The 134,366-nt window shown below is 43.1% G+C and overlaps 2 protein-coding genes across 10 annotated transcripts; one reads left to right on the top strand and one right to left on the bottom strand.

Annotated features, from left to right (window-relative positions):
* Positions 1 to 6,045: 6,045 nt before the first annotated feature.
* On the bottom strand, positions 6,046 to 49,840 carry CAGE1 (cancer antigen 1; the record flags this gene model as incomplete). Of its 7 annotated transcripts, XM_082663392.1 has the most annotated exons (11): positions 49,479 to 49,840; positions 45,162 to 45,685; positions 33,634 to 34,692; positions 31,433 to 31,582; positions 29,445 to 29,555; positions 27,439 to 27,519; positions 27,120 to 27,227; positions 10,693 to 10,797; positions 10,028 to 10,098; positions 8,870 to 8,938; positions 6,046 to 6,124 (listed from the first exon to the last, which is right to left on the bottom strand). In XM_082663392.1, the coding sequence occupies exons 2-11, from the start codon at positions 45,561 to 45,563 to the stop codon at positions 6,046 to 6,048; spliced, it is 2,235 nt and encodes a 744-aa protein (XP_082519518.1). In that variant the 5' UTR covers positions 45,564 to 45,685; positions 49,479 to 49,840. The 7 variants fall into 7 exon arrangements, 4 of the variants coding, with proteins under 4 accessions (XP_082519518.1, XP_082519516.1, XP_082519517.1 ...); XM_082663390.1 differs by lacking the exon at positions 49,479 to 49,840 and having other exon boundaries at positions 45,162 to 45,675; XR_014297298.1 differs by lacking the exon at positions 49,479 to 49,840 and having other exon boundaries at positions 6,102 to 6,124; positions 7,480 to 8,938; positions 10,028 to 10,113; positions 45,162 to 45,675.
* Positions 49,745 to 80,183, top strand: RIOK1 (RIO kinase 1). 3 transcript variants are annotated; one of them, XM_082663395.1, is made up of 17 exons: positions 49,745 to 50,051; positions 53,435 to 53,523; positions 56,550 to 56,640; positions 57,522 to 57,591; positions 58,773 to 58,815; positions 61,397 to 61,489; positions 62,824 to 62,936; positions 63,048 to 63,128; positions 64,164 to 64,250; positions 64,661 to 64,798; positions 65,214 to 65,317; positions 65,535 to 65,641; positions 68,337 to 68,402; positions 69,412 to 69,531; positions 70,366 to 70,419; positions 72,265 to 72,432; positions 73,498 to 80,182. In XM_082663395.1, the coding sequence occupies exons 2-17, from the start codon at positions 53,506 to 53,508 to the stop codon at positions 73,606 to 73,608; spliced, it is 1,464 nt and encodes a 487-aa protein (XP_082519521.1). In that variant the 5' UTR covers positions 49,745 to 50,051; positions 53,435 to 53,505; the 3' UTR covers positions 73,609 to 80,182. The 3 variants fall into 3 exon arrangements, with proteins under 3 accessions (XP_082519521.1, XP_082519522.1, XP_082519520.1); XM_082663396.1 differs by having other exon boundaries at positions 49,808 to 50,051; positions 53,435 to 53,639; positions 73,498 to 80,183; XM_082663394.1 differs by lacking the exon at positions 49,745 to 50,051 and adding an exon at positions 50,418 to 50,496 and having other exon boundaries at positions 53,435 to 53,639.
* The last annotated feature ends 54,183 nt before the right edge of the window (positions 80,184 to 134,366 follow it).

Here is a 134,366-nt window from a genome sequence, read left to right on the forward strand (position 1 = left end):
AGAGTTATATTTACACAGGCAAATGTTACAGTCTTTTAACTGTAGACATAATGTACAAAATACTGACGTTTTGACATTGATATAAGCGCAGTCCTGTAATCCTTCTTAAAATGCTGTGACAATGAACTCAGTTCTCACAGCAGCTAGCATGGAGGAGCCTGGAAACTAAGTCATTTTTTTTTTTAATTTTATTTTTTGCTGCGTTGGGTCTTCGTTGCTGTGCGTGGGCTTTCTCTAGTTGCGGGGAGCGGGGACTACTCTTCGTTGCGGTGCGCGGGCTTTTCATTGCAATTGCTTCTGTTGCAGAGCACGGGGTCTAGGCACACGGGCTTCAGTAGTTGTGGCACATGGGCTTCAGTAGTTGTAGCACGCAGACTCAGTAGTTGTGGCGCGCGGGCTCTACAGCGCAGGCTCTGTTGTTGTGGTGCATAGGCCCAGTCGCTCTGTGGCATGTGGGATCTTCCCGGACCAGGGCTCACACCCGTGTCCCCTGCTTTGTCAGGTGGACTCAACCACTGAACCACCAGGGAAGCCCTGGAACCTAAGTCTTATGATTCCGTGTCGAGTGCTCTTTGTGCTGCGGCCTGATATCACCCACGAGCTATAATTTAGGGAAGAACGTGCTAAGAACCCTTAGAAAGCCACAGATAGAGGAGATACGTATTACTTTCAGATAAGGATGAAGGTGACATTTCGATTAAGCCTTGGAAGATGCACATGTTTCAAATATGAGGAGCTCGGTGGTGGAGGTGGAGAAGAGAGTTTAGTTGGGGCAGGAAAGGGCATTCTAGGACAAGGAAACCACGTGGGCAAAGGCAAATGCACGTAATTTGGGGCCAAAGCATGTAAGGCAGTGACTTCTGGGCTACCAGTAAGAACTGGAAACCCTGTCCACAAAATATAAGTCAATAAGTTATTTCAATTATATATAATGAAATATCATGCAGCCTTTAAAAATGAGAGCAGCAAGTTGAGACCAGCAATATTGAAAAATATTTATCAGAAACACTATGAATCACAGGACTTCCCTGGCGGTTCAGTGGTTGGAACTCACCTTCCAGGGCAGTGGGTGCCGGTTGGATCCCTGGTCGGGGAGCTAAGATCCCACAAGACTCCGGGCCATAAAACCAAAACTTAAAGCAGAAGTGATATTGTAACAAATTCAATAAAGACTTGGTTAAGATAAGACATGATAGCTTTAGAGGAAAAGAGGGTTGCAGGAAGGATTTTTTTAAGGCTAGGGTAAGAATTCAACAAAGAGTTGTAAATTAAAGGTGTGAGAGAGTAAGAATGATCAATGGAGCAAGTCCTCAAGAAGATGCAATGGGTCATAGTCAGGGAAACAAGGAACAAGGCGGGAGGAGAAGAAAGTGGATAAAAATAGAGGAACGGTGAGGTGGAGAGGAAACTGCACCTCCTCCTAGTACCCCGTGGCAAGAGCCCACGCTCTGCTCCCTGAGAGCAGGGGCTGCAGCTATTTCAGACCCTCGCCTCTCCCGCCACGCCAGCCTCCTCCTGCAGGAAGAGGGCCAAGCTTTCCGCCGGGGTCTCCAACACCGTGCACAGCTCAGAGCTGCCTTCCTAACCTCCAGTCTCAGAGGGAGGGGTGTCTGAGCCTACGCTGTTCTGGGGACCCGAGGCCCTCTTTCCGCCTCTGAGACCTCGGTCATCAATGACCCTTCTCTCCTCGTCTTCAGAACCTCCCTGACTACTGGATCCTGCTCAGCATATATTTAACTGCTTATTAAGTATGTCCCGGGTGTTTCACAGCAACCTCACCCTCATCCTATCTTTCCTGCAAACTAGTGGTCCCTCCTGTGTTCTCTACCTCTGTGAAGACGACCACCCAGACCCGTGCCAGGCTTCCTAGACCTCTCCCCCTTCACTCCCAGACTCCTTGCCCTTCACTCCCATAGCTAACAGTTACCTGTCCTTTTCACTTTGCCTTTGAAATCACTGTGCATCCATAACTTCCTCATTATTTCCTCTGTCACTATTTTAGTTTCTGGCCTCGGTTTTTCTTGCATGGAGCACTGTAGCAGTATCTTATCTGGTACTTTTGATTCTAGCATCACCCACCATCAACCTACCCTTTATATCACTATTAGGGTGATCTTTCAAGACGCATAATTTTAAAAATTTTATTTATTTATTTTGGCTGCGTTGGGTATTCGTTGCTGCACGCGGGCTTTCTCTAGTTGCGGCGAGCGGGGGCTACTCTTCATTGTGGTGTGTAGGCTTCTCATTGTGGTGGCTTCTCGTTGTGGAGCACGGGCTCTAGGTGCGTGGGCTTCAGTAGGTGTGACACATGGGCTCAGTAGTTGTGGCGCACAGGCTTAGTTGCTCCGCGGCATGTAGGATCTTCCCGGACCAGGGCTCGAACCCGTGTCCCCTGCGTTGGCAGGCAGATTCTCAACCACTGCGCTACCAGGGAAGTCCCATAATTTTTTTTTTTTTTTGGCCACGTGGCTTGCAGGATCTCAGTTCTCTGACCAGGGATGGAACCCAGGCCCCTGGCAGTGAAAACTTGGAATCCTAACCACCGGACTGCCAGGGAATTCCCTCAAAATGCATAATGGACCCCATCATTTCTCCACTTAAAAGCCTTCAGAGCTTCTCAGGACAAAGTTCGCACTTCTTCACAAAGCACATGAGACAATTCACGATCACCTTCATCTCCCGCCATGTGAAGAACATGGGTTTTAGATTTTACTTGTGGTTCAGAGAGTATCACAGGATACCTCAGGCCTCTGTGCTGTGTGGGAAGAGCTTCCCCTTCTATCTACTGGGGAACACCTAGTCAGTGATGAAGATCTGGCTCAGGTGTCATTATTTCTGTGAAATCTGCCCTGAGGTTTTCTCCCCTAGTCCAGGGCCATTTCATCTATGCTTCTAGAGCACCCCCGACAGTTAGACCCATGCACCAATCTAGGAAAGAGTCTCTTATCTATATCCCCCACTAGATTACATGGTCCTTGGTGATCTCTGCCTGGTTTTTCGTTGTACCTTTGGCCTCTAACACAGAGGCTGTCACATGGCTTATTGAACGTCACTAAATGTTTATTCCAAGAAGCACTGACTTAGATGCTACATCCTTGAGCTGTGCACCAAAGGAGGTACGTTCACTGTGAGACAACTTGTAGGTAAAAGATCATAAATGTCTAATAGCGTACATGGCAAATGTAGCACTTATGCACACAGCCCTGCTTGTGGACAAACTGTGTTAATCCTTCCAGTCCAACGATTTCACCATGTTCATGTGCAGATTCCAGACGCTGCATTATCCATCTTTTTTGTTTGTTTGTTTCTGGCGTGGGGGCTGTGTCAGGTCTTAGATGCAGCACGCAGGATCTTCATTGCGGTATGTGGGATCCTTCGTTGCGGGACACGGGCTCTTCGTTGTGGTACGCGGGCTTCTCTCTAGTTGTGGCGCGTAGGCTTAGTTGCCCCGCGGCATGTAGGATCTTAGTTCCCCAACCAGGGATCAAACCCACGTCCCCTGCATTGGACGGTGGATTTTTAACAACTGGAACACCAGGGAATTCCCCCCGCATTAACCATCTTAATGTTTGTCTTTCTCCTATCATATCTTAACTTTCCCTAGAGAATTCCATGAAACTAATAATAATGTCTCTTTTTAAAACCTGAATCACTTCCAAAGCTCTCAGGGCTTAATTTTTCAAATGAAACACTATTATAGCTGCAACTTACTGTGCATTTCTCATGGTTTGTCTTAAACCGTATCGCAACTTTTTGAATTAGAGAAATTAACAAATTTTGCTTCAAAATTCATAATAAAATGTATCTTATAGAATTCCTCAACAAAAATAACATCAATAGTAATAGCTTTTACTTATTCAGCACTTCCTTTGGGGCCAGATATAGATTCTCCAATATTTCCCTCTTGCACTTACCTGACTAATTTAAGTGCAAAACTAATTTCAGTGAGATAGAATAATTTCTTCCCTTCCATTCAAGGTATATCTTGATTCAATAATTATACTTTCATCCTGGCTCTGGGATTTATCAAAAGGACAATATGTTATGTACATTCATTTTTCTGATACATCTTACAAAATTAGCTATCTCTGGTTCCTTTGTTTAAACTCAGAACTAATTCCTCAAAACTACGTTAAGGTGGAAGTTATAAGGGCAAAACCTCCTTTCACCTGGGTTTTAATTCCAAGGGATTTCAGTGTTAGTGTCTTTTTAAATTTGGTTGGTAGTAGGAAGAGCCTGCCTGCCCAGAGAGGAAAAAAGAGTTGGGGTGAGACACAGGAAATCTTCCTATGTTACTAAAGGCCTGGCAATACAAGAGTGGAATTCTGTGAGAATGAAAATCGACAGATATTTGGAAAAGAAGCCACTGCATTCACTTGTTTATGTTATGTTAGAATATGTCTGATTGTTCACAGGAAGAAATTAGAAGAATAGTCATCACATTTTTTGGAATGTAAAATTTCACCACTTACACAGCTTTTAACGCATCACTTGTATGGACGGATCTGGGTGCTATACTTAGTAATGACTCTGCTCCTGGAGTGGTTAACAAAAATGATTAATTGTTAATCTTCAGTCCTGTTTAATCTAAATCATTTCTATTTCCTTCTAAGATGTCTGGCATATAAAAATGAAAGGAAAAAATTGTTTCTTCAGTTTTCAGGAAAGACATTCAGGGACAGAAGAGCTGACTCTTGATTACATATGGAATTCCTATTCCATAAGCAGCAAGTTCTCAACTACATATGGAAAAGGGGCACAAGGAAAACCTACAGACAAACTCCACAGATAATACTAATACTATATTTTAATCAATATTTTTGTTTGTTTCAACCTTTTTCCTATTAAGGAATATGACAAGGAGCAAGGTTGGTTGAGTTTCATCTTCCTTGGTATGGCTGCCAGCTGGCAGAATGAAGAAGGAACAGAAGCAAGGATCTGAACAATTCATGAAGTGACTCAGCAGCACAGCATAACTAAGAATTGGTAGTATTAAGGTGTCCTCATAACTCAACTATTACAACAGCTGGGTCTCAGTGGGACAGATAGAGACAGGCCCTTTGACTGTACCCCCTCTTCTGCAAAGCTGTGTCACAAATGGGCCATGGTATTCGTGAACCCATACCCATGGCCTGGCGTGGGACAGGGCGGCAGCAGGTGTACCTTCTACTAGGAATTACTCCAGTAAGGATAGCATTGGGCCTGGGTCCCGAGTCTGTCTAATATTTGACTCCTATCTAGTACCGATTATGGGGTAGGTGCTTGGGGCATGCCAAAATGAATATGAGAATTCCTGCACTAGAAGAGTTCTAGTGAGGTCAGGGGACGTGCAAGCAGAGAACTGTAATGACATACCATAGGTGCTATTTTATCAGAGGGTACAATGAGGACACATGGGAGGAAGCAAGTCTGCTCCACCTGGGTGGGAAAGGCTTCGTGGAGCAGACGGAGCTCCAGCTGGCAGATGTCTGTGAGGCGGGAACTGAAGTAACGGGGAGAAAAGGACTTGAGAGCGAGCATTCCAGGTGGGGGAGCTACCCGGGCAGTAGCCAGCAGGCACAAAGGTAACACGGCACGTGCAAAACATTGCAAGTGTTAGATGTGGTTGGGGTGTATGATGAGGAGGAAGCAGTGACCGAGAAGCCTGTATAGGAAGGCAAGGGCTAGACCACAGAGGACCTGGATGCCAGCTGAGGAGTTGCATTTGATTCTGAATGCAACTGGGAAGCACTGAAGGGTCTCACGTAGCGGGGGAGTATAACCAGATTTTGTTTCTGAACAGTCACTCTGTCTACTCTGTGGAGGGTGGAGCAGAACTGGGGGCAGAGCCACGAGTAAGGAGATGACTGTGACAGGCCAGATGAAAATGATGAGGCCTTGACATGAAGCAGGAGCTGTGGGGATGAAATTAAGGCTCCCAATTACAGAACCAACTACAATCAGAGGCAAAAGAGGCCCTCATCTGAGGGCAGAGGGGAAAGCTAAGCTGAACATGACTGAAGCATAACTTTAGGAACTCATCTTTAATTTTGTGTAATTTGACAATTACATGGGAATACAGCATTCTTTATAATGATCATCAGTATGATCTACCACGGTCACGGGCTTCGGATGCCTTCTCAGTCTGCGGGAAACAGAAGGAGAATAATGTAAAACAAACAAACAACTGGGGGGGGTGAGGACTAAAATAGCAACATAGTGAACAAGGATGCCATTATTTAAAATTTTTCTTTTCCTCACTTTTCAAAGAGAAATTGTCATTTGCGATAGAACTAAGAGACCCTAAAAGATTAAGATAAAGCTCCTCAGTATGTAGAATACGGATCATTCTCAACTGCAATTACATAAAAATACTGAGCCTCAGCCTTGTTACGTTTTAACATTCTCCCTGATTTACTTAGGATAAGATTCTGGCTATGACTTGAAAACCTAATGAATCTCCTTGAAGTGATAAAGAACTAGAGGACAAAAAAAAGGAACTAGAGGCCCAAACAAGACATGTGACTATTAAAGTGCTCACTTTTCTCTCCCTGTTTCTCACTGTTTCCACTTCTGAAGACAACTGGCAAAAGCAGCACCAGAATTCTGAGACGATGCAGAGGTGGTCTAAAGCGTGTTTGCATGCTGAATTGACTGAGGCCCAGCGGTCAAGGGGAGGCTCATGGATGGTGCGGGGCTGAAGGCTGATGCAAGCCTGAAGTTCTCTAAGAAACGGTCTTCTCAGCTAGAAAGGGCCTGAGAGCTCTTCCACTCCACCTCACACCTTTGCTTCAAGGCCACTCTAAATCTATATAAATGGGCCTCCAATCTACTGTGAAGATAGGCCAAGTATAAGTAAACAAATATCTGAACTAGTAAAATGTGTGAATTTAGAAGCAAATTTTCTTATTGTAAAATAATTCCAGAAAAAAATATTCCACAGTTTCTTTCATCAACTCAGAGAAGATTCACATTCAGTTTAAACTAGCGATTACTGAGCATCTGTAATATGCCAGGCATCAGATCATACTCTTTCATATTAGGGAGAAAATCATAGTTAAACTATCACTTTGCAAATAATAGTGTAAACCTTCTAAAGGCTTTTGATTTTCAAAACATAGTTCTGTTTGCAAATGGTATTCGGAACAAACATGACCCACGATATAATGAAAATGCAATTTTCATGTCTGCTCCCCACTTTAGCCTTTTTTTTAATTTTTGGGGGTGTTTTTTTTTTGGCCACACCACATGGCACGTGGGATCCCTGGCATGTGGGATCTTAGTTCCCCAACCAGGGACCAAACCCACACACCCTGCAGTGGGAGCTCAGAGTCTTAACCACTGGACAGCCAGGGAAGTCCCTACTTTAGCCTCTTTTCACTCAGGGGAGCTCCTCCCCTTTGCTGTTGGCTGAATATGCAGCAGGCCCAGTGATTTTTTTTGCTCTAAGGTAATTCTGCCAGCTGGCAACCAAACCAAGGAAGATGAAACTCAACCAACCTTGCTCCTTGTCATGTTCCTTCTCACTGTGAAGAATTCAGCACAGCTCAGTTCGATGCCCAGTCTTAAATATGAATCGATCCTTTAATCTTCACTCAGGAGAACTCATCCCTCTCCCTAAGCTACGGCTTGTAGTTGGTGGACACCACCTGCCCCTGAAGGTCAATTTCTGCACCCTCTTCACTCCCCACCTCCTCCCTTTGCAGAAGGAGGGAGGAGAAGTAAAGCAATAAGACATTTTTACTTGGCTGGGTGGCTTCACAGTCTCCGGGATTGGCTGATTCTTTCTCTGGGAGCTTGCCGCTGCCAGGGACCCCTGCCCTAGGGTTCCCTGGGCCCAGGCTGAGGCACCTCTCTTCCGGTGGTCATCTGATACTGCTGCACCAGCCCCTAAGAATGTGCTGCTCCCTTTCCCCTTCTTGCTGCTGGCATCCCACAAGGCAGCCTTCAGCCAAGCCCAAGATGACTCAGATCTCACCTGCGTGGTTCTTAAGAAACTGTCACATACATTCTTTGTCCTGACGACAATCAGGGAGAACAGGCCACCCAACTCAGCCCCTGTGTCGTGCTGCCTGCCACACCTTGCTTTAATTTTCTCCGTCACTGATCCTCCCTTTCCTAAATGTGTTTAGGAAACACATTTCAAAGTTCTTTAGGTGATCTCCCAGAGACCCCCTAACAAGGCTTTAGGTAAAAGAGGTAGAATGACTTGGGGGTGACGGGAGCTCATGACACGACAGAGTCAAAGAAATCTCTTCTGCAATTTTCCCCACACTCCAGACGTTTCATATACTGGATCTGGTCAAGGGATATGGGTCATGAAAAAGATTCTTTGAAATTTCCCTCAGAACCTCTGCACATCGGGCAAACTCACTCTCGTTTTGGGAATTGATAAATATTTAATTAGCATCTTAAGAAGTAGCTCAGGAAGAGTCCCACTTTAACATCCTACTATGGTCTGAACCAACTCCATAGGGTTTGTGCATATATCTTGTAGCATCAAATACTGAGAGTTGAGAGTCTTCTAAAATAACGGATTATAAGATTTCACATTAGTGTAAGAAAATCTGATCATAAGATCTGGTCTGCTATATATTTACATCAGGGTAAGCTGTTTTATTGTAGACAAAATCTTAGCTCATAATCTGTATAGTATTTTTCTTAGAGATAATCATAAGTTCCATGAGAGCAGGTAACCAGGCTTTCCCATTCAGGTCCTACAAAAAGCATCTATCAAAGAAACTATTTTATGCTAGGCAAAATACCAAGCACTTTTATATAATTTATTTTAAACTGAGATAAGGAAAAGGTTTTTTTTTAAATGTATAACATTATTATGCATATATTCTAAAGTTAAAGACATTATTATTTAGAAAAAGAAACAACTTACCTTGGTTTTCTGATGCTCTCTCTGGGCCTTCTAATTAAATCTTCCAAATGTTTATTTCTCTCTTCTAAACTGAAAGAAGAAACAACTGAATTTTATGACTAAAATGAACTTTTCTAGGCTAACATTTTGCTAGTTTTATTGGAGGATTTGAGTAGATAAATTTCATGGTGGTCTAGTTCTCTATACATCATCCATCCATCTTGCTTTATGGGAATCTGGAATTCTTTCCAAGCAACTCAAATTATTATTATTATTATTATTTTGTCTGCGTTGGGTCTTCGCTGCTGTGCGCGGGCTTTCTCTAGTTGCAGTGGCTTCTCTTGTTGCGGAGCATGGGCTCTAATCCCACGAGCTTCAGTAGTTGCAGCATGCGGGCTCAGTAGTTGTGACTCACGGGCTCTAGAGCGTAGGCTCACTAGTTGTGGCACATGGGCTTAGTTGCTCTGCGGCATGTGGGATCTTCCCGGACCAGTGATCGAACTCGTGTCCCCTGCATTGGCAGGCAGATCCTTAACCACTGCGTCACCAGGGCAGTTCCTGAATCTCATTCTAATGAGAAAGTTTATTTGGTACTTGATATGATTCATTTGGGGGTGCATTCAAAAACTTTTGTGAATAAATTCTAAGCACAGCAATGTTACTTTACTTGAATACTATGGAAATATCCTCTAAAATTCTTGGATGTTTCTCTGTAATTTCTTTTTTTTTTTTTTGCGGTACGCGGGCCTCTCACTGTTGTGGCCTCTCCCGTTGCGGAGCACAGGCTCTGGACGCGCAGGCCCAGCGGCCATGGCTCACGGGCCCAGCCGCTCCACGGCATGTGGGATCTTCCCGGACCAGGGCACGAACCTGTATCCCCTGCATCGGCAGGCGGACTCTCAACCACTGCGCCACTAGGGATGCCCTCTGTAATTTCTTAACCTCGCCCCCCTACCCCCAAGTCAAAGGGAGTTCTGAGAAAGGAAGATGAAATTCTGGTTGTTCAAGTAGTCCAGACATTCGGCACACTAAACATATCATTGAAGAATGAATGGTCTTGACTTACAAAACAGCACATTTTCCTCTTTCTAGGAGTCTGAAAAATGAACTTAGAAAGCCAGAGAGCGAAATATCAGCAAACGTTTACAAAGTTAAAAAAATTAAGTGTATTCAACTTACTGTGCAATCTGGGAGTTCGGTATCATGAGCCTTCGGTCAGCACATTCGATAACTTCTTCGCATGATGTAACCTTGAAAAACATTAGCTAAAACAATTATTCTGTGATAAATTCTAGGATACTTATTTAATTTTGCTTTTTAAGAATCTGTACAAGTTCAATTATATGACTCCCATGAATGAAAGTTTTACAATAGGCAGAACATCTTCCTTACATTTTGAAATCAGGAATATGAACACAAATAGAATTGTAATGTGCCTGTTCATCATGCAGAAAAAGTGAAGTGTCAACAAACGGACAACTGTAGCAAGTCAGCTATGACCCACACATGTAGCGTATGTACCAGCCCAGGGTTACAGCCCACTTGGTTACAGTTAATGCGGTTTTTAAAAGGTAAACTATAACACTATGTTGGCAAGATTTAGAGTGACCCTCAAAATGAAGTAGCAATACCAAGACCTGAAAATGCTGACAGCACAAGGACAGATACACACAATGTGCTTTGCTAGCTTTCAGCTAAAAGGCTAATGGAAGGTCATTATGAAGTGAAAGGAATCAATACAAATGTATTACATCATCCCTCAGATCCTTTTTAGCACCAAAATTCTACCGTTTTAATATTTCACCGTTTTAAAAAGACAAATATTTATGTAAGAAAATTTGTACCTTATTTATTAAGTTGCCTAAATGTCTTTGATACTTGTCATTTTCTTCAATGAGTCTGTTGCGGTGGTCTTCTTTTAACTCTAGAAGATTTCCCAATTTTGCAATCTATGGAGAAACACCGGTAAAAATACTAACCTGGAAACTTCCATGGAAACCACGTGTGGATGCTAAGAACAAATCAGAACAGTGAGCTATACTTTATCCCAATATTCTCTTAACCTAATTTGTACCATAGGTGAATCAAGAGATGCTATGAACCAGGTCCTAGTTTGATTGCACTTAGAACTGATGAGCAGAAATTAAAACGATGTTTCAGCTTTTCTACAATTTAATACCATGAAACAGCTTTGCAAATAATTAAACGCCTGTTAGTGAATACAAATACTTACTAGCCCCAAATTTTCATTACCTTCTTTCCAGATATAAACAATGTAGACACATTTGATTCTCTCTGAAGCAAAGCACTGATGTTGGGCTTGATGATGCATTTTCAGGTTTGATAAATATTCTCAAATATCCATAAATGAGAGGTGTTTTTTTTAAGGTTCTGCTCAATGTATGTCACATTCTGACTTATGGTCCAATTTTTATTTGCAAAAAAATTTTTAACAATTTAAAAACTGTATTTCTAAAAGTGACATCTAGGATTAATTATCAGGAAAAGGTATTCACAAGTCCCTGAACAGTTACCTTAATTTTCAAAGCAATTGTAGAAAAGGACAGAAATGTTCCCGTTAAATAACAATGATAATAATGGCCATCAGTCTTCTACTGCTTATTTAAATATTCTTATTTACATATGCTTACGTGTCTGTAGTGAGATACCCTGGAGGAAGCAATGGCAAAACAAATTTGCTGCAGACACAGCAGCTTTCTTGTTCTTTCTCTTTACATAAATATATTAATGTGGACAATATCAAATCAGGGGTCCCAGTCCTCTGACAACACACATTATTTAAGGTAGGGAGTATAGATGTCACCTCAGTTTAACAGACCCAAGGTGAAGAGAATTTAAAAGATTTTTTAAAGGACGTGTCTAGAAGTAGAAAAGACTAAAATCTCTACTTATCAACTATTAGCATTGGGCTTTTCCCATTCCATTCCTTTGCATCTCCTCACGGCATCCTGGAGGGTGGGGCTCCTCTCTCAGCTTTACATACATACCTCATGACAGCTTACTGAAGCAACATGGAATTCCTTCTCACTTCTGTTGGTTTTTTGTTTGGTTGTTGTTGTTTCTTTTAATTACAGACTTAATGGCACATCTTGAATTTCTTTACTGGCTTTCAAGATCAAAGTAATAACCCTTTTAAGTCCTCAGATTGATTTTTTTTTTTTTTTTTGCCGTACGCGCGCCTCTCACTGTTGTGGCCTCTCCCGCTGCGGAGCACAGGCTCCGGACGCGCAGGCTCAGCGGCCATGGCTCACGGGCCCAGCCGCTCCGCGGCATGTGGTATCTTCCCGGACCGGGGCACGAACCCGTGTCCCCTGCATCGGCAGGCGGACTCTCAACCACTGCGCCACCAGAGAAGCCCCCTCAGATTGATTTTTAAAAATTTGCTAGCCTCAGATTAAAGAAATAAGGGCAAAGGAGTTCTTAAAGATTGTTTATTTTAGCGATAAAAGAATTGCTCCATAAAAGCCAGTTTGGGGGATTACAGTGAAAAGTAATCCAAAATTTTAAGTTTCTGCTAAAGAGTATAGGGTTTAACCATTTTAAGAGCATAACTGTCATACAATAAACTGCATATATTTATAAAGTGTACAGTTTGATATGTTTTTATCTATGAATACAACTGTGAAACCATCACCGCAATCAACATAATGAACAGATCCACCCGCCCCACCCCCACCCTCCGCCACCACAGTTTCCTCTTGCCTCTAGATACCCCTCCCTCCTGCCTGTCTGTCCTTCCCTCACTCGCATACTCTATGCCGGCCCCAGGCAAACACCCATCTGCTTTCTGTCGTGACTGATTACTCTGTATTTTCTAGAATTTTATGTAACTGGACCAAGGGGTATTTACTCTTATCTGGCTCTTTTCAGTCAGCATAATTATTTTGAGATTCATCTAGCTGCACATGTATCAGTAACTCACGCCTTCTTCTTTCTTTTCTTTTTTCTTTTTTATCATTTTTTATTTTTTTATACAGCAGGTTATTAGTTTTCTATTTTATACATATTAGTGTATACATGTCAATCCCAAACTCCCAGTTCATCCCACCACCACCACCCCGCGCCACTTTCCCCCCTTGCTGTCCCTATGTTTGTTCTCTACATGTGTGTTTCTATTTCTGCCCTGCAAACTGGTTCATCCGTACCATTTTTCTAGGTTCCACATACATGCATTAATATATATTTGTTTTTCTCTTTCTGACTTACTTCACTCTGTATGACAGTCTCTAGATCCATCCATGTCTCTACAAATGACCCAATTTCGTTACTTTTTATGGCTGAGTAATATTCCATTGTATACATGCACCGCATCTTCTTTATCCATTCGTCTGTCAATGGGCATTTAGGTTGCTTCCGTGACTTGGCTATTGTAAACAGTGCTGCAATGACCATTGGGGTGCATGTGTCTTTTTGAATTATGGTTTTCTCTGGGTATATGCCCAGTAGTGAGATTGCTGGGTCGTATAGTAGTTCTATTTTTAGTTTTTTAAGGAATCTCCATACTGTTCTCCATAGTGGTTGTATCAATTTACATTCCCACCAACAGTGCAAGAGGGTTCCCTTTTCTCCACACCCTCTCCAGCATTTGTTGTTTGTAGATTTTCTGATGATGCCTATTCTCACTGGCGTGAGGTGATAGCTCATTGTAGTTCTGATTTGCATTTCTCTAATAATTAGTGATGTTGAGCAGCTTTTCATGTGCTTCTTGGCCATCTGTATGTTTTCTTTGGAGAAATGTCTATTCAGGTCTTCTGCCCATTTTCTGATTGGGTTGGTTTTTCTTTTAATATTGAGCTGCATGAGCCATTTATATATTTTGGAGGTTAATCCTTTGTCCATTGATTCATTTGCAAATATTTTCTCCCATTCTGAGGGTTGTCTTTTCGTCTTCTTTCTAGTTTCCTTTGCTTTGCAAAAGCTTTTAAGTTTCATTAGGTCCCATTTGTTTATTTTTGTTTTTATTTCCATTACTCTGGGAGGTGGATCAAAAAAGATCTTGCTGTGATTTATGTCAAAGAATGTTCTTCCTATGTTTTCCTCTAAGAGTTTTATAGTGTCCGGTCTTACATTTAGGTCTCTAATCCATTTTGAGTTAAGTTTTGTGTATGGTGTTAGGCAGTGTTCTAATTTCATTCTTTTACATGTAGCTCTCCAGTTTTCCCAGCACCACTTATTGAAGAGACTGTCTTTTCTCCATTGTATATCCTTGCCTCCTTTATTATAGATTAGTTGACCATAGGTGCATGCATTTATCTCTGGGCTTCTATCTTGTTCCATTGATCTATGATTCTGTTTTTGTGCCAGTACCATATTGTCTTGATTACTGTAGCTTTGTGGTATAGTCTGAAGTCAGGGAGTCTGATTCCTCCAGCTCCGTTTTTTTCCCTCAAGACTGCTTTGGCTATTTGGGGTCTTTTGTGTCTCCATCCACATTCTAAGATTTTTTGTTCTAGTTCTGTAAAAAATGCCACTGGTAATTTGATAGGGATTGCATTGAATCTGTAGATTGCCTTGGGTAGTATAGTCATCTTCACAATATGATTCTTCCAATCCAAGAATATGGTATATTTCTCCATCTGTTTGTGTCATCTTTGATTTCTTTCATCAGTGTCTTATACTTTTCTGAGTACAGGTCTTTTACCTCCTTAGGTAGGTTTATTCCTAGGTATTTTATTCTTTTTGCTGCAATTGTGAATGGGATTCTTTCCTTCATTTCTCCTTCTGATATTTTGTTGTTAGTGTATAGGAATGCAAGAGATTTCTGTATATTAATTTTGTATCCTGCTACTTTACCAAATTCATTGATTAGCTCTAGTAGTTTTCTGGTGGCATCTTTAGGATTCTCTATGTATAGTATCATGTCATCTGCTAACAGTGACAGTTAGCTTCTTCTTTTCTAATTTGTATTCCTTTTATTTCTTTTTCTTCTCTGATTACCATGGCTAGGACTTCCAAAATTATGCTGAATAAGAGTGGTGAGAGTGGGCAACCTTGTCTTTTTCCTGATCTTAGAGGAAATAGTTTCAGTTTTTCACCACTGAGGACAATGTTGGCTGTGGGTTGTCATGGCCTTTATTATGTTGAGGTAAGTTCCCTTTATGCTTACTTTCTGGAGGGTATTAATCATAAATGAGTGTTGAATTTTGTCAAAAGCTTTTTCTGCATCTACTGAGATGATCATATGGTTTTTCTTCTTCAATTTTTTAATACGGTATATCACATTGATTGATTTGCGTATATTGAAGAATCCTTGCATTCCTGGGATAAACCCCACTTGATCATGGTGTATGATCCTTTTAATGTGTTGTTGGATTCGGTTTGCTAGTATTTTGTTGAAGATTTTGCATCTATATTCATCAGTGATATTGGTCTGTAATTTTCTTTTTTTGTAGTACCTTTGTGTGGTTTTGGTATCAGGGGGATGGTGGCCTCATAGAATGAGTTTGGGAGTGTTCCTTCCTCTGCAATTTTTTGGAAGAATTTGAGAAGGATAGGTGTTAGCTCTTCTTTAAATGTTTGATAGAATTCACCTGTGAGGCCATCTGGTCCTGGACTTTTGTTTGTTGGAAGATTTTTAATCACAGTTTCAATTTCATTACTTGTGATTGGTCTGTTCATATTTTCTATTTCTTCCTGGTTCAGTCTTGGAAACTTATACCTTTCTAAGAATTTGTCCATTTCTTCCAGGTTGTCCATTTTATTGGCATAGAGTTGCTTGTAGTAGTCAATGATGCTTTGTACTTTTGTGGTGTCCATTGTAACTTCTCCTTTTTCATTTCTAATTTTATTGGCTTGGGTCCTCTCCCTCTTTTTCTTCATGAGCCTGGCTAAAGTTTTATCAATTTTATTTATCTTCTCAAAGAACCAGCTTTTAGTTTTATTGATCTTTGCTATTGTTTTGTTTCCTTTTCATTTATTTCTGCTCTCTTTATGATTTCTTTCCTTCTACTAACTTTGGGTTTTGTTTGTTCTTCTTTCTCTAGTTCCTTTCTGTGTAAGGTTAGATTCTTTATTTGAGATTTTTCTTGTTTCTTGAGGTAGGCGTGTATTGCTATAAACTTCCCTCTTAGAACTGCTTTTGCTGCATCCCATAGGTTTTGGATAGTCATGTTTTCATTTTAATTTTTCTCTAGGTATTTTTTGATTTCCTCCTTGATTTCTTCAGTGATCTCTTGGTTATTTAGTAATGTATTGTTTACCCTCCACGTGTTTGTGTTTTTTACATTTTTTTCCCTGTAATTGATTTCAAGTCTCATAGCCTCGTGGTCAGAAAAGATGCTTGATATGATTTCAATTTTCTTAAATTTATCAAGGCTTGATTTATGACCCAAGATGTGATCTATCCTGGAGAATGTTCCATGCACACTTGAGAAGAAAGTGTAATCTGCTGTTTTGGGATGGAATGTCTTATAAATATCAATTAAATCTATCTGGTCTATTGTGTCATTTAAAGCTTGTGTTTCCTTATTAATTTTGTTTGGATGATCTGTCCATTGGTGTGAGTTGTTAAAGTTCCCCACTATTATTTTGTTACTGTCGATTTCCTCTTTTATAGCTGTTAGCAGTTGCCTTATGTATTGAGGTGCTCCTATGTTGGGTGCATATATACTTATAATTGTTATATCTTCTTCTTGGATTGATCCCTTGACCATTATGTAGTGTCCTTCCTTGTCTCTTGTAATATTCTTTATTTTATAGTCTATTTTATCTGATATGAGTATTGCTACTCCAGCTTTCCTTTGATTTCCACTTGCATGGAATATCTTTTTCCATCCCCTCACTTTCAGTCTGTATGTGTCCCTAGGTCTGAAGTTGGTCTCTTGTTGACAGCATGCACATGGGTCTTGTTTTTGTATCCATTCAGCACACCTGTGCCTTTTGGTTGGAGCACTTAGTCCATTCATATTTAAGGTAATTATTGATATGTATGTTCCTATTACCATTTTCTTAATTGTTATGGGTTTGTTTTTTGTAGGTCTTTTTCTTCTCTTGTGTTTCCCACTTAGAGAGGTTCCTTTAGCATTTGTTGTAGAGCTGGTTTGGTGGTGCTGAATTCTCCTAGCTTTTGCTTGTCTGTAAAGCTTTTGATTTCTCTGTCGAATCTGAATGAGATCCTTGACTGGTAGAGTAATCTTGGTTTTAGGTTCTTCCCTTTCATCACTTTAAATATATCGTGCCACTTCCTTCTGGCCTGTAGAGTTTCTGCTGAGAAATCAGCTGTTAACCTTATGGGAGTTCCCTTGTATGTGATTTGTCATTTTTCCCTTGTTGCTTTCAATAATTTTTCTTTGTCTTTAATTTTTGTCAATTTGATTACTATGTGTCTCAGTGTGTTTCTCCTTGGGTTTATCCTGCCTGGGACTCTCTGCACTTCCTGGACTTGGGTGGATATTTCCTTTCCCATCTTAGGGAAGTTTTTGACTATAATCTCTTCAAATATTTTCTTAGGTCCTTTCTATCTCTCCTCTCCTTCTGGGACCCCTATAATGCAAATGTTCTTGTTGTTCATTCTTTTTTCTTTATTCTGTTTCACGGCTGTGAATTCCACCATTTTGTCTTCCAGGTCACTTATCCATTCTTCTGCCTCAGTTATTCTGCTACTGATTCCTGCTAGTGCATTTTTCATTTCAGCTATTGTATTGTTAATCTCTGTTTGTTTGTTCTTTAATTCTTCTAGGTCTTTGTTCTTTAATTCTTCTAGGTCTTTGTTAAACATTTCTTGCCTCTTCTCGACCTCTGCCTCCATTCTTTTTCCGATGTCCTGGATCATCTTCACTATCATTATTCTGAATTCTTTTTCTGGAAGGTTGCCTATCTCCACTTCATTTAGTTGTTTTTCTGGGGGGTTAATCTTGTTCCTTCATCTGGTAGAAAGTTCTCTGCCTTTTCATTTTGTCTATCTTTCTGTGAATGTGGTTTTCGTTCCACAGGCTGCAGAATTGTAGTTCTCCTTGCTTCTGCTGTCTGCCCTCTGGTGGATAAGGCTATCTAAGAGGTTTGTGCAAGCTTCCTGATGGGAGGGACTGGTGATGAGTAGAGTTGGGTGTTGCTCTGGTGGGCAGAGCTCAGTAAAACTTTAATCTGCTTGTTTGCTGATGGGTGGGGCTGTGTTCCCTCCCTGTTGGTTGTTTGGCCTGAGGTGACCCAGCACTGGAGACTACCTGGCTCTTTGGCTGGGCGAATGGCGGACTCTGGGAGGGCTCACGCCAAGGAGTACTTCCCAGAATTTCTGCTGCCAGTGTCCTTGTCCCCATAGTGAGCTACAGTCACCCCCCACCTCTGCAGGAGACCCTCCAACACTAGCAGGTAGGTCTGGTTCAGTCTCCCCTGGGTTCACTGCTCCTTCCCCTGGGTCCCGATGCACACACGACTTTGTGTGTGCCCTCCAAGAGTGGACTCTCTGTTTCCCCCAGTCCTGTCGAAGTCCTGCAATCAAATCCCGCTAGCCTTCAATGTCTGATTTTCTAGGAATTCCTCCTCCCGTTGCTGGACCCCCAGGTTGGGAAGCTTGACGTGGGGCTCAGAACCTTCACTCCAGTGGATGGACTTCCGTGGTATATAAGTGTTCTCCAGTTTGTGAGTCACCCACCCAGAAGTTTTAGGATTTTCTTGTGATTGTGCCCCTCGTACCATCTCATTGCAGCTTCTCCTTTGTCTTTGGATGTCGCGTATCTTTTTTGGTGAGTTCCAGTGTCTTCCTGTTGATGACTGTTCGGCAGTTAGTTGTGATTCCGGTGCTCTCGCAAGAGGGAGTGAGGGCACATCCTTCTACTCCGCCATCTTGAACCAATCTCCAACTCACCCCTTTTTCATTACTGAGTAGTATTTCAGTGTATGGATGTACCACAATTTGTTTATCCATTTATCTGTTGATAGACATTTGAGTTGCCTTCAGTTTTTGGCTATTATAAATACAGCAGCTAGGAACATTTGTATAAACATAGGCTTTCATTTCTCTTGGGTAAATAAAACACCTAGGAGTAGAATGATGGTTAAGTACATGTTTAACTTTTTAAGAAACCACCAAAACATTTTCCGAAGTGGCTGTAGCATTTTACATTCCCACCAGCAGTGGATGAGACCTTCAGTTGCTCTGTATTCTCACCAATCCTTGGTATGGCCAGTCTTTTTAACAGACATTCTAACAGGTGTGTAGTGGTATTCACTGTGGTTTTAATTTGCCTCTTAATGATGCTGAGTTTCTTTTCATGGGCTCATTTGCCATCCATGTATCTTCTTAGTGAAGTGTCTGTTAAAACCTTTTTGCCCATTTAAAAAATTTGGTTGTTTGTTTTCAAGGAGTCTTTATATATTCTAGATACAAGTCCTTTATCAGATCTGTGATTTGCAAATATTTTCTCACAGTCCATGACTTGTCTTTTCATTAAGAGCTCCTTATTTTAAAGTTAAAAAAAGTATTTCAAAATAGAAAAGTTTTGGAAGACAGTCTATTAAAATCAAATCACTGGAAAATTCTAAAACATTTTTCTGAAAGCATATCAAAAGGCACTTTTTAATGTAGACATAGAGAATGGACTTGAAGACACAGGGTGGGAGGGGGAAGCTGGGGCAAAGTGAGAGTAGCATTGACATATATACACCACCGAATGTAAAATAGCTAGTGGGAAGCAGCCATATAGCACAGGAAGATCAGCTGAGTGCTTTGCGATTGCCTAGAGGGGTGGGATAGGGAGGGTGGGAGGGAGGATATGGGGACATATGTATGCATATGGCTGATTCACTTCGGTGTACAACAGAAACTAACACAGTATTGTGAAGCAATTGTACTCCAATAAAGATCTATTAACAAAAAAACGCATTTTAATAAACAAGGTCTAACAAGACCTCCTCCAACCCTGGGGTGCCTGAGGGATGAGAGCAGGTGTGGCAGCACTCTCTCCCAGCCCCCCGGGTCCCCTTTCCTGAGGGGTCTGCCCATGAGTGCCGGGGCCGTAGTGCAGATGCAGACCCACAGAAGTTGGGATGGGCCTTGTCAGTCATCTAGGAGAAGCGGGTTCCAAGGGCAGGGTGGAGTTTGGTGGAGGAAGAGCACCATGCCTGGCCCTGCCCAAAGCAACATGCACTTGACCGTAGTGGAGGAAGTCCTCTTGGAAAGCTGCCCCCCTGCACTGTGAGAACAGGAGGCACTGAGAGGCAGCAGAGCAGTGGCTGCTGGTTTGGGAGGAGGTCTGCTGGGTCCAGGTGGGCTGCTCAGATGTGAATTCCTGTAGAGGAGGAGTTCTTAGGTTGGGTCCCCTCTGTGGTCCCCCGTATTATAGATTTGTGGACATAGTTCCATGTTGATAATATATGAACTTGCCCCAATATATTATGGGACACTGAAATCCAAATCACTAAAGAAAATGAGGTCAGCGTATCATGTATTAGTTTCCTGCTGCTGCTATAACAAATGATCACAAACTCAGTGCTTAAAACAATGCACATTTATTACCTTATAGTTCTGTTGCTTAGAAGTCTGACAGGTGTCTCACTCTGCTAAAGTCAAAGTGTCGGCAGGGCTGGTCCCTTTCTGAGGCTTTAGGGGAGACTTTCCAGCTTCCAAAGGCTGCACACATTTCTTCAGCTGGGGTCCCTCCCTGTCTTCAAAGCCAGCAATGCTACGTCTCTCTGTGACATTGCTGGGAAGATTTCTCCACTTTTAAGGATAGTTGTGATTAGACTGGGCACATCCTGATAGTCTATCTTCACACCTAAAGGTCCTTGATTTCATCGTGCCTACAACGTCCCTTTAGTCATAATTGCTAGCTTCCTTGTTTCATTAAGGGATGCAAAGTCTCTTTTGCATGTTCCCAGAATAGGGCATGGACATCTTGGGAGGCCATCACTGTGCCTATCACACCCCTGAGAGGGGCACTGAGGGCTGCTGTGACCTGAGGTACAACAGCCTGGCCTATACAGTCAGGGTATCTGACTCTACCTAGTCCATGATTCCAGGTTTCCTAAGAGGCTTTTGCTTGTCTTACACTCTGCTAGTGTCAACTCACAGAGAAAGTGTGTCAAGGTAGGTAGGGGGAACCTACTGTATAGCACAGGGAGCTCAGCTTGGTGCTCCGTGATGACCTAGATGGGTGGGATGGGGTGGGGAGGGAAGTCCAAGAGGGAGGGGATACATGTATACATATAGCTGATTCGCTTCACCGTACAGCAGAAACTAACACAACATTGTAAAGCAATTTTACTCTAATTAAAAGAAAAGAAAAGAAAAAGTGTGTCAAGGTAGAAATAATACCATGACAGCAATGCATCAGTCATCATTATGAACAGTCCTGGAGACTGGGATATCTGAAGGCTGGCTGATTGATTGATTCCCCAATTCTTTACACAAAGGTTTTGAGATTGAATATATGCAATAAAATATAAATTAAAAATAAACAGGGCTTCCCTGGTGGCGCAGTGGTTGAGAGTCCGCCTGCCGATGCAGGGTACACGGGTTCATGCCCCGGTCCGGGAAGATCCCGTATGCCACGGAGTGGCTGGGTCCGTGAGCCATGGCCGCTGGGCCTGCGCGTCCAGAGCCTGTGCTCCGCAACAGGAGAGGCCACAGCAGTGAGAGGCATGCGTACCGCAAAAAAAAAAAAAAAAAAAAAAAAAAAAACAAAAACCAATTAAACCAGAATGTACGGAACAGATAAAGAACAACAGACGGATATGAAGCCAGTTAAGCACCGAGCTACAGCACCATGCTTTTGGAACTAAACTTCCTGGTAGCCAAAGCAAACAGGAACCTGGTCAGTTACATGATTTTCATTTTCATGCGATGAAAACACACCTGTTTCTAAGAAAAGCTTTTCCTAGTATGCCTGAAGTCTCAAAGGACGCTCTCATCCAAGTGGCACTAAGGGAAGCAGCAATCTTTTTAGAACAAATGGAAAAAGATGTTTCCTAGGACTGCTGAGGGCATAAAACACCAAAACACAACTCAGTAAAAGCAATTCTGTGAGGGCCAAGATAGCGTGTTCCAAGCAGCAGCTTTCTGGTAACAAACATGATCCAGGTTGTGACTCGATAAGTATTGAAATGAATATATAAACAACACGCACACAGAAAATGGAATAGAACGTGATAGAATATGAAACTGGTGTTACTTCTGTGTGTGGGCATATAGGTATCTGATCAAGATGTAAAATGTGTTTTTACTGTGGGTTACTGCTAGAGGAATGACAGGATGGCACACATAACCCTTCAGAGATACAGGAGTCCTTACACACGCTCCTCCTAAGAGCTGGTCGGCAGATAGATTGAGATTATATCCTCTGAAAAGGGTCTGCAGCGCAAATATTGTTTCTTGCACTGGCTTTAGAATAGGATTTAGGGAAATCAGAACCAGGAAGGTGAGGAATAGGGTCAGAGCATCAGAGGAATGCCCAGGGAGCTTGGGAAAACAAGGAAATAGGTGGTAAGGTTGACATCTTCTCTGGAAACCAAGGAGCTGGGGTTCCACCTGGTGGGACAGCCCTCTCACCTGTATGACCTGAATCCTAGTGAACCCAGACCCTTCCTCAGGAGATTGGTCAGTAACACCAATGTAAAGTACACTCAAGGTAATACTGTGCCCAAATCCAGGAGCTGACAGGTATGGTTCATAGTTCAGAGGGATCATGAGACAAGGGACTACAGTTATTTTCTTTTGGAATACTTAGAAATATTTTCCTAGAGTAGTAATTTTCTGCTTTACATAATTGTTGTTTTCTTACTTTTATGGCTATAGGACATAGCATGAAAATAAAAATAATTATATATATATATATGAAGCTTCCTTCTGAGTATTTCTTTTTAAGTTAACAAACTTGTAATTTCAAAGGCTACCAAAATAATAAATTAGGTAAATGGGTTTTTTGTTTTTTGCTTTTGGCTGTGCTGGGTCTTCATTGCTGCGTGCGGGCTTTCTCTAGTTGCGGTGAGCAGAGGCTACTCTTTGCTGTGGTGCACAGGCTCTAGGTCCGTGGGCTTCAGTAGTTGTGGCACACGGGCTCAGCAGTTGCAGCTCACAGGCTACAGAGCACAGGCTCAGTAGTTTTGACGCACAGGCTTAGTTGCTCTGCGGCATGTGGGATCTTCCCGGACAAGGGCTTGAACCCGTGTCCTTTGCATTGGCAGGTGGATTCTTAACCACTGCACCACCAGGGAAGCCCAAACTAGGTAAGTGTTTTATGTAATATATATAGTGCTAAAGCGAAGTGGCATATGTTAGGATAGTATTTTAGTTTTTTTTTTTTTTTTTCCGGTACGCGGGCCTCTCACTGTTGTGGCCTCTCCCATTGCGGAGCACAGGCTCCAGATGCGCAGGCTCACTGGCCATGGCTCACGGGCCCAGCTGCTCCGTGGCATGTGGGATCTTCCCAGACCGGGGCACGAACCCACGTCCCCTGCATCGGCAGGCGGATTCTCAACCAATGCGCCACCAGGGAAGCCAGTATTTTAGTTTTTAATCTTCAACTATTCTACAATAATGGTTAAAGGATATCTTCTATAATACTGGTTAGAGAATAGCTTTTTTAAAAAAATATATTTATTTGGCTGCGTTGGGTCTTCATTGCTGCGCGCAGGCTTTCTCTAGTTGCAGTGCATGGGCTTTCTCTAGTTGTGGTGAGCAGGGGCTTCTCGTTGTGGTGGTTTCCCTTGTTGCAGTGGCTTCTCTTGCTGCAGAGCACAGGCTCTAGGTGCATGGGCTCAGTAGCTGTGGCACATGGGCTTAATTGCTCCACAGCACATGGGATCTTCCCAGACCAGGGCTCGAACCCGTGTCCCCTGCATTGGCATGCAGATTCTTAACCACTGCACCACCAGGGAAGTCCAAATTAGGTAAATGTTTTATGTAATATATCGAGTGTTATAGTGAAGTGGTATATTTTAGGATAGTATTTTAGTTTTTAATCTTCAACTATCCTACAATAATGGTTAAAGGATATCTTCTATAATACTGGTTAAAGAATATCTTATTTTTTACATGTATATGTATAACTGAATCACTTTGCTGTTCACCTGAAACTAACACATTGTTAATCAACTATAGTCCAATATAAAATAAAAATTAAAAAAGAATATCTTATTTTTATAAAAAGGTTCCTATTTTACAGAAGATGGGATCTAGGAGGAACTTGAGGGGTCAATCTTATTAGCCCCCCTTGAACCCGGAATGTCAGTAGTGTTAACTGGACTCTTGCCTCTTCCCTCTGACCAAATACCTGCCTTTGGTGTACCTTACCAAGGCCTTATAGGACCAGGAGACAGTTTGCACTTGAAAGTTAAACATCCAGCTGGCTAGAGCCAGCAGGAAGGCAAAGCTGGGGTCCTGTCTCAGGATGGAGGAGGTCAGGAGGTTCCTGGAACAGCCAACAAGATCAGAATTGTGAAGAAGAACCAAAGGCAAGGGGTCAGAAGGACCACAGGAGCAGTACCTGAGAAAGCATGAGAGGAGGTGCAAGCCACCAAATTTAACTCTGGCAGACCCAGTCTTCCTGGCCTAGAGTTCCTTGGAGAATGAGGAGTGAGCCTTCTAGAGCACACTTCGGCATTTCAAAACCAAAGAACAAAACTAAAGCCCTTTTTACTTTGGAAAATTCCAGAACACATACAAAAGTAGAGAGAGTAGTATAACGAACCTCCATGTAACTTCAACAATTATCGACATTTTTCCAGTATTTTTTCATCTGTCTCCAACTTCCCACGCCCCACTCTCACTCTGCGACCTTTTAAATTTCTTGGAGTATTTTAAAGCAAAGCTAGCCATCATGTCAGTTCACTCATAAACACTTCTCAGTATGTATCACTAACAGACAAGGGCTTTTAAAAACACAATGGTACCACTATCACATCTATTAAAATGTGTCCCCTGCATTAGCGGTTTTCTGCTGCTACCTCACGAATACCTTTGTGAAGTGGGTGTGTTCAAGCCAGTATCTACACACGATGCGTCTGCTTGATTTGTCTCAAGTCTCTAACCTCTGAGTCTAGAACAGCTCTTCCGCTCTTCTCCCTCCCCTTCCTTGGGCCAATTGTTATGGGTTAGAATTTCTCACGTTCTGGATTTTTATCATGGTCAACTTAATACGGTTCTTTATCCTGTCAGCTGGTCGTGTGGTCTAGAAGCTTGCTTTAAAAACAGGCGGTTCAGGTGAGAACACCTCACGCACAGTGCCCCGTTCCCTCCTGCATCCCGTCAGGGGCATGTCTCACCTTTCGTGCGGTTGAGGCAGACGAGGGGGCTCTGGTGTTGGTCATTAACGGGTTCCTATGAGCCTTGAACTTACAGGTTTTGGCAGCCATTGTAATTGCCTGGATTCCTTATTTTATTCAGGGATGCAAAATGTAATTTTCTGCAGGTGTGTCTTCTCTTGCTTTTAATAGCTTACATTCTTCCATGAAGACCTCTCCCTCATCAATTATTTGGTTTCTCTGAGATACGGTTTGTACAAGAAAGTCTGCAGCACATGTTAAAAGCGACACAGTGTGTCTCAGCGCTTCCGTTTGTGTCCTTTTCCTCACTCCAGCTTCCCACCCGGGGAAGATCAAGGTCCACTCCCATCCTTTTTATGCCTGAAGCACTGAAACTGGTGATGGAGCCAGAGCTTACTGCATGCCCTCCTCTCATCCGCCCACTAACAGTCCGGTCACCGTCCTCTGTGCTTCTCCCACCAGGACGCCATCGGTTCCTCCTCTGATCTCCTCTGTCGGATGCTTGTCACTGTATATCTCTTTTTAAAAAATGTTCCCTTTAGTCCTCGTAAATAATTACCTATGTATTGCATCTACTTTTCTAGATTCCTTGGAAGCAGGACTCATGTTTTTTTTTTAATAAATTTATTTTATTTATTTTTGGCTGCATTGGGTCTTCTTTGCTGTGCGTGGGCTTTCTCTACTTGTTGTGAGCAGGGGCTACTCTTCATTGAGGTGGCTTCTCTTGCTGCGGAGCACGGGCTCTAGGCGCGTGGGCTTCAGTAGTTGTGGCTCACGGGCTCTAGCGCGCAGGCTCAGCAGTTGTGACTCATGGGTTCTAGAACGCAGGCTCAGCAGCTGTGGCACAAGGGCTTAGTTGCTCCGTGGCACATGGGATCTTCCCGGACCAGGGTTCGAACCCGTGTCCCCTGCATTGGCAGGCGGATTCCCAACCACTGCGCCACCAGGGAAGCCCAGGGCTCATGTTTGATTTATCTTTCTATCTTCATAGTGACTAGCCCTGCTTAACCTTTCTGTGGGAAGTCAACAATTACGTATTTAATGAAAAAAATGAACAAATTAGAAAAGAAGAAACCTTTAAGCCCTCACCACGTTGGACTTTTTTTTCTCTCTTAAAGATGAATGGGTATGTAATGAATTTAGTACAGAATGCCGATTTTAATTAATTTATCATTAATTATTAATTAATTTTAATTATTTATTTATTTAGTTTGCCAGACTGCTCGGCTCGCAGGATCTTCGTTCCCCGACCAGGGACTGAACCCGAGTCCTCGGCAGTGAAAGCACTGAGTGCCAACCACTGGTCTGCCAGGGAATTCCCTGATTTTTAATAATTCAGAAATATGATAATAGACTTCTCCATTAAAAAATAAATTATGTTAACCACTTTTTAATTAAGGTGGGATCCAAATGGGCTGTAACTCTCTAGATACCAAGATATTTTTATGTTCTTCCCATGTATTTTTCCTGTTTTATCTGCCTTTATCTTAAATTTTCCAGCTTTATTGAGATATAGTTGATATAACACTGTGTAAGTTTAAGGTATACAACGTGTTGATTTGATACACTTATATATTGCAAAATGATTACCACTATAGCTTAGCTAACACCTCCATCCCCTCACATAATTACCATTTTCCTTGTGATGCCTTTATCTTTAGATGCCATCTAAAGTGTGAGTGCCATTTTCCAAAGCACATCCCTTAATCATGATTGCTGTAGACACCTGCTGCTGTAAGACTAGTGGTAGCATATGCAACAATATAAATGTGCCCCATCCACTATGAAAAACTGCACATATTTGAAAATTTCTGCATTTTGAAAGAAAAAAAATCTGATTAAACAGAAATCAGGTGGGACAATATTTAAAATTTCAAAACCTGAAAATGCAAACTTCAATTGTATATTTTTGTGGGTGAATAATGCTGCTACTATGCCAGTGTGTGACCATTTCAATGAGCAAAATTTTTGAAGGTTGATAATTTCCTGAACTTGTTAATAAAATGGTGTTGTATATAAAAATGCTAGCAAAGCAACAAAAGGTGTTTCTTACCAAGAAATCAAGCTCTTCATTTAGGTTGTGGTACTGATCCAGTTTGGCTCCCAGTAAGACAGGTACCTCTCCGACATTCTTGGCTTCATTTGAATCCAAGTCTGTAACCTGAGATGAAACATATTTGTACTCACTTCCAGTATGTTCACACTCCTTGGAACAGTTGACAATGAATATGTTATTAGTTTAACCATCAGAGAGATCTCCAGTGGTTTCAATACAGATGTGTAGAACTTGGAGTCAGAATGACTTCAATGTTAAGTATCTAAAATTGTATTTTTGTATGTTAAAGACAGTACATAGTGAATGTTTAACTCACCTCTGTAACCTGATCTTGAAATGATTTTTCATTAGCAATTAACTCTCTGAAAGCTGTGATTCTGTCTTTATGTTTCAGTAGCTAAGGAAAAAAGCATTTTCTATTTCAGAGGAGAGGAAATAAAACTACATTCCGTAACATTTATAATAAAGTCACCAAACCATGCACAGTCCAATCCCTGGTCTCCAAAGGTGTCTTGTTTTTAAAGCTCTTGTGTAGCAGAGAGTTCACACAGCAGGCCTGAGACTGCTGTCCTTAGAAAGGCCTGCTCGCCAGACTGCCCTCTGACTGGCATCTAGGAACTTGGATTGTGGGAGGGTTTCCATCATTTCCTGATATGAAGGCTCACTGTGCCTAACCTATTTGTACAAAGAACATTTATGCTGAACACCCCTGTCCTTCGGGAGGGTCTGGAATTTTGGTACGTGGCAGGCAGAGGGCACCTACCCAACCAGCCTCCAATCAAAACCCTGGACACTCAGTCTCCAATAAGCATCCCCGGGAACAGTTCACGCATGCTGCACAGGTCACTGCTGGCGAAAGGGAAGTGCACCCTGTGTGACTCACTGGGAAAGGACTCTTGGAAGCTTGGATCTGGTTTCCTCTGGACTTCGCCCTACGTGCTTTTTCCCTTTACTGATTTTGCTCTGTATCCTCTCACGGTAATAACACATCATAGCTGTGAGAACAACTATGTGCTGAGTCCTGTGAGTCCAGTAAACCATTAAACCTGAGTGTGGGCTTGGGATCTCCAGAGAGCTTATCCTAATATTCAATTGTTTTTACAGCCAGGCTATTAAAATTCTTCTTTAAAGAAAAAAAGTTAGCCAACTTTTTCTAGATGCAATTTATAGTCATTTCTTCTTTGTTCATTTGTTTGTTCCATGTAATAACAATAAATCGTAACATTCAATATTCTAACTCCTCCAAATATTAGTGAAGGCTGCACAGAATATATATTTTTTTTTACTATGAACACTTTCTAAAAAAGAGGAAAAACTTTAATGGACGCCCATGTAACTATTATCCAGTTTCAACTACTAACAGTTAACGGTCAGCCTTGTATCGTTAGTACCCCAGCCACTTCCTCCTCCCTGCAACTCCCTTCACTGAATCAAATTACACGCATCATATTATTTCATCTGCCAGTATTACAGGAATGACACAGAAATTTACCAAGAGAACATAAATATCTGAAATGGTATTTTTGTAACATCCTGCTCGAATCCTCAACTGGGCTTATTTCTGAAGACTAGTTTAAGAAGTGGAGGCCAGTAATTTCTTTGCATGTCTGTTTATTCCTTAGTCCTTTTCTCTAGAGGTTAGCTAAGAGACAGAGATTCCGCAGAATACCTGCAACAAATTTTCTAGCCACCTCAGTTCAGAGAAGTCATTTCCTGATAATGCAGCACTGAAATTGAATCCCAGATTTAAATACATTTTTATTCCTTCAGCCAGATAAATTAGTCACTTCTGTATTCCTTTCAGATTAAAAGCACACACCTTCACGTCCTGTTACCACTTTCTCTGTATAACTGACTCTCTTCATTCTCTCTCTCCATCTCTGCACCACTACATCAAGAAAAGAATGATTGAAGAAATTCCAAGAGCCTCTTCCCTTACCTTTGTCCCACTTGAGAAATAAAATTTGTTTTCAATGTATTCAATGTTCCAAGTGATAAAGTTTGTAATCACTATAGAAATGTCAAAATACTCTCTTCTTCAGGAATCAGTAGTACCATACAAAAGTGAAAAAATAATCATACCAGTTTTTTGGTAGATGAATGAGATTTTCTAATACATACTTATGTTATAAAACAAGTCAAATGTTGAACAGTGTATCTCCTTAGTGAGGGCCAAAGTAAAGCTAATCTTGTCCCCAAAAATAATTCTTTAAAAAAAATCCAAAATTTTAGGAGCCTCTTTATACTTTTACATGACCTTTTTCTTGTCTTTTTTTTCACTAAAAATGATACAATTTTTAGAATGAAGAATACATACAGTACCTCTTTATCTAATTTTTTCTTTTTAAGATGAAAACTCTTCAATTTTTGTAGCATGATATCATTAACTTTCTCACTCTCTTTGAAATGTCTGGCATCGGGATTGGTGATGTCCTAAGGGTAACATTTTGAGAAGCTATATTAAAAAGTTATCAGTAAAGCTAAAAGGAGGAAGGAAAGAACACAAATGAAATAAATCTCCCTTCCAAAATAAGTGGCTAAACAAAAGGAGATAAAATCATATTGAACTCAATTCTTCAATTACTCATCATAAGCCATCTAATAAAGAGTTAATGTGGAAAGAATTCATATAGATTCACACTTGTATGTAAATTGTTATTGGGACAAATTAGTATAATCACTGGGAAGTTAGTAACTACACATGCTTATATACTTATACATACATCTGCTCTTAGCCTAGTCAGTTTACAAATCCAAATTTTAGACAAATTGTTATACCTGACACCAGAACAATCAGACATCCTCAACAATACTGAAACTCTAGATATTTCAGTGGCACCCACATTCCACAAGAATGAAGATACTTGTACCAATATAACCTAAGGGTCAAAAGTGCATGCATTACAGTCAGACTACTTGGGTTTGTATCTGAGCTGTCTGTCACTTAACCATCTGAGTTCTGTCACTTAACCACTCGACTTTGGACAAGAAACTCAATAATTCAGAGCCTTGGTTTGTTTTTCCGTGTTAGAAAAAGAAAAGTCTGATAATGTAAAAAATGGTGTAAGACTTGAATGAGATAACCCATGAAAAGCAGACTCAACTTAAATGCCTCCAAGGACAGGTTGGGAAGTCAGCAAATAGTTTTTGAGTGCCTGGTAAGGGCTTACCCTGCATTAGGCAGAGGGCATCTGACATATCGAGTCTCTGATCTTGAAGGCTTAAGCAAACAGATATTTGTTTGGCCTGGGATGAGATCTACTAAGAAGAGGGCTGATGACTCACTCCCTGACTGAGAGGTCTTGTAGAGAAGCAGCAGCCAGCAAATAAGCCTGAGAAAGAACAGCAGCCTCCAGTGAGACGAGAAAAGCCAAGCAAATATGATAAGAAAGCAGATGTCTGAAGGGGCAAGGTGGGGTGGAAAAGGTTACAGCAAAGAGTTTGTGCCATATTCAAATTCAAATATTAAAAGACAAAACTTCAGGTGGATGCAGTCTATGGGCCACCACTTTGTGATCACTGCTAAAAATGCTTAGCTTGGTTTCCAGCATTCAATAAATGCTAGTGTGCAGCAAATTTTAGCTAAAAGAAAGTAGGAATAAAGGTTGTGTTGGATCAGGAACATCGCAAACTCATGTCCCCAAATTTTGGCTCAGAGGAGTGCACTGAAGCTCAAAGAAATATACAATGATCAGAGGGAAGAGGAAGAAAGACAGCTCAATAACTGAGAAGCTATCAAGCATCATATATGCCCTTAAAAGGTTCTCTCATTCAAATGTAGTGTTTGCAACCTCCCAGCGCAGCAGCAAATATCATTTCAGCTAAGGATGAAAAACGAAAATTTACTTGGCCAGGTCACACAGCAGTGAGGTGGTGAAGCCATGCCTTGAATTCACCAGACACTAACTTCATTTTTCATTCTACTAATTAACGTACACAGCTCTGCACTGCCCGACCCCTGCCCCAAAGCTGTATTTTTAGATCGGGTAAACAGCTCATTTGTGTGAACAATCTCTCATCACAGGCTGCCCTGAAGCACAAGACTATTACTCTGAGGAAGTTTTCCTGAAATGTGGAAAGCACTGAGGGAAGGGTTTTGCCTCAAGTTTTTATTTTTTTAATCTTATCATATTATCTTACTATAGATTTGTGGGAATTAGGTGTTGAAGAAAGAAGCAGTGGGAAGAAGGAAGGGCTGATTGGTTGGTTTAAAGATCTGTATTTGTACTTCCATTTTTTTTCTTTCACAACTTAATTGTCCAACCTTGATATTTCTTCTCCCAGTAAAAAATATGATTTTTTATAATTACCTGGCACATGAGAAGTCGTACCATCAGAGCCAGAAGACTGCGAATTTTGGAAGTCAGCTGTGAAGTTCTCTTCATGTCTGGGGGATTCGGGCTCTCTCCTTCACAAGGTGAGTGATTCAGGAACAAATTAGAATGTATCATCTTTGCATCCTACATGTACACAATTCAGATTTGTCACAATAAAGACAAAGAATCTGGATTACTTTTTAGGTAAAATGCTGAATAAAATACCATTCTTAAAAACTCAGAGCAGTGGTTCTCAAACTTTTTGATTCTCAGGATGCCTTCATACTCTTAAAAATTAATGAGGATCCCCAAAACTTTTTGTTTACTAGGTTATAACTATCAATACTTATTGTATTAGAAATTACAATATTTATATTTATCAGTTATATCAATATTTATTGTATTGAAATTACAACTGAGAACATTCAAAAATATTTGTTTACTAATTCAAATAACAATAAATCTATTATGTGTCAATGTAAGTAACAATTTAATACAAAGTTGGCACATTTTCCAAAATGAAAAATTAGTGAAAAGAGTGGCAGTGTTTACACTTTTTGCAAATATTTTTAATGCTAGCTTAATAGATGATAGCTGGATTCTCATATGTGCTTCCCACATTCCATCAGCCCTGAAAAGCAATTACACCACCACATGTCACATAGCTTCTGGAAAACTCCACTGTACACTTGTGAAAGAATGAGAGTGAAAAAGGCATTAATGTCTTCGTACTTATTACCATGAAAATGCTTTTGACCTCAAAGATACTCCCAGAACACACTTTGGGAAAATGGACCTAAAGGTAATGAAAAGCAAAACTAAAAGCAGAGTAAAGAAATTGATTAGTCAAGATAGAACAAGGAACTTCATTGCTTTTTAAAGAAGAAAGCTCAAGAAAAAAATTGTATACTGGATAAACTTCTGCACAGTTACAGTAATTTACTCAGCATTTACTAATTCAAAACTTGCCATGATTTGACTAACAGCTAAACTAAAGGTCATCTTTGTTTAGGTTAGTGGTTCTCAAAGTGTGATCCCTGGACCAGAAGCATCAGTGAGATCCAGAATCTTCTTAGAAATGCACATTCTCAGGCCCCACTGCACACCTACTGAATCAGAAAATCTGGGTGGACCCCAGCAATCTGCATTTTCACAGCTGATGCTGATGAATGCTAAAGTTTGAGAACCACACTGGCTTAGATAGTCCTTCCTTCTTTCTGGAGAAAAGATCACAGAGAGAATTTTTTAGTAAGAGAACAATATTTTTCTGAGTCATTAAAAATAATAGAATTATTTACTTGCAAGCAATACTTATACTGATTACAGATTCATGAAAGAGAGTCCCCTAAGGACATCTTCAAGCAACAGCTCAGCTCAGCCTAAGTTATTACGACAAATATAAAAATAAACATACATTTTTGTAGTTTAGATTAGCCTTCTTTCTAAGTAGTCAGAGTTAATAAGATTGCATACTATAAATACTTTAAGGCAGGCCTACAAAACTGAAATAGAACAGATATGCTCTGGCTTGTGAAGATTATCACTACCAGGCCATGCTTCTAGGCTGTCTGCCAAAAAAGCCATTTGAACTGCAAATACAAAATTACAGCCTTTCCAAACACATTGATATGAGGCTCTCATGTCGTTTTTAATGAATGTTAAGTAGATATATCATGATGATCATTTTGCTATACAAATATCAAATCTTTATGTTGTATACCTGAAACTAATATAATGTTATATGTCAACTACATCTCAATAAAAATGTTTATAACGTTACAAAATTACTATGTGATACAATACAGGTTTGTTTTACCTTGTAAACCAAATATTCAATTGAATTATTTAGTTTGTTGAATAGGTAGATGTGGTATGAAAAGACTGCGACCCCCACTTAGAAAATTCTTTTCTCAAAGGATGCTCCGGATGATTGGTCATAGGAACCCACAAAATTCCCACATTAATTTTCACCACTACCAAAATAATCACAAGAAGCCAGGAATGGCTGTTGTTTAATGTGAGTACCCAAGAACCAAAGAAACTTCTCCAAACCTGTGGTGCATTTTCCTTTCTCTCTTTTTTGTTAATGACTCTCTACCAACAAATTTGTATATGGGCCATGCCCAAATATGCATCAGAAGACTACTAGAAACTCCTGAAATTCTGCATTAGAGATTCTGAATTTGTGATAATACCTTTGCCATATCTGACTCTGTTCCTTCCTCTAAGTTCTCCTTGAGTTGAGCTGTCTCACATTGAGGAACATAATTTTGCTCCTCACTCCTTGCAACCTGCTGCTGAAGTTTTGAGTTTTCATTTTTTACTTTGTTGATCTGCTGCTGGAGTTCTGTATTCTTAGCCTTTTCATTGTCGGATATGAACTGCAAATTTTGAACTTGAGCGACCAACTTCTCAAGTCTAGATTTCAGTTTCTGTCTTTCATCCAGGTTTTCCTTTTCACGTTTCTGAAATTCCTCCTGTAAAGACAGGAACTCTTGTTCTCGGGTCTCTTTTTCCTTTTTCAACAAGTCCAGAGCAGAAGTGGTGGCCTTTTCCAGTTCTCCTTTGAGTTGCTGCAGCCTCTCTACCTCTTCTTCTTTCTTGCTTAAGGCTCTGTCCATCTCCATGCACTGATTTGCAGCTTTATTTTTTTGTTGCATTTCAGTCATGTACCTTTCCTGTAGACTAACATAATTGCCCTTGATCTTCTTAAACTCTAGCTGTAAGGTTTCCTTTTCATTCCTGGATTCCTGAAGATGTTTTTGGGTGTTAACTAAAATCTCATGCAAATTCTGCAATGTCTTCTGTGTATCATTCTTCTCTAGCATTACTCTGTATTTGTCTTCAATTAATTCTTCAACATTCTCCTTTAGCTTATTGATGCTGTCCACGAACACGTGCTCTTTAGTTGTCTTCTTCTGCAGTTCTTCAACCTTCTTCTCTAAATACATGTTACGACGCTGTAGGTCTTGGATCAGAGTTTGCTGCTCTTTGTTAGTATGCTTTAATTTTCGTAGGACTTCGTTTAAAGCCATGTCCTCTTCCAGAGGCTGTGAGCTTTCCAAGCTCTGCTCTCTGTCGGGTGTCATGCAGTCCTCCCAAGATGCTCCACCACTCCAAGAAATGCCTGTCGGAGACCAAGCTGAGACAATCTCTGGACTCTCCCTCCCCTCCACTGCGACTTCCTTTTGGTGCCTGACTGACATCTCAGGAATATCCGTAGAATTCTGTATTCCTTTTGAAGAATGTGCAATCTGTAAATTATAGTAAATAAAATAAGTATGAAAGAGTAGAAAGGTCATGAGCTTTGAGGTCTGGCCTTGAATCCAAGATCCCTAGTTTGGTATTCTCTGTTCTAAAATAACAATGACAACATCTACTTCCAATACTGATGTCTAATTAACAAAAATACTTAAGTATTGATTGCTGAATGTATGTACAGCACCTAATAGCACAGCAGAGCACAAACAGTAGGTATATGATAGAGATATATATTACACTTACTTTTACAGAGGAAAAATTAAACTTGGGTACTCTCACCATTTTCTATGACACAAACTTTTCTGAATACATATAACTTTCTTTGACTTCAAGTGAATTAAAACAGATTTGTCCATCACCTTAGTCTGCAAAGTCTTTTTTAAAAGTTTATTTTCTATTGAGGTAACACTGGTTTATAACATTATGTACGTTTCATGTGTACAACATTATATTTCTACTTCTGTATACCCTACAGCATACTCACCACCAAATATTTAGTTTCCATTCATCACCATACAGTTCATCCCCTTTACCCATTTCACTTATTCTGTTCATTTATTTTGAGTTTTTTCCATGTATGAGTGAAATCATGTATTTGTCTTTCCCCATCTGACTTACTTCACTTAGCATAACACCCTCAAGATCCACCCATCCATGTTGCTGCACATGGCAAGATTTCATCTTGTTTATATGACAGTAATATTCTATTGTAAACATGTAAAACATTTTCTTTATCCATTCATCCATTCACAGGCACTTAGGTTGCTTCCATATCTTGGTTATTGTAAATAATGCTGTGATGAACATAGGGGTGCATATCTCTTTTCAAATTAGTGTTTTCGTATTCTTTGGGTAAATACCCAGAAGTGGACTAGCTGGACCGTATGGTAGTTTTATTCTTTATTTTTGAGGAATCTTCATACTGTTTTCCATAGTGGCTGCACCAATTTACATTCCCACCAACAGTATAGGAGGGTTCCCTTTTCTCCACATCCTCTCCAGCATTTGTTTTTTGAATTTTATTTATTTTTTTGTACAGCAGGTTCTTATTAGTCATCCATTTTATGCACATCAGTGTATACATGTCAATCCCAATCACCCAGTTCATCCCACCACCCCACCCCCACCACTTTCCCCCTTGGTGTCCATATGTTTGCTCTCTACATCTGTGTCTCAATTTCTGCCCTGCAAACCAGTTCACCTGTACCATTTTTCTAGGTTCCACATATGTGCGTTAATATACGATATTTGTTTTTCTCTTTCTGACTTACTTCACTCTGTATGACAGTCTCTAGATCCATCCACATCTCTACAAATGACCCAGTTTCATTCCTTTTTATGGCTGAGTAATATTCCATTGTATCTATGTACCATATCTTCTTTATCCATTCGTCTGTCGATGGGCATTTAGGTTGCTTCCATGACCTTGCTATTGTAAACAGTGCTGCAATGACCATTGGGGTGCATGTGTCTTTTTGAATTATGGTTTTCTCTGGTTATATGCCCAGTGGTGGGATTGCTGGGCCATATCTCTCCAGCATTTATTATTTGTAGACTTTTTGATGATGGCCATTCTGACTGGTGTGAGGTGATAACCTTGTTGTGGTTTTGATTTGCATTTCTCTAACAATTAACAATGTTGAGCATCTTTTCATGTGCCTGTTGGCCACCTGCACATCTTCTTTGGAAAAATGTCTATTCAGCTTCTCTGCCCATTTTTTAATTGGATTTTTTTGTTGTTGAGTTGTATGAGCTCTGTATATATTTTGCATATTAACCCCTTATTGGATATATGATTTGCAAATATCTTCTCCCATTCGTCAGGTTGTCTTTGTATTTTGTGGATAGTTTCCTTTACTGTGCAAAAGCTTTTTAGTTTGAGGTCCCATTTGTTTGTTTTTGCTTTTGTTTCCCTTGCCTGAGGACACATATCCAGAAAGATATTGCTAAGGCCAATGTCAAGAAGTATACTGCCTATGATTTGTTCTACAAGTTTTATGGTTTCAGGTTTAACATTCAAGTCTTTAATGCATTTTGAGTTTTGTGTATGGTGTGACATAGTGGTTTCTTTTTTTCTTTTTTTTTGCATGTGGCCATTCAGTTTTCCCAACACCATTTATTTTTATTTTTATTTTTTTGCGGTATGCAGGCCTCTCACTGTTGTGGCCTCTCCCATTGTGGAGCACAGGCTCTGGACGCGCAGGCTCAGCGGCCATGGCTCACTGGCCCAGCCACTCTGCGGCATGTGGGATCTTCCCGGACCGGGGCATGAACCCGCGTCCCCTGCATTGGCAGGTGGACTCTCAACCACTGCGCCACCAGGGAAGCCCCCAACACCATTTATTGAAGAGACTATTGTTTCTCTATTGTACATTCTTCACTCCTTTGTTATAAATTAATTGTCCATACATGTGTGGGTTTATTTCTGGGCTCTGGATTCTGTTCCATTGATCTATGTAACTATTTTTCTGCCAATATCATGCCGTTTTGATTACTATAGCTTTGTAATATAGTTTGAAATCTGGGAGTGTGATACCTCTACCTTTGTTCTTTTTTCTTAGGATTGCTTTGTTTCTTTGGGGTCTTTTGGGATTCCACATAAATTTTAGAATTGTTTGATCTATTTCTGTATAAATATCCTTGGGATTTAATAGGGACTGAATATTTGATAGGGACTGAATAATAGGCATTGAATATGTAGATTGTTGTAGGTAAATGTTAATTTTTCTACTCTATTAGCATGGAGCATCTTTCTATTTATGTCTTCTTCAGTCTTTTTCAACAATGTCATAGTTTTCAGTGTACAGATCTTTCACCTCCTTGGTTAAATTTATTCCTAGGTAGTTAATCTTTTTGTTGCAATTGTAAATGAGATTTTCTTAATTTCCCTTTCTGCTAGCTGATTGTTAGCATATATAGGTACACCACAGATTTTTGTATGTTGGTTTTGTACCCTGCAACTGTATTCATTTATTATTTGACAGGTTTTTTTGTGAAGTCTTTAGAATTTTCTATCTATAAAATCATGTAATTTGCAAATAGTGAGAGTTTTACTTCTTCCTTTCCAATTTGAATGCTTTTCGTTTCTTTTTCTTGCCTAATTGCTCTGGCTAGGATTTCCAATATTATGTTGAATAAGAGTGGCAAGAGTGTGCATTCTCATCTTGTTCCTGATTTTAGGGGGATAGCTTTCAGGTTTTCAAATTTGAGTATGATGTTAGCTGTGGGTTTATATAGCTTTTATTATATGGAGGTATGTTCCTTCTATAGTAATTTTATTGAGAGTTTTTATCATAAGTGGGGGTTGAATGTTGTTAAATGCTTGTCTGCATCTATTGAGATGATCATACAGTTTTAATCCTCCATTTTGCTAATGTGATGTATCACATTGATTGATTTGCAGATGTTGAACCATCCTTGCATCCCTGGAATAAATCCCACTTGATCATGGTGTATGATTCTTTTCCTGTATTGTTGTATTTGGTTTGCTAATATTTTGTTGAGGATTTTTGCATCTATGTTCATCAAAAATATTGGCTTGCAATTTCTTTTTCTGTGTGCTGTCTTTGTCTGACTTTGTTATCAGAGTAATGTTGGCCTCATAGATTGAGTTAAGAAATGTTCTCTCCTCTTCAAGTTTTTTGAAGAGTTTGAGAAGAATAGGTATTAAATCTTCTTTGAATGTTTAATAGAATATATCAGTGAAGCCACCTGGTCCTGAACTTTTTTGGGGGGGAAGGTTTTGATTACTGTTTCAATCTCTTTACTAGTGATTTGTCTATTCAGATTTTCTAGTTCCTTTTTTAAAAATTTATTTATTTTTATTATTTTTTGGTTGCATTGGGTCTTCGTTGCTGCACACAGGCTTTCTCTAGGGGCGGCGAGCAGGGGCCACTCTTTGCTGCGGTGTGCGGGCCCCTCACTGCAGTGGCTTCTCCTGTTGCAAAGCTTGGGCTCTAGGTGTGCGGGCTTCAGTAGTTGTGGCATGCAGGCTCAGCAGTTGTGAATCGCGGGCTCCAGAGTGCAGGCTCAGCACTGTGGCTCATAGCTTAGATGCTCTACAGCATGTGGGACCCTCCCAGACCAGGTATCAAACCCATGTCCCCTGCATTGGCAGGCGGACTCCCAACCACTGTACCACCAGGGAAGTCCTTCTATTTCTTCTTGATTCGTCTTCGAAGGTTGTATGATTCTAAGGATTTGTCCATGTCTCCTAGGTTGCTGATGTATAGCTGTTCTTAGTATTCTCTTATAATCATTTGTATTTCTGTGATATCTGCTGTTAATAGTCTCTTTTGTTTCTGATTTTATTTAGCAGAGTGCTCTCTCTTTTTTTCTTAGTGAGTCTAGCTAAAGGTTTGTCAATTTTGTTTATCTTTTCAAAGAACCAGCTCTTAGTTTCATTGATCTTTTCCATTGTCTTTTTAGTCTATTTCATTTACTTCCACTCTGATCTTTATTATTTTTTTCCTTCTACTGACTTTGGGCTTTGTTTATTCTTCTTTTTCTTGTTCCTTTACGTGTAAGTTTGGATTGTTTGAGGGCTTTTTTCTTTCTTTCTTTCTTTGGCTGCACCGTGCAGCTTGTGGGATCTTAGTTCCCGAACCAGAGATTGAACCCGAGATCAAACCCATGCCCTCTGCAATGAAAGCATGGAGTCCTAAACACTGGACCGCCAGGGAATTCCCTGAGATTTTTCTTTTGTCTTGAGGTAGGCCTGCATTGCTATAAACTTCTTTTAAGAGCTGCATCCCTATATGTAGTATTTTTATCTTCATTTGTCTTCAGGTAACTTTTTATTTCTCTGTTGATTTCTTCATTGACCCAATAGTTGTTCATAGCATGTTGTTCAGTCATGAACATTATCTGTGATTTTTCCAGCTTTCTTCTCCTAGTTGATTCCTAGTTTTATATACCATTGTGCTCGATATGATTTCAATCTTCTCCCATTTATTGAGACTTTCTTTGTACCAACATATGGTGTATCCTTGCTAAAACTTCATGTGCACTTGAGAATGTGTACTTTGTTGCATTTAGACAGCATGTTCTGTACAAATTTATCAAATATCTCTGGTCTAATGTTTCATTTAAGGCTGATGTTTCTTTGTTGACTTTCTGTCTGGATGATCTATCCATTGGTGTAAGTGGGTGTTAAAGTCCCCTACTATTATTGTGTTGCTGTCAATTTCTCCCTTAGGTCCATTAATAATTGCTTTATATATTTTGGTGCTCCTATGTTAGGTGCATACCTATTAATAAATGTTACATCTTCTTCATGAATTGTCCCCTTTATTATTTTTATATGTCCATCTTTGTCTCGTTACCTTTTTTGGCTTGGAATCTATTTTGTCAGATATGAATATAGATACACTTTCTTTTCGCTCCCATTTGCTTGGAGTATCATCTTCCATCCCTTCATTTTGAGCCTGTTTATCTTTAAAGCTGAGGTGAGTCTCCTGGAGGGAGTATATAGTTGGGTCTTGTTTTTCATATATATATTTTTTGTGGGAGGAGGGTCTTGTCTTTTAATCCATCCAAACACTCTATGTCTTTTGATTGGTGAATTAAATCCATTTACTTTTAGGATGATTATTGACAGATGAGGACTTGGTACTGCCATTTTATCTTTTGTTTTCTGATTGCTCTCTATCTCCACTGTTTCTTTTTTGTGTTTTTGTCTATTTTTTTTTTGGTGGTTTTCTATGATGTTCCTCTTTTTTATGTTTCATGTATTTGCTCTAGATTTATGTTTTGTGGTTACCATGAGGTTTGTATAAAACATCTCATAGATAAGACAGTCTTTTTTCTGCTGATAGCATCTTATCTTCATTTGCCTATACAGGTTCTGTCCTTTTCCTCTTCCCCTCTTGTTTTTGTTGTCTCAAATTATCCTTATTTATGTTGTGAGTCTGTTACCAAATTGAAGTAGGTATCGTTATTTTTTCTGCTTTTTTCTCCCTTGATATTTCTGCTACATTACAGTGTTAACAATCTATTCTAACATAGAGTTGCAATTTTCTGATTCTATTTATCACCTTACTCGAAATTTTGTGTACTTTTCCTTTTTGTTTTTGGCATAAGAGCTCCTTTCAACATCTCTTGTAAAGCACGTCTAGTGTTGATGAACTCCTTCAGCTTTTGTCTGAGAAACCCTTTATTTCTCCTTCATATGTGAATAATAACTTTGCTGGATAAAGTATTTTTGGCTGACAGTTTTTAATCTTTCAGTATTTTGAGTATGTTATTCCACTCCCTCCTGGCCTATAGAGTTTCAGCTGAAAAATCTGCTGAGAGCCTAGTGGGGGTTCCTTTGTAGGTAACCATCCTTTTTTCCCTAGTTGCCTTTAAAATTCTTTGCCATTGACTCTTTTTTTTTTGTATTTTTGATAAAATTTGTATTAGTTTCCCTTAATGTTAACATCTTATATACCATGGCACATTGTTAAAATTAAAACAAAACAACACAAATGCATTGCTATTAACTAAACTCTAGATTTTACCAGTTTTCCCACTAATGTCCTTTTTCTGTTCCAAGATCCAATCCAGGGTATCACATTGTATTTAGTACCTCTTTGTCATTGACTTTTGACAGTTTTAATATAATGTGTCTTAGAGAAGACCTTTTTGCAATGAGGTGATTAGATGTTCTCTTGGCTTCATGGATTTGTATGTACAGTTCCTTCCTCAGGCTTGGAAAATTCTCAGCTATTATTATTATTTTTTAAACCTTAATCTTTTTACATCCCTGATATGCTGTTGGTTTCAGTAATCTTTATTTTTATTTTTTTCTGAAAAAATCTTTATTCCAACAGGGCTCTTTATAGCAGTTAATTTTAGAATTAAAATGAGCAAAAATTCAAAGAGTCATGCTCCAATTATAAATCTCTGTTGTCATCACAATTTGGTCATGATTAATATTTTGAAAACTGAAAAATCTTTATTTTATCTCCAAGAAAATTAAGCCAGGTAAAGAAAATTAACTTGAAGTGTTCTTTGAACTTCCTATTCACTTGAAGACATCATCTTATTTTTTTTCCACTTATTTTTGTTTTATTGTGACATATACCTTATATACAGAAGCATGCACAAAACACTGGAGTTTACTTTAAAGAACAGTAATAAAGTAAGTACCTGTGTAGCCGCCATCTTTCTCCCCCCTGTGCCTTTTCCCAAAGGGAAAAGGCCCACGGGTATATATATATATATATTTTAATTTATTTTTTGACCGCCCTGAACAGCATGTGGGATCTTAGTTCCCTGAGCAGGGATCAAACCCATGCCCCCTGCAGTGGAAGGTCAGAGTCTTAACCACTGAACCATCAGGGTAGTCACTCAGCTATTCTTTCTTTAGGTAAACTCCCTGCTCCCTTCTTCAACTCTTCTTCTTCTGGGATAACCCATTACCCTACTGTTGTCCCTCCTGAAAGAGTTGTATAGATCTCATAGAATTTCCTTATTTTTTAAAGACTAACTCTCTTTTTCTACCTGTATCATTTCTAGATTTCTATCCTCAAGCTCGCTAATCCTGTCTTCCAGAGGGTCTGCTCTATTTCCAAGGCTTTCTAATGCATTCTTCATCTTGTTTATTAAGTCCTTCAGCTCCAGAATTTGATTCTTTTTTAGAGTTTCAATATTCTGGTAAAATATTCCTTCTGTTAATTAATTTGATTCCTTAGCTCATTGAACTGCCTGATTTTCTCATAGCTCCTTGGGTTTCTTTATGACAGCTATTTTGAATTCTCTATCAGTTAGATCTCAATATGCCATGACTTTAAGTTTGGTTTCTGAAGAATTATCATTTTCTTTTTGCGATACAGTGTTACTGTGGCTCTTCTCTTCCTTGGTGCTTGATGAGTTGCTCCTCTGCCAGTGCATCTGAAGTAGCAAATACCTTTCTTCTTTAGATAAAGTTTTTTTCCCTCTCTTGATTCTAATGATTCAATAGGTTAGCAATTAGAGGTCTTTCTTTTGTTTTCCAGCAGGTGGCATACATAACACAAGTTTTTGGTTTCTCTTACCTGTGCTACCTCTGGTTACATTTGAGAGCTGGCACTTTCCACCCTCCATGGCCTCTGACAGGTGCCCTTGCTATTGCTGCTTGTGCCTCTAGGGTGGTTGGTGCCTTGCTGCTGCTGCTGCTGCTGGGGCACTGGGACGGTGGTGGGCGCTTCTGCCACATCCAAGATCCCCTGAGTCGCAGGCTCTGCCAACATGGGGGGAGGGGAAGACAGTGGGGATCATGGGCACCCTGTCGTGCCTGGTGGTGTCAAGTTCGTGGGTGCTGCCATTGCGGGCTGGATTTGGGGGGGCAGAGTTATGGGTGCTTCTGCAGCTGGAGAGATGAGGTTGTGGGCCCCACTGCCACTGCTGCCTAGTCACCTATGGTTGGCTAGTGCTACTGTGGCCAGGAGGCTTGAGTCACGTGTGCCGCCTCTCCTGCTGCTACTGGGTTCTCTGAGGCCGTGGGCTCAGCCACCATGGCTGGGGGACCAGGATTGCAGGCACCACCTCCACTGTTCCCCCGGTTCTGCCTCCTCTATGCATTCCAGTCCACCCTCCTTTAGATGTACAGCTGCGTGGAATTCTCCAGCACCCTGGTATGTTCAGCAGATGCATGTTTGTTGAGTTGTGGATGTTTTACTAGTTGTAGATTGAAGGGCTCAATCCACCATGATGTGGACGACACTCTCTTGTGAGGCCTCTTTTGAATAAAGACTTTTTTATTCCTCATTAAACCATTACCTCACTATGCTATGACTCCTGTGAACATTAGAAAGTCAGACGAACATACCTCATGATTGACTTTCTGCCTACAATACAGTTTGGGGGGTTTAAAAAAGGACAGTAAGTTGTAGTAAGAAAACACTGAAATGAACATGACGTAACAACCCAGTAAAAGATCTCTGAAGGGGTGGGCTAAATAACTTTCTAGAATTTAGGGATACTGGAACCTTATATTTAGTGTTTTTTTCATTGTTCTGAGATAAAGACAACTATCCTTACTGAGGCCTACAAGGTCCTGATATTGACCTTGATATCTAATCCATGTTACCTTTCCATCCTCATCAACAACATCTCTCTTCCCCCTCCAACCCAGCAACATTAAGCTTCCTTCAGATCCATGAATGAAGGTACCATGCTCCCTGCAGCCACAGGGTTTTTGCACTTGTTGTTACTTCTGCATGGAATGCTCTCCCACCCACTGTTACCTAACTACTCCCACTCATCCTTCAGAGCTGAGCTCAATTACCACTACACTTCAGGGAAGCCCTACCCAAACTCCCCGACCAGGACAGGAAGACTCCCATCTTACTTTTAGTCATAGCACCTATCATAGTTGCAAGTTTATATGTAATTTTATATAACATTATATACAATTTATATGTAACTTTTATTCACAGCACTTACCACAGTTGAAGGTTTACATTTACTTATGTGATTATTTAAGTCTATCTCCTCTACTAGGGTGTTCTTTTCACGAGGACAAAACCCACATCCTTTTGGTTTGGGTTTTCTTTTTCAGCCATTTTATAACCAACACATAGCACAGGGCCTAAGACATGATAGATGCCTGAAAGTTTTTATTGACTGACTGAATGGCTAAATGCAATGGGAAATAGGAAGGAACAATCTTGAAAAACCCTAATTAAACTGCTTTTTAAAATGTTCTTTTCCAGAACTCAAAACAGGTAAATAAAGTTCTCTTTTAAATGCTCCTTCCAAATAAATGAACAAAAAACCTGCTTATACTTGTAAATGATACACAACAGCCATAGCTTTCTCACCAAACTCACAATGATGAGGCATTGGTTATGCTATTCTTGGATTGTTATCTATTTGCCCACACAAATTCTTAAATTTTTTATTTTTTTATTCAGAGCGTACATAGACTTTATACTGTTGGCATCTTCAGTGCTCCTAGGATACTACATACCCAGAATCAACAATTCAAAGACAAATTAATGTTTTCACTTTTGTAGAAAGATAAACATTTTTTGCTTGTCAGTAGAAATCCCACATGATAGAAAAACCATAAACTTTTCTTGTCAAATAATTTAATTAATACCTCGGTACTTCTTCCTCTTCTAACCTTTTCCTTACTGTAAACTCTGAGTTCCAATCAATATGATTCACCAAATATAAAAGCTTAGTATATTCAAGGCATCATGCAGATGCTAGGGTGCATAAAAGGATAACTAAGACAGAGCCCTGACCCTCAAAGAAATTATCATTTGGTAGAACTAATCCCCAAGTATGTACTTGATTTTATTAGAAAAAATTGTTTCTAAATTGAGTAAGATCTCAGAAGGCATTTTCCCCAGAGAAGCAATGTCCCTCATGCTGATCAGATGATTTAGCACTACTTACAAAAATCTCAGATTACATACAGTGTTTTTTGTTTGTTTTTTAAAAACACATCCTTTAATACCCTACAGGCTGTACTAACCATTAAAAATCTTACCTCCTCTGTTTTATAATTAACTCTCAGATCAAGCAGGTTAAAGCTATTCTCCTTATAAAGTGCTTGTTCAACATCACTGTGTAAATTTTCCTCACACAAGAAGACTTGAGGTTGACTAGGGTTGAGTGAAGATTCCATGGCAGTACTATTAGCCAGTGACATTTCCATGAATTTCAGCATCTCTCCACTGCAGTGGATTAGAGGTGGCCTTCTAGGAGGTTGTCTGACACACTTAAGAACAAGTTGATCTTTATTTGTGGAAGTGCTAGTTCCCTTTGGATTTTCTTCCTTAAATGAATCTTCCTGTATATTGGTGTCTTCTGCATAATTATACACATGACGTTGGAATTCTGGCTCCTCTGTATAAGATAAGCCTTCTGTCAGATTTTGAAATGTTACCATTTCATTATTAAATGCTTCTGGCTGATGAAATTTGCAAAGGGGTTCAAATTGTCTGAAGGAAGAAATGCTGGTGTCAACTGGCTGAGTTAGTACATTCTGTGAGTAATTTCCAATGTTGACATCTCATTAGAAAGAGAAAGATGAAAATAAGAATTAGCTGACCTGAAATTTATGACTTAACAGTTACATTTACATTTATGAAATCAACTGTTGGAGGCTTTTATGAATTATATATATTTCAACCTTTTTCATTGAGTGTATTTGTGCTAGCGGATACAACAAAACTTTTTTACGTGGAGGAAAAAGTCATCAAGGGACTGCAACAAAAAAGCTTGTTATATATCATTCTTGTCAAATACCATTGCAACAAATTCCAAGGCATCTTCAAAATTCTTTCATTGTACTGTAATTTTAAAATGTTTCAAAACAATACAAACACACAGCACATAGTATAATAGCAAACACACATAAACTCATTTAATCTCACAACAATCTCATGAGCTAGGTACTGTTATTACCCCTGTTTTACAGATAAGAAAACTGAAACATAAGAGATGTTAAGTCACTTGCCTAAGGTCACAGAGCTGGTAAGCAGTGCATCTGGGATTCCAGAATACTATTTCTAAATGCTATGCTATACTGTTTCTCAATATGACAAATTACCCAGATTTAATACATTTTAAAAAATCAGAAGCAAATAAAGACAAAATGGAAAGAAGTGTTACAAAATTAATAAATGACCCTTCCCTTCTACCTAAATTCCCTCCTTTTCCCCTCCCCCGAGAGAACTACTATACTGAAGCTGGTAAGTATTAATTCTTCCCATCCACATTTTTCTAATTTTACTACTCATTTAAGTACCCTAAATAACACATATCAAGTTCCCAGACTTTCTCATTTTGTGACACCTTAAAGTCTGTAATTTTTTCACAGCACCCCTAGACCAAAAGAAATACTTAACAGTTCCATTTATTAAGTAGTTAAGCTCAAACAACTTAACTATTTTTCCTAACAACTTAGTAGCTGTTTAAAAATACACATAAGCTGAAAGAGAAAAATATTTTATTTCATTCTTAAACAACCAAACTTGCCTGCTAGTTGGGTACACGACTAAGCACAGCACAATGTCTCAAACCTTGGAATTAAGCTGGAATCCAACCCTCACTTCCGACTTCACATTCATTTTCAGGAAGTACTTGCTTTCTATCACAGCAACCTCCAAAAACCCATCTTTGCAAACAAGGCAGTATAGAAAGGATTATAGTATGGTTTTTATACTGAAATAGTGAACTATCTTAAGCTAGTAGCTTGTGGGGTCCAACAGATGTCCAGTATCACTGTTTTCTTCAAATTTCAAAATATCCTGCAGCACCCTGGGCAAATTGTGGGTATATACACCATTATTTTGTTTTAAATTTTTATATAAATAACATATTTTATATATATCCATATAAATGTCTATTTCACTTAAATTTTTGCTTTTCAGACTTAGCCATGTAAATACATGTAGATCTAGTTCATTCTAAAGGATTACACTTTATTCCCTTTCTGTTAGATATTTGTTTCTAATTTTGCTATTAAAAACAGCACTGCAGTAAACATCTTTATACACATTTCCTTGTACACTAATTTAAGAATTTTGGGGGGTTCCCTGGTGGCGCAGTGGTTAAGAATCCGCCTGCCAATGCAGGAGACACAGGTTTGAACCCTGGTCTGGGAAGGTCCCACATGCCGCGGAGCAACTAAGCCCATGTGCCAAAACTACTGAGCCTGAGCTCTACAGCCTGCAAGCCACAACTACTAAGCCCGTGCCTAGAGCCCGTGCTCCGCAACAAGAGAAGCCACCGCAATGAGAAGTGTGCGCACCGCAACGAAGAGTAGCCCCCGCTTGCCACAACTAGAGAAAGCCCGCGCACAGCAACAAAGATATACAAACAAAAAGCTGTTTTCCGTTTCCCTCCTCATATTAAGAAGGCAACAAAGTTCACTACCCTAAATTTTAAAATATCATTTGTGAAGTCATTGGAAAAATATAAAATTAGTCTGAGTATGTTACAAAGTCATGATAACTTTGCATGGTAATAAATACTAATTTGGACAAAAAGAAGTCAGTATGTGTGGCTACCATCCAGTGATTCCCTAAAAGGTTTGGGACCCAGAAGGTGAAGGGATCTCTCAATTAATCAAAAGATATTTACAAAATATTATCGAGACCTATTAGGGTCCACAAAACACTGTATTTCTACTTACCTGATACTTTCTATTCTAATACCTCATTATCAAGTCAAATCCAACACTGAACATCAGTTTTCCCTCCCTTCCCTATGCCACACTTATTCTCTCAGGCACTTGGGTTTGAAAACCAGGAAACATCTTTGGCATCCTTCTACCTCATCACCCATGGGCTACTCAGTTACCAAGTCCTGTCCAATTCTCCTTTAAAAAACGTTCTTCATAACCCATGCTTTCTTTCCCTCCCTACGGCATCATACTGGTCCATATTCTCATGACCTCCTCAGGTCCGTCAGGGGATGGGAGTAGAAAACAGGTCCAAACACAGAGTCCAGATTCTTCTGCTTGACTTCCTAGGTCTTCCATAGCCTGAACCCACATTACCTCTCCAGTCCTCCTCTGCTCAAGTCAGATCAGGCTTCCTTCCCTGCAAATAGATCACGCTCCTTACCATCTCAGTAGTCTGCCCTGGTAAGTGCTTCTCCCTCCTAAAACTTTCCTATCTACCCATTCACCCAGTTTTTAAATTCCTACAACGTCTTTAGTCTAAACTTCCATCTCACAAGTCAGCACCTATTTGTTGACTGTTTTAGTCTTCACCATTCTTTCAAGGGTGTTAGTGTCTGCACTCACATACTATATAGACCTCAGGAGGAGCCCACTTACGGTCTTTCAATATCCCCTACAGCAAACCAACCAGTGTTGTTCAGAGAATATATCGAATAAATCCTGCACTTAAATGATTTATTTCTATTAAAACTTTTCAATCTGCAGCCACTTAACCACTCCCCTGGGGTATTTTATTGAATTACCAAATTAGTAAGTAATTCACCGAGGTTTAACTTTTTCAAACCTGTCATCATTTGCTTAAGGATCAATATAAAAAAAGTCAGGGAGCCAAGCCGGCTGGGCAGGATTGGTGAGAGGCCAGACTTTATGCTTGCCTTTTCCTCTGTCTTCCAAATACATAAATACTGCCTGGGCTGTGGTGAAGGGGGTCTGAAACATCCTTCTTTTGTTTTCCAAATACAAAAAAACCGCCAGGGCCTTATTCCTTCAAAATTTTTTGTTTGCAAACCTAGAACTCCCAATGATAACACTCTTACAACCTTGTTCATATGGCATAATCTACCAATTTCTTTTTTTTTTTTTTAAGTTAGGCTTCCTTTTTTCATCTTTCATTCTGTCCTGACCCGATTTATGCCAGACTGAAAAACAACAACAACGAAAAACTTGTTCCAATGTTTGGACAGATATTCCAGAGACACTCCTAAGCTGTTTTAGAATGGGTGTTAAAAGAGGTGTCACTGGGGGTACTGGCAAAAATTCTCAAATGTTTTTTTTTTGCCTTAAATTTTCAGTCGTATGTCAAATTTTAAACTTCTGAAAAGCAACTGTCTTATTTTCACCTCACAACAACGCAACAAACTTTTCAGGCCGCACAAGTGTGCTCACTTCCAGGGACCATAGTTGCTCGGCTCCACAGTAAGGATTTCGGGCGGCCTCCCTCCGCACTGGGTAACGAGGCAGGGGGAAGAACGCTTTCAACCTTGCCCACGCACGGCTTTTCACACTTCGCAGCGGGGATGCGGCAGCGCTGGAACGTCCCAGTGTGACGTCGGCCCGGCCGCTCCCTCCCCTCGCGGCCGCAACGGCGCCCGCCCGGCTCCCGCGCCCTCTGACCCTCTCGAAGTTTCCATGCGCAGAGCTGGGAGGTTACTCGGTGTGAGACCCCCACGTCCAGCAGCCCCGGGGTAGCTGACGACTCCTTCCAAGGGAGGACACAAAGCGGGGAGCAGACTCGAAAAGCTCCGGAAGGAACAGTCAGCCCAGCCTCGGCGGGGAACGACGGGAACACGAACTGCCCACACACCTCGGGTCCCTCTCGCGTCCTGCGGGACGCGAACTTCCGGCGCTCAGCCCGGCGCGGGGGCGGGGCTTCTGGTGGGAAGACGAATTCCGTTCGGGGCGGGGCTTCCTGTCCGGGTGGCTCGGTTGCTAGGCTTGGAATTCCATCTCCCGCACGTGGCGCGCGCTTTGGGTGCGGGGGCTTCTGAGCGGTTTGCTAGGCGGACGTCACGCGCAGAGGCCGTTGGATCGGCGGATAAAACCGTCCCTGTGCCGTTCCTGCCCCGGCGCAGGGCGAGCGGCTGCTGGTGGCGCTGAGGCTCGGCGCGCTTCCGTCATGGACTACCGGCGGCTGCTGATGAGTCGGGTGGTTCCGGGGCAGTTTGACGACGCCGACTCCTCGGACAGGTAGGCAGCCGTGAGTACACCGACGCTGTGCGCACGGTGCTCGCTCTTCCGCCGCCGCGGTCCCTTTGGGGAGTTGACGCTTGTTTGTGGTTTGGAGGGAGACTGGTAATTCATCACTCGGGGCTCTTTTCACAGCCTTCTGCTGCTTTCTCCATCCCAGCCAGGTCTTTCTGTTCAGGTGCCGGCAGAGTTAATGAAAGCCGCTTGTCTGTCCGGAGAGTCCAGGGTTCCCAGATTGTTAGCATCGCTGAGAGGCAGAGTTGGAGAGAGCGATTGGGTAACAGGTGTTTGAGCTTTAACTACATTTAGCGTTCAAAAAATATTGGAGCACCTATCGTGTGCCTATTTCTGTCTTCGGCGCTAAAGATAGCGATGAACAAGACAAACCAAAGCCCTGCTGCTATTGAGTTCTGCCTTCTACTTGGGAGGGAGGGCACACCATTAGGTACATAGAGATATTTTTTTTAAAAAAACCCAGATGACATATTTACTATGCAAACAATTAAAATCAGTTGATAGACCTAAGTAGTGGCTTTGTTGTAAGGGAAGGGTTAAGTCCAAATCTGGGGACTTACTTGGTGGTCCAGCGGTTAAGACTCCGAGCTCCCAATGCAGGGGACCTGGGTTGGATCCCTGGTCAGGGAACTAGATCCTGCATGCTGCAACTAACGATCCTGCGCGCAGCAACAAAGATCCCTCGTGCAGCAACCGAGACCCGGTGCAGCCAAAATGAGTGAATGAATAAATAAATAGTCCAGATCTAACGGACTCAGGAAGAGCAGCAGGAACAGCAATTCAGGACAGGGGACAGCAGGCGCAGAGGCCCTACGGTGGGATCCCTTTTGGCTGTGAAAGGAAGATCTAGAAGCCATTGTGCCTAGAGCACAGTGCATGTAGTTGAGGAGATTGGTTGGTAATGATACAGAAGTGAGAAGGGGCCAGAGCATGAAGAGCGTTACAAGTGATGGTAAGGTTTTGAGATATTATTCTAGGTCTTATAGAAAGCCACAGGAGGGCTTTTAGCAGGGCAGTGACATCACCTGATGTATGATTTAAAGGAATCATTCTGCTCTGGAGGAGATGGTTTTGGAGGGCAAAGGTGGACACAGTTCAAAAGTACTCAGGTAATTGAGTTCAAAGATGATGGGATCAAGCTAGGGATGTTTTGGAGGGCGAAGGGACAGGGTGTAACGGTAGGTTAGATGTGAAGTGAGAGGCAAAAGGAATTAAGGATAACTCCTACTTGAAAGCAAAATGAAACATAGAGTTCATCTTGGAATTCCAAGAAAATGGTTTTTACTTTATAGTAAGGATTCACTACACATAGATTTTATTAATTTCAGTAAATATAGATTGATCACTTTCTGTGCGTCAGATCTTTTTTTTTTAAAGCACATTCTCTGCATTCAAAGACCTTATTCTTTTTTATTATTGTTATTAATTAATTTATTTTTGCAAGGTTGGGTCTTCGTTTCTGTGCGAGGGCTTTCTCTAATTGTGGCAAGTGGGGGCTACTCTTCATCGTGGTGCGTGGGCCTCTCACTATCGTGGCCTCTCTTGCTGGGGAGCACAGGCTCCAGACGCGCAGGCTCAGTACTTGTGGCTCACGGGCCTAGTTGCTCCGCGGCATGTGGGAGCCTCCCAGACCAGGGCTCGAACCCGTGTCCCCTGCATTAGCAGGCAGATTCTCAACCACTGCGCCACCAGGGAAGCCCTGTCAGATCTCTTGTTAGTGGATCGTGATACCTTGGTAAATACTCCCCTGAATGACACAGAACTTGCACTCTACCAGGGGAAGCATATCGAATAATTAGACAAATTATTTGTATTAGATTTAGGTAAGTAGTACAAAGGAGAAGTGGGTAAAGAACAGGGCAGACTTTCCTGAGCAAAGATAGCAGGTCAATACTGGAAGGATACGTAGGATTTAGCCAGAGAAATGAGAAGGGCATCCAGAACTACGTTTTCAGATGAGCGTACAGAAGACCTTAGGAACTAAGTTAAGTGGGCAGAAGAAACACAGCCAGTGTGGCTGGTGAGTAGTTAACGGTCATGAGTGTACACTAGACACTGTGAAGATAGAAACCGGCGGATTTTGCCCACTCCTGGGACTCTGGAGACATTTTTGTTTGTCATAGCTGGCGGGGCGGGGTGGGGGGGGGCGGTGCGCTGGTGGCGTCTGGAAGGCAGGGACCAGAGATGCTGCTGAACATCCTTGAGGCACAGGACAACCGCCCTCAACAAGGGATTGTCCAGCCGAGGGGGGGAAGCCGTGGTACAAATGAAGGTATAGCTTTATCATGCCGCTCTAGGTTATTGGCAATTGAAGGATCGACTTCTGGATTGTGTTTATGAAATCCTAGTCAACAACAGGGGTTTACTGATTATTTGTTCTCTTCCCACCCATATCCGTGGAGATTTGGAGCCCTCTAAGCCATGGCTAGTTAATGAGTCAGGATCGATCATCTGAATTTACTTAAACCACTGTCTGCCTGTGTTTAATCTGGTAAGGCATATCATCATGTGTTTTATGTGGTTTCTGTACTCGTTCTCCACCTGAGGGCTCAAAACTGGTAGTACTGCCTCTGGAGTCTGACCTGCAGACATGTTGTGTTTGGTGTGCACAGTGGTTTGTTCAAATTGAATATACCAGGTAAGTGGGAGATTTTACCCAAAAACCCAGAGATCTGGCTTCTCTTGAAAAACTAAGAAGATACAGTAACACTCGTCTGAATTCTCACGTGGCATAAAAAGACCCTGTTAGTTGTGCTCCCTTTACTCTGGGCCAGTTCTCTGGGTTTGACAGTGTCCGCTTCTCCTCTTTAATTATACCCAGCTTTCTTCTCTCATTTGTGCTGCTTCTCTTCACCGTCCTTCCCTTCATGAGCAAGGGTGATTTGAAGTTCTTTGTGTAACACAAGTCTCGATACGGCTCCTTTTGTTGCAGAATGATAATTGAGTTCAAGGTAAGGCTTGAAATAAGGCTTTCGACTTATTCCCAAGTTTGGTCAGAAAGTTTCCCCCACCCCCTCTTAAAGCAGCTCTGTGAATGGTTTTTCCTGAAGTTCAGGTCTGGTGTACACATCAGAGTTAGTTCATTCAGCAGAGAAGATAATAATATAAATTCTAACTTCATTAAGGCAGGGGTGGATTTAACCACCTTATGTACTTCTTCCGTGGTAGGACCTGGAGAATAAGTGAACAGCTGGAACAGAAACCTGAGAAACAGGAGAACTTGGTGTTACGTTTGAGTTTATTGGGAGATGTTGTAAGGGAACCTTTTAGATTTATTGGTATAGGTGTAGCCTACTATATCATAAATAAATACATATGCAAGTCCAATTAGAGTATGTGTAAACATGCCAAAACATTGTTATTTCCAGTGAAAACATTGACTTGAAGACTGTCAAAGAGGAAGGTGATATTCTGTTTGAAGACCTTCAGAATAACGTGGATGAGAAGATGGGTGAAGGTGAGATGGAAAGGGAGGAAGAGGAGGATTATGACGACGATGATGACTGGGACTACGATGATGGATTTGGAAAACTGGTCAGGTGCTCAGCCTCAGGTGGAGGGAGTAACCTGCAGGTATCTGATGAACCATCCTGTACATCTTTGCATTGTTTGCTTATGTCTTCTTTTTTTTTTTTTTGCGGTACACGGGCCTCTCACTGTTGTGGCCTCTCCCGTTGTGGAGCACAGGCTCCGGACGCGCCGGCTCAGTGCCATGGCTCATGGGCCCAGCCGCTCCGCGGCATGTGGGATCTTCCCGGACCGGGGCACAAACCCGTGCCCCCTGCATCAGCAGGCAGATTCTCAACCACTGCGCCACCAGGGAAGCCCTATGTCTTCTTTTTTAAAAGGACTTTTTGTGGTTCTAGAATTGAGTAACTGTAAGGTTTTCACCAGGTTATATTGCACCATAGCCCTAGCCTTTACTGGTTTTCATTCTTCATCCTTTCCATATTTATGATAATGATGTACATTTGTTCTATAATCAGTAAATTTAAAAAGTTATTTAAATTGTCATAAGATAATGAACCTAAAAATCTGCCTGGGAAAAGACACAAAAAGGCAGATTACTACAAATGGTTAGGAAACAGAGAAAAACTTCAGCTTAATTAGTAATTAAAGAAAAGCAGAGAGTATGTAGAGATTTTTTTCTTTCACTTATGAACTGACAGAGACACAAAATATGTAATTGATGGTCAAATAAATGGGTACAGTTATTTGGAGGATAAATTGGTGTGTGATAAAAGCTTAATAAAATAAGTGCTTTGACTCAACAGTTCTTCTAGGAGGGTCCCAAGACTTTGTTACAAGAATGATCCTGGATTGTTGTTTCTGGCAGAGGAATGTTGGAAACGACCTTGATTCGTCGTTTCCAGTGGGACTGGTTCACACAGCGAGATACTATGTAGCCATAAAGTCTGTTGCCATGGAAAACTGTCTTAATGACATGGAGAAATGTTCCCGATCTGCCATCTTCTACCAAGTGCAGAATGCAGGTTGCCAAGCCGCATAGAGCCTGCCCCTCAAACTGCAAGGACTAAGTGTTGGGAATGTGCAGAACCAGAGGGTCCAGATGGTGCATCTTCCTGGAACATAAAGGTTCCTGGAGCATGAAGATGGGGTGGGGGGAAGCAGAACTATTTCTTTGAAAATTAAAACAGCTATATCGTGGCCTAGAATGCATACGTTCTTGAATAACCAAAGAAATTTCACACTTACATGCGGTATTGCTTTGGCAACTCCTTCACTGATTCATTGGTGAGACTGAGCAATTTCAACATAGAGTGGAATTTCTTTTAATAAAGCTAGGGGGAAAAATATATATGCTTAAATGTTAACTGTTAATCTTTGGGCACTGGGCTTATAGGTAATTAAAAATTTACCTGTGGTTTCTACTGTGAACATGTATTATTTTAAGTTATATTTAATAGAAAACAAATTTTAAGTTCCCTGTAAATAAGAAACTACTCAGCCTCCAAGTTCACGCTTAGATACCAGGATTGAATCAGTCCTTGTGACAGGCCCTTTTTTTTTTTTTTGCGGTACGCGGGCCTCTCACTGTTGTGGCCTCTCCCGTTGCGGGGCACAGGCTCCGGAAGTGCAGGTTCAGCGGCCATGGCTCACGGGCCCAGCCGCTCCGCGGCATGTGGGATCTTCCCGGACCGGGGCACGAACCTGTATCCCCTGCATCGGCAGGCGGACTCTCAACAACTGCGCCACCAGGGAAGCCCAATGACAGGCCCTTTTAATCTCTGTTCTCTTATTTACAGGTTCTGGATATTGTCTCCCCTCTCTTCCCTTTTTTCCCCATTACTTCAGTTTGTGCATTGCACCAGTCTAAGTGCTAAGCCTTGTACTTAATCTTTCCCTCTCTTGAGACACTAAGCCCAAAATGAAATTCCTGGAACCAGTTTAACGTTGGTCTTAGCTCTTTATTATACACTTGGGGGTAAATGAACATTTTCACATTTTAAATCTAGAAACCAGTCAAATTAGAAAAATGCGTTTAATTTTAATTTGTTATTTATAATAATGAAAAATATGTTGTAGAGAGGCTAGAAACAAAAGCAAAAATGCAGATTATATAGACTTTATTTTAGCCAGTGACTTTGTCCTATTTCAAATGCCTTTTTTAAAAAAACAAATTTTTTTTTATTTACTTTATTTATTTTTGGCTGCATTGGGTCTTCGTTGCTGCACGCGGTCTTTTCTCTAGTTGCGGCGAGCGGGGGCTACTCTTCGTTGTGGTGTGCGGGCTTATTTCTGTGGCTTCTCATTGCAGAGCACGGGCTCTAGGCGCACGGACTTCAGTGGTTGTGGCTCGTAGGCTCTAGAGCGCAGGCTCAGTAGTTGTGGCGCACAGGCTGAGTTGCTCTCCGGCATGTGGGATCTTCCTGGACCAGGGCTCGAACCCTTGTCTCTCCTGCATTGGCAGGTGGATTCTTAACCACTGTGCCACCAGGGAAACCCTCAAATGTCTTTTTAAAAAACTTCTTGGGCAAATTTGATTGATCCTTCCCTTCCCTTATGGTACTCCCCTAAGTATTGATACTTTAATAGTTAACTATGGGACTTCCTTGGTGGCGCAGTGGTTAAGAATCCATCTGCCAATGCAGGGGATCTGGGTTTGATCCCTGGTCAGGGAAGATCCCACATGCCCATGCGCCACAACTACTGAGCCTGTGCTCTAGAACCCGCAAGCCACAACTACTGAGCTCACGTGCCACAACTACTGAAGCCTGCGTGCCTAGAGCCTGTGCTCCACAACAAGAGAAGCCACCACAGTGAGTCCACGCACTGCAACAAAGAGTAGCCCTGCTCACCGCAACTAGAGAAAGCCGCCATGCAGCAACAAAGACCCAACGCAGCCATAAATTAATTAATTAACTAATTAATTAACTAATTAATACTAAGGGAGAAAACGTTATGAACCTTAGGCTTGTACTTATAATTAGAGCTTTAGTCTCTGGAACTCATTTCTTCCAGGCAAATCGACAGACTCCCAGTTGCAATTCAGCCAAAATGTCTACTCCATCAGACAAGGTCTTACGGAAATTTGAGAATAAAATTAATCTAGGTGAGTTTTTAAGATACATTTCCTCACTGGGCTATGAGAAAATTCTTCAAAAACCACAAAGTGTTATAAAATTTTATTAGATTAGGCAATGGATATATTCTGTGTTACTGACTAAATACCAATGCTTAGAGAAAATTAAAAACTTAGTCATTTAAAAACATGGCTTCAAGGAAAGACTTTAACTTATACATTTTTAGTTGTGTTTTCTCTCCTGTTGTAGAAATACGAAGTTACAGATACCCATTCAAGTTATTGTCTGTTTTGTATTAGATTTTGTAGTAAGATTATCTCGTAGTAGGATGTTGAAAACACTAGGTATAATTACATTTTGTTTTACTCAAAACTTTTTGTGTGGCGTTAATCATTTAGTGAGCTATTGAAAGCGAGGAATCAGAATGTGGATTTGAAGCCACTTGGGAAATGCAGGGTCATCTTTCTCTCGTAGACGCTGACTATTACAGACCTGGTACAGCATCTCTCATATCTCATCTTGCCTATCATAGGCCCATAATTTGAAATGAAACTGACATTTTTAGAATTAACTTGGAATACAGGCAGTTATATTATCTATGTTAGTCGTACAAAACATTAAAAAAATGTCTGAAATTCAACATACGCAGGTAAAGTAGTTTTGAGAGATTTCTGGATCTAGATTCTTATGGCTCAGAAATGACGGCTGTGGTGATGAAAGTGACAACTCTTGATAGTAAGGAAGCACAGCTTAGCGCTTGCCCTTAAAAACATTAAACACTTTTTTCATTACTACAATAGATACTACGTATAATAAAATATTTAGAAAATGGAGAAGGCGGAAAGTATGCTAGTCAGAAACTTTTGTCTTACATGTTGTTTATGTTGTGGGTTTTTTTTGTTTTTTTTAGAAAAACTAAACGTTACTGATTCTGTCATAAACAAAGTCACGGGAAAGTTTAGACAAAAGGAAGCAGATATGTAAGTAATACTTCAAGTATATAAAATAAATAAATAAATAAAACTAAACCTGGCTGGTAGGAACTAATTCTAGACAAAGTAGTAGCATCTTTGTCATAATTCTTTTGCAAAGGATGTTCCTTTGTGTACCTGAACCAATTCTTTTTTTTTTATTTTTTTAAGTTTAAATGAGGGTATCCTATGCCGTTCTAGGTTGAAAATATTAAATGAGTTTTCTTAAGAAATCTGTGCTAAAAGTATAATCTTGTGAAATTCACAAATGTGCTCTCAGGAGGGGAACAGTGTTTGTACATTACAGTTTGAACTAGAATGTTAGAGTATAAAAATGTTCCCTTTTTAGAACTTATTAAGAATTGTTCCCTTCCATGGAATATTTTTAAAAATGTAAGGGCAGATTTAAAACTAAACTAAATAGTGATACAACAGAGAACAGTTTTCATTTACAACTCTGTTCCCAAAGCCAAATGTTTAAGATCTGGCTAACCTCCTATTGCCAATGGCTCTAAGGCATTAACAATATATTATAGAAAGTGACACTAAGATCATATAAATGGCAGTGTTAGAACTGAACTTAAAAACCAGTTTTCTTCTAGTTTATTGTTATGCCCAAGGGATACCAGCTTTTTGAGAAACAGCATTTCCTATTTCATTCAAGTGTCTGTTTGAATCTTTGTTAATAGTTTAGGTTAGTCTGTGAATTGAGTCACTTAGTGTGAGCCGAAGCCATCAGAGCCTGCGTTTTAATGCAGTAACTGTCCTGAAATGATAAAAACTTGTGTTTTTGTAGAAAAGGCCTCTGAAGAGAAAGCCTTGTATATGACTTTAATTCTATACTAATAGAATCATTAAAGGTCTAAGGACAGTAGTTACAGACTTGATGTTTTCTTTTTTCCAACATGGTTCACTTTATCCCACTGCTCTACTTATTTAATGCTTCTGAAACATGGATGGCGTTGTTTTTTTCTTACTGCAGATACGCTCCTTTTGCCCTAGGGAACGGAACTGCTTATTAAGGGGAAATGAAGTTTCACAAAGTGATGAAACTATGATGAGGTCGTGAAGCGTGTTATTGAAGGAACTACCTGCTTAGGAATTTCATGGAACGATGTACATTTAGAAACTTTTGGTTTTGGCTTCTCTGAATTTTGAATGTCGCTTCTGTTTTTTTGGTTCTGCCTTAGGTATCGCATCAAAGATAAGTCGGACAGAGCAACTGTAGAACAGGTACAGTTGAATGTGTTGCAAGCTCTTATTTTGAAGTAGCATTTCTTCTGTCTTTGAGTCGTAATTTGCTTTCATCCTTCCTGCTTAATGCTAATGTCACCTAGAACTGCTTCTATGTAAAATTGCTCCTTGTTTGAGATTAGAGAGCTACATTTTGCTTTATTTCTAATAGGACTATTCATAGAAAAATTAGAATCATGCCCCCCTTCTGTGGCCCTGTGAAGCCACCACGCATGCTTTCATCTTCTGGGGGGAAGCAGAATTGACTGTAAGACCAGAAATCTTTTCTTTTGTCTTAAACAAGGTCTGCAGGGATTTTGTGAGCCTTTCCAGGTGGTGAGTCAGGTATCACCCACAAAGCGTGTGTGTGAGAGAGAGAGAGAGAGGGGGGTAGACAGATAATGCCTTCACATTTTCAATTAGAATCCCTTACCTGGTTTAGAAGTTATGCTTGTTTTATTCTTTATTCACGAATGGGGAAAAATCAGCCCCTGATTTTCCCACATGTAGAGGGTTGTAATTGGGTATTAGGATTGGCCCAGATTTTGGTTGTGAAGAGAGTGATAAAAGAGGTCAGAACGTTGCTTCTGCTGCCTGCCACGCTCCCCGACCCGTACATATATGCACACACACGTTTCGAATAGTAGCCTCTTCGCCCAACAGGTTCTTGGTTTAAGACACAAGCACGCATTCTCTCCACCTCCATCCCAAGGGAGTCACACCCAACCTGAGCTCCAACCCATTTGTGCAAATGAGGAATTCCACCCTCAGTCTGGCAGGAGCAGGCCAGGTCTGGGATCTGTGTCTTTGTTTTCCTCTGATTTGTTTATTTTGTGTATTTTGTGACTGAGAACGAAGTGTGGTCCAACTCAGAGAGATGAGGCAGCTTTCATTTTCGAAGACCCTGAAATCCTTTTTCTCTTGGGAAATTAATTTTGAACAAGAGCGTATACCTTGAGTCTTAAACTGCCTTTTAAAAATCTGTATTTGTAAGTTGACTTGCCTCTCCTGTGTCTCTTCCCCTATTTTGTTTTCAGCTATTTGGGCCTCTCGCCTGGCTCCCCCGCGATCTTGCAGAAGCCCAGGTCTCTGCACAGATTCCCGCTCACGCAGCTTACTTGCCCTCTGTCTACCCCGCGCGCAGAGGAGCAGCGGCAGTTACTGCCTCTTTACGCACTTTCCTTTCATTCTGCTCCAGTTGCCGTGGTTGTAGTTTGCTGTTAGTCCTCCAGTCTTACAAGGTTGTTTTGTTTCTGTTAACCTTAGGTTTCTTGTGCGTCCACAGCCACCTCGTTGAAGGGTAGGCCCTGAACCATAGTTAGTCCTGGCCACTTTCACTGTCCCCTGCCTGGAGCTGGAGGGCTGCCTGCGCCCAAGGAGCTGCTGGCGCTGGCCCTGGGAATTGCATGTAAATGTGCAGCTGCCTTAGTTTCCTGTGTGAACAGCCTCAGGCTTTAAATTCGTTGCCTTCTGTTTGTTAAAGAGAATTTGAGGGTCCTTTGTACTCAAGATTGACTGCTCTGACTTTGAAGGAGAGCCTTTCCCTGATCTACTCATCTCTAGCAGGGGTCTGCGAACTCTTTCTTTAAAGGGCTAAATAATAAATACTTTAGGCATTGTGGGCTACAATTTTTTTAATAATTTTTTTTTAACTTATTTATTTTTGGCTGCGTTGGGTCTTCGTTGCTGCGCGTGGGCTTTCCCTAGTTGCGGCGAGCAGGGACCACTCTTCATTGCAGGGGCTTCTCTTTGTTGTGGAGCACAGGCTCCAGGCGCCAGGGCTTCAGTAGCTGTGGCACGCGGGCTCAGTAGTTGTGGCTCCCGGGTTTAGATGTGGGATCTTCCCAGACCAGGGCTTGAACTGTGTGTCCCCTGCATTGGTAAGCGGATTCTTAACCACTGTGCCACCAGGGAAGTCCCTTTAATAAATATTTTTAAAATTAAAAACCATTTTCAGCTTTCAGGCTATAGAAAAACAGGCTGTGGCTGATTTGACTTGTGAACTGTAGGATGCTGGTTGCCGCTTTAAAGCTTCTTATCCAGTGCGGCCGCCATGGAGCTTGTGTGGTGCGGCTAGCATGACTTGCAACGTGCTAGAAATGCACACGCACACCAGGTTTTGAAGGGTTTGTGTAAAAAACAGAGTGTTAAATCTCTCCCTAATAACTTTTTATATTGATTACATATTGAAATGATAACGTTTCAGATGTATTGGGTTAGATAAAATCGATTCAGATTAATTTCACCTGTTTACCGAGGACTGGAAAAGACAATTTCCTCTGGTTTGATTGTATTTCTGTTAGCTAACATTGGTCTAGAGTCAGTTTCAGCTCCTCTTGGACTTGGTAGCCTTTGATTGCACGACTGAATGAACTTGCTGGTTTCTTGCCTCTTTGGTTCCTTTGGTCTCACCTCACATTTTATTCACTAAAACGGAGAGTGAACAAAAGCACCGCCACAGTGACTCTTCTTTAGTGGAGCAGGATTGCATAGAGCCTTTGCTCTTCAGCCTCTTGTCTAGCGCTTCGGTGAGAAATATTTGGTACTCCCTGAACTTCTTATTTCTTGCATTTCTTTTCAGGTGTTGGATCCCAGAACACGGATGATATTGTTCAAGATGTTGATGAGAGGAGTCATCTCAGAGATCAATGGCTGCATTAGCACCGGAAAAGAAGTGAGCAATTCTTGGGATGCCTGATGCTTCCATGTTAGTTTTCTGATTTCAGATACCAGATGAAACTAAGGCACTTAGTAAATAAATCGTGCCTTTAAAAAGAAAAGAAAAAAAAAACCCATATACAAGCCAGGATAGATTAATTAGTGCCATTTCTTAAAAATGGCTTTATTACGTGCTATGTAAAATAGATAACTAATAAGGACCTGCTGTATGGCACAGGGAACTCTACTCAATACTCTGTAATGGCCTATATGGGAAAAGAATCTAAAAAAGTGAATATATGTATATGTATAACTAAATCAATTTGCTGTACAGTAGAAACCAACACAACATTGTAAATCAACTATACTCCAATAAAAATTTTTTTAAAATGGCTTTATTAATGTTTATGGAGGGGTAGGAAGTTGTGCATGTATGGACTTTGGTCCTGGGTCATGGAGTCCATCCAGGTGTGCCCAGCAGTGAGTTCAGATGGTCAGACGGTTACTGCTGGGACAGGGGGTCATGGTCTAGTTTCTGTTAGCCAAGAAATGTCCTTCTCATTGTTTTCTTTATGTATGGCATGCTGCTTTTCTATTAGCAACTCATTCTGTGGGAAGCAGTTCTCAGTAAAATTCATTTTATAAATCATGAGATGTAAGAATGTCTTCAGATATTTTCCACGTACTTGAAGTACAAAAATGTTTGAAACCACTTCTCACGTGTATGTATGTATGTATGTATGTGTATATTTATTTATTTAATTTGAATACCTATTTTTTTCAATTAATTTATTTTTTATTGAAGTCTAGTTGATTTTCAGTGTTGTCCTAGTTTCAGGTGTACAGCAGATTCAGTTATATATATACACATACACACATATATTTATATATATTTTTATAAATATACTTTTTCAGTTTCTTTTCCCATATAGGGTATTAAAAATATCGAGTAGAGTTCCCTGTGCTCTACAGTAGGTCCTTGTTGGTTATCTGTTTTATATATAGTAGTGTGTATCTGTTAATCCCAAATTCCTGATTTATCCCCCTCTTCCCCACCTTTCCCCTTTGGTAACCGTAAGTTTGTTTTCTGTGTCTGTCTCACGTGTGTTTAAATTGGCCTTTACTATACATGTAAGTTGGAGGTATACTTACTGTACCTTTTGGTGTGATGTTTTATATTTTAATTCACATATTCAAAAGAGGATGGTGTTCCTTATGCACAGAATTTCAGTTCACTTGACTTTTTTTTTTTTAACCTTTGAGGATAGACTCAAATAGATTGCAAAAGTAAAATACTACGTATAGTTATTTAACACAAACTTAAGTTTCTTTGTTTTTGACTTAAAATAGGCTAATGTATATCATGCTCGCACAGCAAACGGAGAGAGCAGAGCAATCAAAATTTATAAAACTTCTATTTTGGTGTTCAAAGACCGGGATAAGTATGTCAGTGGGGAATTCAGGTGAGCTCAGGGTTCTTTTTCTTCTTCCCCAGGTGACTTGATTTCTGTATCCTAAAAATAAAAACTAGAATAATGGAATGATTGAAATAGCAAATATTTTTCTCATTCAAGGTTTCGTCACGGCTACTGTAAAGGCAACCCCAGAAAAATGGTGAAAACGTGGGCAGAAAAGGAAATGAGGAACTTAATCAGGTGACTGTCCGGGGTGTGTGTGTCTGTGCTGTGTCTGCATGTCAGCCTCAGAGCTTTCCTCCCAGCAGGGCCTGGTGTGGTTCTGTCCAAAGGTAGGGTCTCGCAGAGCCCCGTTAGGTCTGCAGAGGTGAGCAGAGGAAATGCATTTCCAAGCGAATGGGAGCTACCTTCTCTCTCCTGTTTTACGAACCCATTACAGGAGAATTGTGCCCCGACTTACATTTATTCTGCAAGGCTGGGTCACGTGAAAAGCCTTGGGAGCCGGGTGAAAAGGTTTAGAATTTATACTGAGGATGATAAAGAGCCGTTACAGGATTTGAAGCAGGGAAGTGACACAGTCAGGTGGTGAGAATAACGTGTCATTTTTTTTTGTAGGTGTTGGAGTTTTAGGCAATTTTGTTAGGCCCTAAGCTCTTTATCGTAGTTTCCTCTCCTTCAGTCCCATTTTGGACACATTTCCATATTCTTTGTTTGCATTGGCACCTTTGTATCAAGTAAAGGCAACTGAGGTCAAGTTTCCTCAATTGAAGTTTTAAATTGGAAGGTTTTTTTCTCCCTTTCAAATATCTTTTACCTTTTATATATGCTATACCTAGGTGCCATACGCTGGATATTGTAGCAGTATTCAGCAAAGGTCACTTGTTTTGGAAGTCCTTCTGAAATCTCCTTACGCTCAGTTTGCGACTGGCTATGAGTTCACTATTTTTATTCATCATTGTTGACACTGATCAACTCAAAAGATAATTGCAGACATATCTGCTGTATTTCATCGGTTCTAAGGCGCCCGTTTCTTCACAGTTTGACATCTCTGGCATCGAACTATGCCATGGAGGCTATGGGATGTCCTAGTTGAATTGCTGGTGTTTTGCCATCCTTGGTGACGCGTAACGGTGCCGCTGAAAATCACGGGAGGCCTGGGTGCTGTTTCCTCACGGCACTGCTAGTCTTGTGCACTGCAGCTGTTGTAAGTTGTTTTAGATTAGGTGCGTTAGATGACTTGTTTCAGCTTTTCGTTTATCTGTTTTCATATCACAGGCTAAACACAGCAGAGATCCCGTGCCCAGAACCTATCCTGCTGCGAAGTCATGTTCTCGTCATGAGTTTCATTGGCAAAGACGACATGTGAGTGTGTAGGAGGCCTAATAATTACACGCCCAGAACTGTATTTTTAAGTGCTTTGAATTATCCAACATGTGAATATTTCCCATTTAAATAGCTCCTTGCATCTTGTAATACTTTTAATGACTCTTTCCCACTCTATTAGTGCATAGAGTCACTAATTTGTTCTACTGTTTTTAAGTCCCAAATGCTTCAGAATAACAAAGCTCACCTTGTTTTTTGGGGAATGTCTCGTACAGTCAGCTGGAAAAGCATCTGTTTGTGGACAGCTTTTTATTGATAGAACCGTATCTCTGGAGCGAAGCACATTGTTCAATGATGATTGGTAGAAGAAAAGAACGGGTAACAATGTTAGGAAGCAAGAAGACTTGTTCTGGGTCCGTTTATCTGAGTTCACTTTATTTTTGTTCAAGGCCAGCGCCGCTCTTGAAAAACGTCCAGTTATCAGAATCCAAGGCTCGGGAGTTGTATGCGCAGGTGATCGAGTACATGAGGAGAATGTACCAGGACGCCAGGCTCGTGCACGCGGATCTCAGTGAATTCAACATGCTGTGAGTGTGTGGCCCACGCGCACCTCCCAGCAGTCACCTCGTGTCCTTTGGGGAAATGAACTAAGTCCCCGTCCAAGAAGTCCTGCTAAATTCCCCAGTGGTAGAGTTGGCTTCCACAGGGTCACAGGATAGGATGTGTTCCCTGCCTTTGGTGGCCTTAGTCACAGAACTGACCACTCTGATCGTTAGCAGAGCTAAAGGACTTGGGAAATCGTCTCAGTTTTCATCTCTTGTTAGTCAAAGTGGCTCTTCTTACCCACCTCATTCATTTTATTAGTTATTTCCATTGCTACTAAAGTAGAAATGTTTAAACGAGAGTGTGGGCGAGCCGTGGTGCGCCCTAGCCCCGCGTGCCCGGCCCTCATGCCAGCCTGGAGGCAGCGTGCAGCTCACCCCCGGCGCACCTGGCCCGCAGGTACCAGGGCGGAGGCGTGTGCATCATTGACGTTTCTCAGTCCGTGGAGCATGACCACCCGCACGCCTTGGAGTTCTTGAGGAAGGACTGCGCCAACGTCAACGGTGAGTGGACACTGGGATTGTCCCGCAACTTGTTTGCGCCGGTGCTTTTCACTCTGGTAAACCGTTGATAGAGAATCTTGGCACTAAATCGTTTGCTGCAGTGATACTGACGCCAGTGTGGGTCATGGGGTATTTTTATCTCTTTGTTTTTCTATGAAGGGGTTGGATTAACAACCTCTTCCCTCGCAAAGCTCTCACGAATGTCTTCCCGTGACAGGTTTCTTTCTGAAGCACGGGGTCGCCGTGATGACTGTGCGAGAGCTCTTTGAATTCGTCACGGATCCATCAGTTACACACGAGAACGTGGACGCGTATCTGGCAAAGGTGAGGTGGGGCCAGGACGGGAGGAACAGACAATAGCGGTAGCGATTGCACTTCTGAGGGACTCAGGGCTATTAGGCATGACTTTTATTCATCATGACAGCTTCCAGAGACTGTCTCCTGATTTCACAGATGGGGAATCAAGCTGTAGTAAAAAGCCGTTGGTAAAGCCAGGTTTCTTGACTTTAACCATCAGCAAGATACACAGGCTGTCAAATTTGTGAATGTATAGTAAGAAACCTGTTCGCTTTGGGTCATTAATTCCTTTCCCTTGTTTCTCAGAGGCCTTTTTGCATCACAGAACTTTTAAAATTCTGGTAAAATATACACAGCATAAAATTTACCATTTTAACCATCTTTAAGTGTGTGGTTCAGTGGCGTTAAGTACACTGTTGTGTGTCCATTACCACCATCCATCCATGGAACTTTTTGCATCTTGTAAAACAAATTCCGTCCCCGTTAAACACTAACTCGCAGTCCCTCCCTTTCCCAAGCCCCTTCTGCTTTATGTGTATGACACCTACTCTAGGTACCTCGTATAAGTGGACTCATACGGTATTTGTCTTTTTTTGGCTGCCTTATTTCACTGAGCGTAACGCCCTAAAGGTTCATCCGTGGTGTAGCATGACACCGCATCTCCTTCCTTTTGCAGGTTGAATGATCTTCCATTGTGTGTATAGACCACATTTTGTTCATCTGTTCATCCCTTGATGTGTACTTGGGTTGCGTCCACATTTTGGCTGTTGTGAATAACGCTGCTGTGAACATGGGTGTGCAAATATCTCTTCAAGACCCTGCTTTCTGTTCTTTTGGGTGGTTACCTGCAAGTGGGATTGCTGGATAATATGGTCATTCTACTTTTAGTTTTTGAGGAACCGCCATACTGTTTTCCCTAGTGGCTGCACCATTTTACACTGTCACCAGCAGGCTGCCTGGGTTCCAGTTTCTCCACGTTCTTACATCCTCACCAACACTCGTTATTTTCTGGTTTTATTTTTTGTTTTGTTTTTTGAGTAGCTGATGGGTGGGAGGTGGGGTCTTGCAATTTTGATTGACATTTTCCTAATGATTAGTGATGTTGAGCATCTTTTCATGTGCTTGTTGGCCATTTGTATGTCTTTGGAGAAATGTCTATTCAGGTTTGCCCATTTTTTAATTAGATTTTTTGTTGTTGTTGAATTATAGAAGTTCTTTATATATTTAGGAGATTATTAACCCCTTGTCTGATATATGATTTGCAGATGTTTTTTCCCGTTCATGGGCTGCCTTTTCACTCTGTTGACCACACCCTTGGATGCACAGAGGTTTTTAGTTTTGATGTCCAGCTTATCTGTTTTTGCTTTTGTTGCCTCTCAATCGTAGAATACTGAACACATGGCCCCTGAACAGGTGTTCAGGTTCATCCCACCTTTTCACACTCTCCCCTTTCCCTGGAATGCCTTCCCATTTCTACCTTCGCCCGTCTTGCTCTGCCTAGGGAACTTCAAAGCTCAATTCAGAAAGCTCTCGAGGAGAAATCAGGCAGAAATCATTGTTTCCATAGGTATATTTTCTATATTATCTAACTCTGTAACGGACGTAGTCACACTGTATCCTGCTTATCACATTAAGTTCTTTTTAATTTTGTCACCCTCTGCTAGGCTGTGAACTCCTAAGGGACAAGATTTTACTCTGTATCACTGTTAGCTACTCAGTACCTGGCACAGAGGAAATAATCACATTAATTGAATAAGTAAATATCACATCACTTTTATTCTTAAACTCTTTTTTGTTTTAAACATAACTTTCTTTTTATATAATTTTTAAAAATTTATTTATTATTTATTAACTATTTTATTTTTGACTGTGTTGGGTCTTCGTTTCTGTGCAAGGGCTTTCTCTAGTTGCGGCAGGCGAGGGCCACTCTTCATCGCGATGCGCAGGCCTCTCACTACCGCGGCCTCGAGCATAGGCTCCAGACGCGCAGGCTTAGTAGTTGTGGCTCACAGGCCTAGTTGCTCCACAGCATGTGGGATCTTCCCAGACCGGGACTCGAACCCGTGTCCCCTGCATTGACAGGCAGATTCTCAACCACTGCGCCACCAGGGAAGCCCCCTTCTTAAACTCTTTAGCACTAATTTTAATGTGTGAACTTAAAAAACTCTAGTACCGCTGTTTGCTTTCCTCTGAGTATTCTAAATAGGTTAGAGAACACATCTGAAGTTTCACAAAAGCCAAAAGAACCTATAGAATCTTTGTCACCTTCTTAGTGTCAGTCATCGTTTGCTCAAAGAGCTTTCTTTGGGGCTCTGTCGTGCGGCGGCGTTAGAGCCGTGGACTCAAGGTGAGCGGACCCTCCCGCTCCTCTGTGATCCCCTTCGTGGACAGCTCAAGAATTGAGGAAGGGTTCTTTCTTTCGGTGTCAGTTTTCCTTTAATAGATATTTTTGTTAATCGTTTAAAAATTAGTCAAAACAGTGTTACTCTTGAGGAAGAGTCTAGGGATGCCCTGAGGCTAGACGAGTTTGATTTATACTGTTAACCTCTGGGTTCGATGACAGCCTTTTTGGTGAGTTCTACCGTGGAGAGCTAACCTGTACCACTGGAGGACACGGAGGGTGAAGGGCTGTACCCAGAGAGGCTAGAACAGCTTTCCACGAAAATTGGGGAATGGATGTGGGTTGAATGTAAAGGAAAGTGATTTTTGTTTTCTTTCCAAGGCCATGGAAATAGCATCTCAAAGGACCAAGGAGGAAAGGTCCAGCCAAGATCATGTGGATGAAGAGGTAAGATGTATCATCTGTTTACTGACTTAGGAAACACTTGTGTCTTGGGGTCTTTTTTTTTATATTGCTGGGGCATGATCTTAATTTTAATAGATAAGCAGTTTTTTTAAATGATGATATTTCATTGAGACATAACATGTTACACGATTCAGCTGCACGAGGTTGTGTAGCTTACATCCCATTACATCCTTCCACTCAGTGACCTGTTAGCCCCTCGTCCTGCGTGGAGAACATTTTTACAGAACCCCTTGGAGGACGTGATTCAAGAAGGAAGAGCCTGTTTTAGTTTGCTAATGTGAATTTTTTTTTTTTTTTTTCCCGGTACGTGGGCCTCTCACTGTTGTGGCCTCTCCCGTTGTGGAGCACAGGCTCCGGACGCGCAGGCTCAGCGGCCATGGCTCACGGGCCCAGCCGCTCCGCGGCATGTGGGATCTTCCCGGACCGGGGCACGAACCCGTGTCCGCTGCATCGGCAGGCGGACTCTCAGCCACTGCGCCACCAGGGAAGCCCGCTAATGGGAATTTTGAAGTGATTTAAATGTTGCTTTCAGTCACACTGTAGATTTTAAAGACTCGTGTTTGGTAAAAAGGAAGACTTTTTTAAAATCTTGGGAGTCGGTATATTTTTTTGTGAAGGTGATCCATAGTAGGCTTTTACAAAATAACAATAATTCTCACAGCCGTCGTGTGTGGTGTGATGGGTGAGTATAAGATACCCCGTACGCGTCAGCTGTGGCGCAGGGTAGACGATGCTCGCATGAAAGAGCCCCTTCCTCTGTTAGGCACAGCCAGGGGGCGCTTGCTCACGGCAGCTCCTTTCTCTCCCCTCAGAAAGGCTCCATGGAATACAGACGAGGGGAGAGAAGGGTTATTCTGAGGGTAACCGTATATCAGAGCTGAGGGTGACGATGGTGATGAGTTCCTCTGGGACCTGATGGGGTGAGGATGCTGAGTGCGCGGGAGAAGCACGTGAATGAGTCTCCATTGTACTTTCCCTCTGCGTCCGGTAGGTGTTTAAGCGAGCTTACATCCCTAGAACCTTGAATGAAGTGAAGAACTATGAGAGGGATGTGGATATAATGATGAAACTGAAGGAAGAGGACATGGCCATGAACGCCCAGCAGGACAACGTGAGTCGCTGGTTTGTCTTCAGCAAGTCAGCTCACCGCGGAAGCTGCCGGCCCAGACCCGCCGTCTTGAGTGTCGGCCTCTAAGCTAGTGCGACGGCTCATTCCCTTCACATTAGCAAACCCTCTGCGCACACTGCTTGTAAAGGGGATCAATCCCCTGGTCTTTGTGAAAGGAAAGGACACACTTGAATGAGTCCAACAGACTATAATTGCAGGAAAAGGAAGATTTGTATAGAAGTCTAGGCTATAAATGGTTATTATACTAGCTCCACTAACATATGTGTTTCAGAGTCTGGAAAATTTTTTTCTGCTTAAGGGCCAGATAGTAAATATTTAAGGCTTCGCAGGCCAAGAAGCAAGACTGAGGCTATTATGTGGGTTGTTATATAACAAGAGAGAAAAAACGTCCCCCAAAGTTTTGATGAAATTAAAAATACTTTAATAATAATTGAAAACACACAACTTTTCATGATACAGGTCTACTAATGAGAGAAGAATAGAGTTATTTGGGGGAGAGGAGAAAACATTACATTTAGCTGAGATTCAGAGTTAGGGCTTTCTGTCATCAAATTGATTGCAACTGTTTATCCTTAAAAACCACCAGGCCACAGGTCAGATTTGGCCTGTGGGCCAGAGTCTGCTGACGCCTGCTGTGCCTGTGGGTGAGAACCACACCCATGCTACACACTCTCTGTGTCCCATGAGATAAATGTTAGGCACCTTTTTATAATCACACAAGGTATCATTTAGACCACAGTGTTCTTTCTTAGTATTGCAGTGGACTTCCGTGTCCAGTTTTATGTTGATTCTTGTTTTTTTCTTTTTGGTTTCAAGATTCTATACCAAACTGTCACGGGACTGAAGAAGGATTTGTCAGGAGTTCAGAAGGTATGCAGAACATGTGTTACTGTTCATTTACTTGAAAACTCTTTCAAAGGATATAAAATTTCATGTCAGGTGTTATTGAATTAACAGTGGCGTAATGGTACTAGTACAGATGCTTTCGAAGTCCATGGGCATTTTCAGAAATGCCCTTTTTATGTTCATTCTTCTTAACCATGAGACTGAAATGTGGAAACGCATGGTTTATTCTTCATTCTGCCCCTGAATTGCTCTGTTATTGTAGCTGAGGCATCGATTCTTTTTGTATCCTGTTCTTCATTTGTGAAGTTATTAACGAATACCCATGTGCTTGTTGATGTTTCTACAACCAACTTAAAGCAGCAGTGAGATCTGGTCTCATCCCAGCACACAGGCTGTTGAAGGGCTAGTCATGCTGTCTCACAGTACAGATTCCTGTAGTGTTTTTTTCTTAAACTAACTTTGTTTTGTCTTACATTTTCAAACGGCAGGAATTGATTCTTATTTAAGCAATAATAAAGGTAGTTCGTACTTCTTTTAATATTCTTTTTTTTAAAAAAAATAGTCGATTGATTGATTGATTTGGCCGCGTCGGGTCTTAGTTGCAGCATGTGGGATCTTTTGTTGTGGCGTGGGCTCCAGGGAGCGTGGGCTCTGTAGTTTGCGGCATGTGGGCTCTCTAGTTGAGGCGCACAAGCCCAGCGGTTGTGGCGCGTGGGCTTAGCTGCTCCGCGGCATGTGTGATCTTAGTTCCCCGACCAGGGATTGAACCCACGTCCCCTGCATTGGAAGGCGGATTCTTAATCACTGGGCCACCAGGGAAGTCCCACTTCTTTTAATATTCTTAATGAAAGGCTTGAATATGAAGGATCACGGTTTACATTCTGAAAATTGAGTGTGTTTTTTTTGTGGGAAGAATTGGACTAGGAGAATTCTGGGTTTTATGCAGCAGGTGTGATGGGGTAGGTGTGCTTTGAATTGTAGAGCAGGAAGCTATAACTGGCTGGAAAGCCTTTCTGTACAATCGCCTTTTAAAGATCTGTTTTTTTCTTACGAAAAGAAAACCTCGTGGTTTTAAAAATGCTTCCTCCTGCTTTAAAAACTGCTAAATTTGGACTTCTCTGGTGGCGCAGTGGTTAAGAACCCGCCTGCCAATGCAGGGGACATGGGTTCGAGCCCTGGTCCGGGAAGATCCCACATGCCGCAGAGCAAATAAGCCCATGCGCCACAACTACTGAGCCTGCGTTCTAGAGCCCGTGAGCCACAAATACTGAGCCTGTGTGCCACAACTACTGAAGCCTCTGCACCTAGAGCCTGTGCTGTACAACAAGAGAAGCCACCGCAATAAGAAGTCCGTGCACCGCAACAAAGACCCAACGTGGCCAAAAAGTTAATTAATTAATTATTTTAAAAACTGCTAAATTTCAGGGAAAAAATGAATGTTTCTCTTGTTTAAATATTGTGTTCCCTCTTGATTGGATTAACAAGTGTTAAATGAAATTTAATTCGTAGGAAATCCACTGTGAAGTTATCCAAGTAACTTCACTTTTTACATCTATGTGTATTTCGCCTCTTTCCAAATCCCGGCTCGACCCTCCTGATTTCCTGCAGGAGGTAGAGCGGTCCTGTTGTTGATCTAGGTCACCCAGTGAAGCCCCAGTCCCTGTGTTTGGGTACGTCCTTGAGCCGTCCGGGAACGGCTCCTTGAGGCGTCCTCCCTGGCGTTGATTCCATTGTTTTGATGTTTCAATACAGGATGTCATTTTTCAAAGTCTGTCTGTAAGGCTGAAATCTGATTTTTGGCCTTAACACATTTAATACCAATAGATAACTGACTGGTTTAGAATAACATGGTCCTCTGATATTTTCAAGGTCCCTGCACTCCTAGAAAATCAAATTAAGGAAAGTCAAGTTAAGGAAAAGACTTGTTCTGATTCAGAAGATGCCAGAAGCTCTCAGTGTTCTGACACAGACTCTGAAGACCAGGGAGACAACGCCTGCTCCAGAAAGCCCACCGCTGACCTTGAAGTTGATAAAAAGGTTAGCCACAAACTTAGATTCCCTTGTTTGTCAGTACGACTGCACAGCCCCTCTAGGCTCTCTGCTCAGATATCTGGATCATAGTTGCTGAACACATTGGTCAGTAAGTCCCTCCACCTGAAGTTTTAGTTCCCAAGCGTGAACTTTGCTTTTGGTGGTAACATCAGCTAGAGATTGGGCTTCTACTAAGAGCTCCTTGGGCACTGCCTAGAGAGAGGGCACACTAGTTTCAGTGCATTGATGAAAAGTGATTGTCATGCACTTGAAGAACAAATGATGCTGGAGTTGCCCCATGGTGAAATACCAAAAAACCATTTCAGGGGCGTTACAGCCCAGCTCCCTGTTTCCAGAATCTCTGTTTCTTCCACTCATGGCCGTGGACATAAGAGATGCTACTGATGAAACAATCCGTGATGGCTAACCGTTACTCTTTAGTCTTAGCCTGATCCTTTAAACCTTATAGAGTGAGGGTTCCAAGACTTCTGAGAGACATACCCAACTCCCTAGCACATGTTCTCTTTGGCTATCTTCAAATTTCTATTAAGAAATCTTAAAGATAATTTTCATCCCAAATTCTACCACGAAACCATTATCATTTTCAATTTTTTTTCTGTGATGCTCACTTTTTATCTTTTTACATATATTTTAAAATTTAGTTCTGGGGCTTCCCTGGTGGCACAGCGGTTAAGAATCCACCTGCGCCAATGCAGGGGACACGGGTTCGAGCCCTGGTCCGCGAAGATCCCACATGCTGCAGAGCAGCTAAGCCCGTGCGCCACAACTACTGAGCCTGTGCTCTAGAGTCCACGTGCCACAACTACTGGAGCCCACGCACCTAGAGCCCGTGCTCTGCAACAAGAGAAGCCACTGCAGTGAGAAGCCCGCACACCGCAATGAAGAGTAGCCCCCGCTCACCACAACTAGAGAAAACCTGCACGCAGCAACAAAGACCCAACGCAGCCAAAAATAAATTTAATTTGTTAAAAAAATTTAGTTGTAATAATATGAATACTCAGAATGAATTAAATTTGCAAATATTTTTACTTTTTGTTTTTGTTTTTACAGGAAAGAAAAAAGATGGTCAAGGAAGCCCAGAGAGAGAAAAGAAAAAACAAAGTTCCTAAACATGTGAAAAAAAGAAAGGAGAAGACAGCCAAGACGAAAAGGGGCAAATAGAACCAGAACTGTATGATATACAGTGATTTCCCATCACTTGCTCTCTGAGCTGCATCTGGAGGATGGGTTATTGATTTTAACTGAATGGTTATTACTGCAGTGTCCTCGTGGATGGATTCACGTGTTTTCATGTAATCATGTAAAAAGCTCTAAGCTCTAGTGTCTAGGTCTAGTCCCTAGCTCTTTATGGTATTGATAGAGGATTGTTTAAGCTACTATTTTAATGAAGAACTTTATACAATTTTACTTTTGTATATATTTTCTCCTGCAGTTTGGTTTTTGAAGCATCGTAACTGTTTAAATGTATTGAGCAGTTATGTAAAGGCACTTTGGACAAACTTGGGCAAATTGTTTTTGCTTTGTTTGTAACGTGCCAAAGACCCATCTGAAATCATTTGATTATAAGGCCACGGTTTCTACAAAAGGGGGTTTCACTGATTTAGAGAATTCAGTCGTTGATATAATGGTTCATCACAACTTTGTTCTATGTGTATTGATGATTATTTACAATAAGTTACTCTTCATCTTTCATATTCTTTTTTGAGCTAGGACCTCCTAGTTTGTAAGCTGTTTCACATTCAACTATGAGGTCTGTTCATTCATTCATCAAATATTTGAGTATTTTAGGTGCGAGGGATACAGCAGTAAATCAAAAGCAATTTCCATAGATAAACCTAGTTTCCCTTAAACCGAAGCTTGCACCTGCTTGTTTGAGAGTCAGCGGGTTATTGAGGGAGGCGCGGGCCTACTGGATAAAGCAGACAAAAGTTACTACCTTCAGCCGGTTTGCGTTTTAATAGGAAGACAAGGCATTAAAATAAGTAAAAAGTAGTCTATCCGCAGGTAATATATTCCGGGAGAGGGGAAGAAATAATGTAGAGAAGAGAATGCATGGGGCGGTGGGAGAGCGCAGGTTTAAAACAGGCCACGCTGAGAGGCCATATTTGGGCAAATATTTGAAGGATGTGAGTCATGTGCATATCGGGAGAGAAGAGCATTCCAGGCAAAGCAAACAGCAAGTGCAAAGGCCCCGAGGCAGAAGTGTGTCTGAAATGTTCCAGAAACAGGGAGCTAGAGCATCATAACCACGGGGGGAAGTAGATCAGGTGGGGGTATGTGCCTGGAAGGTTTTGAGCAGAGGAATGGTGTAATCTGACTTCTGTTTTGAAAGGGTCGCGATCCCTGTGGCTTCCAGGGAAAATGGACTAGGAGATGGGTGGGGATGGGCAGGCAGCTGGGTGTGTACCGTGGTAACCCACGCGACAGGTGACGGAGGCTCGGTCCAGGATGGTAGCAGTAGACATGGAGAGAAGCGGTTGGATTCTAGGTAAAGCAGGCACGGTGAACTGGATGTGCCGTGAGAAATGCCGATTTTAGTCCTTGACTCAAAGGCAATTTCCATAGATAAACCTAGTTTCCCTTAAACTGAAGCTTGCACCTGCTTGTTTGAGAATCTGTGGGTTATTGAAGGGGTGGCGGGGTCAATTGAGCTTTTAAAGTTTTAAGTCAAATTTATTACGTTCATAATAGCCTCTCTTCCTGACTTGAAACAAGTTCAAAATATGAAGTATAATTTCAGTGAAACACAATTGTATGTCCTGTAAAATATTCTACAGTTAACACAACCAAAGAGAAAACGAAAAAGGAGGCTGAGCCATCCAGTACACCCTGGGGGATTCATCTTCAGGACCCCCCGGTTCTCTCATGGGTTGGGTCTTACCTCCAGCCAGGCGTGTTTGAATCAGGTGGTCGGGCTCCGCAGTGCCATCTTTGGTGAATCGAATGCAATCACTAGGCTTAGATTCAGTTTCTCTGGGCAAAAGTGGTGTCGGTAGGACGGACACTCACTACCTGCTGCCGGGAGGAAGTGGCTTGTGACGTGCCGGGATTTGAGACTGGGGGGGATTCTGATTTGAGGAGCCTTTTTCTGGCAGCTTGCTCATGTGGCTGTTTCCCCGTCTGGATTCTGGGCTGTAGCTGTGGCTGAGTGGGAACCACTGGTAACATTCTTGCCAAACTGGTCTGAAACCGTTTCCCTTGTTTGTTTCTTGCCAGGAGGTCTGGAGGAAGGAGCGTCTTTGTAGGCAGACTTAACAGGGCTACTTTCTGGCTTTAACTGCAATAGAATTTTGAGCACTTGACAAGTTTTAGTGTCCCTGGATTATTGGTTGTGCAGCGACTTTCCATTTGGAGAGATGAGCTTTGGGGTCTCTTGATCCAAAGGCCGGGACATCATTTTGTCGGTTGTTGATGTATCTGGTTTTCTGTCCTATTTTGTTGATTTTCTAATCCCTTCAAAAATGCAGGTGTTTCTAAAAGTTTACAGTGAGGAATCTGGATGATTTCGTTGAAGCACAAAATCACAGCTATTTCCTCTGCGGCTCTGCGTATTCTTCCTTTGATGAAGCAGTTTAGGAACAGAGCTTTCCCTGGCCCAGGAGCTCCAGCATTTGAGCCTGGCCTTGGAGTGAAGAGGGGCACAGTGGCAGCTGGCTGCCTAGGTCTGATCAAATGCGAACCCACGTTTGGGGCTGACATCACTTTTTCTTTAGCTTTCTCTACTCCTTGATGAAGATGGACTCAATCAGTTGAAGAACTTCGTAGTTTGGTACCAAGACTTGTTGGAGAAGAGCTCTCCTTTTCATGGGTTGCTGCTGAATTCTGCGCAAGCAGCTTGTTTCTTGGTTGCAGGCCTATCCTGTTTTGTGGCTATGATTTCATTCACCTTTTGGTTCAAAATGAAGAGATGAAGATGTTCTTCTAGAAGCTGGTAAAAATTCACTTGAAGGACATCTCAAACGTCATGGGCTCTGAATGTTGACATTTCTAAAAATCCTTTTGGTCTTCAAGAGCTTGACAGGTTTTCTAATTTTTGGTTGTTTATACACATATAAGTAAAGACCGGGAACATTCATTCAGAGCTTGACTTTGACTTCTGGGGTTTACTTTTTGATGATGAAAGGGTCGCATGAATCAGCAGGTATGGTCTGCTGGTATGGTCAAGGTATGTATGGTCTCCTGTGAAGATTTCCTGTGACCACATCAAATGGCTAAGATTTTCAACCTTTGGTGATCATAAAACAAGAGCTCTCCATGTTCTGTCTCTTGAATTGGATTAGGTTATTACATTCCTAATCCATTTTGGTTGGAGTTCTGTTTTGTTTTGTTTGTTTGTTTTGCAGTACATGGGCCTCTCACTGTTGCGGCCTCTCCCGTTGCGGAGCACAGGCTCCGGACGCGCAGGCTCAGCAGCCATGGCTCACGGGCCCAGCTGCTCCGCGGCACGTGGGATCTTCCCGGACCGGGGCACGAACCCGTGTCCCTTGCATTGGCAGGTGGACTCTCAACCACTGCGCCACCAGGGAAGCCCTTGGTTGGAGTTTTTAACTTCCATATCCTTTGGGTTTGTGTTACCTTGGACATCAGGGCTTTTATTAGTGCTCCAGGGGAAATTATAGTGTTGTGTCTGAAATCATTTAAGCTAGTTTCCGAAGGAAAAGGTATCTTTCTTGGGTCTGTGTTCTCCAGAGATCTTAGTCACGGTTGGTGGTGCTGTGGGAACCTCTGGGCTTGAACTTAGAGAATGAAGACTTGAACTCGCGGAATTTTTGCTTTTTGGCTTTCCTTCATTTTCTGTGTCACTCCACATCCTGCTTTGACTGCTGGCAGCCCGCGGTCGTGAGGAGGTGGCCCTCGTACCGCCTGGAATAGCCACACACCCACAAAATCCTTTCTCTCTCCTTTTTTCCCAGAATGGCAAGGGCATCATCTGTGTGTGAGCACAGCTATTTCTAGCTCTCTGAGAGCTTTCTGCCCCTCTTATCAACGCACCTTAATAATTTTAAGGCCGAGCAACTTAATCATCTCGGGGTGAAATTTTAACCTTTACACATTTTCTGCATAGCTGCCTTGGAGTCCTAAGCTTGTCAGTGAAAAAGTGGTGGGTCCTTGGGGTCCCAGTGCAGCAGCTGGAGAGGCGGGCAGGCAGAGGATGGGCTGTTTAAAGTACGCATGGGGGTTGCCCTTGAGGGTAGCATCTGCGCTACAGCCGTGGGCGTGAGTGGCTGCATAGGGGAGCATCAGAGGTTTAGGTCAAGGAACTGAGGCCAGGGTTTTGGAAGGACCATCTGTGTTAGGACAGGGCCTAGTTTTAGAGTGTCAGTGAGTGACATGCCTGAATCTTCAGTGGGCTGGGAGAGAGGTGACACGGACGCCTCTGTAATGTAGTGGGGAGGTGAGTGGTGTCGGACGACGTCAGTGCCCTCCGGAGAGCCAGAGTTTAAATGGGGCAAGGAGAGGGGAACCCTCAGAGAAGACGTTGAGGATACGAGGCTTCTTGCTGGTGTCTGACCCCACGTGGGTTCCAGACGGCACTGGGGGGAGTGTTTCAGGATGGAGAAGAGTAGGAAAAGCCCCGTTGTGGGGTTGGATGCTTCTGGGTCTGAGGACCTGACCCCGTTAAGTAGGCAGATGCCACAAGCACGTGGAGATAAAGAGTAGTGCCTGCCTCGTGGAGTTACTGTGAAGGACACAGGAGAGCTACGGGGAGCTTGGCAAGGGCTGGATCAGGCTGGTGAACCTGGACTCCGTCATTCAAGATGGAACAGTCCAACCCCTTGGTGTTCCTGCAGTGATGTGAAAAGAGGTTCACAGAACCTAGAAAGTATCTTGCCTCCCCCCAGAAATGTTGAACCTCAACCCATGTGGCCGCCAGCTGTAATCAGCAGTTTACAAAGTATACAGCTCACAGGAACAGGATAAATGATGCTGGGAGGATATAGTCAACCGAATTTAGAATAAGGGGGGAAAAAAGAAGAGGGAGAGCTATGATAAAGAGGTCTAAGAGACATATTTCCCAATGCTGTGGATTTCACTTGGACCCTGATTAGATCAAACCCACTGTAAAAAGATGGACTGTTTGGGGCTTTCTTTTTAGACAAATAGGGAAAACTAAAAACGGAGGAGGTGTTAGATGGTAGTAAGGGATTGTTCATTTTACTGGATGTGATAGCGGTGTTGTATTTAAAAGTGGTTCTCTCAGAGTATGGACTGAAGCCTTTATGGGTGAGATGGGTAGAAAGCCTGCGACTGTTTCAAAATTCTCCATCCTTGACCGACTCCTAAAGGAAAGTGGTGGATGAAGCAGAACTAGCAGGAGGTGAGTAGTTGCTAAAGCAGAGGAATGGCTGTGTAGGGATTTATTATACTGCTCTCTCTGTAACAATTTCTGTAAGAAAAAAAGGTGTTTTTTTTTTTTTTACTAAGTCAAAGTAAATATATTAAGTACTTAAAACAGGGCTTGTCAGATAGTAGTTCTGTATTACACAAGTATCTATATTTTTATTTTACTCGTTATTCTTTTAAACTTTTTTTTTTTTCTTTTTTTTTTTGCGGTACGCGGGCCTCTCACTCCTGCGGCCTCTCCCGTTGCGGGGCACAGGCTCCGGACGCGCAGGCTCAGCGGCCATGGTTCACGGGCCCAGCCGCTCCGCGGCACGTGGGATCCTCCCGGACCGGGGCACGAACCCGCGCCCCCAGCATCGGCAGGCGGACTCTCAACCACTGCGCCACCAGGGAAGCCCATTATTCTTAAGTAACTTTTTTTGCCCAGGCATCAAGGTTTAATCATCTGGGCCAAAGAAGTAGGTCTAGGTAGAACTGTGATGGCTTCTGGTACTGGCCCAGCTCGGCAGTGTCACTTGAAATGTCACTTGAATGTGAAGGCAGTTTGAGAACTTGTATATTGAACAAATGCTGACAGAAGTTTTAGTGCTGCCAAGCCTGACCCGTGTTTTAACATATGTCACCTTCTCAGTGACCTGTCCTAACCACTCTGTCTGGATTTGCAGTCTGCCCCCTTAACTAAGGCCCCTACACACCTTATTACCTTTGCTCTGCATCGTTTTTCTAAAGCTCCTCTAACTAACTTACAGGTAGACCTCGTTTTATTGCGCTTCACAGGTAATTGCGGTTTTTACAAATTGAAGGTCTGTGGCAACCCTCTGTTGATCACGTCTGTCTGGGCCATTTTTCCAACAGCATTTGCTCACTTTGTGACTCTGTGTTACATATTTTGATAGTTCTCAAAATCTTTGAAACCCTCCACCAGCAAAAAGATTACATCTCGCTGACAACTCAGATGATGGTTAACTTCTTTTAGCAATAAAGGATTGTTTAATCACTTTTTTTAGCCACAATGCTATTGCACACTTATAGACTACAGTCTAGTGTAAACATCACTTTTTTATGCACTGGGAAACCAGAAAATCCATGTGACTTGCTTTATTGCGCTACTCGCTTTATTTGGTGGTCTGTAGCCAAGCCCACGGTATGTCCCAGCTCTGCCTGTACTTACATGCTGAGTTTTCTCATACGTATTGTGTGTCTTCCCTCACCTCCCAACCTCTTCCTAGAATGTAAGCTCCACAGGGGCAGGGATTTTTATCTTTGTTCAGTCTTGTATCCCAACACCTAGAATTGTGTCTAAAATACCGTAAATGCTCAATAAATATTTAAGGGAATAATACGTTGTGTTTCTTAAAGGTGGAGCTGTGACATCAATTGGATACACACACCACCACCCCCCCATGATGATAAAAATGAAGACTAGGGGTTGATGTGCATTGACTTGTGCCCTCTAGCCCTCCCTTCAGTGACCGGGGGCGCCCACTGTAAGGTGACCGATCTACGCCCGGGGGCTACAGCGCTGCCTCTGCACAGCCTTCTGTCCTCAGACCCTCGGCATCAGCACAGCTCTCCAGCCAGTGGAACGGGTGCATTTTAAACTGGATTGTTGTTTTGACTTTGACCACGTGAGACCATTTGACTGTTATCCAAAGTGCTTGGGCAACAGTGCATTGGCTGATGAGTTCTTCAATCCCAAATCACCATAACGTAGGAGAATGGGAGACCTGATAGGAGCCTAGCCTTATAGTCACGCATTTTCCCAACTCTTCCCAAATACGGACTGAAAGTTCTGAAAACAAGTTGATCTTAAGAGATGGTTCTGGTGGTGGTCTGTGAGAACTGTTCCAGATACAGATTTTTTTTTTTTTTTTTTTTTTTTTTGCGGTACGCAGGCCTCTCTGTCGTGGCCTCTCCCGTTGTGGAGCACAGGCTCCGGACGCGCAGGCCCAGCGGCCATGGCTCACGGGCCCAGCCGCTCCGCGGCATGTGGGATCCTCCCGGACCGGGGCACGAACCCGTGTCCCCTGCATCGGCAGGCGGACTCTCAACCACTGCGCCACCAGGGAAGCCCCAACAGATGTATTTTTGATGTATTTGTGGGGGGAGGTGGGCTCCACTTCCTACTCCACGATCTTGACCTCCTCCTCAAGGGATGGTTCTGAGTTTGAACTAGGCCTCTGCTTCCTTGAGAAGCTGACCAACTCCCACAGTGAAGCACAATCCACAGGGCATAAAACAGGACCCCAGCCCCAGGGGTGGGCAGGATTGTCAGTAGGTGCTTGGTCTGGCCCAACGTGGTTTTTCAGTAAATGATACCAATATTGGCGGTGATGTTGGGAGCCTCCCTCCTGCTGCCGGGCACATGAGCATGGTCAAGGCTAGCCGGGGCAAGCTGCAGGAATGGATAAGGCACCTGCCGTTGGGAGAGGATTTCTCGTCTGTGGATTGCGGGAATTGGACCAGGTAGACATCAAATTTCTCCTTTACAATTCTATTATTTTAAAACGCGTAGCATGGACTTCCCTGGTGGCTCAGTGGTTAAGAATCCGCCTGCCAATGCAGGAGACATGGGTTCGAGCCCTGGTCCAGGAGGATCCCACATGCCGCAGAGCAACTAAGCCTGTGTGCCCAACTGCCGAGCCTGTGCTCTGGAGCCCACGAGCCACAACTACTGAGCCTGTATACCACAACTACTGAAGCCCGCGTGCCTGGAGCCCATGCTCCGCAATGGGAGAAGCCACTGCAATGAGAAGCCCGCACACCGCAACAAAAAGTAGCCCCCGTTCACCACAACTAGAGAAAAGCCCACGCACAGCAACGAAGACTCAATGCAGCCAAAAATAAGTATAAAAAATAAAAAAAAACCGTGTAGCACAGATGACTCTTATTGAAAGGAGTTGCCAATAGGTATTTTTGGGACTTCCCTGGCCATCCAGTGGTTGGGACTCAGCGCTTTCTCTGCCAGGGCCCGGGTTTAATCCCTGGTCGGGGAGCTAACAGCCCGTAAGCTGCGAGGCATGGCATGAAAAAACGAAAAAAAACTTTCAGAGAGAAGGAAAGGGGTCTCAGATGAAGGCTTGAAGAGGAATACAGGATGAAAAATAAAGAAAGCACGTGTGAGGGCAAATAAATAACAGCCGTTGATTGTTAAAAAAAAAAAAAGAAAAATTGTGTTTTACCGGAGTCCTGGGTATTGCTAAACAAAGTGCTGTGGTTTTATCAGGATGCCCAAAGGCCTCAAATTTCGTGCTCAAAGAAGTTTTTCTCATGGATTCTGCACATTGTGTGTTATCTATTTCTGATTATGATTTCTGGCTTTATATAAAATTAATAAAGCAACTGACAGAGTGAAAAAAAAAAGTAGCATATCAATGATTTAGAAAAGGCCCTTCAGAGGCCAAAGGACCAGGTTAGAATTACATCTCTTAAAACAGTTTGTTTATTAAAATACAATAAGTGGGTTTAAGGTGCCAGTTATATCCCACAGGCCAGGTTTGCTTTTTACCTGTATCATAGTCTCATAAGGCAATTTTATTTTCTTTACCATGTACCATTTGAATTTAACGATGGGAATTCTGTTCCTTGTCCTGCAATAATTTTTGCTCCTCTGGAGGGAGATATTTGCCTAAGTTCTTATCATTAATGTCCTGCGAGCTGCAGGAATGGCCCGTGGACTATTGATTGCACAGGAGGCATAAGACTAGTCAAGTTCATGTCTTTACCTTCTCCTTAAAGGATTAAATGAATGGATCCTTACGACAGCAGGTGCATGTTTGGTGGTTGATGTTTAAATTAATCCTTTGCAAGAGCTCCTGAAGAAAGAGCTCCTCAATAACATTTCCTAGAAGTTGTAATTCATTTAATCAGGAGTTGTTCGTTTTACTTTAAAATTAGACACATACTTGAAGCAAAGAATATCAACCACACACAAAAAGACTCCTAAAGAGCCTTAGACTGGAAATCTGACCTGTTATTAACTTGTGACGCTCACTTCATCTTTCTGGGCCTCAGTTTCCTCATCTGTGAAACGATGACATTGGGGAGATGAAGCCTGTGATCGTTCTTGAGCTGCACTTTCCACGTGGTATACACGGGCCACATGTGACGGTTAAGTTTTTGCAGTGGTGCTAGTCTGGACTGAGAGTGTCAAATACACACTGGATTTTGAAGACTTAGTATGAAAATTATATATATATATATATATATAAAGTAACTTTGTAATTGTTTGATAGTGATTACTTGTTGGAATAATATTCTGCATGTATTGGGTCAAATAAAATAAATTAGAATTAATTTCACCTATGTTTACTTTTCTTGTGGGGTAGAAAATTTTAAATGACATATGTGAATATGTGGTGTATAGGACACAGCAACATACAAAGGAAGGAATGAGCAAGATGTTCCCCAGAATCTATCTCAACCCATCTTCTACAAGAGAGTTTTAATATTTCACATTCAAAAATATATTATTTCTGAGGGCAAAATTGCCATTCTAATTGGCTTAAATACAGATCGTATATACGGTGTATGAGGGACAATAGGGCTTTTTAAAAATAAACAAGTAAAAGGAGACATTAGGACTTCCCTGGTGGCGCAGTGGTTAAGAATCCGTCTGCCAATGCAGGGGACACGGGTTCGAGCCCTGGTCTGGGAAGATCCCACATGCCGCGGAGCAACTAAGCCCGTGCGCCACAACTACGGAGCCTGAGCTCTAGAGGCTGCGAGCCACAGCTACTGAGCCCGTGTACCACAACTACTGAAGCCCGTGCACCTAGAGCCCGTGCTCCACAACAAGAGAAGCCACCACAGTGAGAAGCCCGCGCACCCCATCAAAGAGCAGCCCCCGCTCGCCACAAGTAGAGAAAGCCCGTGAGCAGCAACGAAGACACAACGCAGCCAAAATTTAATTAATTAACTTTAAAAAGGAGACGTTAAATACTTGTTTTCTCCCCACAGTATTTTGTGCGCTTGTTGGTTTGCTCCTCAAACTTTCCTACCGAAAGGGATTCACCGAGACGGAAGAACATGGCCCCAGGATGCCTTCCACTCCACTTCCAGGCAGCCCTCTTTTTTTTAATCTCTTAAAGCTTAAGAGATTTTAGCTTAAAAGACAAAATCCATGTGAGTTTTGCATTCATAATAAATTTCTGTTAAGAACTTTGGGGAAAAGTTTTAAATTACCATCAAGTAATATCGATACTCCAGGAAGTGGTGCCTCACGTATAACCCGAGGTTTCCTTGGTCCACACCAGGACCGTCATAATCATATTTTATTTTAAAATCAGTTGCTAGTGAGGGTAGTGTAGCAGGATTATTGCTTGTAAATTGCAGAATAACCGTGTCCATTATATTGCAGTAAGGGTTAAATGAGGTTTAATGCAGACAAGTCATTTAGCACACACTAAATGTTTCTAAAACGTAAGTATTGGCTATTATTCTCATTTGGTTCCTAATAGGTGCTGTTCCACATAAAATGAAGGACAGAGGCTAAAGACGTTTTCTTAGAGGATGCTGACTGCACTGGGGTGGCTCACATCAAGTTACAACATTGTATCAGGACTGCCATTATACCAGTGGGATACAGGTTTCATTTACAGTTTTGTTCATATTTATGCAGGTGTTAGTAGGAGCCCATGTGTCCTAACTGAAAAAGTCTCAGATTTGAATTAAGAAACCCTGAAATTTAGTCCAGGATCTGCTACTCCTTTTTATTTATTATTTATTTATGTATTTATTTATTTATTGCGGTACACGGGCCTTTCACCGTTGTGGCCTCTCCCGTTGCGCAGCACAGGCTCCGGATGCGCAGGCTCAGTGGCCATGGCTCACGGGCCCAGCCGTTCCGTGGCATGTGGGATCCTCCCGGACCGGGGCACGAACCCGTGTCCCCTGCATCAGCAGGCGGACTCTCAACCACTGCGTCACCAGGGAAGCCCTCCTTTTTATTTATAACTTATACTCTGTCTATGAAGAACTGTTAAATGGTCTTTAGTAAACAGCATATTCAATACTACCGATAAAGGGAACAAAGCCGTTTGGAGGAAGGAAGAAGTGAATACAGCAACAACCTATAGGCTGATATACTTGTTGCCTGGCTGAATTTCCTCATGTGTTGGGCTTGGAAAAGTCATTTGACATAAGCCCTTGTCTCATCTCCTTAACGAGGGTGATTGCTAAGGCCTACTTGCAAGTCAGACAGCCTGACTTCAAATGCCACCTGGTTGGCATTTGAAGTCAGCCTAGTTTCAAATTCCACCTCCACTATTTGCTAGTTGGACAAACTTGGGCAAATCAAACTTTCTGAACTCGCTCCTTCATCTGAAATGAGCATGGTACTCAATTAATATTGGTTTCCCCTAAGAATTCGAGGAAATGCTAAGGCAAGTTCCCTCGCTGTGTCGCTTTCTTGCTCCGTTTCCCTCTTCCAGAAGGAATACGTTTTATTTTACCAACAGGGTAACTGGGAACTTAAAAACGGAGAATTCCAGAGTGAGGGGTCTAAGTCCATGGACAGCCCTTGGAGAAGTGAGGAGAAAATGACCTTCACCACCAACAGGTTGCTTCTGGAATAGGGTTTTAGGAGCAGATGAGGGGTGGGAATTCCCTGGTGCTCCAGTGGTTAGGACTCCGCCCTTCACTGCAGGGGGAACGGGTTCCATCCCTGGTCAGCCAGAGGGCGGGGGATGCGGGAGGGGAATCTAGTTATAAGCAAACTAGTGGAAAAGGAGCAGATGAGGACCAAATGTACATGGTGAATTTCTGTGGAAGGAACCTCGAGGAGGCGGAGGGCAGGGGACTGCCGGAGGGGTGAGGTGGGAAGCGCAGAGATGGGTAGAAAGGGGAGGGTGGAGGAGTCCGAAAGCCGAACTCCCAGCCTGGGCAGTTTCACTTGTGCCAGCCCCGCCCTAGCTTAAAAGGGTGGGCGGAGTCGGCCTCATCACCACTCCCTGTTTTGGGGCCTGGGATCTCTGCGTGATGCTTGGAGGCTCAGGTGGCGCTGGTTCGACACCCACCCTAGCACCTGAGCAGGAGAGGCCGGCCTTCCCAGCTAGGTGAAGGGGTGCGTGCTCACCCCAGGGGCAGGGCTGGGGCTGCGGCTGTGAGATCAGCTGAGCGCTGGACTCCCCGCCCCCCGGGACCCGAGTGTCTCTGGGCAGGCCCGCCATGTTGTAATTAGGATTCTGCAGGAGAGCCGTGGGTTGATTTGGGGGATGGTCGTCTTTCTGGTTTTGCTTTTTGGCTGCTTCTTGTTTGGTGTGGTTGGTTTTAGGTTCATGGCAGCCTATGGAGCATCTAGTTACCCGGCTCAGTGGAAAGTGGAAAGCCAGTGGCCCTTGCTTTCACCGGGAAGCCCACTCTGGTTAGGATGTCTCTGCCCCCTCCTGCAGGAGCTTCGCTGCTTCTTCCCCAGTTTATGAACGAGTCTGCCTTGTTTGCTGCTTTTAGCCTGTGCTCGCCAGGGAAGAAAGTGGCCAGAAAAGCAGTGAGCAGTCTCGGCCATTAGCTGGATTCACTCTCCCAGCATCTCTCTGAAATACCTTTGACCTTGGGGCATGGTTCTGTGGCCCTGGGATGGCCCAGAACGGGCTGAAATCCTCCTGCCTCTGGAGTCTGGGCTCAGGGAACAGAGAGCAGGTTCTCTGGGGACAGTTCTCCAGGATGAGGCAGTTTCTCAAGGTGTCACGGAGATGGAAATCTAGCTCTCTGACTGGAATGGGCTTGTTAGGAGTCCAGGAAAAAAAGAAAAAAATCCTTCAAGGATCTTAACAATGGGAAAACATTTTTGTAACAAAGGAAGGGCAAGCCCCTACAAGAAGGCAAGTAACAGAAAAGATCTCCGAATGGTTGTATTTGGGGTTTGAAATTTCAGCTGCTTCTATCTTCAAGCCCAGGGGAGGCCCCACCCAGCCTCAGTGGGCTGTCCTAGTCCAAACACCTTATGCTGGGCACGTTGCCAGCCAGTATCAGCATCCCAGCATGCAGAGGAGTCTGTTTTCCAGACCGTGAGGATCGAGGGGGAGAAGAATCCGAGTAGACACATCAGGGGTGCTTTGGATACAGCTGTTGGAGGCCGGGCGTGGGTGAGGCTGCCTGAGGCCGCTGGAGCTGGATGCTGGATGCTGGCCGGAGCTGCGTCACATTGAGGCAGCGTGAGCACCGCCTGCACGTGATGGAAACCCATGTGTCCCCAGAAAATAGAGGACAATGAAGAAGGGCACCCAGTGCCTGTGCACAGGGGTGGTGCAGGATCCATCTGGCCTCTTAGGAATGTGCGAGGCCAGTGTCTGTGGACGTTCCCAGTAGCAGAACCTGCAGACAGAGTCCAGCCCGACATAGCTGGGGTTGCCCGCTAGGTGGATGGAGGTGGTTGAGGATCAGGCAGTCTGGGATTTGGTTGTCTGTCCTCTCCGGCTGCTCTTAGTGGTGGTGGTCCCCTTCTTCAGACCAGCTCCTTGAAGCAGGCAAGCAAGATGAGGAAGATCAGGCCGTGGGAAGAGCTTTGAGGCACCTCCTGGCCGAGGCCCACTTTGTCACCCCCAGCTCCAGGCGGGGCTGTCGTAGACGCTATACCCTAGATGTAGAAACAGGATCCACTTTCCCATGGCCCGTAAGGATCTTTCTTGGAGGGGTTTTATTTTTATTTTATTTTACTTTTTGCGGTACGCGGGCCTCTCCCTGCTGTGGCCTCTCCCGTTGCAGAGCACAGGCTCCGGACGCGCAGGCCCAGCGACCATGGCTCACGGGCCCAGCCGCTCCGCAGCATGTGGGATCCTCCCGGACCGGGGCACGAACCCGCGTTCCCTGCATCGGCAGGCGGACTCTCAACCACTGCGCCACCAGGGAAGCCCTCTTGGAGGGGTTTTAGATGCTCTCTGCCACACACAATTCCAAGAAGACCAGAGGAAGGAGGAAAGTCCTAGATGTGATGGTCAGCCCTGCTCTGGTTCTGAGGACGACAGTCCAGCTGCGGCAGTTTGACCGTCCCTCCCACGTGAGTGTCTGGGCTGCTCTGGGGCTCCTTCCCAGCCTCCGCAGGCCACGCAGCTGCTCAGAGGCCTCTGAGGCATCCGTGAGTCTGTTCTGGGTTGTGTGGTGTTGGGTTTTTGAAGTAGGAAATGTAAACAGCTGAATGAAACACCATCCAGGGCCCTCCTTGCTCTGGTTTATGACCTTTCAAGCTCCATTCTTGGGGAGGCCTTGACCACACAGAGTCCAGTCTGAGGTCCCAACAGAGGGCAGTAAATTTTTACAATAAACAGAGATCTGCATACCTTGGATTCTCTGACATCCATGCCCCCATCGAACGAATCTCCCTGCAAGTAAATAGAAAGTCAGTGAAAATCAACACTAACCATATAGTTCATTCTCTCTCTCCCTCTTTTTTTTTTCTGAATTGAATATTATTCTAAACCTACTGATGATATGCTATTGAGAGAATACAAGATCTATACTATAGCTACTGCCCTTAATGTTACTGCTTTCTTATGGAATAAAAAAACACACACACGCTGGCTGCCGGCGTCGGGAAGCCTTGCGCAGCGGGGGAGCTTTGATTGCTTCATTCCTCAGTGTGTGAACGTTCAAGCCATCCTCTGCCCTCAGTACAGTCTCCTGACCCCTAACTGTGCCTGGTGTCCCCCGGTCCAGAGAGCCTCTCCTTCACCTTCCCCTGGCAATAGATCTCCCCGCTGTTGCCATGGGGGAGGAGCAGTCGTGGAGTCGGGGAGGGGATCCGTGGCTCTAACTGCTTCTTAAACAGCTTTCATCCTCGACCTCCCGAGGAAAGAAGTCACACCTCCTTTACTGCTGGCTCCTGGGACCCCTGGTGCTGCCATTCCCCACATCTTTTAAGGATTCTGGGCTGTAAGTCAAGCTGTTCTCAGCTTCCCCCGTTGGTTACTCAGTCTTTTCAGGTCGGCAAAGTCACTTCCACTGTCCATCTTGTTTTCCAGCTTCCAGAGTTTTGTTTTGTCCCCTCTCTCATTCTCCCTGGCCATGGGCCGGTTTTGTTTCTTTGGTTTTTAGCACTTCAGGAGGAATGAAATGAGTTGTGTGTGCTCATCATGTATCTTTACCCTGAACTGCATCTCAGATTCTAACAGAACTGTTTGCTTAATGAAGGATATACAAACAGCAGAGATGGCCTGGAGATCTTTTATTTCGTTGGTGTGAGCCCCTACGAGAAAAGGAAGTAAAAATATTACATTTCGATGAATGCGTAATTCTTTTATCTCTATTTTACCTTAAGAATCTTTTCAAAGCAGGCCAAGGAAGGTCAAGGAGAGGTAGTATTAATTCATCGTGGACAGATTTCAGGTCTCTTTCTCTCTCTCTTTTTAATTGATAAAACTTTAAAGATCATACATATTTCCACTTATGACAATGGAAAAAAAGGATCACAAGAGGACAGGGTTACTTGGTGGGCAAAGGACCAGCAGAATTTTATCACTCACATTGCTTAGAATTGGCAGCACATGGTGGTAATAAAAAGCAGAGGGAGTTTTAATTGGCTTATTACTGTCGTTAAAATCCTTGCAGGCAAACCCATCCCTTATTGTCTGTACCCTCGATAATGTCTCCCTCTCCTAGGACAACCACTGCTTGGAGGTTCTGGCTGAGGATCCTGGGAAAAGAGACTTGTAGTGATGATGTGGAGATTTGAGACTTCAGGCAGAAAATGGCAAGTTTCTGGGCTTTCAGAAATTTTAAAACTTCAGGAACTAAAAATTGTTGGCGGTTCTTCATCTTATTTCATCTCTATAAAATTCTGAACGTGGAAAGAATGTGTCTCCTTGTATTCTTCTTCAATTAGTCATGCATTTAATACATATTTATTGAGAACCAGTTGTGTGCCAGCCCTGTGCTGGGACTTGAGGGATGCAAAGCTACTTAAGACTTGTCTCAGGGAGTTAGTCTGGAGTCCAGCTGGAGAGAGAGACGTCTTCTTAAAAAATGCACCAGAGGTACCACGTGAAACGTGATATAGTAGGGGTTTTCCCAACTACACAGTCCCTAGGAGGCCCAGAGAAGGATGGTATTGATTTTGCCTGGGGGCACAGGAAGCCTTCGGCTGGAGAGGGTGTCCAGATAGCAGAATAGCTCGGACAGAGAAAGGGCGTCCCGGTGAGAAATGAAATCATTAAGGATGCTGAAGAGTAGGGTGAGTTTTGGTGTCAAGGTGCTTCAGAAGAATTTAAATTGATTTCAAAATCGGGTCCATGGCAGGGCTACCCTCTCACCACTCATTGGAGATCCTGACTTGGCCTTTCTTGGGTCCTCTGAGTCTCCATTTTAAAAAAAGCTCTCAGGTCTATTAACCAGGTTTAGAAACCACTGCCTTAGGCAGTGCAGTCCCACTGAAGGCATGTTAAATAGAAAGAGAACATAACAGATTGGCATTTTAGAAATGCCAATCCCTTTGGCCACAATGTGGAAGTTGGACCGGGCAAGAGACTGGAGACAGAAAAGCCACTTTGGAGGCTAACGAGAAAGTGGGCCTTTCGGAGGCAGTGGTACTCGGGATGGAGAGGATTCGACTTGACAGCCCATGAAGATGCAGCCGTAGGGATGGGAGGAGAGCAACTCACTGACTCCCAGGTTTCCAGCGCTGATGGTGCCAGGGGAGACAGCGGCACAAGCCACCAAGATGGAGAATCAGGACATGATCAGGTTTGGGGAGACGGAACAAGATACTTTGGGGGAATAATGAGTTTGCAAGTGTGTAAGTCGATGTGGCGATGTGGGAGTTGCCACTTGGGGGAGGGGCAAAGAGGAGGGTTTGACATGATAGGAATAAGTGAGTTGCCCAACAGAGCGTGAGGGGTAGACGCGGGAAGAGAACATTGCTTTCAACATTGAAGGCAGGCAGGACAGTGCACGTGGGGTGGAAGAAGGTGGAGGACACAGGAAACGTGGCAAGCAGGAGCAACCAGAGGGACGGGAGGAAGATGAAGGGTTAAGTGTCCCCCAAACAGATGAGGACAGCCTGGAAGAAGAAGGGTGTGTTCATCCAAGCCCCGCTCTCCCCCAAGGCCCCCTGGGAGCGGGTGGCCACGTGCCCAGAGGGGAAGGGAGGAGAGCAGAGCTGGGCATCTCCCTCAATTATTTTTAATCTCCTTGCAGATTCTGTCAGGACTCAGCAGCATTTTCTCCCAGAGACAAAGGCTGGCAGATGCTTGGGGTGTGGGTGGAGCTCCCTCAGCCTTTTGCTGAGTGAGAAGCTCCTGCAAAGCTTTGGTGTCCTGGCTTTGAAGGAACTGGGCTTTCCAGCCTCTGGGAAGAGGCCAGCTCTGAGCTGTGCACTGCCGTATATACATTTCTTCTGATTTGGGCAGGATACGCCCAGGGCTCAGTAGTCATTCTAGACACTGCAAAAAAGAGAAATGACATTTAAAGGGAAAAAAATACATTTTCCCCCCACATCCTATGCTCTCCGCTCTTTGTGCTTTCAGTTAAATGGGCCTTCATGGTTATTAAGGAAGGGTAATCAAGGCCCCCTATTATGAGATAAAATATATTTTATTTTTTAAGCTTTTTTTTCAGCCACCAAGATTTAGTGGGGGGGTTTCTTAATCATATATATTTATTTATTTATTGAAGTACAGTTGCTGTACAATATTATATAAGTTACAGGTGTAGGATATAGTGATTCATGATTTTTTTAGTGCTTCACAGTTTTAAGGATTTATAGTTATTAGAAACTATTGGCTATAGTCCCCATGTGGTACAATATATCCTTGTAGCTTATTTTATACCTAATAGTTTGTACCTCTTACACCCCTACCCCTATCTTGCCCCTCCCCCCTTCCTTCTCCCCACTTGTAATCACTAGTTTGTGTTCTATATCTGTGAGTCTGCTAAAGATTTAGTATTTCTGATCTGAAGATTTCAGGCCTCATGAGGGACACAAATGAATTAATCTGTTCAGCACGCCCCGTAAAGTAGGGAAGAGCAATCCTCTCCGTGTTGTGGAGCTATTTTTTTGGACAGATGATTTTGGATAGATAATCAGGTGCTAGGAGTACATTCACTCGCTTATTCGTTCAGCAGATAGTTATTGGCTGCCTACCCTGTACAAAAGCGTGTATATGAAATTCTGCCCTGCCCACAGGGACACAGCCAGCCGGGGAGACGAGATGCGCCACGCGCACAAAGTTTAAAAACGCTGCCGAGACGAGGCTTAGGCCGTTGTTCTCAAAACGAAAGGCAGAAGGTAGGAGCTTCTGTTGTTAGGTCTGTCTGGCCTGGGGAGGCTGGTGGAGAAGACGGCCTGGGAGCGAGATACAGCAGAGTGGCCTCTGCTGTGTGCCAGCCCTCGGCCTCCTCTGCTCTGGGATGGGTGTAACTCTGTCTCCCTGACAGCTGTTGAAAGCACGAAGTTAAGTGTGCCTGACGTTCTTCCCTGTCCCCCCGCAAACCCCTGCTCGCACTGCGTTCGCAACAGCCTGCATCCTTGCCTGCCGCCCTCACTGGCTGCGTCCCCGTGAAGTCCCGCCGTGGCACATCGTGGGGACTTTGTAAATATTTGTTGAATGAGGAAATAAAGGGCATTGTGGACAGAGAGTAGAGTGTGGTCTGAGCAGAGGCTGGAAAGCGCTTGGGGTGCTCAGAGCAGAGAGCGAGTCAACCTGCCTGGCTGGGGTAGAGGGCGTTGGGGGAGAGAACAGTGATGGGCAGATGCGGACCCCACTGGGCCACGTCCTACATGTCCGTGCATCAGGCTGAGGCTCGAGATGTTGTCCTGCTCGTACCAGGTGCGGGGGTGGGGGGTGGGGGCGGACAGGGGGAGGGGGACTGACAGGGAGATGTGGGGCAGAGGTCAGCCTGGGTCGCTGTGTGGGATGAGGGGACAGGGCGAGGGGAGGGGGCAGAGAGCAGTGAGCACTGTGACAGGAGTCCGGGGGGTAGGATGCTGGCCGCTCCCACAGGGCGAATACAGAGGCAGGGATACAGTTTAAAGAGATACGTGTCTGTGTTCCCCTAAAGAGCATTTTAGCCCCTGAGGGGACAATGACATAATTTAAAACTCCAAACGAGTTTTATTCCGGTTTTACCAAGATGACCTAAGCTTCTGAGCAAGGATTGACCTGAAGCTCTGATCTTTGACTCCCAAGGACGCCTCTCTGGTAAACAAGGCCTATCTTCCTAGGAATTCTCTCTGGAGGCCGGAGGGACAGAGATGGCGGCAGAAGAGTCTAAGCCCTTATCTTTGGTGTTTACTCTGACTCCCAGGAGAGACTCCAGGCACAGAGGTTGCTCTGGAGGGGTGTGTGTGTGTGTGTGTGTGTGTGTGTGTGTGTGTGTGTGTGACCTCCCTCCTGCTTCTCCAGATCTTATCTGCAGCCAAACACTGTCCAGTTGCTGCTGATCGTAATCTCTGTTACAAGCGTCTCTGGAGCTCAGTAAACCTGGGCTTAAAAAGACCACAGTTCACACTTGCGGGAGCAGCGCGGGTTTCAGCAAACCTCTTGGCCTGCAGATAAAGCGCTAATGGCAAATGTGACTATTCAAAGAAAGCTCCCGGGTGCCAGCTTTTAGATTTTTTTTTTCCAGGTTGAATTCATTTGGAAACGATGATTGTACATGTTGGCAAAGAGGGGGAATGAAAAAATGCCCAGTAAAGGAAGAAAGGTTAGTTATTCGGGAGGGAGAACAGGGAGGGACACGGAATTCTGAGAGAGAGAGGGTAGCAGCAGACAGAGGAGGGAAGGAAAGGACGGAAGAAACAAGGCAGGTGGGTGAGAATGCAAGGGATGGGAAAGGGAAGATTTGACTTAAATGAAATTTTGACCTTTTCACAGTTGCGCCAGAATGTATTGTAAATGTGTATTAAAATGCGCACAGAAAACATCCACTTTGTAGCTGGACACGCTGCCCAGCTTTTATATTGAGTATCAGGAAACCTTGGACTTTAGTATGGTTTAGATTTTGCATTTCTGCAGCAGCAGCATTATTCATGATAGCCCCAAAGTGGAAACAACCCAGCTGTCCATCAGTGGGTAAACAAAATAGGTATGTCCGTACCATGGAATACTTTTCAGCAGTAAAAAGGAATGAAATTCTGACACATGCTACCACATGGATGAACCCTGAAGACATTTTGCTGAGTGAAAGAAGCCAGTCGAAAAGAACCACGTATCGTATGATCCCATTCACCTGAAATGTCCATAGGTGGCAGATCCAGAGACAGAAAGCAGGTTAACGGTTACCAAGGACTCGGGGGAGGGGACATGGGGAGTGACTGCTAACAGATAAGGGGTTTCCCTCTGGAGTGATGAAAAAGTTCCAGAATTAGACAGTGGTGATGGTTGCGCAACTTTCTGTGTATACTAAAAATCACTGAATTGTACACTTTAAAATGGTGAATTTCAAGATATGTGAATTATATCTCAATTAAAAAGATAAAAGAATTTTGCATTTCTGTGACTTCCCTTCTCAATTTTGGCCCTACTCATTCTGTTTTGTTTCTATTCAAACTTTTTCCCCCTGGAAATAATATTATTAGTCACATGTTTCAAGATTCAAAAGATCTGAAAGGATCTCACTCCCCTTCATCTCCCCAGCTACTCAATTCCCCTCTCCAAATGTAAACTTTAAAAGCAATAGTACCTTCTTGCGTGACTTTCACAGATTTTGTGCACACAAGCAAATATGTATATAAAACTTGCCCCTCCCCCCTTTAAACAAATGATGGTATTCCGCAGCTCTGCGCCTGGCTTCTCTCAGTAGACAGCGTATCTGGTTAAACGCTTTCCCACATCAAGGGGAAACAGCTGAGCTCCTCTCGACCTGCCAGGGATGACCGGGCCTTGTCAAGGGAGAACAGGAGTGCGGGGGGAGCGGCAGGCTGGGCTCAAGCAGAGTCAGGGCAGTGAAACGTTACAGAAAGCTGGTGAGGGCTTCCCCGGTGGCGCAGTGGTTGCGAGTCCGCCTGCCGATGCAGGGGACACGGGTTCGTGCCCCGGTCCGGGAAGATCCCACATGCTGCGGAGCGGCTGGGCCCGTGAGCCATGGCCGCTGAGCCTGCGCGTCTGGAGCCTGTGCTCTGCAACGGGAGAGGCCACAACGGTGAGAGGCCCGCGTACCGCAAAAAAAAAAAAAAAAAAAAAAAAAGCTGGTGAGAGAGTTAGTCAGTGTAAACGCCATTAGGCCAGCTGTGTCCACTAATCGGCAGCTCTCAGTGAGGCTTCTGCCCTCCTACAGCGAATGGGAGCCAGTGGCCCTGTCCTTCTTGATGACACTTAAAAGGAATGGCTTTGAACCGCCTATATAAAAAAATAAAAATAGAATTAAAAAAAAGAGAAAGGAATGGCTTTGAGGTCTTTGAGAAAAATCGTCCTGGGTTGTAGCAGAAGCACACACATCTCAAAAGGACAGAGGAAATATTTACAACTGTTAAGTTTTGGGGTTTTTTTTTCAGCAAATGCTCCAAGAAAGGGAGGTCAGAGGCCTATCGGTAAGGCGTTGGCTGGAACAAATGGTAAATTTCTTCTGGCAGCTTTGTGTTTTTCCAGAGAAGAACGCTGACGTGGGAGGTGTGCGGGCTTCCCAGGGATGGGGGCTGAGGCTGCCAGAAGACCTACTAGAGTTTGGTCGGGTCGCGTAGTGAGGGGTTTGAATGGAGTCTTTCACGTGGAGAGTTTTTGCAGTTCTCACAGGTCAGTGGCATTAAGTGCATTCACGTTGCTGTACAACCATCAGCACCATCTGTCTCCCCAAACCGAACCCCTGTCCCCATCAGACACTAAATCTCCATCCTCCCTCTTCACAATCCCTGACAACCACCATCTACCTTCTGTCTCTATGAATTTGAGACACCTCATTTAAGCGGAATTATATAGTATTTGTCCTTTTGTGACTGGCATATTTCACTTGGCATACTTTCTTCCAGTTCATCCATTTTGCAGAATATGCCAGATTTTCCTTTTTAAGGCCGAATGATTTCCCGTTGTGTGTATAGACCACATTTTGTTTATCCATTCACCTACTGATGGACACTTGGCTTACTTCCACCTTTTGTGAACAGTGCTGCTGTGAACACAGGTGTACAAAGAACCCTTTGAGAACCTGATTTCAATTATGTTGTTTATTTACTTTTGCATCTTCAGGGCTGGCCACCTGTTAGTGCCTCAATAAATACTTGTTTAAAATCTTGTTGAAGGAAATTCCCTGGCGGTCCAGTGGTTAGGGCTCCACGCTTCCACTGCAGCGGGTACGGGTTTGATCCCTGGTTGGGGAACTTAGATCCCATAAGCCGCATGGCCCGGCCAAAAAAAGAAAAAAAAAAAAAACCTAAAAAAATGTTTCTTGGGCTTCCCTGGTGGCGCAGTGGTTGAGAGTCCGCCTGCCGATGCAGGGGACGCGGGTTCGTGCCCCGGTCCGGTAAGATCCCACATGCCGCAGAGCGGCTGGGCCCTTGAGCCATGGCCGCTGAGCCTGCACGTCCAGAGCCTGTGCTCCGCAACGGGAGAGCCCACAGCAGTGAGAGGCCCGCGTAACGCAAAAAAAAAAAAAAAAAGTTTCTGTTGAGTGAGTCCTTGACAGTGGGAATGGCCCCAGCAGCTCTGCCAAGGCGTACAACGGAGAGATTCCAGGAGGTCCACGTGGAGATAAGGGGCTCCTAGACCGGACCAGAGAATCAGGGCCCTGGAGACAACAGAGCTAGACGCTGCAATAAAGAGCCCTCCAGTCCTGGAGGAAACTGGGAGTTCGAAGTATAGTGGCTTTCCATTGGCTGAGCTGTGGCAGTCTCTCATTGGCTGGGCTGTTGCCAGGCGAGGAGAAATCTTTCTTCTTCCGGCTGGGTAGTAAAGAAGTGTGACTTCCTGCCGGAGATGCAAGGTAAGACTCTTCTGGGGAATTTCCCCAAGGTCCAGTGGTTAGGACTCAGCACTTTCACTGCTGGGGCCCGGGTTCGAGCCTTGATCCCTGGTGGGGGAACTAAGAGCCCGGAAGCCATGCAGCATGGTTAAAAAAAAAAAAAAAAAAGGGAAGTTTCTTCCCGTTGCGATCTGTAATGATGCAGGGTGGTACGGTAGTGAGACCACCCCTTTCCGGCCTCCCAACTCCATTTTAGTGAGCTTTCCTTTTTTTTTTTTTTTTTTGCGGTACGCGGGCCTCTCAGTGCTCTGGCCTCTCCCGTTGCGGAACACAGGCTCCGGACGCGCGGGCTCAGCGGCCATCACGGCTCGCGGGCCCAGCCGCTCCGCGGCCCGTGGGATCTTCCCGGACCGGGGCACGAACCCATGTCACCTGCATCGGCAGGCGGACTCTCAACCACTGCGCTACCAGGGAAGCCCTAGCTTTCCTTTCATGAATTTCATTTTCACATTAAAAAAAGGCAGAATGAATAATGGTCAGTGTGGTTTCATGAAGAATGTTAAGTATCTCTGGTTGTAGTCTAAACAGCGATGGAGGAGAGGCAGTGACCCAAGACCCTGGCCGTCTAAGACTTCCCTGGCCTGGGGTGCAGGTTACGAAAGATCCCTGGTTCAAGCAGCTGAGTGGAACTCAGGCAACCAGATGATCTCGGGGGAGTTTGGGGGACCAGGCACAGGACACAACAAGGCCCCAGACTCCGGGATTAAGTTGAGGCACAAGATTATTCATTAGAAGAACCAATGAGAGTGGACAGGACTCGGCCAAGAGGAGCCAGACGTGAGGCTGGAGCTCCGAGCCTGGGGTTGGGCCTAAGGAGAGCAGACAGAAGGGTCCGATGAGTGGGTCCAGGGAATCGGTTTTGTGTGAAACCAGCCAGCAGGCTCTGTCTACTTTGATTTGGGCAGCGTTGGCCTAGAGCCTGGGTTGGGGGTGAACAGCCTTAGCATTCTGATTTCAGGGCAACAGGAATCAGAAACAGGCAGGCCGCTATAGCAAGCATAGTATACTCAAAAAAATGATGTTTCATGGGATATAAAAAACAAAACAAAACAAACCCCTCAGACCATAAAGGAAAGGGTGAAAAAAGTGAATGAGTTGAAACTTAAGGGACTTCCTTGGCGGTCCAGTGGTTAAGACTTTGCCTTCTAATGCTGAGGGTGTAGGTTCGATCCCTGGTTGGGGAGCTAAGATCCCACATGCCTTGTAGCCATAAAACAGGAGCCGTATTGTAACAAATTCAATAAAGGCTTTAAAAATGGTCCACATCAAAACAAACAAAAAAACCTTAAAAAAAATAAAGTAAAACTTAAAAAAAATTGTTTTCATCAAAAGCGTAAACAAAGCAGGGACTCAGATACTTGTACACACGTGTTCACGGCAGTATTGTTCACAATAGGGAACACGTGGAAACACCCCAGTGTCCACTGACAGATACGTGGATAAGCAAAATGTGTTGTATACGTACTATGGGTATAATATTATTCAGCCTTAAAAAGGGAGGAAGGAGGAGTTATTGTTTAATGGATATACAGAGTTTCAGTTTTGCAAAATGAAAAGAGTTCTGGGATGGATGGTGGTGATAGTTATACAACAATGTGAATCTACTTAGTTTCATTCAATTATACACTTAAAAAGGCTTAAGATGGTAAATTCCCTATTATGTGTATTTTCCCAGAATTTTAAAAAAAGAAAGGAAGGAGATTCTGACATATGCCTCAACATAGGTGAACCTTGAAGACATTATGCTGAGTGAACTAAGCCAGTCACAGAAGGACAAATACTGTGTGATTCCACTTGTATGAGGTCCCGGAGTAGCCAAATTCATGGAGACAGAAAGTAGAAGGGGGGCTGGGGGAGGGGGAATGGGGAGGGAGTTGGTATTCAATGGGTACAGAGTTTCAGTTTTGGAAGATGAAACATTTCTAGAAATAAATAGGGTTGAGAGTTGCATAACATTGTGACTTTATTGATGCCAATGAAACCTACACTAAAAAATGGTTAAAGTGGTCAATTTTATGTATATATATTTTACTACAATGTAAAAAAAAAAAAGACAGCCTAAACAAAGGGAAAAGATAAGCTTCAGACCAGGAGAGGATACCAGTTAAGTTTTTATATCTATTATTCATTTAGTATCCTGACTGGAGGCATGAGGTTTCTGGATCAGAGAAGAGACCAATGATTTGCTGACATTATCAGTCTTACTGCCAATTCCCAGCAGGCAACACAGTGAGGGCAGATGTGTCCTGCAGGTCCAGGAGCTTGTAACACAGGGAAGAGCTGGAGAATTATGGCTCTCAGAACCAGTATAGGTGCTGCCGGCACATCTGTCCCTCCCTTGCACTCTGGAGGTAGAGGGAGAGACCTTTGCTCTCTAAACTAAACCACTCCACTCTGGGGAGAGGAGAGGAAGTTCTCTGGGTTTTTACAACCATTTGGAATGTAAACAAATGGCTCTGGGTTTATCACCTTTAGAAAATGAAGAGAAAAATGGGTTTGGGGAGAAAGGAGACCATTTCTACGTTTATAGCATGTCAATATTTGCTGCTCCAAAAGGTCTGGACAGTGCAGGGAACACTGAGAAATCCAGGGAGCATTGCCTTCCAACAATATCTGCAACATATTGAACCGATAAAGGACACCTGTACAGAATATGTAACTAAGTCCTACAATTAAACAAGGAGAAGGCAAGCAATCCTATTTAAAAATGTATAAAAGAATGTAAATTGGCATTTTCAAGAAGAATCCCAAATGGCCAATAAGCATATGAAGATTGTCAGAATTACTGGTAATTAGGGAAATACAAATTAAAATGGGCACCAACCACATATTGAATCTTTCCCCAAATTACAGAAAAACACTAAGCAAAATGTTTTGTGGTCAAGTTGTAGGAATTTGTGAAAAGAAAGAAAATGTGGTTCTTTCTTATATGAAAGGTCCAGAACAGATAAATCTACAGGGACAGAAAGTAGGTCAGTGGTTGCCTAGGCCTGGGGAGATGGGGAGGGACGTATGGGGGTGACAACTAAAGGAACTGGATTTCTTTCTGGGGCAATGAAAATATTTTACAATTGATTGTGGTGGTGGATGCTCACCTCTGTAAATAAACTCAGAGCCATCAGATTGTACACGTTAAATGGATGAATTGTATGATCTATGAATTATATCTCAAGAGGCTGTTTTTAAAGAGGGAGGAATATACCATTTTATTCCTGCTAGATGAGCAGAAACTAAAAAGTCTGATTATTCTATGTGTTGGTGAAGATGTGGAAAGATAGGAACTCTCCCCACTGCTGGTGGAATTGTAAGCTGGTACACTTTGGAAAGCAAATTGGAAGCATCTAGTAAAAGGAAAGCTGTGCTATTCTGTGTCCCAGCATCCCTACTTATAGGTAATGAATCTAGGACACGCACACAAGGGGACTTTACAAGTATGTTCATGGCAACTTTATCTGTAAGAGAAAATTTCAAGCAACTTCAGTGCCCATGAACAGGAGAGTAGGTAAATAATTGTTTTTATTCATGCAGTGGAATACTATACAGCAAATTAAAATGGATGAATTAGAGTTACATGTGTCAACATGGATACATCTCATAAACATAATTTTCAGTGAAAAAAAATTTTTTAAGCTGCATATAGTGGGATGCCATTTGTATAAAGCCATGCAAAACATAACATACTTGTATTATCACTAACATATGAAGTCTTGATATAAAATATGCATGGGAATGACAAATAGCAAAGCTCTGGAAAGAAGGAGAGAAAGGATTGGGTACAAATACTCAGGGAATATCAACTCTACCTGGATATTTGTTTCTGTCAAAAATATTTAATGTCGATAATTGATAAAGCTAGTATATACATATTTGCAAAATCATCTGTACTTTTCAGTACATTTGAAATATCTCCCAATATTAAAGAAAAAGGTGAGTGAAGTTTTATGTTGTCAGGCAGTAGGAATTTGTGGACAGAGTGAAAGTCTGCTGTCTAGGGGAAGCTGGAGCTGGGGGAGCGGGGGGGGGACTCAGGGAGTGGAGCATGCTGGGCACGCTGCTGTCACCATCTCCACCCTCCTCCCCTCAGCGAGGCGCGGGCCAAGGTGCTGGTGGGCAGTAGATGTTAGCAGACGCACGTTTGTCTCTGTCCTTGCTGTCTGGGCCAGAAGAGCACAGGCAAGGTTCCTCCCTGGGTGACTGTCTCCTGGTCCTGGAGGCTGTGGGTGGAAGTTTCAGGTCTGGGAAGGTCCTTGACTCTGCAGTACACCTAATTACTTAGAAATTGTGCCCTAGGGCCTCAACTGTCTCTTAGTTTATAGGGTGGCAGGCTGGAAGACTAGAAAATGAGACTGCTCGGATGATTCCGGCATTCCATAGGCATTGAGAAGCCACTGCTGGTTATCAGCGTTGCCATGACAACCACTGGGCACATGAATAACTTGACAGAGGTGAAAGGTCATTTCAGACACTGTTAAATGTATGTAGTAAAACCTCTTATGTGCCTGGACTATGTTCTTGAGATGCACTGGATGGCTGGTTTGAAAGGTAATTTTTCTCTTCACTCTCAAATGACCTCCTATTAATTTAATCTCTTTTTCAGTCTATTGCATTGGAATGTTGCTTAGCAAACAATTTTACCTGGTAGTACTCTTCGAAGGAGCATGCTATTAACTATGTTAAGTACGATCAGAGATAAAACCATCTCCCTAGTTTGTACAGGCTTTAAACCATGACTTCCTTACCTCCATCCGGTGCTGTGATGGGCTAACATGAGCATGGTTTGCAAATCAGACTCTTAAGAGTCAAGATAATTAAACTCAGAATAATTAAAGACTCAGACAATTAAGCTCCCAGAAACTTGGTGTTGAGAGAAGCCATGGATGTGCTCTAAGTCTTATTTTTCAAGAGGGCAGTGTCCACAGGTGGCTTTCTCTGGCTGGCCCCCTGCTACTCAAAGTGTAATCACTGGACCGCCAGCAGCAGCTGAGAGTTTATTAGAAATCCAGAGGCTCAGGCCCCACCCAGGTCTATCGGATCAGATTCTGCATTTTTTTCTTTTTTAAATTTATTTTATTTATTTATTTTTGGCTGCATTGGGTCTTCGTTGCTGTGCGCATGGGCTTTCTCTAGTTGTGGTGAGCGGGGGCTACTCTGCGTTGCGGTGCGCGGGCTTCTCATTGTCGTGGCTTCTCTTGTTGCGGAGCTCTAGGCGCGTCGGCTTCAGTAGTTGTGGCACGTGGGCTCAGTAGTTGTGGCGTGCAGGCTCAGTAGTTGTGGCGCACGGGCTTAGTTGCTCCGCGGCATGTGGGATCTTCCCGGACCAGGGATCGAACCCGTGTCCCCTGCGTTGGCAGGCGGATTCTTAACCACTGCGTCACTACGGAAGCCCCAGATTCCGCATTTTAATACAATCTCCAGGTGATTTTTCTGCACATCAAAATCTGAGAAACCATCTTAAAACCTGAGGTGACTGCCTTCTAAAAGACATTGGCATTGTAAGAAATAAAGCTTTCAGAAAGGGGAGACGCTCCCGGGAGAGTTCAGGAAGCAAAGCTATTCTAAAAGCCACACAGAGATTCTCTGGGCTGTCCTAAAGCACTGGATTGCTATTTGTAGATTATATTTTGTACAAAGTTGTTATTCCCTTTCCCCATCCATTGAAAATACGAGTTCGGTTCCAGAAAATATCAGGAAAAAGGGTGGGGGAGGAAGGGTTAAAAATAACATGGAAGTCCCAAGTTCTCGCTGAATCATCTTCTTGTGTGATGTCCATCATGACCGTGACCCCACTGTGCCTTAGCTTCCCAGACTTTGAAAATAGCCCAGTCATTTCCCAGGGCCTGCATGGGACTCATAAGCCAGTGCTTTAAGGACTCTGCGGTCCCCAATGAGAGGCGTGGCCCAGGCGTGAGGCATTTACTGGGGCCGTTGCTGCAAGGCTGGCGGGCTCCTGATTCAGCAGCCTCCTAGCTCTCTGGGCCCAGGGTGCCCACTTTCATTTCCATCCCTGGCTTGTCTGAAGGAAAGACTGGGCAGGGCACAAGGGTGAGAGGAGGGAGATAAAGCAGCTTTGTGCACGGATGAGTCAGAAGAAGCCTCATTTGTCGTTGGCAGGTCCACATCATTCACCGACCCAAGGTTGAGAGGAGCAGGTGTTTCTCCCCGCACTTCTGTGGTGGGAGGGGGACCACTGCCCGTGAACCCCAGCTCCCTGGGGCGGGGCAGTTACAGAATGTCAGGCAGCAGGTTTGCCATCACACACCTGACAACACACAGCGATGGAGGTGAGTAAATGGCCATGACTCACAAAGTGGTTTTTAGACATAAGCAGGAAATGTCTGTAAATGAGTGACTCTCACGGAATCTCCTGGAAGAAGTGATTGCAAATGGGCAGGTCCCTGAGCAAAACATATCTCAGGTGTGCCTGGCTTTAGAAAATTCGGTATACATAATCTAAACTTCTCAGAGTAGTTGGGGGAGGAGGTGTGGTTGCTGACATTATTCAAAATGAGACTTTGCTTTACAGTGGGACTCATCTATGGCTCTCTTCATATTTTAGAATTTTGTAATGAACAGTACTAATTTTATAATCTGATAAAAGATGCTGTTTTTAAAACATGAAAGGAAATATCAAAAAGAGGCAGGATGATGAGAACATTATTTCATTGAAAAAAAATAACATAAAATAGAATACTAGCAGGAGAAACACTCAGAAATGACAGTGGAGAGCTAGGATCACATGCCATGCTTAACTTTGTCACACACTAAGGATGGTCCTAAGTATTTTCTGTAATCTGTCGTAAAATCGAGGAAGAGTAGACCTGAAAGAGACACTGATTGCACGCTAACCCCTGCACACACTTCCTCAAGAAGAGGACGATGACTTGCTCAGACTCACACAGTATTTTTTTTTCCTACTGTGTGAGCTGTCATTTTATCTTGAAAGTTATGAAATTCTCAGGTAGGAAGTGGCATATGAGGGCTGGTAAATGTTGAGTTACAATTCTTAATTGTGACAGTTTAATTCATGAGAAGAGAAAGATTTAATGTCTCTAATGGGAGCATGACACATTCTAAAACAAAGGATGGTCACTACTACCTGAAATAGACGTTTTAGGTTTGGCTGGTTTGGTTGGAGGGAAGCTAATCTTCTAAAAAGACATGCATGGCTAGTCTGAAATTCAACTTCCATGAGTATCTGTGGGTAGGTAGGGAGAGAGATGGAAATTGTGTTTTGGGTGTATATCCTTGTTTTTAATACAGCTGCTTTACATTGGCCTCATGGGAAGGGGACCTGATTTTCTTTGTATCAAATCTCTAGACAAAGGAAGTGAAGTGTTGATCCCGCAAGTTGCTGCTTGTGTTGGCAGGTGAATGAATACGCTTTCCCTGGTGGAGAGCTGAAGCTTGCGGCTTCCCACACCCATTCCTGAACTGCAAGAAAGAAACCTACCCAGAAGCTGGAAGGAATCCAGAACACATGGGCAAACCTACAGCTGCTCCCTAGAGAGAGCTGCTCATTTCTCAGGTCTACTGAGTCTTAAGATTAATGAGGGACTGCTTGCCTCGGAGGCATTTCACAGAAGCAGGCTTGGTCCTGACTAGCAGCATCCCTGGCCATCAGGATAGACACAAACTGGGGCTCTTCCGTCTGTGAAATCCCCCAGATCACAGCTGCTGACCTAGAATTTTGTAGACCCTCTCAGCCTCTTAAGGCCGGAGGAACTCAGTGGCGAACACCCCTGGGGAGGTCTTCCTTTCCTTGTTACATCTTCAGATTAAATTAAGGTGAATGATCACAGCTAAATTTGAGAAATTATTAGCGCAACTGGCAATCAAATTCTCTAGATGGAAAATACGATTCTTTAGAACAGAATCTGAGTTCAGAACCCGTCTAGGATCTTTCAGTACCCTGGGGATCAACTTAAAAATTCCATTACCTTTCTTTCCTATGCAGACGTCCATCAGGGTAATGTGGTGGGGTTTTCTTCCAAGGCACTCAACTTGACAAATCTGGTCTCAGAGAGGAAAATATTGGTAAAGGTGTCAAAAATAACAGACAATGGCATTCAAAATATTTGGCCCATCTCTAACCTTTGTCATTTGCCCTAGTGAAGTAAAGCAAAGAGCTAGTTAGTTGGGGGTTTTGGGGGGTAGATTTTTGGAATTAGTGTAGATAATAATTATTTAGCTCCTACATTTAGATCTAAGAGTGAATTTTTGCGTATAGTGGGAGGAAAGTTATACTTTTTTTTTTGCCTTGGCATCTTTGTTGGAAAGCAATTGATTGTGACCATAAGGGCTTATTTCTGGACATGCCATTCTGTTCTATTGACCCATATGTCTACGTTTATGCCAATACAAGGTTGTCCCAGGGAATTCCCTGGCAGTCCAGTGGTTAGGACTCCGTGCTTTCATTGCCAAGGGTGCAAGTTCGATCCCTGATTGGAGAATTAAGATCCCACAAGCTGTGCGTTGCGGCCAAACAAACAAACAAACAAAAAGATTGTCCTGATTACTCTACCTTTATAGAAAGCTTTGAAACCAGGTAGTGTAAGTGTCCCAACTTAGTTCTTTTTCAAAACTGTTTGGCTGTTCTGTGTTCTTTGCATTTCCATGTGACTTGTAGGGTCAGGTTGTCAAATTCTATTATACCAAAAAAGCCCTCCTGAGATTTTCCTGGGGATTATGTGGAATCTCTAGATCAATTTAGGGAGGACTGCCTCTTTAACAATAATTGAGCCTTCTAATTGATGTGCATGGCACGCCTCTCCATTTGATCAGACGTTCAGGTAAATATCTCAGCAATGTTTTAGGAGTTTTGTGCATAGTTCTTGCACTTTTTTGTTAAATTGATTCCCAAGTGTTTTGTTCTTTTTGGTGCTATTGTGAATGAAATTGTTCATTTCTGAAAAATGAACAAAAAACAATTCATTTCTCAATTGTTCATTGTTAGCATATTAAAATATAATTAACTTCGTATTGGTTTTGTGTCCTGTGGCCTTGCTGAACTGGTTTATTCATTCTAGTACATTTTTGGAGACTCCTTAGAATTTTCTACGTACAGGATCATGTTTTCTGTGAATAGAGACACTTCTACTTCTTCCTTTCCAGTTTATATACCTTTTATTTGTTTTTCTTGCATTATTTCACTGGCTGGAGATTCCAGGACAATGCTGAGTAAAAGTGATGAGAGCAGATATCCCTGCCTTGTTCTAGGTCTTAGGAAAGCATTCATTCTTTCACTGTTGTATTTACTTATTTTTATTTTAAAAATTGTGGTGAGGCACTTCCCTGGTGGTGCAGTGGTTAAGAATCTGCTTGCCAATGCAGAGGACACGGGTTCGAGCCCTGGTCCGGGAAGATCCCACGTGCCGTGGAGCAACTAGGCCCATGCACCACAACTACTGAGCCTGCACTCTAGAGCCCGCAAGCCACAACTGCTGAGTCCATTTGCCACAACTGCTGAAGCCTGTGAGCCTAGATACCGTGCTCCACAACAAGAGAAGCCACGACAATGAGAAGCCCGCACACTGTAATCAAGAGTAGCCCCCGCTCGCCGCAACTAGAGAAAGCCCGCACGCAGCAACAAAGACCCAACGCAGCCACAAAAAAAAAAAAAAATTGTGGTGAAATATAAAATTACATAACGTAAAATTTACCATTTTTACCATTTTTAAGGGTACAGTTCATTATCATTTAGTACATTCGCACTGTTGTGCAACCATCACCGCCATCATCCGTGGAACTCTTTTCATCGTCCCAAACTGAAACTCTGTACCTTTAAACAATAACTCCCTGTTCCTCTGTCTTCTCGGACTCTGGCACCAACCATTCTACTTTCTGTCCCTATGAATTAGACTATTCTAGGTACTTTATATAAGTGGAATCATACAGTATTTATCTTTTTTGTAACTGGCTTATTTCACTTAGCATAATGACTTCTAGGTTCATGCATGGTGTAGCCTATGTCAGAATTTCCTTCCTTTTTAAGCCTGAATCATATTCCTTCACACAGTCAGTCATTTTTTTTTGCAATACGCGGGCTTCTCACTGCTGTGGCCTCTCCCGCTGCGGAGCACAGGCTCTGGACGCGCAGGCTCAGCGGCCGTGGCTCACGGGCCCAGCGGCTCTGCGGCATGTGGGATCTTCCCAGACCGGGGCACGAACCTGTGTCCCCTGCATCGGCAGGCAGACTCGCAACCACTGCGCCACCAGGGAAGCCCACACATTCAGTCTTTTACTGTTAAGTATGATGTTAAATTGTGGAAGCTTCCTTTTATCCTTAGTTTATTGAGCAATTGTATCATGAATGTAAATTGGATTTTGAGAAATGACTTTTCTGAAGCTATTGAGATGACCATGTGGTGTTTGTCCTTTTTTTCTATTACTATAGTGAATTACATTAATTGAATTTTGGGTTTTAAAACAACCTTACATTCCTAGGGTAAATCCCACTTGGTCATGGTGTATAATCCTATCCTTTTTTTTTTTTTTTAAGAGTTACATAGTTCTAGCTCTTACATTTAGGTCTATGACCTATTTTGAGTAACTTCTTTTAGATGATGGAAAAAGGGGGTCCAAAATCGTTCCTTTGCATATTGTTGAAAAGACCCTTCTTTCCCCATTGAATGATCTTTGCACCCTTGTTGAAAATCAGTTGATTATAGATGTGAGGGTTTATTCCTGGACTCTCTATTCTGATCCCTTGATATATACATCTTCTTTATGCCATGCCACACTGTCTTGATTACTGTAACTTTATAGTAAATTTTGAAATCAAGTATGAGTTCTCCAACTTTGTTCTTTTTCAGTATTGTTTTGGCTAATCTAGGTCTCAGGCTTCTCCAAGTCCTTTTTGACTTTACCTCACCTGGGAAGAAGAGCCTTCACTCAGTTGTGATTTAGTGTTGTGCATGAGGCTGGTGACTCTGAAGCTTGGCAATATATAAGAATCACCTGAGGAGCTTTTTAATCTGCTGCTGATAAATGGGCCTCATCCCATTATCAGAACCTCTGCAGTGTGAGGCCTGAGTGTTGGTAGAAGTGCCCAGCTGAGCTCAGCCCAGTTTGCTGACCCTCAGGATCATGAGCAAATAAAATGGTGGCTGTTTTAAGCTTTGGGAAGATTTGTTACACAGCAACAGATAACTGATACAAACTCTATATCCCAGCTTGAGAACCTCTTTATTAACCTTTACTACAGAGTTTTACTTTACTGCTTTTGCTCTAAGAATGTATGATATAGTTTCTACTCTGTCATGAGTGGGGCAGGTGGAAGCTAATATGAAATTGTGTATGAGGTATATAATTTAGAACCAAATTTTTCAAAGAGCTAAGCTTCCCTTGAGGAAGTTTCTTTTCCTAAGAATAAGGACTATGTAACTGACCATATTTTCCTTTTCAGTTTGGCTGGTAGTAAACAAAAAGTAAAAATTGAGGCTTAATTATGGCAACTCTATAATTCCTTATAGCCTACATATTTATGATTTTACTTTGCCTCTTCTGTTATTAGCTTTTATTTTATTTTAACTAGTCATGTTTAAGTTACCCACAATCCTATTGTTTTATTCTTATTTGTACTTAGTCATGTTATTGTAGGTATCTTTGTGGTAAATCACTTTATTTTATTTTTATTTTTATTTTTTTGGCTGCATTGGGTCTTCATTGCTGCCCACGGGCTTTCTCTAGTTGCGGCGTTTCTCTACTCTTCATTGTGGTGCGCAGGCTTCTCATTGCAGTGGCTTCTCTTTGTTGCAGAGTGCAGGTTCTAGTCATGCAGGCTTCAGTAGTTGTGGCACATGGGCTTAGTTGCTCTGCGGCATGTGGGATCTTCCCGGACCAGGGCTCAAACCCATGTCCCCTGCTTTGGCAGGCACATTCTTAACCACGGTGCTACCAGGGAAGTCCCAGTAAATCACTTTTAGGGACACTCCCAGAAAAGCTAGTAGATGTTCTCAGTCTTTGTTTATCTACAGGATGGCATGATGCCATAAAATAAATAATTATACATGTGAAGTATATAATATACTGTGTAATTAAAGATTTGATGATAATTGAATCTACTTCCCTGAAAGAGCTGTCTCTTAGCAATTAGTCTTTAGGGCAGCTGTGTGGTGTATCTGCATAGTATAATTTGAACATAACAGAGAAACCAAAATAAAGGAAAATCGAGCAAACTAACCATCATGTCAGATCCAACCAAATGTCACTTATACAGAAGTATGTATCTATTTTAAAGGCTCACTTTTCATTTTTAAGCAGAAATGTTGTTACAGTCACACTTCTTTACCTGTGCTTTTCAGGAGGACCTTTTCACTTAGGAGGTTTAAATATTTGAGGACATGTCTGATTTGCAGGCAGCTCACTCTTAAATTCAAAAGTGGAGAGCCCAGAAAATCAGTTTCCTGATCCAACTGAAGGTTTAGAATCATCCACATGAAGTTGCAGAGATATTCAAAGAGGCTTGAAGTACATAAGGACCCTATGTGCTCTCTTTTAAACATGTCCCTCTTTAAAAGCTGAACTTAAACTTCTTTAGTATCCCAGGGATGTCCTTTTCTTTTCTCCTAACAATCACCTCTTTGTACTTCTTTCTCCATCTCATAGGGAGCTGGGATTCTCTATATATCACAAACGTATTTTGAGCATCTTCTGTGTGCCAAGCACTGCCACGCACATTATCTCAATGCTCATGCTTTTCTAGAGATGGATCAGAACACTGCAGTGCCCCAGAGCCAGTGTCCTGCGGGGTCAGGGGAGGACGGAACGTGACTCTAAGTGGCTTTCTCTTAAGGTAACAGAATTCAACATTCTGCTGAATAGGAAACTGACATATCTTATCCTGAAAAGTAAATTAAAAGGCTATGGAAGCCATAGTGCCTATTTTTTTTTTGACATAAGAGATGCTGGAAGATTAAACATTTTCTAGCTAAGCAAGCTTTTGAGCATCTGTCATCTGAGTTTTTTTTTTTTTTTAATTTAACATGGCAAAGGAAGTAAGTGCCGCCAGAATAATAAAGCTTGGGCATAGAAAGTGAACTTAAGAGATCATTTTCTCAGCATCTTGGGGTGGCCCCAAAAGCCTGTGGATCAGTCTGCTGACTCCAAGGGTGAATCTTGCTTCTCCCAATTTGTTGGAACAAATCTTCTCTGCCTATGATTTTTGTGTATTTAGGCAGATTTTGGCATCTAACACAAAATGTCTTTGAAATAAAAGCCTGGCCATTACCACATACTCTCCCAATATCTACCCATTCCAGAGAGTGCCGGGTACACATTGCACCTTGCTTCTGCTCCTCACATCTGCCAACTCTTCTTTTATTTTATAAAAAAAAATTTATTGCGGTAAATATATTTAACAGAAAATTTGCCATTTTAACCATTTTAAGTGTACAGGTCAGTGGCATAAAGTACATTCACAATGTTGTACAAGGATCACTATCTATTTTCAAGACTTTTTCACCACCCCAAGCAGAAACTTTGTAAGCATTAAGAAATAACTCTCTTGGGCTTCCCTGGTGGCGCAGTGGTTGCGAGTCCGTCTGCCTATGCAGGGGACACGGGTTCGTGCCCCGGTCTGGGAAGATCCCACATGCCGTGGAGCAGCTGGGCCCGTGAGCCATGGCCGCTGAGCCTGCGCATCCGGAGCCTGTGCTTCGCAACGGGAGAGGCCACAACAGTGAGAGGCCCGCGTACCGCAAAAAAAAAAAAAAAAAAAAAAAAACTCTCCATTGACCCCTCCTCCAGCTCCTAGTAACCTCTATTACACTTCCTGTGTCTATGGATTTGCCTATTTTAGATGTTTCATAAAAGTGGAATCATACAGTATTCGGCTCTTTGTGTCTGGCTTATTTCATTTAGCATAATGTTTTCAGGGTTCACCCGTGTTGTATCAGAACTTCATTCCTTTTTTATGGGTGAATAATATTTCATAGTATATATATAACACATTTTGTTTATCCATTCATCTGCTGATGGACACGGGTTGTTTCTACCTTTTGGCTATTGCAAATAATGCTGCAATAAACGTTGGTGGACAAGTATCTGTTTGAACACCTGTTTTTAATTCTTTTGGGATATACCTAGGAGTGGAATTGCTGAATGATATGGTTATTCTATGTTTAGCTTTTTGAGGAAATAGCAAACTGTTTTCCAAAGTGGCTGCACCATTTTACATTTTCACCAGCAATGTATTAGCATTCCAGTTTCTCCACATCTTTGTCAACACATTATTTTCTGGGTTTTGTTTGTTTGTTTTTGATAATGGCCCACCTAATCAGTGTGAAATGGTATCTCAATGTGCTTTTGACTTGCATTTCCTTAATTACTAATGATATTATACATTTTTTAATATGCTTGATGGCTCTTTGCATATCTTCTTTGGAGAAATGTCTATTTAAATCCTTTGGCCATTTCTTAAGTTTTGTCATTTGTCTTCTTGCTGTTGGGCGTTAGAAGTTCTTTATATATTTTGGATATTAAACCTTTATCAGGTATTTGACCTGCAAATATTTTCTTCCATTCTACAGGTTATCTTTTCACTTTCTTGATAATGTCTTTTGGTGCATGAAAGTTTTTAATTTTGAAGTCTGATTTATCTTTTTTTTTTCTTTTGTTGCTTGTGCTTTTGGTGTCATATCTAAGAATTCATTGCCAAATCCAAGGTCATGAAGACTTACCCCTGTGTTTTCTTCTAAGGGTTTTATGGTTTTAGATTTGATATTTAGGTCATTGATCCATTTGACTTGATTTTTGTATATGGTGTAAAATAGGGGACTGACTTCACTCTTTTGCATGTGGATATCCAGTTTTCCCAGCATCATTTGTTAAAAAGACTTCACGCATTGAATGGACTTGGCACCCTTGTTGAAAATTATTTGACCACAGACACATGAATTTATCTCAAGTCTCTTATCCTATCCCATTGGGCTATATGTCTATTTTTATGCCAGTACCACACTGTTTTGATTACTGTAGCTTTGTGGTAAGTTTTGAAATTGGGAATTATGAGTCTTCCAACTTTGTTCTTCTTTCTCAAGATTCTTTTGGGTACTTGGGGCCCCTTGCAATTCCATGTGCATTTGAGGATCGGCTTTTACCTTTCTGCAAAAATACCTGCCAACTCCCCTTTGTCCTCTTCTTATAAGTAGTATTCAAACAGCAGTGTTCCACCCCAAAGTTTGCCCTGGCACCAGCTCCCCTCAGGCCCTCTGTATGATCCTTATCACAGGCGTTGGTCCTACCTGCCTCCAAGGACAGGTTAATCATCTCCTTGGATGCAGACTGCCAAGAGTCAGTCGCTCAACCCTTTTATCAACATTATGCACGTGAGGATAAGTTAGCTTTGTGTTTCGACCCACGAAGCTCCTTTTGGAGGTATAAGGACTCCTCTGCCTTGGGACTGATGCTTTTTTGAGCTGTATTAAGGAAGTAAGGGGAGAGCTGGTGCAGTTGTGACTTAAAGGCTATTTCTGTGGATTGAAATAATATGCTTAAATTTTATCTCTACTACTTTTGTTACTAACCCCACTTCCTGGGCCAAGGGAAAAACCTCCATGGACTTCTGGGGTGTTGGCTACTGTCTCAGCATTAATTTCTTGAGCACCTAGTATGTACTGGATCTGGCAGGTAATAAATACGTAAGAAGTCCCCAATTTACAACCTCAAGGAGTTTAGAATCTCCTGGGGGAGTTTGCATGAATGTTCCAAACATCTTGAGCATTGTCATAATACATTATTTAATATCCTGGTGGATTTTATGGTACAAGTATGTGTGATTAGGATTCAGCCAAGGGAGAGTGCCACCTGAACAGTAATAATCATGAAGGGCTGTGTGGACAAGGCTGTGTATAAACTGGGACTTCAAAGATGGAGAGGATTTTCAGAAATAGGGAAGAGGAGAGAGGACAGCCTGGTAGGTGTAAGTGATGTGATGCAGGGAGATGACAACAAAATCCAAGACACAGTGGAAGTGAGTTTAATGCCTCTGTGAATCAAGAAGAATCTGTTCTAGTGTAACCCACCCATCCTGTAGAGGAGAGAGCACCCAGCTGCAGAGCCAGGGTGGGGCCAAACAAATTGAGTGAGCCTTGAATCAAAAGGAATTATCTGGAATCATTGGTGTCTCCAGACTTATGAGCTCACCTTACATGGCTTTGGTAACCGCTGTCCTTCCAGTTTCTAGAGGACTCATTGTTCTCAAGGTGAAGGTGGAATGTGGTCCTCACAGTTGCATCAGCTGGTGCAGGTGCTTGGAACAACCACCAGGCACACCCATCCGTCTCCAGCTTTTATTCTGTGGCAACCACCTTGGTCAAGGCCCTTGTGGCCCCACACCTGGAATGACTGAATTAGCCTCTCATCTGACCTCCCTGCCTCCAGCCTCACCTCTGCTCCAACCCACAAGGCAAACCAGCGCCTTCTAATGTGCCCGCAACAGTATCAACCACCAGGCATTCCTTTGCTCCAGTGTCTTAGAGCTTGAGCTGGACTTCTCGCTCCAGTGCTCAAGGCCCTCCATGATCTTTCCTACTGTAAGTGTCCCACTAACTTCCCACCGTTTCCACAAACAAAGCAAACACAATTTGCTTCACTCATTCAGTTTTTCAACCATTTTCTCACCATTTATTATGCTTCAGGTGTAGGCAGCGTGGTGGGCTGAACTGTATCCCTTCAAAATTCATATAGTAAAGTCTTAACCCCCAGGACCTCAGAATGTGACTGTATTTGGAATTAGGGTCTTTAGAGAGGTAAGTAAGTTAAAACGAGGTCAGTAGGAGAGACTCTAATCCAATAAGACTGGTGTCTGTAGAAGAAGAGGAAGTGAGGTCAGGACACAGACACACACAGAGGGAAGAGGCCTCAGGGGAAACTAGCCCTGCCCACACCTTGATCTTGGACTTCCAGCCCCCGGAACTGTGAGAAAATACTTTCCTATTGTTAAAGCCACCAAGTCTGAGGTACTTTGTTACGGCAGCCCCCGTAGACTAACACAGGCACCTTTGCCAGGCCTTGGTCAATGGCAGCCACCTCCCCTCACACGCTCACTCCCCCCGATTCCCTCATGCGTCTGCTCCTCCAGCCTGACCCACTCAGCCTTTTGTGCCTCTTCTCTGACCATCCAGCCATCAGGATTCTCTCTCTTTCAATTATGACGTCTAGGCCAATTATTCAGTAATCTGCTTTTGTGCATTGTCTTGTTTCCCCAGATCATAAGACTTTTTAAAAAAATAAATTTATTTATTTTATTTATGTATCTTTGGCTGCTTTGGGTCTTCCTTGCTGCACACGGGCTTTCTCTAGTTGTGGTGAGCGGGGGCTACTCTTCATTGCAGTGTGCGGGCTTCTCATTGCGGTGGCTTCTCTTGTCGCAGAGCACGGGCTCTAGGCACGTGGGCTTCGGTAGTTGTGGCTTACGGACTCAGTAGTTGTGGCTCGCGGGCTCTAGAGCACAGGCTCAGTAGTTGTGGCACATGGGCCTAGTTGCTCCACGGCATGTGGGATCCTCCCCCACCAGGGCTTGAACCCGTGTTCCCTGCATTGGCAGGCAGATTCTTAACCACTGCGCCACCAGGGAAGCCCCATAAGACTTTTCAAGAGCGATATCCATGTGGCTTCTCCCGTGTCCTGTGAAGAGAGGGAGGTAAGGTGTGAAGGTAAAGAAGGAACCAGGATGACTGATCCTTGTGTTTTTTGTCTTGAGCAGCTGAGGGGATTGTGGTGCACAGTGAGATGGGAAAGACTGAGAGAGAAGATCTGGGTGTGCATAGGCATGCGCACACATTGTTTTCTTGTAAAAAATGATATTGTACTATACAAATGGTTTTGAAACTCAGTTTATTTAACTTAGCAATACTCATGGGACATCTTCCACATCAGTATTTGTAAATCTACTGCATTCTTTTTAACACATACAGTGTATTATTATTCCATGTACTTCCCTCAGTCTTTTTTTTTTTTTTTTTTTTTTTTTTTTTGCGGTACGCGGGCCTCTCACTGTTGTGGCCTCTCCCGTTGCGAAGCACAGGCTCCGGATGCGCAGGCTCTGGGCCATGGCTCACGGGCCCAGCCACTCCACGGCATGTGGGATCTTCCCGGACTGGGGCACAAACCCGTGTCCCCTGCATCAGCAGGCGGACTCTCAACCACTGTACCACCAGGGAAGCCCTTCCCTCAGTCTTTTTAACAGAAAAACATTAATGACATTAATTTTATTAAAACTCCTAGAATCTATAACGTGAGTGAATATAGGTTGCCTTCAGAAAGTGAAGATGGGTTGGAACTCACACTTTCTATGGGAAGGACCACAGAAGCCACCTCCTGGAACTCCCAGATTTTAGAGATGTAAAAACAAAGGCCTGGGGACTTCCCTAGTGGCGCAGTGGATAAGACTCCACGCTCCCAATGCAGGGGGCCTGGGTTTGATCCCTGGTCAGGGAACTAGGTCCCACATGCATGCTGCAACTAAGAGATCGCATGCCACAACTAAGTTGTTGGTGAGCCGCAACTAAGGAGTCCACCTGCCGCAACTAAGGAGCCCATGTGCTGCAACTAAGGAGCTGGTAAGGCACAACTAAAAGAGCCTGCGAGCTGCAACTAAGGAGCTGACCTACTGCAACTAAGAAGACCTGGTGCAACCAAATAAATAAATAAAAACAAAGGTCTGGAGGATTTAATGACCCCTAAAATCATTCCCAAGATAAATGCTCAAACCAGCAGAAGAATCCAAACCTCCAGGGTCATCCCCACTCTATCTCAGTGCCACTGAAATGGAGGGACCACCACACCCTCCCCGGGGATTGCTATACGGGTTCTCTTCCATCAGCCTATCTAACAGTCATTTTTATAAATAAGGAATCAAAAAACAGAAATCAATATGACTTTAGAGGTCAGTTGATCTAACCTCATCTTATAGATGAGAAAACCGAGGACCCGCATTGACTGGGTAGAGTTCTGATTGTAATCAATATTTCGTGTAAATGAAATCACACAACATGTGGCCTTTTGTGTCTGGCTTTTGCTAGTTTCTCTCGGTGTGTGTTTGTGTATAAAATTTTGGAGAGTTTTTTTTTTTGAACCCCTTTTGCAGATGAGGAAACTGAGGCTCAGAAAAGCTGAAAGCTGAGTAACCTCCCCGAGGTCACACAGGTAGTGAGCAGGGTGGAGATTGGGGCTGCCTATTGCACTGCTGCTTGGGAAACCCCGCCCCTGCTCCCGGGATGAGGATGGCCTGAGCTACCACCTGCGAGGAAGGTTGAGAGAGATTTCAGACGCAGATTTGAGAGGACTTGAGTGTTGAATGAGGGAGAAGGAGGAATGTGGAGTCATTTCCAAGTTTCTGGCTCGGACAGTGAGAGATGGAGGCATCGCTAAGGTGGGGAAAGGAAGAGGGAGCACAGGCGATGCTGTGGGCAAAGCGGTGGGTACCACGCGGAGCCCTGCCGCACTCTGGGGCAAGACAGTGAGGCAACCTGGGTGAGGGTATCAGAGAAGAATCCAAGCGGGCCGTGTCATTTGAAGCAGATTTTGGATTAGGAGAAAAGAGCTTTGGGCAGGTGACATTGCAAGGAAAAGCTTTCTAGGGAGAAGAAACAGGCCTGCAGGTAGTGTTTGGGGAGAGGCAGTGGTAGACTTTGGGGAAGGGGCACCATCTGTGTCCTTGAACGCAAGCAGAGCAAGGTGTTTCAGGCAGAGGAGAAGACATCCTCGCCTGGGCTTGATGAAGGGAAAGCTGTCAAGGTTGACCTGGTTGATTTCAAGTGGTTATAGAGCCTGGAAGTGGGGAGTCCAGGTCAGGGGGCTTTGCAGCAGTGCAGGGAAGAGGTGATGCAGCCTGGGTTGGGTGGGGACACGGGTGCTGGAAAGAAGAGGGCGGGCGTGGTAGAGAGATCAGTGGACATGGAGTTGATAGGCTTTGGTAACTAGATGTGAGGCTGAAGAATGGAGAGGTTGTCCAAGGTCATTCTGAAATTTGGGGGCTTGGGTTGAAAGAAAGAAATTCCGTTTTGGAAATGTTGGTTTATGACAGCAATCACCTGTCCAGGCAGTGTGGCCCAGGAGAAGGTTGAAATTGGTCTGGAGAAAGGTCAAGGCTAGAGATAAACGTTTGGGATCATCCTCATGGAGGTCGCAGCTGAAGTCTTGACAGCAGATGACCTTGTGAGGGCAGAATGAAGAGGCAGGCAGAAGGGCACAGAGCATCCCTTTGGGAAAGAGCCCCCTTAGGGGAGGAGGAGAAGGGGGAAAGGTGACCCCAAAGCCAGGTGCAGGAGAATTAGGGCGGGTGAGAGGCTCGGAAGTCTGGAAGAGGCATTTCAAAGAGGAGGTGACAGAAATAAAAAATTGCTTCAACACCCAGAGCCTCGATGATGTAGCACGCTGCCACTTCTGTCATATTTTGGCCAAAGAGTAGATACAACCCTTTCCCTTTTTCTTCTTACTACTGCTGTGACAGACTGAAACGTAAATTAAAAAAAGACTTTTCCAAGTACTAAACAGAGAACAGAAACGATACAGTGAATATCAGATTTGCAAGGTATATGGTTCTAGTCCAGCACAGCCAGCTTCCTGGGTTTCATCCCAGAGAGCAGGGTTCTCCACAGCCCAGCCTCAAAGGGGGTCCTTGCCGGGCATCCTCCTTCCAAGGACTGGATATTTCCACGTGACTGGCTCCCATCTGCACCCCTCACACAGGCATCCCTGACTCTACAGCCGGCATCTGGAGTCTGGGCAGGAGGGCTGCCCACCCAGGACCTGAGTTCTCTTTTCCTTTGCCCATTGTGAGGGACCTCTTGTCCTGCCACCAGTGACACCAGGAGTCATGTCACTCTTCAGGTGAGACTGTGGCTATCCTCAGGGCTGAGAGGACAATCATAGGTTAAAGAGGTGACAGCTGTGCAGCCTCACGTAGGCAGAGCGATGAAGGGTGGGGGGGGTGAGAGCGGAGGGCATTGCTGTCAGAGTCAGAGGGAGTGAGCACGACGGTGGCCCCGGGAGCCGGGACGGAGGAGCCTCTGGAAAATGATGAGGCAGCAGCAGTGATTTTTGGAAGAGCATATCAGTAGTGAGGCTGGGTTGACCAGAGCAACCACAAGGGGTTACAGAGGGAGCGTGGAGGGAAAGGAATCCACAGCCCCTTAGAGATGTTCGCCTCTTCCCTCCTGCTTTGGAAGTATACTGTTTCCGCTTTTCCTCATCCTGTGCAGTGGGGCTGCCCAGTCCCTGCTCTGCTGTCACTGGTGGGTGATTAAACCAGGAAAAAGCAGAGGCCTCTCTGTTTCTCCCAGGCTCCCTGCCCTCTGCAGCGGGGGGTGCTGGGCCTTTCTGAGCACCTTTCTGAGCCCAGCTCTTGAGACCCAATTGGAATATTCCCCCCAGTCTGGGTTTACACCTCCTGCATCTGTCCTTCCCCTGCCTGCTCTTCTGGCTTATGGCATGTGTTCTCTCCTTTTGCCCATAAAAGTCCTAAACCAGGGCTCTGAGTTCAGCTGTGAAAGGACAGGAAAGTCACACTGTGGATAAAGTTGTGAGCATCAAAGTCCGTTTGCTTTTGTTTGGGAGCCACGTGCGTCACAGGAAACAGTAGAGCAAGTCTGGTAATGCAGCCAAAATGATGGATTTTCAGGCTACGAATCTTAGTTTCTTCTTACTTGTGGTCAATCTGTTTATCCCAAGTTTTCCAAACATGCCACCTTTTTTTCTTTTTCTTTTTTTAAAATTTAACTTAATTTTTTTTTTTTGGCCGCACTGAGCAGCTTGCGGGATCTTAGTATCCTGACATGGGATTGAACCCAGGCCCTCGGCAGTGAAAGCACAGAGTCCTAACCACTGGACCGCCAGGGAATTCCCTCCTCTTTTTTTTTCAAGGGCAACCAAGCCTCTTCTTGTTCACGGTATCACAAATACACCGTTGTGTCCAAGTCTTCCTGTTGCATTCCACACAAATATGACAAAAACAGTGCTCATCCCTCAGCTTAGACTATTAGAGCAAATTCCAGGGTGGGCCTCATAGTGAGCAATCTCTTCCCCTGAGAACCTGTTTTCAAGGTAGCTATTCACCTCTCACTCCCTGTTTTTACTGCAATTACACCCTCTAACATGGCTTTATTTTTTGGCAGGCCTCTGGGCTGTGGGTAACAGGGCTGTGCTTTAGGTAGCCATTCACTGGACCAGGACAGAAAGGATTTGGATTCTGAATTCTGACACTAATTTATAGTGTGACCCTAGATGAGTCATTTCCCCTCTCTGGGGCTCAGTTTTCTTATCTATAAATAAAAGGCTTGTGTAAGATCAATGATGTTCTAGTAAATTTCTAAACACCCAGTTCTTGGTGGAGGAGGGGGAGAGAGGGAAGCCCTGATTTGGAGTGTTTGTCAATTTCTGTGGTGTGAGGATCCCACCAAAGGCCCGTTTCAAGCTACCAACTTGAAATTATCTGGTTCACACATTTCCTGAAAATTTAACAGTTGGTTCTGACGGGACAGTGTAAGCCAGTTCCGTCGCGACTCTGGGTAAGATCAATACTGCACATTATTTTTATCCTGAAATTCCTTGATGTTATAGATTGAAAAATCCCCTTCAGCCCTAAAATGCTACAAGTCTATGATTCCAACACTGGGTGATTATTTTTTATTTTTTATTTTTTTATTTTTTCTATTGAAGTAATTGATTTACAATGTTGTGTTAGTTTCAGGTGTCCAGCAAAGTGATTTAGTTTTACATATATATATTCTTTTCAGATTCTTTTCCATTATAGGTTACTACAAGATACTGTACTACACAGTAAGTTCTTGTTTATCTTTTTTTTTTTTTTTTTTTTTGCGGTACGCGGGCCTCTCACTGCTGTGGCCTCTCCCGTTGCGGAGCACAGGCTCCGGACGCGCAGGCTCAGCGGCCATGGCTCACGGGCCCAGCCGCTCCGCGGCATGTGGGATCCTCTCAGACCGGGGCACGAACCCGTCCCCTGCATTGGCAGGCGGACTCTCAACCACTGCGCCACCAGGGAAGCCCCAATGTTTACCTATTTTATATAGTGGTGTGTATCTGTTAATCCCAAACTCCTAATTTATCCCCCCCTCCGCCTTTCCCCTTCGGTAACCATAAATCTGTTTTCTATGTCTGTGCATCTGTTTCTGTTTTGTAAATAAGTTCATTTGTATCACTTTTTTAGATTTGACATATAAGTGATATATGATATTTGTCTTTGAGTGACTTCACTTGGTATGATAATCTCTAGGTCCATCCATGTTGCTTCAAATGGCATTATTTCATCCTTTTTATGGCTGAGTAATATTCCATTGTATATATGTGCCACATCTTTATCCATTCATCTGTCGATGGACTTTTAGGTTGCTTCCATGTCTTGGCTATTGTAAATAGTGCTGCTGTGAACATAGGGGTGCATGTATCTTTTCAAATTTGAATTTTGTCCAGATATATGCCCGGGGTAGGATTGCTGGAACATATGGTAACTCTATTTTTAGTTTTTTAAGGAAGCTGCATGCTGTTCTCCACAGCGGCTGCACCAATTTCGTTCCCAACAACCAGCTGTGGGTGCTTTTTAGCTTGTCGGCATGCACCCAAGCCTAATTGACTGCACTTGCTGGGCACATTAAGTCCATCGGCGTCCTGATTACAGCTGGCTTGCTCTGGTCCAGGTTGGCAGTGGTCCTCCTTCTGGAGCGAGCAGCTCTGGTCAGGAGACCTTTGAACAATAATTTGCTCTGAAACTGTCACGGCTTCTGAGCTGGGAGCTTGGGTCCTGATTCTCCACGAGTCATTCTGGAGCTGCTGCTGCCTTCCCTGGAGGGGTCAGAGGGGCTGTGATTCATCACCATGTTTTTCCAGCCCCAGCTTCCCAGGGAGCCTGGAAGCAAGGAAGGCCTGGGAGGCTGAAGCCCACGGAGGGAAGACAGGGAGGAGGACAGCACGGCACGCCCAGGGTGGAGCCCCCGCCGCTGAGAGGTGAGCCGCTGTGAGTCACCCTCCCGCTCGCCTGGGAGCCACACCCTCTGTCCAGGTTCTGAAGGGCGGGCGGAGAATTTGCCTACACCAAGCTCCCGTGATCAAGTCCGAGCAGGTTTCCTGAAAGAGCATGCCCATTAAAATGAATGGAGTTAAAATAGGCTGATCTCTCCCGAAACATGATTTGTTTTCTTTTCTAAATGTTTCCGGAGTGTTTACAGAGAATCCTGAGAGTGTAGAAAAGAGAAAAGAGGGAGAAGCATACTTTGACATCAAGGAGGTCGGGGGCTAGAGCGAGGCGGAGGCTTTGTATGATTCCACGCTGCCAACCTAAAGACACCAAGCTGAGGGCAGAGGGATGGAATGGGCGTGGATCCTCGCGCATTCCTGCACTGTGATCAAGGTCTTTCCGTTGTGTGTGTGCTACTGCTACTGAGTTAAGAAGAAAAATTCTAGAAGGGAAAGACTTGGTATGGGTTTCAGGGACACATCTCACATCCATCAGGAGGGCTGCTATCAAAAAAATCCCAAACCCCAAAACAAGTATTGGCAGACATGTGGATAATTGGAATCCCGGCGCCCTGTTAGTGGGAGTGTAAAATGGTTCAGCCCCTGTGGAAAACAGGATGGCGGTTCCTCAAAAAATTAAACATGGAATTACCGTATGACCCAACAATCCCATTGCTGGATATATACCCCAAAGAAAGCAGGATTTCAAAGAGATATTTGTACTCCCATGCTCACAGCAGCATTATTCACAATAGCCAAAAGGTGGATGTATCCCAAGCGGCCATCACTAGGTGAATGGATAAATGAAATGTGGTCTATACGTACTATGGAATATTATTTGGCCTTGAGAAGGAAGGAGATTCTAACACATGCCACAACATAGATGGGCCTTGACAACATTCTTCTAAGTGAAGTAAGCCAGCCACAAAAAGATAAATACTGCGTGATCCCATTTGTATGAAGTGCCCAGAGTGGTCAAATTCACAGAGACAGAAAGAAGAAGGGCTGGGGGAGGGAGGGGGGAGTTAGTGTTTAATGGGGACAGAGCTTCAGTTTGGGAAGATGAAAAAATCTGGAGATGGATGGTGGTGCTGGCTGTACAACAATGTGAATGTACTTAATGCCACTGACCTGGACACTTAAGAATGGTGAAAGTGGACGATTTTATGATATCTGTGTTTTACCATAATTAATCTATTCACACACACACTCACACACACACACACACCTTGGGGACAGACCTATGGGTCTGAATCCCTGTTTCATGGTTTGCCGGAAATATGAGCATGGTCAAATTACTTGACCAGCGTGAGGTTTTGTCCTCTGTAAACTGCAAAATTTTTTGACAAAGGAAACTAGGAGGTATTTTTTGGAAGAGGAAAAGTAATACGATAAGGAAAGGTTGAGTAGTAAAGAGGAGAGAAATCACTGTGAAGGTGAGACACTGGCTTACAAAATACTGCAGGAGTTTTGAAGCTCTCAAGCTAGGATGCTGAGCAAATGGTTCTTATCCCTGGCTGCACACTGGGGCATTTTTAAGAATTCTGGTTCTCAGACTGATTAAATCAGACTCTTGGGGGCTGGAACCCAGGCATCTGTATTTTGGAGTCCCCATTGATTCCTAAAGTGCAGCCAAGGTTGAGGGACGATGCTCTAGACCCATTCTTCTCAAAGTTGAACGGCATGAGAGTTGCCTGGGGATTTTATTAAAACTGATTCAGTGGGGTGTGTGTAGGGGGAGGGAACAGAGGGAGGAAGCAGGAGGCTAAGATACTGAATTTCTAAGAAATTCCCAGGAGCTGTCAGTTCTGCCGTTCTGGGGATCCCATTTGGAGCTGCAAGTCTCACATGCTTTGAAAATGGCTCCACGTAAATAAACATATGTTATCGTTATAAAGTGCTACCATTCTTCTTTGAGAGGAAGTTCACTTGTTCAACAAATGTATAAGAACCTACTCTAGGGGACTTCCCTGGTGGTGCAGTGGTTGAGAATCCGCCTTCCAATGCAGGGGACGCGGGTTCAGTCCCTGGTCAGGCAACTAGGATCCCACATGCCATGGGGCAACTAAGCCCATGCGCCACAACTAGAGAGCCACCGTGCCACACTAGAGAGAAGCCCGCATGCCACAACGAAAGATCGCGCGTGCTGCAACTAAGACCTGATGCAGCCAAAAATAAATAATTTTTTAAAAAGAGTAATACTTGATAAAACATTTAGGAAAGATAGAAAAATATAAAGGAGACAATAAAAATCACCATAGTCCCTCCATGCCAAAATAGGCCCTGTTAATAGGCTGATAAATGTCTTCCCCACCATGTTTATTCCAGATGTGGCTTATGCAGCCTAGACAGCTTTGCTAGCCTACTTGTTCACTTATCATTCTTGCTAAATAACGTTTAATGGGGAAATCAGTTTTCTTAGTCATTCAGGAAAATAGCTCTTCTATGGTATGAATTCCCATTGGTGGGTCATAGCCTTCATTGTAGCATCCTTTGTTGCTCACCTACGGGGCACAGCATCTGGTAAATGAATTATCCTGTTCTCCAGAGCCTTGTGGCAGGATTGCCATGAGACTCGGTCAAGAGTGATTCTGCTTGTGATAGGAATTAGTTAAGGTGGGTAGAATTTACTCATTTCCACTCTCGAAATATCCTCGGAAATAAGGAGATGCCAGGCTTTGGAGAGTAGCCTCTACTGCCCCCAAAAGTGCCACCTGTGCGTTTGTAAAATAACGTTGTAATGTTTGCTTGACTGACTGCATAATCTACCCTCGGGACCTTTTCATACTAAACGCTCGTTATTTCTTAAGCTTGCCCTTTCCTTCTCACCTGTCCATTAACATCAAGCCTCCTTAGACAAGTCTATCAGCAAGCCTTTATTGCGCTTTGACAGCTCTGGAATTTTAGGAATGGCAATGATCAGGTCCCTGAAACTTCCTTGGGAGATAACTTAGACTAGAGCTTCCTGGTTCGAGGAGCCCATGAGCACTGGTTCTCGTCCCTGGCTACACGATGGAGTCACCTGCTCTTGTGCTGAGGCTGAGCCTCAGACTAGGTGAATCAGCCTCTCTGAAGATGGGACTCAGGCATGTCGCTTTTAAAGCTCCCCCGAGTGACTCCAGTGGGTGCCCAGGGGGGAGAACCAGAGCCATGGAGCACTGATTTTCATCTAATCAGCTGCACCTGAGGATGTTTCTCTAAAAATTAAAATGCCTGGGCCCCACCCGAGAACGAATGAGTCGGACTCTCTGGAAAAGGAGTCCGAGAAACTGTATTTTTTTCCTAGCTCCTTCAGATGACCTGATACACAGTGTGGGTTGGGAATCACTGCCATCGGCAACCTAGCAAATGAGAAAATCTAGATTTGAACCCATTTTTGGCTCTTTGGCTTTGCGAGCCATGCATGACTGTACGATGATGAGTTGCCTCAAGGAAGCCACGTGGGGTAATGGACACAACCCTGGGCTGGGCGGGTCGGACCCTGAAGGCATGACTCATGTCTTGCTCTGTGATGTCAGACAAGTTACAGAACCTCTCTGGGTCGGGAGCCCCTGTCTCTCTACCTATGATTTCTACCAGGCCTTGTGTTTTCAGACTTTCTTCCTCTTTAATTGATGTTTTACTGGTTTTCATTTGGTGATCAGTATATACGCATGATGATCAATTTCTATATAGTTCTTAATGCAAGCATTGAAAAATTTAAAAGCTATATAATTTTTTTCCAGTTATTCTATTGACTTTCCAGCTTAAAATTTGGAGACAAATTGTTCTTAAAAAGAGGTTCTGCAAGGACTTTGAGGGCATTCTGCTAAGTGCAATAAGTCAGACAGACAAATATTGCATCATCTCACTTATCTGTGGAATCTTAAAAAAACAGACATAGAAACAGAGCAGAGAGGTGATTACCAGTAGCTAAGGAGTGGGGGTAATGGGGAGATGTTAGTCAAAGAGTACAAACTCCAGTTATAAGATGAATAAGTTCTGGGGATGTAATGTACAGCATAGTGACTACAGTTAACAGTACTGTGTTATATACTTGAAAGTTATTAAGAGACTAGATCTTCAATATTCTTACCACACACACACACACACACACACAATTATACGAGGTGATAGAGGTGCTAACTAACCCTACTGTGATAATCATTTTGATACATATGCATGTATCAAATCACCACATTGTACACCTTAAACTCACACAGTGTTATTCTCAGTTATATCTCAATACAGCTGGAAAAATATAGACCATGATTTTAAAACATTGATAACTTGTTAACTAAAATTCTACTAGGTCATCATTTAATATCATATACACTACATGCTCAAAATTTTCCAATTTTTCACAGCACTTTAACAGCATTATTAGGAAAAGCTGGGCTGAGAACAAAGTTGTCACAGAGAGCGCCCAATTCTATTAGGAAGAGCAAGGGTCAGGGAACAATTTTATACATAATTCTACCAAAAGACAACAAGGAGATAAAGTAAGTCATAGGAAATGTTTACAAGTTAAATGCATGGTTATGACTTCCAGTTGCCATCTGGCTATGCTTCTTGTTACATTAAAAACTGCCAGCACACTCTCCCCCCAGCCCCAGCCTATGATCAAAGCCTCCTTTAAACTGATATTTCATTAATTTTTGGTGGTACTGAAAACAACCAACCAGCCGATGAACTCACTTCTTAAAAAATGTATTTATACTTATAAAAAAATTTTTAAGGCATAGAGTGGGTATCCTACTTCTTAACAGTGTATTTCTAGAACAATTAAAATCTTACATTTACAAAATAGTTGATAGAACAATTCCTCTGGACTGTACAAGAAGGGGGGCACCAGGACAGCTGGTGAGACTCCCTTTACGTTGGTCAGATTCGGCTTCTTTCTCCCCTGCTCCACAGAGGCTGGCCTTTCCTTAGCAGCTGTATTTCTGCAGGTGCGTCTTCTTTCATTTCTTGGTTGGTCACTTTGGCTCGTTTTCCTTTCGCATCCCCTTTTCCTTTTTTCTGCATATATATATATTTTTTTCACATCACTGTTTGCAGGATCAGATTTGGATGACATTTGGTGGGTCTCTCCTTGGGCTCGGTATCAGGGAGATTCATTCCAGGACCGCTGGAGATGCCAAAACCCACAGATGCTCAAGTCCCTTATGTAAAGTGGTGTAGTATTTGCATATAACCTACGCATATCCCCCCCGTGTACTTTAAATCATTTCTAGATGACTTTTTTTTTAACTACTAGATGACTTTTAATACCTAATACAATGTAAATGTTATGTAAATAGCTGTAAATACAAAGCAAATGTTTTGTAAATAGTTGTTGGATGGCAAATTCAAGTTTTGATCTGGGGAACTTTCTTGAATTAAAAGAATAATTTTATTTTTGATCTGCGGTTGGTTGAATCTGCAGATGTGGAACCACGGATACAGAGGGCCAGCTCTACTGCCTTTTTTTTTTTTTTTGCGGTACGCGGGCCCCTCACCGCTGTGGCCTCCCCCGCCGCAGAGCACAGGCTCCGGACGCGCAGGCTCAGCGGCCATGGCCCACGGGCCCAGCCGCTCCGCGGCACGTGGGATCCTCCCGGACTGGGGCACAAACCCGCGTCCCCTGCATCTGCAGGCGGACTCTCAACCACTGCGCCACCAGGGAAGCCCTCTACTGCCTTTTGAGCTGAACTGCTGTCTCTCCTGGGTATCTTGGCAGAGGCTGGGGTGGAGTGCACCAGGGTGTTTGTGGGGACAGCACAGCGAGAGCCTTCGCAGAGCTGAGTGGCTGGACATTGCCACTCTTGCCACTCCCGAGCTGCTGGGACTCCTGTTGTCAAACTTGTAAAAGCAGCAGAACTCCTTTTTATTCATGAAATCTTGCGCAGAATCCGACACGTATTAGGGATAGAGGTGGGACTGTCTCTGTGAGCTGGGGGTGCTCTTGTGGAATGCAGATACATTTAACTTGAAAATCTCACTGCTTTTTCATGCAGTGCTGCAAAGACTTTTACTTGGGAGTATGAAAAATAATAAAAAGCCTCTTAGAGTTTTTTTTTCCGTAAATGGGAATTACTTGTCTCTTCCGCCGATTCTCGGGATTGGGGAGAACAAGGTAAAGGGTGGATGCTGGCAGTGAAGGCTTTGGGAGCTAATGGCTCTTACAGTCCTGACACCGATGCCAGTGAAAGAGGGGTGCTGGATGGCAGGCCTCATGGGGCGGGGGAGGGCAGCAGGCAAATCTGAAGGCCTAATAGGCACGGATATGGCCCCTGTGTTCTCACGTGTTTTGCTTTCTTCAGCCATAAGTGCGGGTAGAGAACGAGAGGGGCATATCCTTCTGAGACAGAACGTGGTTAGAATGCAGCTGTGCTCGACCTGGTCACCCTGATGACCCATCAGGCGCTCAGCCCAATAGAAAACACCCACTGAGCCATCCTATTAAGTGACCCAAGACCTTGATTAATGACCACTGATCTGTATTCATTGTTTACCAGCAGGTGAATAAGGTCTTTAATGATACCAGAGAAGAAAACATTTAGGAAAATACAGGCTAGATGACCGTATGACCTGCAGAGCCTAGACTTTTTTTTATCTGGCCGATTGGTTTGGGCTCTGCAGTAAGCGTAGCCCCAGTTTTTAAAAATAAATTTATTTATTTATTTTTGGCTGCGTTGGGTCTTTGTTGCTGTGCCTGGGCTTTTTCTAGTTTGTTGCGGTGCACGGGCTTCTCATTGTGGTGGCTTCTCTTGTTGCGGAGCATGGGCTCTAGGTGCACGGGCTTCAGTAGTTGTGGCTTGTAGGCTCAGTAGTTGTGGCTCGCAGGCTCTAGAGTGCAGGCTCAGTAGTTGTGGTGCACGGGCTGAGTTGCTCCGCGGCATGTGGGATCTTCCCCGACCAGGGATTGAACCTGTGTCCCCTGCATTGGCAGGCAGATTCTTAACCACTGCACCACCAGAGAAGTCCTGAATTGATTTTACTATTTATCACACAAAAGGGATGTACAACCTTGGAGGATTCCTTTTCTACTTGTGCTTTTGATGTAAAGACTAAGGAATCCAGACCTGGAAGGGGAAAACGATAGTAAAACCAGCTATTAACCTGTGTGGCTTTTTGATGATCAGCCTGAGGGTCGAGCCTGAGTTTTCCTTGAATGAGGGTGTCTGTGTTTATACATTTGTTTGCTGAAGCCACAGGCGTCTTGTTTATTAACTCATTCATTATTTTATTTCCTGAGCTCTTTTATGGGCCAGGCATTGTGTTAGAGGCTGAATTTTCCAAGGGGGAGGTCTGTTCTTCACACCCGGGGAGACTTGGGAGCCCAAATAGAGTATTTATAGATTTCACCTTCAGAGTTCAAGAAACACCTAATTTCCTAAAATAAAATATTACTGCTTTTAATTATGCCATGTACATAATAAGAACTCTAAATGCATTTTGGGATAAAGATAATAGTATTGTGCATGTTTCTCTAGAATAAATCACGACAAACTCTGGATTGGTTAGATTGTCATGAATCCAAATCATTATCACTTTTTAAACTAAACCCAATCTCTTTGCCAGTTAATTAACAACAATGCATTGCAGTCCTTCATGGTGGGGGGCGGCTTTTCCTGGGAGTAACAGCTGACTGACATTTAGGCTGCCCCTGTCCTTTTAACTCTACTGCCAAGAGTGAGAGTCACCACCGACGTCTGTGCATTGCTGTGAGGTTTAAAGTCTCATGTCAGAAGGATCTCTAGGCTTCTTCAAGGAAGTATTTGATAGATGTATGAAAAACATATTGAATAGCCTTTTCTTTCTTTTTTTTTTTTTACATCTTTATTGGAGGGTAATTAATTTACAATGAATAGCCTTTTCGAGCTGTGCAATAAGTTGTCAGTTTTTTGCTTCAAATGATTTCCTGCAAGCTCATGGCCATGTCACAAAGAAGAGTGACAATATAAGATTCGCCCAAGGGCACAGGGGTGGAGGGTGATTCTCTTCTTCCCGTGGCAAACATCCTCTTAGTGGTTGACCTTGACCGTTGGCTCACTTCCAACTTTGACTGAACTCGTATCTGTCAGCTCAGATTCCTCTGAGGCTTGAACTGCGGAGAGGAAAGAGGCAGGCAAAATGAACTCACTCAATTGTATTTAAATTCATCGCACTGAACCCACTACTGTAAATGCCATTAACACCTGTAGTAATTATATTGTGTAATCTGTGAGGTGAGACACCGGCCCCCAACCCCGCAAGCCCCCACTTTGTATTCTTGTTGAGTGTGGAAGAGAGAGAAATGTCAGAGCTCTGCCCTACATTAACATTCCGCCCCAAAGAGAATTCCGGACTCAGAAGGGACGAATGCCCCTTTACAAGGTGCCACCCATCCTGCCCACTCTCAGCTCAGGGTCAGCAAACTCGTAGATCAGTGGTTTCTAGTCTCTGGGACGTGCATGCCTGAGGAGGTGAAGAGTTTCGTCATGGTTTTGCATCATCTATAACCACATACATCATGTTTTACACCTACATCTACTATTTTTCAAAAGTAGGAATATGTGCTTGTGGTTCATAAAGTACAAATTTGTTTCAAAGTATCGTTAAATGCACGGCAGTGTTTGTCACTACGTTCTTTCCTCCATCGGTTGCTAAAAGAAGCATAACTTTGTTTATGAGCAGATTTGCAATTTTTAATAATAAAGTGGTCCTCATAATTTAAAAGTTTGGAGGTCACTGTTTGAAAGTGTTAGTGATCTATGTTTAACTCATGAATGACTTCCTTCTAGCTGCATAAAATATTGAGGTGTTGACATTACAAAGCTGTTACAACTGGAATATATGAATCCTTTTCTGTAAAAGTCGCAATATTCTTAACAGCATCCTTTTCCAACTTACTCTGTCTCTCGACATTTACAAATCTAATTGGGGAAATACAAGCACACAAAAAATTAAAGTTAAGAAAATGCAAAGAGAAAACATACAGTATTTGATCAATTACCAAATGCTTTGAACTCAGAGGAAAGAGTGGGAAGAGGGGAAAGAGAAAGAGGTGGGGGAAGAGGTGAGAAGGAGTGTCACCCAGGAGCCCGGGCATCAGGGCAGGCTGTTACAGACGCTGCTAATTACCGTCGGAGTAACCATGGACAGATAACCTGACCCCACTGAGCCTCTGTTCTACTGTCAATAAAATCAGTAATTTAATGCCTCCCTCACAGTGTTACTGTGAAGATAATTTATAACAACGTGTTTTAAATGCCTTGTACTACATCTGGTACAAGGTGTGTGCAAACTAAATGGTGGACTGTCAATCCCATCAGCACGGAAAGCATGACATTTATTTATGCTTCCCCAGAACTCAGCGCAATGCCTGACTCATAATAGGTACTAAAAAAAAAAAATATTTGCTGAATGAAAAGATGGAAGGAAGGATGGATAGATGGTTGGATGAATTTAAGAAATGAACCATGGGCTTTGGTGACCTGGGAGGGTCTCACGGAGAAGCAAGGCTTAAGGTGAATCTAGCAGATATACGGAGAAGGTGGGAGAGTGTTGCATTGGGGGGAGGGGCATGGATCAAAAGTACAGAGGCAGGAAAGCCTAGTGTGAGTAGAGGGTAGATTGGGACACAGTTGTGGAGGGCTTTGGATGCCAGGCTGGGGAGCTGCCAGTGGGGAGTCAGTGAGATTTTGAGATGGTGAATGATATGAGGAGAGAACCTTTCCAAAGGTTAGTCTGGTGCTGGCGTGTGGTGTGGAGCTGAGAAAGGGACGGGACAATTCATTCTAAGCAGGACATGGTCAAGTCCCTGACGAGTATAACAACCAAGGAAATAGAGATAAAGGAATGATTAAGGAGGGCATAGCTGTCGCAATGTCTTCTCTATTCTCTATAAATTCTTAATGTGGTCATGTAAACCATTTACCACCACGCATACTGACGATTTTGAAATATACAAGATGACATTTTAAAAGTCATGGCATGGACTTCCCTGGTGGCACAGTGGTTAAGAATCCACCTGCCAATGAAGGAGACACGGGTTCGAGCCCTGCTCCGGGAAGATCCCACATGCCACGGAGCAGCTACACCTGTGTGCCACAACTCCTGAGCCCACGTGCCACGACTACTGAGCCTGTGCTCCATAACAAGAGAAGCCACTGCAATGAGAAGCCCGTGCACCCCAATGAAGAGTAACCCCGGCTCGCCGCAACTAGAGAAAGCCCGCGCGCAGCAATGAAGACCCAACGCAGCCAAAACTTAATTAATTAATTAATTTAAAAAAAATCATGGCAGGTGAATGTTTAGCTGGAGAGGAGACATGCTGAAGTTGGAGGGTTGGATCCCCAAGGAGTGTGGAGCATGTGGCATCAATGGAGACAAGGAGTAAAGGTGATTTGAGGTCTAGGCTGGGTTTTTTTCTCTTGGTGACTTGGCAAGATAAATAGTGGTTAGATTAGGGTGGGTAGCAGAAATGGATTAATCCAAGAAATGTGAAACTGAACTGAGCAGCTAAATTGCTGAAGTTGCAAGGAGAAAGGTGAATTGGATGAGGTGCCGTGGGAGCCCATTGGGGGTGGGACACAGGGCCGACAGACTGAGAGAGATGGAGGAAGGAGCTGGACGGTTCCCCCAGCAGTGGAGAGCACAGTTGAAGCCTGGTGGGATGGAGCCAGATGTGGCCACTCCTCCTCTGTCACCTGGGCTGGCCTGGTGGACCTCCCCTTGTCACTCCGCTTTCACTTGACTAGGAGGAAGCAGGTGGAGCCTGGGAGGTGCCGCCAGAGCAGGCTGCCTGTGTGTGTTTCATTTTCAGGAAAGAGGTCTGACTGTCTGTGGGGGAAATTATTCTTCCAGATGAAGGAACCATTTGTGGAAAGGGCTACAGATGAGAGAGAGAGAGAGGGAGAGGGAGAGGGAGAGAGAGAGAGAGAGAGAGAGAGAGAGAGAGAGAGAGGGAGGGAGGGAGGGAGAGGGAGAGGGAGAGAGGGAGGGAGGGAGAGGGAGGGGGAGAGAGAGAGAGAGAGAGGGAGAGAGGGAGGGAGGAAGGGAGAGAGGGAGGGAGGGAGGAAGGGAGAGAGGGAGGGAGGGAGAGAGAGAGAGAGGGAGAGAGAGAGAGAGAGAGAGAGAAAGAAAGAAAGAAGGAAGGAAGGAAGGAGGGAGGGAGGGAGGGAAGAAAGGGGACTTCCTTTCTCCTATTCTTAAGGGCAATTCATTCATTCATTTACCATATTTATTCAATTAAAAAAAAACAACCCACTTTCCTTTTCTTCCCATAACAGCCATGTTTACTGACTGCTGATCTACCACAGGAACTCTCTGCCACCCCTAATATACTTGTTTTCTCCTGCACTGGGGACCAAGCAAGAAGGGTGTTTAGGTTGAACCCTCTCCTCCACAAGTTTTATGTTCTAGAAATGATAGAACATCCTGATTACTGAAGGTTTCATAAAATGTACAAAGAACCAGAGTGGCTTTTGACCTCTCAATGGCAACTCCACAAACAGAAGACAATGTCCAACCAACACTCAACAGGCAACGGGAACCCTTAGTGGGAAGATGGAGGAAACTTCCACATCAACAGTGGAGAAACAGGTCTGGAGAGCAATGGGCTCAGATTAGAGCAAGTCAGAAGATTCTAGGGAGGATTTCTTTCTCCCTTTCCCCCTTTTTTCCTTCCTTCCTTCCTCCCTCCCTCCCTCTCTCTCTCTTTCTCTTTATTTCTTTCTTTCTTTCTCTCTTTTTGAGGCTGCAATATCTTTTTTAAAAAAATTAATATATTTTTGAGGTAAAATTGACATATAACTTTATATTATTTTCAGGCATACAACATAATGATTCGATATTTGTATATACTGTGAAATGATCACAATAGATGGTTGTGCCTAGTTAAAAATTTTTCTTCTTGGGCTTCCCTGGTGGCGCAGCAGTTGAGAGTCCGCCTGCTGATGCAGGGGACACGGGTTCGTGCCCCGGTCCGGGAAGATCCCACATGCCGCGGAGTGGCTGGGCCTGTGAGCCATGGCCGCTGAGCCTGCGCGTCCGGAGCCTGTGCTCCACAACGGGAGAGGCCGCAGCAGTGAAAGGCCCACGTACCGCAAAAAAAAAAAAAAAAAAGTTTCTTCTTGTGATGAAGAATTTTGATTTACTTTTAGCACCTTTTTTTTCTAATTGAAGTATAGTTGATTTACAATACTGTGTTAGTTTCAGGTGTAGAGCAATATGATTCAGTTTTATATATATGTGTGTGTTTTTCAGATTCTTTTTGATTATAGGTTATTATAAGATAATGAATATAGCTCCCTGTGCTATATAGTAAATCCTGTTGTTTATTTTATATATAGTAGTATGTATCTGTTAATCCCATACTCCTAATTTATTCCCCTCCTTTCCCTTTGGTAACCATAAGTTTTTTTCTATGTCTGTGAGTCTGTTTCAGTTTTGTAAATAAATTCATTTGTATTTAAAAAAAATTTTTTTGTAGTTCTCTCTTTTTAATTAATTAATTCATTTATTTATTTATTTTTGGCTGCGCTGGGTTTTCTTTCCTACCCGCAGGCTTTCTCTAGTTGCGGCGAGCGGGGGCTACTCTTTGTTGCGGTGCACGGGCTTCTCATCGCAATGGCTTCTCTTGTTGAGGAGCACAGGCTCTAAGTGCATGGGCTAAGTAGTTGTGGCTTGCAGGCTCTAGAGCACGGGCTCAGTAGTTGTCGCGCACGGGCTTAGTTGCTCTGAGGCATGTGGGATCTTCTCAGACCAGAGATCGAACCCGTGTCCCCTGCATTGGCAGGCGGATTCTTAACCACTGCGCCACCAGGGAAGTCCCTGTATTATTTTTTAGATTCCACATATAAGTGATATCATATGATATTTATCTTTCTCTGACTTACTTTAATCAGTATGATAATCTCTAGGTCCATCCAAGTTGCTGCAAATGGCAGTATTTCATTCTTTTTTATGGCTGAACAATATTCCATTGTATGTATGTACCACATCTTCTTTATCCACTCATCTGTTGATGGACATTTAGTTTGCTTCCATGTCTTGGCTATTTTAAATAGCGCTGCTAAACACTGGGGCTCATGCATGTCTCTTTTCGAATTATATGTTTTTCTTTCCTGGATATATGCCCAGGAGTGGGATTGCTGGATAATGAGATAACTCTATTTTTAGTTTTTTAAGGAACCGCCATACTGCTTTCCAAAGTGGTTGCACCAATTTACATTCCCACCAACAGTGCAGGAGGGCTCCATTTTCTCCACACCCTCTCCAGCAACATTTATTGTTTGTAAATTTTTGGCCGTTCTGACTGGTGTGAGGTGATACCTCATTGTAGTTTTGATTTGCATTTCTCTAATAACTAGTGATGCTTAGCATCTTTTAATGTGCCTGTTGGCCATATGTATGTCTTCTGCCCATTTTTTGAATAGGTTGCTTGGGTTTTTTGATATTGAGTTGTATAAGCTGTTTGTATACTTTGGAAATTAACCCCTTGTCAGTCACATCATTTGGAAATATTTTCTCCCATTCTGTAGATTGTCTTTTTGTTCTGTTTGTGGTTTCCTTTGCTGTGCAAAAGCTTTTAAGTTTGATTGGGTCCCATTTGTTTATTTTTGCTTTTATTTCTTTTGCCTTGGGAGACTGCTCTAAGAAAATATTGCTATGATTTATGACAGAGAATGTTTTGCCTCCTAGAAACTCTTCTAGGAGTTTTATGGTGTCATGTCTTATATTTAATTCTTTAAACCACTTTGAGTTTATTTTTG

The sequence above is a fragment of the Grampus griseus genome, assembly GCF_964374135.1.
Source record: "Grampus griseus genome assembly, chromosome: 10".
Lineage (NCBI taxonomy): Eukaryota > Metazoa > Chordata > Mammalia > Artiodactyla > Delphinidae > Grampus > Grampus griseus.

Excerpts from the sequence above, each read along its gene's own strand:
- RIOK1 (XM_082663396.1), top strand. The coding sequence starts at position 49,981 with ATGGACTACCGGCGGCTGCTGATGAGTCGGGTGGTTCCGGGGCAGTTT. Across the intron at positions 65,642-68,336 it reads TGGACGCGTATCTGGCAAAG|GCCATGGAAATAGCATCTCA; the intron begins GTGAGGTGGGGC and ends TTTCTTTCCAAG. Across the intron at positions 68,403-69,411 it reads AAGATCATGTGGATGAAGAG|GTGTTTAAGCGAGCTTACAT; the intron begins GTAAGATGTATC and ends TGCGTCCGGTAG.